Raw genomic sequence first — 144179 nt, forward strand, 5'->3', positions numbered from 1 at the left:
TTTATTTCTCATTTTTGGCGAAGTTGCTGTCGGTCGGCTCAAATTGATGTGAGACTATCGACCAGTTACCACCCTCAGACCGACGGACAAACCGAGAGGACCAATCAAACTCTGGAACAGTATTTACGCTGCATGCTGCAACAAACTGAAAAAACTTGGAAAGACATCCTTTGGATAGCCGAATATGCCTACAATAACTCTGTCCATTCGGGAACTGGGAAAACCCTGTTTTTTCTTTTATACGGCAGTCACCCTCGAACCTCGGAGTTGGATCCCCTCCAAGATCTTGAAACACCAGCAGTAGACTACCTGCATTCTACAATCACCCAAGCCTTTAAGGAAGCTGTTTCTCACCTTCAAAGGGCTAAAGAACAATACAAGAAAGGAGCAGATCAACATCGGAAGGAAGCCCCTCAATATCAAGTAGGGGATCAAGTCTGGTTATCCACCAAATATCTACCTCTAAAAGGGCCACGCACATTCAACCCAAGATACCTTGGTCCCTATTCCATCACTACCATAGTAAACCCAGTAGCGGTCAAGTTGGACTTGCCCCCGCACATGAAGATACATCCGGTCTTCCACGTCTCTCTATTAAAACCCGTGCAACCTCAAACCCGACTAACTAAATCTCCAAAACCCATCCTAGTTGATGGAGAACTCGAGTTTGAAGTCAAAAGCATTCTGGACTCCAAGATCTCCAAATCTAAACTATTTTACCTAATTGACTGGAAAGGCTACGGCCCCCAAGAGAGATCCTGGGAACCTGCTGAATATGTCCACGCTCCTCGCCTAATCAAAAGATTTCACCGAACATTTCCTGACAAGCCAAAACCCCCGGAGAAGCCCGGTTTGGGAGGGGCCTTGAGGGGGGGTACTGTCATGATCTCTGCTTCCAAAAGGTCAGGGTTTTCCCAACTCCCTTGGAAGCAGATCCATAACCCAGGTTCCGAGTGCCAACCAGTCCCAATTGGGACCTTTTGGACCCAGTCCTGGCGCCAGTGGCACCAGGCTCATAAATATGCCCAGTCCCAGCGCTGGAAGCGCCGGGCTCATAATGCTTGGGTGGACTTACCTGCAGCAGACCATGCTGCTTACTTGCCTGCCAGTTGAGCCTCTGATCCTCTTCTGTTTGGAACTACTTTTCCTGTTGGGTGGGGCTGGAGCCACTCCCTAGGTTCAGAACACTGGAACTCTTCTGGAAAGCAGGAACTCTTTTCTTACCTAGGCGTGGCTGTGGAAGGAGACACCTAAGCACTACAGGAGGCTATTTAAACCACACCCGATGGATGAATCTTGCTTTGCGTTATTCTGCATCCTCTGCAGCAGAACGCTCATCGTGTCTTCTGCATCTGATCCTGGGTCTAAGGAAAAAGGCTTACCATCCTGAATCCAGTCTTCAGCAACACCTATAAAGACAAGAAAGAACAGGTTAGCATTACGGTCTTCAGTGACAGCGCTTCACTTACCTGGTCCATCGGCTGTCACCAACGCCTTGCGCTGCATTCCGGCATCTGAAAGACAAAGGCTTACCTACTCTTCGTGCGCTCCGGAGGTCTTCGCACTGCATTCCGGCATCTGAAAGACAAAAGCTTACCAACTCTTCGCACGCTCCGGAGGCCTTCGGCGCTGCATCCAGCATCTGAAAGACAAAACAAGGTGCGTTTAAAGACATTGGGGAACTTTAATACTCACGTGCCATTACTCCTTTCCACATCTAACCCAGTGGGTATTCCGGCACCCTGCAGCCGCTCCGAACTTGTACCTGCAAAATAAAAAGACAGTTAGAGCGCATCGTGAAGCAGGCAACAAGCGCTTACTTACGTGCTTCCAGGCGCTTCTATTCATCACACGGGCTCCATCTTCAACTCACTTCAGCCCGTCATCCGCCATCGCCGGAACCCTGCAAAACAAGAGACATCATTACTAAAGACTTTTAAAGACATTAGAATTACTCGAATCTTTCCGTTCGTGCAGTAAACGACGGACAGCAGTCCTCTGAAGTCAAGAGGCCTGCTCCCCTTATCCAGTGAAGAAACTGGTTACAGCACCCTGCCCCGAGGCAGATGGAGAGCACGGCGTTCACTTACCTAAGACATCTTACCCTTCGAGTCAGACATACAGTGCACAGAGGTCCAGCCCAAAGAGCCAGCCGTGTGTCACACATCACCTTTGAAGATACGGTATACGCCCAGTCAAGACTAGCGCCTCTACGGGAATCAGGTGAGCGTTACATTATCCTTCCACAACTACTGTACTATTTTATGACTCTCCCAACACAGGTCCGTGGCTCCTTTTTCTGAGCTATCCAAATATATATGGGGAGATTCGTCTGGAACAATGAAAGACCCAGAATAGCTAGAAGGGTAATGATGATGCCTAGAAGCAGGGGTGGAATGGGGGAGCCAGACTTTAAAGTCTACTTCATGGCGGCACGAATAAAGGTGATGAGGGGCTGGTTGAAGGATGTCCGGGATAAGATATGGAGGGCAATGGACAAGGCAGTGGTAGGGAAGAATCAAGAGGCGGTTTTATGGAAACCGAAGGGAGATAGACCAATCAACATGTACTGCAGCAAGATACTGTCAGTGGTAGGGTGCTCCTCGGATGAGCTTAACAAGGCGGGCCCAAATCACCATATTCCCATCTCCATTTACACCAATGTTCGGCAATCCACACTTCACCCCAGGGAATAGGGGACTTGCCTTTGGCGCGTGTGGGAAGGAGGCTGCCATAAGATCCGGGATATGTTCGAGAGGTCAGAGATAAAACCATACCCCCAATGTAAGGCAGACTTTGGGTTGGAAGAAAGAGAAAGTTTAGATATACTCAAATAAGACATTGGTCAATACAGCCTTCCCTGAAGGAAGGAAGCAGCGACGCGAACCCTAACCCATTTTGAGAAATGTTTAATGACAAATTCTGGGGATAAATATATAGCGGGGTCAATCTACTCACACACCAAACAGGGGGAGGAACCAAGGGAAAGAAGATACATGGCGTCTTGGGAAGGGGAAACGGGACAAATAATAGAATGGAAGCAACTGTGGGCCAACATCCCTATGCTAACAAGGTCCCTGCAAATCCAGAAAATATGGGTAAAACGTATGCTACACTGGCACCTAACTCTGGAAAACAATTCACAAATTCTACCCTACAGTGCCCAACTTATGATGGAGGCAATGTGGAATGGTGGGAACCTAGAATCAAATATGGTGGGACTGCCTGTGTATTCAAGAATGCTGGAGGGTAATACGGGAGGCACTAGCAGAGACCCTGGGACTGAAGGGAGGGGGCAATAGAGGTATGGCAATGTTGGGCTTAGGTGGGAAAGGTTTGGAACTTTGCAGCCCTGGAATGGAGATCATCAAGGAGATTATCAAGGATTTTTGGCAGATTGGTCCCAGGTGCTGGGGTTCTGGGGAGGGGGGGTGCTGGGGTTCCTCCAGAAAGGATATAGGGGGTTCTGGTGCCTGAGGAGAAGGAGGCTGTTGGAACTGTTGTGATTTTTTGTGGACATTCGCCATAAGCAGTTCAAATCTGGTGGCCTTTCAAGAGGAGGGATTCCACCAATTTAATGGGGGCGAGTCACAAAGGAGAAGGAGTTCAGGGAAGGGGGGCTAGAGGGGTTGGGGGGCGATCAAGATTGGACTACATGGGGGGATGGGGGGTTCACAATGTGTTGGAAATATTTAGAAAATGTTAATAAAATGTTACATGAAAAGAATAATATGTACAGAAACTGGATGAAGTGGTGGTGCTTTTCTATTAAAAATGCAGCATGGCACACTATTCGAGCAGTGTTAAATGCGCACAACACCAGAGGCATATGGCAACTGCCTGGGAAAGCTAAGGGAATATGAATAAGCAGTTGATCAATCCCATTAATGAAGGCAAATGGCAGAGCCACATTGAGATGAACTTTCAATATCAAGGTCGTGCAAATCAACCCTTCAGGCAGCTTCAGAATATAAACCTGCTTTGATGATAGATAGGGAGAGTATAACAGCAAATATTGGTAAACTGAAGCCATCTAAGGCCCCTGGACCAAATGACCTTGCTAGCGTGGTATTGAAAAAAAGATGTATTGGGCTAGTATCTTAGACATTTTCTTGAAGAAGATCTTGAAATTTGGGGTCATTCCGGAATCATAGAGAAGAGCTTTTTTTTAAAAACATATTTCTATTGTTTTTTTTTTCCATTACATACATAAACAAGACCCTCCCCCTCCTCCTGCCCTCTCCCACACGTCTGGTAAATATTTAGATAACTTTAAGTTCCATGTTTCTTCCATAATAGTCATTTTCCCTACATTATGGCCAATATTTTTAGATTCTGGGGGCACCATTGTTGCATGTAATTCCCTCTCAAAAAGTCCAGTATCGCTCCCCAATATTTTTGTTTTCAGAAGTTGACCCTTTCCCCTTGGGTTCCATAGGTTACCCATTCCATGGAAATTGTATTCCATATCTTGTGGAGCCGGTCAGTGATCAATGGGGGTGTTTTTTGTTTCCATTTCTTGGCAATTACTACCCAGGCCGCTATAACAAGTACCATGAAGGCTTTGCGTTGTGGTTTTGTGAGGATCCAGAGGTCGTAATCCATTATCCCACACAACCACTCTTTGGGGGCAAATTGCAGTGAACCAGTTGTACTTGGGAGCTCACCTCCCCCCAGAATGGACCCAATATTGGGCATTCCCACCATACATGTCTCCAACCTCCTTCCCCGAACACCCTCTCCAACATTCTTGGGCTGTGTCTGGATATATGTCATACAACCTTTCCGGAGTGTAGTGCCATTGGAACATGACCTTGTACCAGGCCTAACTGGTCGGAATGGATCTCATAAGCTTGGTGATGTTGCCCCAGAGATTCTCCCAATGTGCCCTCAGTATGTCTTCTCCTAGTGTCTTCTCCCCTCTTTGCATGTGTGGCCATATGCGGTCCTTCCTCTCCCCCCATCAGGATCAGGGTACAGATGTGACACTAGGTGTTTGTTCCCGGAGTGCGTTGTTATACATTTCTCGAATACTGTTAGTGTTCTAGAAGTTGCAGCTTTGAATCCGGGCTGTTTCAACTAGTGTCTCAATTGGTAGTATTCCAGCCTGTCCCTTTCCCTCACCGCGAGGTGTGTCTTACACTCCTCAAATGTCATAACCTGCCCCCCCCCATCCCCCTACCATGTCCCCCACTTTCTTACATTCTTTTGTCCTCCAACCGTGGAAGGCTCCCAGCCTAATTCCAGGGGAAAACTGAGGGTTCTCTAACATTGGGGTGAATGGGGATGGACGTGTTGACAATTACCCTTGTTTTAGTCATTTGTCCCATGTATTACAAATTACTGAGAGTATTTGGCTCCCTTTGACATTGCCTGGTCGGCCCTGCTTTTCTAGCCATAGGAGACCCTTGAGAGGCATGGTAGCCACTGCTTGATCCACTTTTGCCTATTGCTTGGTCATATCGTCCGTGAACCTTTCTCAGACTACCGGAAGTTGTGCCGCCTCATAATATTTTATGAGGTTCGGAAGTCCTAGACCTCCTCACTGTTTAGGGGCCATTAAGGTATCTAGCGCCAACATTGGTCGTTTATTTTGCCAAATAAATTGTGATATAGTTCTGTTGATTGACTTGAAGAACATCTTGGAAAATATATAGGAGTCTAGGTAGTACGATCATAGCGGCTATCCTCCCCAGCCAAGTGATCCACAGGGGAGTCCAGCTATTGAGATCCGCCTTCATTTTGGCTACCCAGCTATTGAGATCGGCCTTCATTTTGGCTACCAGCTGAGGGCAGTTAGAAGCATATAGGCCCGATATTGACAGCGTCAGATTAACACCCAGATAGGTGATTGTGCCCTTTGCTACTTTAAATGGTATTGATGTTGGTTGATGCATGTCTATTGCTTTAGGGGGCCTTAGCCACAGAAGTTCCGACTTGGTCTGATTATTCTTTAGCCCTGAGACCTTCTCTACTATCTCTAGTTCCTGTACCAAGGCTGGCATTGAACTTTCATGATCTGTCAAAGTCATCAACCTGTCATCTGCGAAAGCCGCTACCCTGTGTTCCCCCCAAAACGTATGCTGTGTATTGATGTGTTGCGTCTGTTATGCTACTAGGAGAGGTTCTAGGTAGATTGCAGATAAAAGTGGCGATAAGGGGCATCCCTGTTGTGTGCCCCCTGTAATGATAGTCAGGAAGTAATTGAAAGCCTTATCATGGGGTCTGAGTAGTTAGCCCATACTTTTCATATGAATCTCGGACCCATTCCCATCCGCTCCATCGCCTCAAACAGAATGGGCCATTCCGCGCGGTTGAAGAGCTTCTTGGCATGGAGGGATATTAGTAGTGCCTGCTATTGTCCTATCCCTCCCTTTTCTAGCATGCGAGTTAGACGTCTGGTGTTGTCAAAGGTTTGTCTTTGTTTTATGAAACCAGACTGGTCAATGCCTATCAGAGCTGGGAGGAGAGACGTCAATCTTGCCGCCAGTACCCGCGTGTAAATCTTTGCATCGAAATTCAGAAGGGCTATAGGGTGGTATTAGCTGCATAGCGCTGGATCGTTCTTAGGTTTCCCAAATACCACCACTTTCACCTCTGCCGTAGTATGTGTCACTGTTCCCGATAAAGTTGAAGAGTTTCACTAGTCCGGGGCACAGTAACTGGCTGTACTTCTGATAGAAGCTCACCCAGAATCCATCTGGTCCCAGAGCTTTATTCTGAGGAAGATTTTTTATAACCGTCTCCACTTCTTCTTTTGTAATATCTTCTTCAAGGCGTGCCCTATCCATGGATGAGAATGTGCGCAAATGGAGGTCCATAAAATAGTCTGTCACTGCTGAGTGGTCTGGGTTGTCAGAAGTATACAGCTTCCGTAGAATTTTTTGAAGGAGCTCACTATTGTTTCCGAGTCCGATGCTATCGACCCATCCTGTTGCTTGATGCCTGCTACAGTGCAGTTTGCATCTGCTTTTTGCCTGCCTTATTTGCACTCACATAATAGCGTTGCCGTGTGTGCAGTAGGGCCTGGTCTGCTTTGTGTGACCATAGCATCTCTAATTGGCTTCTAATCCCTTTCAGTTTCCTCATGGTTGTTTTATTCTTTTTTCCTGGTCACTTCTAGCATTGCCTCATTAAATTGGGTCTCTAGTTCCTCTTCCTGCGCTATTCTCAGCTTGCATTTTTGGGTATGAAGTGCTATGGCTTCCCCTCTCATCACAGCCTTAAAGGCCTCCCATACCTCCTCCTGCGAGGCCTCGTGATTATCATAATGTTCAAAATATTCTTGTATTTTGTACCCCAATGTATCCGCCGTCATCCTGTCTGCCAATAAATAGTTCCTGACGGAGTGTCCATGACCACAACCCCCTGTGAAGTTCCCATCTTTTCACCTGCACTGTCATTAGGGCGTGATCAGATAGTGCAATTGCCCCTATTTGAATATCTATTACCTCCCCCAAAATGGTTGGTGTCATCCAGACATAGGGTTTAATTACAAGGTTGGCAGTAACTCGCCGGTGTGACCGGCGGGTTGCCACCAACCCCGTAACACAGATTCTGGCGCTTGACTTCCCAGTGCCACCAGGACATTACAAGTCCTGGCGGTGGAAGAAGTCAGGCACCAGATTTTGTAACTCCCCATTCCCGTAGGACTCTATGGAAGTGGGGAGATGGAAGCACCACCGCTGTTGCTAATGGTGCTGGTGCTTCCGTGACAAGTCTGCGCACCGGGGCCGCTGAGCCGGGTCCCGGTAGGCAGACTCGTAGTGTGGCAGTCCAGTAACAAGGGTGCCGATTAGCTTACTGGCACCCTTGTTTCTGGACCACCACACTTGTAATGAGGCCCATAGTCTGTTCTTAACATTGTTTAATATACATGCAAGAAGCTGGTGTATCCCTTTTCCTTACCCTTCTTGTGTCGCCACGTGTCCTTTAGTGTAAGATTGTCAAACGCTTCTCTCAAGGTTTTGGATGTGAGATGGTCATCCTGGTTTCTACCCGCACATCTGTCTATGTTCGGGTCCCATGCTATATTGAGGTCGCCTGTTAGAAAAATTCACAATAAGGGAAATCATCCTAACTTCTGTAGGGTATCCCAAAGGAATTGTTCTTGTCCCACATTTAGGGAATATACCATTCCCAGGGTCATTGTTCTTGGTTGTATTTGTACTTTTGGAAACACATACCAACCCTGGGGATCCTTCAAGATCTGCGGTACTTCTGTCTGCAGCAAGTCTCTGAGTCCTATCAGTACCCCTGCCGTTTTCCCTTGTGCATTTGCCTGATGTAGTTGTGAGAAGAGGTTGAAGTGGGTATAGATTTCTCCACTTTAATTATGTGTATTTCTTGTAGCATTATTATGTCGGCTTTACTGTGGTTCACCTCCCCTTCCACCTTCTTGCTTTTGACTGGGGAGTTAAGGTCCCTAACATTGTAGGATAGTACTGTGATTGCCATCTTTCGCTCTATGTGTTCCTCCCCCGGTCGGTCTCTGTACCTTAGCTGTTAGTCTGTATTTTCCAGTCCCTCTGATGTGTGGACACCCTCTCACCTCTCCTCTACCCCTGACTCCCCATTGCCTCCAAACCCCTAGCCCATTTCCCCCCACCTGCAACCCCACCCGTATCCCCTCCTCCCTACCCCGGTCAGGGCCTATGGTCCTGTAAACCCCCACAAATAATACCCTGGGGTGTCGGACATGGTATGACCCTGGGGTTTTCTCCACGAAGGCTGAACTACACCCTTCTACTGATTCCATGACTGTCCGCCATTCCTCCTCCGGCTTGGCCCAAATGTCCTCCTACCACCCGCTCCATTGTTCGCATTTGATGTATTCCAGGCCCGCCCCTGCATGTTGTCCCATTGGCTTGTATCTTCAGTAGCTGGGACCCCCGGATGAGGTACGATATCAGTCTTGGAGACCAGAGTATCCTTTCTTGCCATGGGGTCTTTGTGGCCTTCTATCTCTGGTGGTGCTCCATCCACGGACTCTCGACCGTTCCCAGGAGTTGGCATTTTGGGGGGAATAGCTCTGTGGCTATGCATTGAATGATCTTCCCTCTCATCCATGTTCATGACAGCCATGCCTTCTTTGCGCATTACCACTCTCTGTTGTCGGTCCTCCGATGAGAATAAGAACCTGAACGAGAAGGTCCACTTGTAGGGGATTTGTTTAGCATTGAGCACTTTCGTTAGTGGCTGCATTCCACTACGTTTCTGCGATGTAGTTATTGCTAGATCTTGGAATAGTTGGATTGAAGATCCATTTATCGTGATTTCTACATGTATCCCAGCTGCCCTTAGTATATTTTCCTTCTCTGCGTATGATGGTAGTGTGACTAGGACATTGCTCGGTCTCAGCCCGGGGCCTGACCTTTTTGGCCCACTCTGTGTAGACAATCAATCTTTAAGTCCTTGGGCACGTATCTGTCAGTAGGGTCCCAAAGCGTGAGAACGATTCTCCAGGTACACTGCTTGCAATTCCATGTTGTGTGTAGCCTTGGCAACCTGTTCCAGACGTTCGCTATTCTGCCTGACCTCTTCGGAGAGATTTGAGAGTTCTTGTTCCGTTGCATCTACCCTGGTGCCTAGGTCATTAATCTCGTGTTGCACTTCCTGCAGGGAGCTTCACGAGTGTTCTTTCATTTTTGTCGGTTGATCCTGAAAGAAGCTCACCGTCTTTTCTTCCATTCCCTTTAGGCATTCCATACAATCTTCTTTGTTTAAGGCCATGGCATAGGTTTTTTCTCGCCTCTTTTCCTCTGTGGGTGGTGCTTCTGTGGTCCTGGAGGCCTTTCTTCCTGTAGCTGGCCCCAACAGCATTCTATTTGTCCCCCTTGTGGGCCTATGGTCATCTTATTTTTGGCTGTGGGGTTCTTGCTTCTTGCCCCTGGCATTTGGAAGTTTTCTGCCCCCTGTGCTCTCCTTCCTGATTAGTCATTGATCTGGCCTGCTTTGGGGTGTGATCTTATAGCTACAGACTCGCTCTCTCCAGCGCACAGACCTCCACGCTTCACTCGGACCTGGGGGCTTTGTTGCAATGCTTATGGGGACCGTGCTTCACCTCGCCTCTCTTGGCTCCTTAGTTGGCTGTCCCGCAGTGGTGATATGTATGTCTCCTTTCTCCCTGGTCTCCCCTCGGCTTTCTATGCCATCTGTCTGCCAAGAAGAGGTTACAGTGAGAATCTCAGGAGGCTCGTGATTCCATGCATACCATATCCTCCGATGGATCCCTGGGGCGGCATATATGTGGGCCCCCTCACACTGCCAGGCCCACTGACGCTCCCACACCAGTATACCGTCCCTCTGCTTATAAAGATAATGGGCCTCATTAGGACTCTATTAGCACCATGGTCCATGCCGGAGTCCGCCATGGCGGAATGGGGAATTACCACCCCATTCCAAGGTTGGTGGGGCGGTAATTCCCCATGCCGCCATGGCCCTTCCCCATTCCCATTTTTGCCCCATAGGGCTCAATGGGAATGGGGAAGGCGCTAATTACGGCACCGTAAATTACGGTGCCGTAATTAGCTCCTAGGTCCCTTTGCGGGTTGGTTTTTTAACGCCTGCTAAAAGCAGGCGTTAAAGTGCAACCCGCAAAGGGACCTCGTAATCAGGCGTTAAGGGTTTAACGGCGCCGACACCTTTTACGGCACCGTTAACCCCATAACGCCTGGGTTGTAATGAGGCCCAATGTGTCCCGCCCAGAGCCGATTTCTCAGAGAGGAGCTGAATCAGAGGGTGCAGTGTTTCAGCCCCCCGCCCCCCGAGCTTCCCTTTATGGCCGTGGGACGGATTCACCAGCCTTACGTCCTTTGCGCCGAAGCGCCCCACCTGGGTCTGGGTATCGTCTGAACTTTGCCGGGATGGAAGGGGGTGAAATCCTCTTGAGTTCCACTGACTTTCCCTGCTGGCTCTGCTACACGGCTGCATCCACTTCTTTGACTTCGACTGTGGGCTGAGTGCCAATGGGGGTCAGCTGATTCTCTCAGAGAGGATTTCTCCGGCTCCTCTCCCTCCTCCTACATCCCGGAAACTAAGTCACTGTAGATGTGGGGGGATGCCCACCGAGGGCGCGCTTCTGTGGTGGCTGGCTCAGTTGTCAAGGCCTCCTCTTCTTAGGGGCTTCTCCGATATTGTCTGGATGTTGGGCAATCTCTTCTCATCCTTATATTGTCGGGGCAAGTCCTGTCACCAGGCGATGTTTGGGGCTATTTGTTGCTTTCTGTCGGCCCAAGGGTCTGCTGCAGTTGGCCTCGCTGGAGAGAGTGAGGATGCATCCTCACAGCATGGCGGCCATCTTGGGAATCTCGAGTTTTAATACCAATTTTTGAGAAGGGAGAGCGTTGCGAGCCAAGGAACTATAGATTACTGTCCATTTTAGACATTACTGGGAAATGATTTGCTGTTTTTATTAGAGAACTTCACAAGTGGTCAGAAGCTAAGCAAACTCTTGATAACTTTCAAACAGGATTTAGAGCCGGTTCCTCTGCCACGCATGATTTGAGATTGGGGTACATGTCGATAGAAAGAGCTATGTCTAAAGATGCTCCTGTGTTATATTCTCTCTTTGTGGACTTCAAAGCCGCATTTCATTTGTTTTGTAGTAATAGACTCTGGGACAAGCTCGAGGCATATGGTTGTCCAGGGCATGAATTTCATTTTTTGAGGTTGCTCCACAGGGGAACAAGCACGCAGTATAGGCTTGACAGCTGTGGAGCTTTAACGGACTCTGTCCCTACTTTTAGGGGGGTGAAGCAGGGGTCCGTTTTGGCACCCCTGCTTTTTAATTTATATTTAGTGGATCTGCCCTCCTGTTTGAGAAGGATCTCTAATTGACCTCCCAAGATTGACTCCCTACATGTTGCTTGTCTGTCTTATGCAGATAACTTGGTGATTCTCGATCATAATTTCTCTGGCCTTGCAAGGTCAGCTAAAGAATTGTGGGCGTATGCTAAGGAGAACCACCTTGTCATTAACCAGAGTAGAACACAGATTATGCTCTTTTCTTATGGGACTATCCATAGGCCTAGACGTGAGCTCCCTCATGAGCTATTGAATACACTGGCTGCTACAACGACCTGGGTGTTGAAATGAACGTTCCATAGGGATCTGATGAATGTATCGCTACACGGAAACGCAATGCGGCCCGTTTAACAATGTCAAATGGATGGAAGGCTTTGGAGGGCACCATCCAGTTGTATAAACAATGCTTTTGCCCAGCAATCCTCTATGGCCTTGAGAGCCTGACTTTGCATGATCTTACTTGGCTACAAGCCATTGGTGGTGGCTTTTGGAGGAGGGTCTTGGGCTTGCCTGAATGTGTTCCAATGGAAATGTTGAGATTAGAACTTGGTCTCACCTCCTTGGAAGCTAGTGTATTGTTGAAGCAAGGGCTACTTTATTTTAAGAGTTTAAATGCCCTGAGATGCCCTTTGTTGTCCTCTTTAGGAATGGAAATTAAATCTCACAGGTGTGACGCTCATGCTGAATCTGTTTTGATTAGCTCCCGGATTGGGATGTGGGTTTCTATGAATTAAAGAGACCACAGGGGCTGGTATCGGAATTTTGATCATCTAGCTAAATTGAAACAATACACCCAGGTTCCTTATATGCTCTATAATTACAAAAACGTTCAGTCCTATCTTTGATTATGTCCTTTTTAAGCACATTATTATTTTTACAACGCACCAATCGCCTCCCTATACTATCGGTCCAGCACTTAACTTGCCATCAGAAAAGAGGGCTTGTCGTATTTGTAAAGTGAACAGCATAATGGAGACGGCTAAACATGTGCTGACTGAGTGTAATCAACTTGGGACCACTTATATGTGTCACCTGGGCGCTTTTGGTCACAATATAGACTCCATTCATAATATAGACTCCATTAAAGACCCAGCCTTCTGGTACTTCCGCCTTCATTTCAAAAGCACTCCTGTACATCTTGCACTTTCTTAGAATATGGTTGACTCTGTGCAAAAGATGCTATGGTAAAATTAAAAAGATCAATTGATTTTAGTGAATTCGGAATGTTTTGTATTCATTGATTGTCTATTGTTTTTTTTATCTTCATTGCACGGTATTATCTGTATAGTTGCATATTTGTATATTTGGATCTGTTTGAACATATTTATTGCAATTTTTGAGTTTTTATATCTGGAAAGTTACATTTCAACATATCACATTAAATAATTAAACAAATTACAGTCAATCGCCTGACCAGCCAATGTGTCAGTCTTCACTATGCCTAGCCGGGTTGTCATCTTTCATGCATACCCAACTCAACTCATAAAATACTATTTTCTCAAAATCAAAGGACAGATCACATTTCATAATTCCAATACATAAAGTCACTAGTATTAGTAAAAAGGGCCACCATAAAGAAATTTAGTACAAGAAGTGCTTCTTTATTCAAACATTGTGATTGCCACAAATATGAGCCCAAGAGGCAGGGCAGTGAAAACAAACACACCAATCAATCAAGAGAGGATGGCAACAGGTGTGTCACAGTGGGGAAGAAACACACAACTGCCACAGCCCTCCACAACCATGTGATTATTGGGGGCAGGGTATTATACCACAGCAGAAAAGGGAAGGGACACACACCACTGTCCATTGACTCACACAACATCCTAAAGTCTGTGTTATGCTGTGTGGAGCCAGGTTAGAAGAAACCAAAAGACTTGTGAATTCATCTTCTTGCAGACCTGATCCTCCCCTTTAGCAAGCTTTAAGATCTTCCCATGTAACTTTCTCTCCTGTTCCATTTGTCGCTAGGTCATTTAATCTCCAGCGGTTAGATACCGGATTGGTCATCGGGGTAAATATGAATCAATTCAAATCAAAATCAAAAAGATCTGATCAAAAAGATGCGATAAGGTCCCAACTGCGCTCGGAATCATTTCTCTTTTCAGTTGGTCGTTTCATTTTATTTATTGCAGAAACACTAGAAAACTTCACCAAGTAACCAATCTTTCTGAAAGTAAAGGAATGGCACATCAAGTTGTATTTTAGCGGCAGCGTCGGTACAATGCGCAGTAACGGTAACGTCCATAGTAGCGGCAGACACGTACATAGAAGCAAAAGGACCTTGACTCTGGGCCTGCAAAGAAGAGGAAGAAACATATACTTTTAAAAATAACAATATTGTGTATTTTGATAATTAATTGGTATTTGGCATACGAACATCTCTAGGTGCCTGACACGATGCATTTGGCAAGAGCCATACCCACGTCCCCTACATCATACTCAGCTGCGCCGGATTACACCAGGGTCAAAGAGTGGTCGAATTTACAGGTCAACAAAGTACTTGAAATTTGGGATAAGAGATTAAGATTCTAGGTTGTAGCTTTGGGAAGATATGCCTCTATATGATATTATATGTATAACGCGCTTAATACCCAGAGCTTTCTAAGCGCGGACCCGGGGGTCGAACCTTTGATGCTCCGTGTTCTTGCTTCTAAGGCGAGCACGGTGCCGCTGAGCTATCCTCCGGAGACATATAATTCAACTGAGCGGAGTGCGATAGTGGCACACTGAGGCGGGCTTCCTCACTGCAGATGGGCGCCCCGACATTTCTCTTGCTTTTTCCGAGCCTCTGCACTTTCCTAACATGTCCATTGCGTGTGAAGTACAGCAGAGCCCTCAACTGTACACAGTTGTCTCAGGGGGGCTTACATTTGTCATTCCCGCTACTTTCCTCATTAAGTGCTGCGCCCCATAACTTCACTGGGAGGATAGTTCAGGGGCAATGTGCTCGCCTTGGAAGTAAGACAACACAGAGCAACACAGGTTCGATCTGCGCTTAGAAACCTCTGGGTATTAAGCGTGTTATAAATAACCAATTAAATATATATATATCTACATACAGCTAAGTCCCACGAAACAAAATGTGTGTAATAGAATATGTGTCTCTCTTTCTTTCTCTCTCTCTCTCTCTATATATATATATATATATATTTGAAATACACATTAAGGTACACACCCAGAATCCGCGAAGAGTAGAAAATAGGCAATTACACCTCAGCATGGCAAACACGTGTCTTTTAATATGGTAGGGGGAGCAGGTCCCCGGAAGTATAGTATGGCCTCATTGGAAAAGCCGGGCCTCTCCTCATCTCTGGGAATCCGAGTGAGGTCCTCACAATGGCAGGTGGAGGAGGAGGGACGTGGGACCGTGCACGCGATAATTCACACACTATGCTGCAACCGGCCATGTCCTCTTTCTTATGCAGAGACTTCAGCGGGAGTGAGGGCACACGTAAAACATGGGGCGTTTGCGTATTTGGTAGCGGAAACGGACATTTTTTTTTTATTTCAGAGATTCCAAGCGCAGGCGATACATTCAGCCTCTGGCAGCAGCATTTCCCTAGATATTCTCTACAGCGCACAGCACAGACACCTCTTTCTCTTTGGGAGAAGTTTGCGCATTTCCTTCGCGAGAAACAGATAAGTCATTGATGCGCAAAGCTGTTCTGTTCGCGCAAATGCATTCGCACCTCCGAAATCTACGATTGGAGTACTTGCAAAATATGCATTAGTTACAAAAGGGAAAGATGTGCAAATGCAGAAACAAATAACAGCATCGCACGTGTTCACTTTGCGCCAAACAGGGCCCCAGTTGCGCGTGTGCAAATATGCGGCATGGGGTCCCGGTTAGCCTCAGTGTGCACATGCAAGGGGGGGATTGGTTAAATGAGCGAAGAAGAACAGGCACACACTGTTGTGGGTGACCCTCCTACGTGCATTGCCCCTTTAAGGGGATGTGTCCCTCACACGTGTATTGCCCCTTTAAGATGGGCCATGACTGTCATGGCCCTTGTGAATAAAAGGAGCTCCTGCAGGCACGTGAGACAGAACGGCTGCAGACTCCGTGGAAGGTTGGTCTGAGTCCGTGTCTTATTGATGATGTAGGCCGCAGGCCTACCTGTGGGCGGTACAGGTCTGCAGGCCCTGTTGCCATGGGACCCTCGTGCTGGGACGGTGGCCGAGGTCCGCATGGTCAGGACCCTGGCGGGCTGTGCCCCGACCCCGATGGCGCTGGTGTCCCCTAGTGCCACGGGGCCTGCCGGATGGACATGGCAGGCCCCGAACTCCCACAGGCGCTGGGCCTGTTGGTGCTGTGAGGAAGCAGCACCCCGGGGTCGCCTGCCGGATCGACATGGCAGGCGACTCCCAACAATGGCGACGAGGAGTAAAGGCCCTGCGTGGCCCGTGGCGTAGTGAGGAGCTGCCCCTCCCTCGCTCGCCTGGGCGAGACGGCGAGCGGTGTGGGTCTGCGCCCCCACTCCTTGTGGAGCGAGGTTGCCCCGCAGCGTCAGCCGCCACATCAAGGAGCTGGTGCTCCCCTTCTGTCGGAGGGAGGTGAGTTGCCCGCCCCGCCCCCCCGTTGAAGGCGGCATCGATCGTGTGGGGAGGAGGGTGAGCAGCCCCTCCTCACCCGGAGGCCCCACAACATCGGGCGGCTCGGTGCACGCAGCATCAGCCGCGCTGCGAACTGGAGAGCGGCCTCGGCCGCACGAAAATGGTAAGCGGCATCGGCCGCGTGAGCACTGCCCCCCCCCAGCTACAACAAGAAGAACGGGTATCTGAGCACGCGATGGAGGGGAGGTGCGCCCCCCCCCGCAATGAAGATGGGAAGCGACATCCACCGCGGAGGGGGAGGGGCGGCAATTTTGTTAAAAAAAATTTTTTGCAAAAGTAAGGAAATCTTTTGCCAGCGGCAGCCCATCAAGAGTCCGGGCCTGCTGCGATGGAAGGAAAAAAAAAAAAAAAAGTCCTGCAATGAGGAGAACGGCGCTGGCCCCGCAAGACTGGGCTATCCAGGGGTGAGTGCTGGTGTGCCTCACCCTGGAGCTGATCAGTAACACAAGTGTAAGCGGTGGGGTACACACCTGGTGGCGTTCCGCCGCAAAGAGACGAGGAAGGCGGCGTGCGGCATCCATCGCCGCACACGAGGGAGCAGGAGCCGCATCAAAGCAGCAGCATGTGGCATACATCGCCACGAAACGAGAACCCAATGCGGGAATAATGCCAGTTGGCTTCCCGGCTGCGGCCCTCTGAGGAGGGTGCTCGTGCGGCCGGGGTATTTTGTCTCGCTCGCAGCCATCCCCGCCCAACCCCTCTCGGAGGCAGCATCTCCCGACACCAGAGAGAAGGTCAACGTGGCCGCAGCCTCAAGGTGGAGGAGCGGCAGGCCATTGCCGCAGGGAGGGGATGCGCTCAGCATGTCTCCGCCTTAGCCGCGGCCCTCTGAAGAGGGTGCTCGTGTGGCTGGGGGCAAAGCATGCCGGCACCCTGCCGCAGGAAAGGGTGCTGTGCCCCTAAGGGGACGAGATGAGCCGCCGCGGCCACGGAGGGTGGTAAGGAGTCGCACCTCCTGAATGGTCTCCCACCAGAAGCATGCCCGCAACAAAGTAGAGAATTGTTGGCCGCCCCCACCCCAATGGAGACTTGCAGAGCGGCATCTGCTGTGAAGAGATAGGCTGTGTCACCCAAAAGGAACTGGGGCGCCCGCTGCCCCAAGAAAGGATACGGGACCTCCCCCTGGAGAATACGCCTCAGGCTGCCCCGGGTTGAAAATATCGGGCAGCTGATGCTGCCGGCAGAGGAAAGTTACCGTGAGAGGCTTCTGCTGCCGGAAAAGAGGTAGCTGACCTGCAAATCCTGTGGCACCTGCCGCAGGGAAAGGGACAATGCGTTCGGGCTCACTTGCTGCCCGGGCTAACTGGAGGGGTGGATAGAAGACCCGCTGACCCCCAGCGAAGGAAGTACTGGCGGTGCTGCCGCAAATTAATAAAGAACTCTCCACCCGGGGAGAGGGATGCTGCGTGTCTGTGGGCAGGCCAGGGGAGGTGACTGCACAGCCTGCCTGGGGGGCGGAGGCACCAGATGTCGGCAGCCTCTTTGAGCCGGCTGCTGGAGCCCTGCAGACGGTGAAGTCACCAGGCTCCATGCCGGAGCAACGAGGAAACGTGATAAAGTGCTCCATATCTCACGTTTGGTCACAGTGCCTCGGGACACAGTGGGACTGGCCTGAAACCAGCGTAATACACAGGATCAGTGGATCGGCTGTGTCAGGGATACCCTGTTAAAGGGATGATGACCCCAGTAAGGGCTGAAGGCAAATAGCCTTTGATGAGCCCGGGCTGTGGTGGTGACATAGGACAATGCTGTACCCAGGGGTCTGGTGTCGATGTTTCCGGACAACAGAAGGTGTGGCAGAGCTACCCACAACATACGTGAGCATGCACTGGTTGCCACATCATGCGGTGGAGGACAGAGAGGGTGCTCTCTACCCAAACATGCGGGTGCGTCGCCTGGGAACCGGTACACTCCGGCAGTGAAGAAACAGCAGTCCCCTGCCCGTACATTCCTGCAGTCGGGTAGTGGGTTCACGACGATGTAGTTGGAGGTTGTCATGAGCCACCACGTGAGGGCCGGCTCTCGGCTGGCCATTGGAGGCGACAGTGTGTGCGTTGACTCTGACCGTGCTCGTATCTCCCTCGAACACCTGGTGAAAAAGCAAACAAAATGGTGGAAATAAAGACATCGGAGAGTAACTCAACGCCTCAGCCTTCCCAATGCGCAAAACAGTACTGACTGATGGATGGTAAGCACCACGTCCAGCATGCCCGTTCAGTGCTCATTGCAGAAAAGTGAACAAGCGCACAGCACCACATCAATACGTGAATATAATCCCCTGGGGCAGTGCTATCCGGAAAGCAGCACACCCTGTCCCACACGCCACCTGGCCTGCCTTACCAGTGGCCTAGACTGCTTGCCATAGGTGACACACTGGTCGCCTGTATAACAAGGGGGGTGGTTACCGCCGTTCAAAAGTTAAGCCATTCTGAAAATGTAGAATGTGATATTTCTAAGGAACTGTAGTGTTAACTAGTAATCACCCTATTCCAAACCTACAAGAACTGAAACATGAACTCGCATTTCTCTATAGATCATAAAGCAAATTAAATCATTCTTTTTGTACCTTTATTACTCAGGGAACATGTATTTATTTACATATGGTAAAAGAGGAAAAGAATCATATTCACATCTTTAAGTAGAACAGACTTTTCATGTTAAACTTTGCCATAGTATATAGAGCAACAAGATTCAGAACAATATTAACCACTAGGATTGTCCATGTAAAAGAAGAGACAAAAATTCTATTATAATCAACATTTGCATTTTAGTTACAGGTATACCTCTTGTACATAAACTTATCTGCAGAGGAGAATGTGTTCTTAATACAGCAAACTGAGCTTATTTTTTCAGCAAAAATCTGCATGTTGATGTTGTTACTGAGGTTTACTGACAGAGCTCTAATCCTATCTAGTAAAATCCAGTTATGTACTCAATAACCCGTTTTAGAAAACATTCATAGTAAGTGAGATGCGTTTTTGTGGGCTCTGTTGTGTACAGAGCTTTGGGGTCGGGGAAAAAAAGAACAAAACCAGAAAATAAGTCAAAATAAACAACCGAGCAAAGTACCCACACTTAACAAAACGTGTGGTAGCCAAGTCTTAATGTTTTATATTGAAGTCTTTTCACATTAATGTAATGGTAGCCAATCCTTGGTCGACGTCGGGAACAAAAAACAATCCCTGATGTTTAAACTGGGGGCAGGCCAAAGCCTGCTACAGTGACGTTTCGGCCTTAAAGGTGACGGCCTTCTTCTGGGCCAGGAGGATGGTAGAGGCCTGCAATAATGTGTAGAGAAGGGGAATGGAATTTAGATATAGTACAAGCATAGGAAGTGTAGCCGTAGCTAGTACAGTCTAAATAACAGTTAAAACATAAAGCCAAAGAATACACATATAAAGGTGCATTCTGGTCTAAAAGTAAGGGATTGAAAACAACTGACCTTGGATAAGTCCGGGCTGAAGAAAAAGTGAAGTAGAGGGCAAGGCTGGAAGAGGATTGTGTGGAAAAGGAGGGGGGAGAGAAAAAGAATCCAGTCATGCGATGTAAGATATCCCCCGTTAAGGTGTCAAGGAAGGACGTTATTTGTATCCTGTAATAACCGAAAACAGGGCTTCATAAGATATATGCCGTGAGGTTAGCTACGGCAAACTAAAAAAATTTTTTTATTTTTTTATGCACAGTGCTCCTGCAGGGCGACTGACATGCAGGGGCACTGGGCATTTAAGCATGAACAGAGCAAAGGAACAATGTAGAAAAATTGCACATACCTACTGAGCATCCGCTCAATTGGAGGCGGATAGGCGTGGAGCATAGGCGAGAAGGGGTCCGTATGTCTGACGGGACAAACAATGGGTCCTCATCACTTACAATGTAAGTTAATCTGGAAACGAAGGCAAGGTGCTGTTTAGAACGTGCTGCCAGCACCTAAAGAATGGGCCACTAGTGAACTGGAGGGGTTAGCTGGAATGAGGCCCCCTCGCATGAAGCAACTTACTTGCAACAGGCCGTGAGTAAAGCTGCCTGTAAAGTTGCTCGCCACCGCGAAAAAGCGTCCAGTCGATAGAGACGCTGGGCTCGTCGGTGGAGAGGTGCGCCTGTGCTAGGAAGTAGTGAAGCCTACAACCAATGAAGCAAGGTTAGCGCTGCGCTTGCGTGGGGAGTTAGTGGCTCCGGGACAGAGTGAGAAACGTTCCTAGTAGGGAGCCACTACTCACCCTGCGCCTGCGCACTTCGGGAGACAACCAAGTTTCACGTCCCTCGTAACTGGAAAAGCCCGATCTCGAGCAAGCGGCCTGGGCAGAAAAAGGCACACAAACGGAACTGGCATCGAGAGCGCTATACAAGTAGGCCAAAGTGAATGGGGTCTTGGACTGTGATGCGCTTAAGATGTGTCTAATAACAGTGTCCAGAACAGACACTGAGGGCGCGATGTATCCCAACTAAGAATAGAAGCGGAGTGCTGGATGTGCAATTGGAAATACAAGGGGGGGGAGGAAGGGAGTGGGGGGGCTAGAGGGGGGGGGGGGAGAGGGGGGGGGGAAGGGAAAAAGGGGACGGGGGAGGGGGAAGGGAGGGAGGGGGAGGGTGGAAAAAGAGAAAGAGGGGGTGGAATGAGGGGTAGGGGGGATGAGGGTATGGGTGGATTCGGGACAGAGGGGGTAGGACTATGATTTAATAATAGTTTTCTGATGCTGCAGCTTCATTCAGCCCATGTTCAATTGTGCGTAATTTGAACATCCACCACGCTTCTTTGTAATTCAGGGCATTTTTGATGTTGGACGTGTGTTGGATTTTGTCAAGAACCCACCATTTCAACTGTTCCTGGGTATGTTTAAATTCCACATAGTGGGAGACCAGTGGTGCTGAGATTATGCAGCATCTTATTTTAGAACGATGTTCCCCGATGCGTTTGTGTACTGGTCTTGTTGTCTGGCCCACGTATCGTTGCCCGCAAGGACATTCAATCGCATAGACCACGTTCGATGTTTTACAATTAGTAAATTGTCTAAGCATCCAATCCTTACCTTCAATTTTGAAGGATTTTATTTTCCTTGTGTATTTGCAGGCTGTGCAATTACCACAGGGGTGGTGACCTATCGGTGTTCTGAGGTCCCACAATCCTGTTCTGATAGGTTTCTTAGGTAAGCGAGCGTGTGTAAGCCACTCGCTAAGATTTTTGGACCTTTTCAGTGCCATCCTGGGTATAGGTTCATCAGGAAGGTTTTGGTGTACCAAGGGCCAGAATTGTTTGATGATTTTTTTAATCTTGTTTGTGTCTGGTCCGAAGGTGGTTACACAAGTGATACGATCTTGTGATGTATCTTGATCCTTAGGTTGGAGCAATGTTTCTCGTGGGATGCAGAGTACTCTTTTACGGGTGTTTTTAACCAATTTTCTAGGATATCCTCGTTCCACAAGTTTGTTTTCAAGGTGAGAAGCATGTTGGCGGTATTCTTGCGTGGCTGAACAGTTTCTCCGAACCCTGAGAAATTGTCCAAACGGTAAATTGGTTCTTAGGCTTTGTGGATGATTGCTATTGAAATGAAGCAATGTATTGCGGTCAGTTTCTTTCCGATATAATGTGCATTGGAGCCTGTTATCATCTGAAGAGATTGTTAAATCCAGAAAATTGATGGTAGTCTGACTGTGATTGAGAGTAAATTGAATTTCTGTTACTTGGGTGTTCAGCCATGTAAAGAATGTGATGAGATCTGGTGTAGTGCCTTTCCAGACAAACAGGATGTCATCAATATATCTATACCAATGAAAGATTTTCTCAAGGAATGGATTTTGTTGATTAAGTACAAAGGAAGCTTCATATTCTGCCATAAAAATAATGGCAAGACTAGGGGCAAAAGCTGCTCCCATAGCAGTGCCACTAATCTGTAGGTAAAACATTTCTTCAAAGGTAAAGAAATTTTTAGTTAAAGCAATTTCCAGAAGTTCCAAAATGAAGTTAACCGGAACTCTGCTTTGCTCCATGTGATGAGTAAGGTGATGTCTTATGCAGTCCAAGGCCGCTGTTTGAGGAATGCTGGTATAGAGGGCTTTGATATCCAGAGTGACAAGAGTGTCATTACTACTGTCAAATGGAAGGTCTTCAAAGATGTTAATAGTGGCCATAGTGTCTTTCAGGTATGTCGGAGTACGTTGGCACAAAGGCTTCAAGAAAAAGTCAATGAATTTACAAAGGGGTTCCAAGATAGAACCACAACCTGAAACGATAGGTCTACCAGGTGGGTTAGAGGCATTTTTATGAATTTTAGGAAGTGCATAAAAAGCTGGAATTCTTCCTTCAGAGGTATTAAGAAATGTTTCTTCCTCCTGTGTGATCCAATTTTGTTCTCTCGCGTATCTAGTACTGGTGGAAATTTCTTGTTGGATCGCCTGAGTTGGATCTTGTTTAAGTTTTCTATAGTTGTTTTCATCCTCAAGAAGTGTGGTGACCATCCCTTTGTATTGGCTTAGACTTTGTATTACTATGCCACCGCCTTTGTCAGCTTTCTTGATGACAATGTTGTTGTTAGATGATAAATGTCTAAGGGCTTGCTGTTCTCCATTCGAAAGGTTGTGGCGGAGTGGCTTCTGTTTCTTCTGGAGTTTTTTGATCTCCTGTATGACGCATTTCTCAAAAGTGATGAGAGCTGGTTTAGTTTCATTGTCACTTGGACAAAACGTAGATTTAGGTTTAAAGCCTGTGCTATCTTCCCCATTGGGAGGCTCTGAATCTTGAAAAAAAGTTTTCAGACGGATTTTGCGAAAGAAACTTTGGAGCTCATTTTCCAAAGTAAACCAGTTGGTAGGATTGGTAGGTACATAAGAGAGCCCCTTACCAAGGACAGCTGTTTCTTCATTAGAAAGATTATAATCCGAGAGATTAAAGATTGGCAAAGTGTCCCTATTTGTTAACGTCGTCGGTTGCGGCGGCGTCCCAAGGGCGGTTGCCACTGGGGGTACATTTGCATGGGTGGGGGGCCCCAGAAAATGTCGCTGGGACCCCCTCTGCCTAAAAAAGGCGGCTGGTGTTGAAAATATGGGGGTCTCTGCGGAGGGTATGGTCTGGAAGGCTGGTTAAGATCTCCTGAACCTGACCCAGAACTAGAGGTATCAGAGAACTTGACCCATCTTCTTCTTTGTCTTGCCGAGCCTGCATTACTTTGTGCTCTTTCTTTCTCCTTGTTCTCTTTAAATTCTGGAGCCAAGTATGGGTACACTTTTTCCAGTTTGAACTCGTTCATATCTTTAGCTAGTTTTTTATGGTTTTTTTCCAATGTGTCAGACATGAATTGGTCCAAAATTTTGTTGATTTCTTTCAATTTTTCTTTGGCATTGTCAAGTGCGGTATTGTTCAGAAATTTTCTCTCTTCTTTTTCTAGATCTAGCTGAATTCGAAGATGGATACGTTGCGCCGTCGTGATGGTTAAAACCATCAAATCTCTGCTGCATTTGGTCGCAATTTGGCTGAAGCCCAGCATATATTCCTGATCTTCAAGAAATAGGGCTGGTTCATTGCGTACAATTAGGCCCATTGGTACCAAATTAGCTTTTAGATACTCCCTCAAAAAATGTCCATGGACCTCAGTCCGAAAGCATTTCTTTTTTAATTTCAGGAGTTCATCTCCTGATGCTGTGGCAGTGGTGGTCTGTAGTGCCCCTGGCATGTTAAACAATGAAGGGCCCTCTATGATGGCGTTTATTTGGTCCTCTGTAAAGCTCATAGTGCGGTCCATAGTGAGGAAAGAGGGGGGGGGGGGGTTTAAGGGTGGAGTGTGGCGAACAACCAAGGTCAGTTGGGAATAATATATCCCAATAGGTCAGGTAACTAGTCTTTAAAAGGAGTAGTTATGTACTCAGACAAAGTTTATTTGAACTATGCCCTATTGCAGCAGGTGCTGTATCGAAGGGGTGATTTTACAAAAGGGGGGAAGCCATACTGGCGGAACCTAAGGCTACATACAAAACTGTATAACAAGGGGGGTGGTTACCGCCGTTCAAAAGTTAAGCCATTCTGAAAATGTAGAATGTGATATTTCTAAGGAACTGTAGTGTTAACTAGTAATCACCCTATTCCAAACCTACAAGAACTGAAACATGAACTCGCATTTCTCTATAGATCATAAAGCAAATTAAATCATTCTTTTTGTACCTTTATTACTCAGGGAACATGTATTTATTTACATATGGTAAAAGAGGAAAAGAATCATATTCACATCTTTAAGTAGAACAGACTTTTCATGTTAAACTTTGCCATAGTATATAGAGCAACAAGATTCAGAACAATATTAACCACTAGGATTGTCCATGTAAAAGAAGAGACAAAAATTCTATTATAATCAACATTTGCATTTTAGTTACAGGTATACCTCTTGTACATAAACTTATCTGCAGAGGAGAATGTGTTCTTAATACAGCAAACTGAGCTTATTTTTTCAGCAAAAATCTGCATGTTGATGTTGTTACTGAGGTTTACTGACAGAGCTCTAATCCTATCTAGTAAAATCCAGTTATGTACTCAATAACCCGTTTTAGAAAACATTCATAGTAAGTGAGATGCGTTTTTGTGGGCTCTGTTGTGTACAGAGCTTTGGGGTCGGGGAAAAAAAGAACAAAACCAGAAAATAAGTCAAAATAAACAACCGAGCAAAGTACCCACACTTAACAAAACGTGTGGTAGCCAAGTCTTAATGTTTTATATTGAAGTCTTTTCACATTAATGTAATGGTAGCCAATCCTTGGTCGACGTCGGGAACAAAAAACAATCCCTGATGTTTAAACTGGGGGCAGGCCAAAGCCTGCTACAGTGACGTTTCGGCCTTAAAGGTGACGGCCTTCTTCTGGGCCAGGAGGATGGTAGAGGCCTGCAATAATGTGTAGAGAAGGGGAATGGAATTTAGATATAGTACAAGCATAGGAAGTGTAGCCGTAGCTAGTACAGTCTGAATAACAGTTAAAACATAAAGCCAAAGAATACACATATAAAGGTGCATTCTGGTCTAAAAGTAAGGGATTAAAAACAACTGACCTTGGATAAGTCCGGGCTGAAGAAAAAGTGAAGTAGAGGGCAAGGCTGGAAGAGGATTGTGTGGAAAAGGAGGGGGGAGAGAAAAAGAATCCAGTCATGCGATGTAAGATATCCCCCGTTAAGGTGTCAAGGAAGGACGTTATTTGTATCCTGTAATAACCGAAAACAGGGCTTCATAAGATATATGCCGTGAGGTTAGCTACGGCAAACTAAAAAAATTTTTTTATTTTTTTATGCACAGTGCTCCTGCAGGGCGACTGACATGCAGGGGCACTGGGCATTTAAGCATGAACAGAGCAAAGGAACAATGTAGAAAAATTGCACATACCTACTGAGCATCCGCTCAATTGGAGGCGGATAGGCGTGGAGCATAGGCGAGAAGGGGTCCGTATGTCTGACGGGACAAACAATGGGTCCTCATCACTTACAATGTAAGTTAATCTGGAAACGAAGGCAAGGTGCTGTTTAGAACGTGCTGCCAGCACCTAAAGAATGGGCCACTAGTGAACTGGAGGGGTTAGCTGGAATGAGGCCCCCTCGCATGAAGCAACTTACTTGCAACAGGCCGTGAGTAAAGCTGCCTGTAAAGTTGCTCGCCACCGCGAAAAAGCGTCCAGTCGATAGAGACGCTGGGCTCGTCGGTGGAGAGGTGCGCCTGTGCTAGGAAGTAGTGAAGCCTACAACCAATGAAGCAAGGTTAGCGCTGCGCTTGCGTGGGGAGTTAGTGGCTCCGGGACAGAGTGAGAAACGTTCCTAGTAGGGAGCCACTACTCACCCTGCACCTGCGCACTTCGGGAGACAACCAAGTTTCACGTCCCTCGTAACTGGAAAAGCCCGATCTCGAGCAAGCGGCCTGGGCAGAAAAAGGCACACAAACGGAACTGGCATCGAGAGCGCTATACAAGTAGGCCAAAGTGAATGGGGTCTTGGACTGTGATGCGCTTAAGATGTGTCTAATAACAGTGTCCAGAACAGACACTGAGGGCGCGATGTATCCCAACTAAGAATAGAAGCGGAGTGCTGGATGTGCAATTGGAAATACAAGGGGGGGGAGGAAGGGAGTGGGGGGGCTAGAGGGGGGGGGGAGAGGGGGGGGGGGGAAGGGAAAAAGGGGACGGGGGAGGGGGAAGGGAGGGAGGGGGAGGGTGGAAAAAGAGAAAGAGGGGGTGGAATGAGGGGTAGGGGGGATGAGGGTATGGGTGGATTCGGGACAGAGGGGGTAGGACTATGATTTAATAATAGTTTTCTGATGCTGCAGCTTCATTCAGCCCATGTTCAATTGTGCGTAATTTGAACATCCACCACGCTTCTTTGTAATTCAGGGCATTTTTGATGTTGGACGTGTGTTGGATTTTGTCAAGAACCCACCATTTCAACTGTTCCTGGGTATGTTTAAATTCCACATAGTGGGAGACCAGTGGTGCTGAGATTATGCGGCATCTTATTTTAGAACGATGTTCCCCGATGCGTTTGTGTACTGGTCTTGTTGTCTGGCCCACGTATCGTAGCCCGCAAGGACATTCAATCGCATAGACCACGTTCGATGTTTTACAATTAGTAAATTGTCTAAGCATCCAATCCTTACCTTCAATTTTGAAGGATTTTATTTTCCTTGTGTATTTGCAGGCTGTGCAATTACCACAGGGGTGGTGACCTATCGGTGTTCTGAGGTCCCACAATCCTGTTCTGATAGGTTTCTTAGGTAAGCGAGCGTGTGTAAGCCACTCGCTAAGATTTTTGGACCTTTTCAGTGCCATCCTGGGTATAGGTTCATCAGGAAGGTTTTGGTGTACCAAGGGCCAGAATTGTTTGATGATTTTTTTAATCTTGTTTGTGTCTGGTCCGAAGGTGGTTACACAAGTGATACGATCTTGTGATGTATCTTGATCCTTAGGTTGGAGCAATGTTTCTCGTGGGATGCAGAGTACTCTTTTACGGGTGTTTTTAACCAATTTTCTAGGATATCCTCGTTCCACAAGTTTGTTTTCAAGGTGAGAAGCATGTTGGCGGTATTCTTGCGTGGCTGAACAGTTTCTCCGAACCCTGAGAAATTGTCCAAACGGTAAATTGGTTCTTAGGCTTTGTGGATGATTGCTATTGAAATGAAGCAATGTATTGCGGTCAGTTTCTTTCCGATATAATGTGCATTGGAGCCTGTTATCATCTGAAGAGATTGTTAAATCCAGAAAATTGATGGTAGTCTGACTGTGATTGAGAGTAAATTGAATTTCTGTTACTTGGGTGTTCAGCCATGTAAAGAATGTGATGAGATCTGGTGTAGTGCCTTTCCAGACAAACAGGATGTCATCAATATATCTATACCAATGAAAGATTTTCTCAAGGAATGGATTTTGTTGATTAAGTACAAAGGAAGCTTCATATTCTGCCATAAAAATAATGGCAAGACTAGGGGCAAAAGCTGCTCCCATAGCAGTGCCACTAATCTGTAGGTAAAACATTTCTTCAAAGGTAAAGAAATTTTTAGTTAAAGCAATTTCCAGAAGTTCCAAAATGAAGTTAACCGGAACTCTGCTTTGCTCCATGTGATGAGTAAGGTGATGTCTTATGCAGTCCAAGGCCGCTGTTTGAGGAATGCTGGTATAGAGGGCTTTGATATCCAGAGTGACAAGAGTGTCATTACTACTGTCAAATGGAAGGTCTTCAAAGATGTTAATAGTGGCCATAGTGTCTTTCAGGTATGTCGGAGTACGTTGGCACAAAGGCTTCAAGAAAAAGTCAATGAATTTACAAAGGGGTTCCAAGATAGAACCACAACCTGAAACGATAGGTCTACCAGGTGGGTTAGAGGCATTTTTATGAATTTTAGGAAGTGCATAAAAAGCTGGAATTCTTCCTTCAGAGGTATTAAGAAATGTTTCTTCCTCCTGTGTGATCCAATTTTGTTCTCTCGCGTATCTAGTACTGGTGGAAATTTCTTGTTGGATCGCCTGAGTTGGATCTTGTTTAAGTTTTCTATAGTTGTTTTCATCCTCAAGAAGTGTGGTGACCATCCCTTTGTATTGGCTTAGACTTTGTATTACTATGCCACCGCCTTTGTCAGCTTTCTTGATGACAATGTTGTTGTTAGATGATAAATGTCTAAGGGCTTGCTGTTCTCCATTCGAAAGGTTGTGGCGGAGTGGCTTCTGTTTCTTCTGGAGTTTTTTGATCTCCTGTATGACGCATTTCTCAAAAGTGATGAGAGCTGGTTTAGTTTCATTGTCACTTGGACAAAACGTAGATTTAGGTTTAAAGCCTGTGCTATCTTCCCCATTGGGAGGCTCTGAATCTTGAAAAAAAGTTTTCAGACGGATTTTGCGAAAGAAACTTTGGAGCTCATTTTCCAAAGTAAACCAGTTGGTAGGATTGGTAGGTACATAAGAGAGCCCCTTACCAAGGACAGCTGTTTCTTCATTAGAAAGATTATAATCCGAGAGATTAAAGATTGGCAAAGTGTCCCTATTTGTTAACGTCGTCGGTCGCCTGACACTAACATTCCCCAGCATGCCATCCGGTCGGGAGTACAGGCCAACGTGGGTTTCGGGGAGGTACTTGCCGGCCCTTCCCCTGGGGTCCACCAAAAACCGAGGTCTGACTAACGAACACGGGTGGCCTTGGCACCCGCCGCGGGGAAGTGGTTCACTGGACAACGGCGTGGGTTGAATCTCAGCATGAGCTTTCGTGCGCCCTCCTGCGCCACTGGAGGAAAGAGACACTCCTGACTGGGGAACATCGTGAAGAGGGGGGTGAACGATGTCCTGTCACCTTGTGCATGAACTATGGCACCATCCCCATCTACAGTGCATGGAGCAGCCAGGACGCCCTGCGACCTGCGTCTTGCTGCCCTGCCCATAACATCACGGGACTAGCCAATGTGACCCCTGGCAGCAACCAGGTGCGGCGTTGACAACTGTGAACTGGACCAAGAGGGATTCGAATTTGGGGAAGTAACTCCTGCACAGACTGCCCATAACATCAAGGGTTTAGGCCGATGTGGCCCCTGACACCGCCTGTCAGGTGCGGCTTTGCCGGTGGTGAACTGTGTCATCAAGGGACCTGGATTTGGGAGGTGACTCCGGAACGGACGTTGATGGAAGACGAACTGGCCTCCCGCAGTCCTGCAATGCTTAAAGTGGACTCAGAAGTATTGTGTATTTTGATGCGGCGAACCTGGTTAGTAAATACATGCCTGAGGTGGTCCCTGTAAAGAAAATCAGCATGAAGCTGTGATCCCGCAGTTGCTAGGTGTGCGTGTAGTGCCAGCTGCCAACCGGGGTGTTTTGTTTCAGTGGTTGCCTCTCCGAACCCCAGGTTAATAAAGGGTTTTGTAAACTGTGGGAGAACTGCCTACATTCCACCGGCAGCTCATCCACCGCGACTGTAACCCGCGGAGCATGTTTAGAATTGGTTTTGCATGTGTTATGTCGGTAACGATTTTGAGTTAGCTAGGCATGTGTCAGTGATGTATTGTAGTATGTGGGCGTCCCGCAAGGTTTGACTTGAGAGGCAGTTTGTCGTTCTGTAATAGGTGGGACGCATGTATGTTTTATTCACCTTTGTTGTTTGTTATGAAAAAGGAGGAGTGTTGTGGGTGACCCTCCTACGTGCATTGCCCCTTTAAGGGGATGTGTCCCTCCCACGTGTATTGCCCCTTTAAGATGGGCCATGACTGTGTCATGGCCCTTGTGAATAAAAGGAGATCCTGCAGACACGTGAGACAGAACGGCTGCAGACTCCGTGGAAGGTTGGTCTGAGTCCGTGTCTTATTGATGATGTAGGCCGCAGGCCTACCTGTGGGCGGTACAGGCCTGCAGGCCCTGTTGCCATGGGACCCTCGTGCCGGGACGATGGCCGAGGTCCGCATGGTCAGGACCCTGGCGGGCCGTGCCCCCACCCTGATGGCGCTGGTGTCCCCTAGTGCCACGGGGCCTGCCGGATGGACATGGCAGGCCCCGAACTCCCACAGGCGCTGGGCCTGTTCGGTGCTGTGAGGAAGCAGCACCCCGGGGTCGCCTGCCGGATGGACATGGCAGGCGACTCCCAACACACACACTCGCCATTTGGGGCTCAGCCCAAGAATAGCATGGCGATTGGGTTAAAAAGGGAAAATCCTTTTTCCGTTTTCCCAGCGTGCCCTGTTGCAAACTGGTATGTGGCACTGTTGCAACCTGGCACTTTCTTGCAGCCTTTACACAAAACACAAAGGAAACTCTGTCAGCTATTTTGTCACTCAATTTCAAGCAACAGGGAAACACAACATTTAACTCCAGTCGTTAATTGTAAACTCAACCCCCTCCACCATAACTGATGCATACAAAATCTAGGGCACAATTGGCGCTTCTTCCGGGTGAAGTCCTCTGTGGGCCACTGTGGAGGCTAAACCCGTCTCCACAGTCCAGCCATTCGCATTTGTTCAGCCACTGCACCAATGAAACTGATTAATTCATGTTTTGTAATGCACTAATTAACGGAGACCAGTCTCTAAGTGCAGGACGGGGATTCAAACATGTGTTGCTCTGTGTTGTCTTTCTCCCAAGACAAGCGTGTTGCCCCTGAGCTATCCTCTTTGCGTGTTATGGAGGGCAGTGCACAGAAAATGCCTTACCTCAGTGTTGGGCTGCAGTGAAATGCGAGAGCAAATTCTAAACAGCACGTGGAATGGTACAGATGTCTCCTGCCGTGAGTGTTGGGGTGGCGTGGAGGGTATAACGTCCTTTCATCGGCAGGCATTTCTACGCCTGCAATTTAAACGTGGACCAAATTCCGAATACTTTTTTCGAAACATATTTGGGGGGTGGGAAAGGGCAGTTAAGGGGTTGGAGGTGTTGAACCGCATCCCCAAATAAAATGTGATTAATTTTTTCGTAATTTTGTCCACGTTTAAAATGCAGGCGTAGAAATGCCTAGCGATGAAAGGACGTAGAACCGTATGGAGAACAGATGAGAGCACAGGCCCTTGTCTCCTGTTGCTGGTGTGAGCATTAAAGAAGCCCAGGAATGCAGCCTTCATAAAACGGGGTGGGAGAAAAAGAGCAACATAGGGAAGGATGTTGTCTGCAAAAATGTAGCCAACTCCACAGCACTTGGCCATCTTTAAAATTATTTTTGGGAATTGCATGTGTAATTTCAAAGATGTTCACATGAAACTTGCCAATGAGCAAGATTGTAGTGTTAAGCAGTCTTCTTTATTTCTCTTCCGAAGCCATTGTGGGCGAAGGGGAGGGGGGTTAATCACTGAGCGATAGCCTCCCAGGTGACAAGGGGCATGGGGAGGAAACCCCAAAAGAATGAAATACTCCGAAGAGAAGATATTGCTCCCATTCACAAAAACATCCATCAGCTAATTGCGCACATAGGCTGGGTCACAAAGTATCCCATATTGCACATGAGCAATGTGCGACGGCTTCCCTTTGCGTATGCAAATGGCCCCGATTTAAAGCAAATCTCCAGCATCCGAGTCCCTGAAATGTCACCTTAACAGGGGAAGGCGAAAAAAGAACAATGTTTGAAATGAATGGAAGCAAGCCTTTGTGGGGGGAGAATGTCTACAAAAATGACATGTGTTCCTGCAGATTTGGCAGTGTCCCAAAATGGTATCATAGCAGGATAGCAGAGGGACAAATTCACACAGGAGCAGGGGGCCGGCTATTATTTTGTGACTCTGGATACTCACCAGTATTTGTGGGTGTTTCCCTCATGTGCACTCAGCCACTCCTGCAGACACATCCATTTCGCATTTACAAGTAGCAGTTAAGGGAGTTAACCACCCCCCACCGCCCCGCCTTTGTATTGAGTCACATTTCTGCATTTGCACATATTAAACACACAGCGTAACTTGAGGATACACAAAAATGACTGCACAAGTTCACAAATGGCTACATGGCTTGGACACATCTCCCAACAGTGGTGATTATCCCCTTTATCCAGGACAACTCCTGAATCAGCATCCCAGATCGAGGGAATACTGCACAACAGGGGTCTGCCACTTTTGGCTTTCCAGATGCTTTGGACTACAACTCCCATCAGCCGTAGCCAGTATAGTCAATGTTAAGGGATCAAGGAGTGCCACCGGGCGCAGACTCCTGCGGTATAAGAAAGCCTCAGCGCTGACATGTGGCTACACGTAAGGAGCCACAATGCAGCATGATGTGGAGTAGTGCTGTTTCAGGACCTGGGTATTACCCATAAACAACTGGGTTGGATCACATCTGTGCAGCGTGACTTCCTTTTGGCTGATGGTAAATGAAAGTGGGTGTCAAGTGGTACGCAGTCACACAGTCACGCAGGCAACAGGTGAGGGAGCAGCCCGTTTCTACACCAGGTCTTCAGTTTAAGAGGGGGGCCCCTGCCGAGTTCTCTACTAAACTTGTTTTAAAGCTAATAACTGCCGATTTAAGAATAAAACTATCTGGAGGGAGGAGCTGCCTGGTTTGACTCTGTGTGTCGGATTGATTCTGACACACTGTACTGATTTCAATCGTATGTACTGTATCTACATACACAGTACATATTGCAGGGACTGCAGGCAAGGCCCTTTCATCCGCGCTGACTTTAAGCAGAAGGAAACGTTGGGGTGGTTATGGAAAGTTCCGCTCTTTACTGTTTCTGAGCCGGTATACTTCCGAACTAAAATGGCAGTCGATAACAATCCTAATGAGATCGACATCATAGAAGATTGATGTGATAACGAAATAAATGAGTTAACCACTACAACACCACTGAAAGAGGCGGCCTCCCTTGGCCCTCAGCCTTCAACCTGCCCGTTAGACGTACGGGTGGAAATCGGCGCAAGAACAAATTCGCCACGAAACATTTTGGAGGGCCTGGGCGAACAAGACGCTCCTAATATGTTGGGGCACAATTCAGAACCATTAAACATTGACAGTGTCGATGAGCTCCAAAATTGGGTCAAATAAAGAAAAAGAAACAAAAGTTCTAGACCCAAAACAATTGGTGCTGGTCGGAGTTCAGCCATCTTCGCCCTCCTCTGCAAAAACATGGGATTTTTTCAAAACTCGCTGAATCAACTAAGATCATATGCGAAAGGGGTGGGTGCACTACTGCCAAGAGGAAAACCAAAATAAGGCCCAGCCAAAACAAGAGTCCCTTAAAATAGAGGGTCCACGCCCTGAAGGAAACCGGCTGACTTGGTCAATGAAGAATCTGAAAGAAGTAAATCACACACAGTGTGACAAAACACCAACAAAAAGAAATGGACCTTTGGAGAAAAGATCGGGGGCCTCACCAAACAAATTGACTGAGGTATCTACTGACAGTGAGGACAATGAGCATGAAGCTAACAGTCTAACCAACGCAAAGCGGACGGGGAAAAATCAAGTGGTGCTGAAGACTCACAGCAAAAGTAAACGGAAAAAGAATCTGATGATTTGATGAATCTCTCTACCTACTCTCATGAGTGGGAAGAAGCACCCCCAAAGAAGGACATGCCTGCACAAAGGCAGGTTGTCCTGAGATCAATTCAACACCCAGATAAAGAAAGCAAGAAAACAACAGATGAAGAAAGCAGTGACGACCAAGTTGAGGAATCTGAGAGATCCGTAAGTCAAGTAGATACTGAAACTCTCAGATCTTCAAGGACTCCCATTTCAAGACCACGAGAAATGGTCAGGGTGTGCTCACGGGTGCACGCTGACAAGCCTCTTCAGGTAAACAAGCTGAATTCAGTTTCTAACACTATTAGGAAAACCTTTAAGACACTAGAACAAAGAAGTTGTGAGTTAAATGACACGCCTCTTGGACAGACAAAGAGAAGCCTCTGGTAGACCCCAAGGAGGACAGGGGGTCTAACTAACAAAGTAGGCACTCACAACGTGTAGACTATAAAGGAGAAGACACTAAAAGGATGCAATTATAAAGAATATTACACATAAAGGATGACAACAGAGCTAATGTGTTAAGGCTACTCCACAGCGTTCTATCACTCACCCCCATCCACTCAAAGGACTTTCACCTTATTGATTTCCCTGAGAAATCGAGGAGAGATAAGGTTGTCATTTATTTTTCATCAAGAGAAATCAAGCAGCTCTTGGTGAAGGAAACTCCACAACTGACTATGCTGGGAGTTTCTTTAAAGGTCTTAGATCAATACGAGTTTGGGGCTACCGGCCTATTAGAAGAACCAAGAAGAGCTATTTTGAAAGGTCCACAACATTTGAAGAGCAGACCCACTAGTCTGAGGGGCACAGACTCAAACTAGAGCACAACTGTAACTAACAGATGTAAGGTAGATCTATTAATACAATCAACAAACCTTCGTATCGTGGTAGACAATTCAAACTCCTTGTGGGGAAAAAAGAAAACCACACGGAAGAATGCAACCACTGGATGAGGAAGATGAATGGGGGTGGTTACCAGGTGCACTGGCGACCACATCATAATGGCCAAAGTTGGGGCCGGAGGAGTGCCAGGGTGATTCCATCTTAGAAAGTTGGAACACCAGGGCTTTTTTACATCTGTTTGGAAAAGGGGAGCTACCTTATGAGGAGTTTGATGTAGTATGTTTACAGGAGACTTGGCTAAGAGAGCCACCGTCTTTAAATGGCTTTGAGACACACTTAAACCCGGCCACAAAAGAGCGGAAGGGTCGACCGTCAGCGGGATTGCTGCTACTAAAAAAGATCATTAGCAGGCTGACGGCAATTTGGGTGAAGAACGTCTCCCCATTGATTCAGACTGTACTGTTGGAAAGGAAAAGCGCAAATGACAACAGCGAGGGTGCAATGTTAATCTGCAATTTATACTGGAATGTAAACTCGGAAATGGTGACGAATTTCATCAATCGGGTTATGGAGGAGATCGATAACGCTGGGGTCATCAGGCCGGACCTAAAGATAATCATCTGTGGAGACCTCAATATACATTTTTTCAACAGGAATTTAGTCCTGATTGAAAATCTGGGGCTCAAACCTGACGAGGCGGTATTACAAGGGTTGGGAACTGAGACTAAGGAACATTGAAATGTTAAATGGCTCAACATTGGGTAATATTCCACCAACCCAGACCTGGAAGAGGGGGGACCGAGTCTCAGTTTTTTGGACTATATCTTCCTATCGGATAATCTCAGAATAAATATAAAGGTTATAGTGGTAATTTATAACGGGTCAAGTGACTATAGCATTCCGAGGATGCTGGTATTAGGTGGCTTTAATAACGTGCTACCACTGAGGTCAAAAGGACTAATTATACATTCAAGTAGAAACAGGCTGAAAATAACGTGAGAAAACATAATTACCTTAAAAGATGCTCTTACTGCTCCTTCAATGATCGCCAGTCTAGATTATCTGAGACATTTGTGCATATACAACGAAAAGAACAGTACAGGCGGAAAAGAAATCTTTCATCACCGGCACAAGTTCGACATGGCCATTTCCTTGAGGAAGGAAGGGCTGAATTGCCTAGAGCAGGCCTACAAAGCATCACCGTCACTCCAAAATTTGCTAGCACTCAAGAAAGGCAAACAAATCCATACAAATTGGATAAAACAATGCAAGTCCACTTTAACCCAAAAGGATGCAGAATATATGCTACAGTTAGCAGCAACCAAAAATTCTGGTGGGATCTGGAGGAATTTCAATTTGAATCGATCTCCCTCAGCAGTCTCTAATGGTAAATCCAATTCCCACAGGGGATTGGTTACTCCATTTCAGTACCCTACTTGCAGATCCAACAGAAGCAACTTCCATCAGACAAGAATCATTATTGACTGCTTGTATATTCAAGACAGAAAGGGAAGACATCTTAAACCTAATAAAGCATTCGAGCAATTTGAGAGCTGCAGGACCAGATGGGCTTACAAATTTAATTCTTAAGTAAAATCCAGAAGAATGGACAAATTGTATGTATGACCTGTTCAACCTAATGAAGCTCAGGAAAAAAAAATACCAGCTTCATGTACAACATCAATAGTTGTGCCGATCTTCAAGAGGGGTAATAGGTTTCTACTGATAATCTACAGGCCTTTCACCCTTCTTGTTGTGATTGGGAAAATATTTGCAGCTTTCATATTAAAATATCGAATTGCTTGGAGTAAAGAAACAAGACACTTTGATCGATTGCAGTCTGGCTTTGAAAAGGGAATAGGAACCACGCTGAATCTGTGTCTAATTAATTCCTTGAAGGCGAGAACCACACTGAAAAACAGCAAACAACTTTACTTAGCTTCAGTGGATTTATCACAGGCTTTTGACTTTGTAAATCGTCAAATCCTGTGGTCAAAGCTAGTAAAATGGGGTTGCCCCAGTGATATATATGAGGCTATTGAAGCTCTTCACACGGCCACCACAAATCGAATAAGGTTGAATAAAGTGGGCGACCTGACTGATCCCATCACAAGGGAAATCGGTCTCAAACAAGGTTGCCGTTTGGCACCAGCGATTCTCAACCGGTACACTTCCGATATGAAAGATGCGTTTAAAAAGACTAGATGCTTTCCCCCTTTTATATCCGGAACACCCGTCAGTAGGCTACTATACGCGGATGATATGGTGTTAATGGATGAAACACTGATTGCCCTTCAGCGTCAACTAGATGCACTCACTTGATTCCACAGATATCCCAGACAGGCCCGTTTCTTGACCCAGGCGAAGCGGGCAGCTGCCCGGGGCACAAGTGCCCCAGGGGGTTCATTTGCCCCGGGAGGCGAAATTTCACTCTTGGCGCGGGTGCAATTGCCTTGGTGGGGGGTGTGATTGCCCATGGGCGAGTAGCAGCAACAGGTCTTGCCTCTGCCTCTTCTCACCCACATAATTTTACGTGAGTCAGAGAGGCTCACTGAGCCCGAGCCACCATTTTTTGAAGGGTCGCACCGAAATCCTTTGTCCGCCACTTCAGCCGTATTGATCAGTCCTCCAGCGCCATGATGTTCCGTTTAGATGAAGTAAGTGTATGCTCTATAAATAATAATAACATTTAAGAGAGGGATGGGAAGGACTATGCATTGGTTTGAAAGTGTGTTTAGATTCCACTGCGGAGAAGACATAACTGAATTTATTTGATGGTAATCGGCACTTTTTCGGACTTCATAGACCGTTGCAAACAGTTTTATATTAAGGGTGCTGTTCTTTTGTGTCTTTGCAAAATCTTACTCAAGTACCTTTCCATGCACCACACTGTGTCACGATCACAAAGGAGGCAGTATTTCTACAGAACAAAGGGGAACATGGGTTTCATTGTGATGCTGGAAATGCATCGGAGGGACAGGGCCTCCGTATCCTCGTCCTTTACTGCTTTTTATCGTGTGTTCTGTCGTGTTTTCCACGCAGGAGTTCATGTGGGACTCCTGGCGGTGCAGTTCTATCTCTTTTGGTTTGGTGAACAGACCCATGGGATACCCTTATCGCACCCATAGGTGGGGGTGCAACCCTGTGCCCCGAGTGTATGTTTTTAGGCACCTGTGTGTGACCCACAGAGCAGGGTGCGGGCTGGTGGCAGCTCCGTGCTGAAATGCCTGGTGCCCTGAGCGTCCTCCATTTTGGGATGCCCAGGCCCTGTCATTTTGAATCGGTAGATTCCGGATGGAGACAAAATGGCCCCCATGGCCTCTTGCTGTCCATCACCTGTTACCTTGATCTTCCTGAAGTCCCGGGAAGCCCTGCCTCTGTCCCTTCCCCCTGACTGGCTGTTGGTGGAAGTTCCATATATGGTAGTATGGGGAAGTGCCGACCAGACTGGCTGGAGCCTTCTCAACGACCGTATGTTGTGGGTACGCCTGTGGGTGGGACCTGGGTGAATGGAGTGTGTGACGAATATGCATTCTATGTTGTGGCTGTCTAGTATCTGGTATTTGACATAATGGTTGAGACAGCCCTGCCCGAAACCGGTATGAATGCAGCTTGGAGTGTTCAATGTACTTGTCCCAAAATACATAACTTGTTGTGAGTGTCTGGAGAGAAGTGACTGGCCTGAATGCCCCGTGTGCCTGATTGGCTGCCTGCCTGCATGAATGACCGTAGTCGTGATTGGATGCTTGAGGGTGACCCAGCGAAATGAATGGGAGATCAACAGTATATCTGGGGACCTCTCACTGCTAGGAATCGTGTTCAGAAGCTGAAGTCCACTACGAAGAGTAACTGGAGTAACTGAAGTTTGAACTTGAAACCTTGCTGGAAGAGAAGAATTGCTGTTGCTCTCCTTCACAATCTGAAAGCTGCTGTGCTTCGAGAACTGACCCAGAGGGACCATCGTGCACAGCGGATCTTTGCCTAAGCTCCCTGGTAGACAGACCTTCGACAGGCTGCCGACTCGATACAGGGATTGCTGCAGCACTCCAAGGAGAAGCGCCCGGACTGTTGTCCGCCACTGTCGATGACCGCCGTAGCCGACTGGAGCTGTCGTGCTCCCGTTGCCTAAGAACTTCATTGATCCAAGGACGCTCTCGTCCGCATCATCGCTGCTGTATCCTGCTGGAGAAGGCCTGACCGTCGACGCGTCGAGCAGCATCCACCGGTGGGTTTCCCGCCACCCAAAGACCACAGAGACGCCGACGACTCGACGCCCTTGCTGGGTCACAGTTCTTCAACTCTTTGCAGTCCAGAACTATCGACACCGAGGTGCCCCGCACGCCTCTTCCTGGCAGGACGTTTATGCTTCCCCGTCAACGAGCACCGCTAGGAACGACGCAGCCACTTTACCATCGTAGATCGACCTGTTCTCTGTCGGACGTTCGATGACCCGTGACTCCTGCCTGAAAGGGAGGACACTTAAGAAGGGCCGTCAATTCCCTGACGCGGAACGCTACAACGCCAAGGTACTTTGGGGTTGCAGAACTATGGACTGGGCTTGTATCTTTCTTCTACAAGTTGCCCAGGTGGGGGGATCTCTAGGTAACGGGGCCAGTATTCTGCCAATTGCTCAACCATCTTGCTTTCCTTCCTCTCTCTACTGCTGGTTTCCTCTTTATTTTGATCTGTGTGTCATTCTGACTGTATGCACTTTAATGAGATCTGATAACGTTAGTGATACCACTTTAGAACTGTATATATTTACCATTGTTGATTTCTGAGTACAAAGTGAGTTATCGTGATAGTGTACGTGACCTTGAATATTAATTATATAAATAATCATTATAATAATTAGGCTTTTATATAGCGCTACAAACCCTCAGGTATCTGAGCGCTGCTTATTATTACCCACGGTGTGTGGTGCTCATTTATCGACCTCGGAAGGATGAAAGGCTGAGTTTGGCCCCGCCGGGATTCGAACCTGTGTTAACAGGCTCTGCACGGGTGTCAAAGCGAGCGCTCTACTCGCTGTGCCACTTGACCGGCTGTGTTATAACCGATACAGTGTGTGGACATTCCTTTGTGGGTGCTTGGGGACTACACTATACTTAAGAACCAGCCTGCATCACCTCCTGAGAAGCTAGGCCTTGATTGCTCGACCATAGCTACAAAATAGAGAATCTTAGCTGGGGTCCTCTGTGCCTCTCCTCTACCATATAGAGAGCAGAAGTACAGACACCCCCCTCCAGTCTTTACAGCTGGTGGCAGAGGTGGGATGTTTATGGTTTTAAGACTCAGTGTATAACCGTGCCACTTACAAAGGATATCTGCACTTTGTTAAATTAAGGTTTAGTCGTGTACAAGATAACTGCATTACAAGCAATGGAATCTATTGTGAATGGTAAATTGACTGGGATGAGCTTAGAGGCTCTCCAGAGTGCTTGTGAAGACAGGGAATTAGACTTTGTGGATAAGTCTAGGGCTGAGCTGATAGCTGCCCTGGTGGACTACCAGATCGATTGTGAAAATCTTGAAGGGGGAGATGCGACCAATGAGGACTATACCCCGGGGGTTGTCGCCGAATCTGATTCTGGGAATGCCACCATTCCTACTGCCTCTGTTCCAAACCCCAGCAGTTCCTTGGAACTTGAGTTATTAAGGATGAAGTTGACCTTTGAATATCGCAAGTTGGAAATTGATGCTGAGTTTAAGAAAGAGGAGTTGGCACAGCAAGTGGAGCTCAAAAAGAGGATCTTAAACTCAAAGACAAGGACACTGAATGTCAGCGAATCCAGCTAGAGAAAGCTTGAGTGGAGACTTCAGCTAAACCAGTTGAGAGTGTCAGGTCCCAGCCACCAAGTTCATGAAAGATTTGGTTGGTGTGTATGCGGAGGGTTCTGATATCCTCCAATGGATTGAAGTGTTTGAGATGGCTTGTGCAATTCACAATGTTGATAAGAGAGATTGGGCTAAGTGTTTGTTAAGCAGAGTGCCTCAAACTGGATATGACTGTATTCTGAAACTGAGTGTGGAAGAAAGGGGTCAGTATGAGTGCGTGAAGTCTGTCTTAATCGCCAGGTTTGGCAAAACGCCTACCCAATATCTTAAATGGTTCAGGGATTTTAAGAAACGAGAGAATGTGTCTTGGGTTGACTGGGTGAGTGCTGCGCACATGAACATGATGGGGTGGATTGGAGGTTACAAAGTGAAAACGTTTATTGAATTGTCTCACCTTTTGTTTTTTTAGCATTTTTCGGAAGCCTGTTCACCAGAGCTGCATCGGTATGTTGCTGACCAGAACATTTTGGACCCCTTTAAGCTGGCTAGGTCGGCTGACAAGTGGGTCTCCCACTGGGTGTCCCCTAAGGACTCCAGTGGGAAGGACAAGGACAAAGAAAAGGGGGCCTCTCAGAAAGCTGAGGAGTCTTAAAAGCAGTCACAGTCGGGTAAACCAAAACCTTCCTCTCTGAAGACCCAAAAACCTAGTGGGGATAAGTCTGTTGTGGGTGGGAGTAAGAGTAGTGGTCCGCCTGCTGCAAAGCACAGTCCCAGTGGCTCCAGTACCGTACCCCGCACTTCTGGCAGTTGTTGGGATTGTGAGGCTCTGGACCACCGAAGGGGTGACCCCTAGTGTAAGGGTAAGGCACTTGGAGTCCAGGCTGCCAGCCTGACCTACCCCTACTCCGTACCTGAGGTGGAGGCCACTGTCCTCCCCTCCTCTACTGAGATCACCTTCGGTGCTCCCGTAGAGATTTCCTTAGTGTCCCTTGGGGCCTGTGACCAGTACGCAGAAGTACTGGCGACTATCCAACAAAACACTCATAGGTTTTTGAGAAGTGTCCTCCTGAATGGGCAGCCTTCTACTAGTTTGAGAGACACTGGGGCAAGCATGACAGTGGTCGATAGGACCCTGCTCAAGCCATCAGACTATGTAGGTGCTCCTCTGAGAACCACCAGGTTAGCTGGTGGGCCTCCCAAATTATCGCCTGTAGCCTTAGTCAACATTACGATTGGAGACAAGACAGCAAAGCTTCCGGTCCTGGTTCAGGACAACGTGCCTGCGAACATTTTGTTGGGGAACGATTTGGTCGAATTGGGGATGATCAAGGATGGTCTACCCATGGCTGCTGTGGCAGTCACCCGATCACAGGTCACACAGGGTCTGGCTGCGAGCCCAGTACCTTTGCTGACGGGGAAACCCAAGGCACGAAAGAAAAGGAGGAGTAAGAAGGACACCCCTGTGGAGGGAGCCCCTGCTCGTCCCGCTGTTCCGACAGCACCCATTGCGATCCAGGCTCCGGACGGGCTGGGTCCAGTGGTAATTCCCGTCTCGTCTCCTGTGGGAGATGAACCAGAAGACTTTCCTGTGGGAGAGACTCTTAACCCGGAGGATCATCCCGACCTTCAATGCTTGTTGGCTGAAGGGGGACCCTCCCGGGCAGACTTCTGTAAGGGACAGAGAGAGTGCCACTCTCTCCAGAGTCTGAGGACACAGGCCCTGTCCCAGGCACAAGGAGAAGTGCCTAGGACATTTTGGATTTATTGGGAGGGTGAGCTCCTTGTTAGTGAGCCCACTAAGCCTGAACCTGGTGCCCTCAAGAGATTGGTGGTACCCCAGGTTTACAGGCCCTTCCTACTGCAGTTGGCGCATGAGGTGCTCTTAGCTGGTCATCTTGGGACCAAGAAAATGAAGCAGCGGCTCTCGGCCCATTTCTACTGGCCCCGGTTGGAAGTAGAAGTGGAGTCCCACTGCAGGACCTGCCCAACTTGTCAGTTGTCTGGCAAGATGGTGGGGGCTGAGTCATCGCCCCACTGCAACCATTGCAAGTGGTTGGCACACCGTTTGAGAGGGTGGGCATCGACATCGTCGGTCCCCTTGACCCTCCCACGTCGGGTGGACATCGGTACCCTCAGGCTATACCCCTTCGGACGGTTACGGCCAAGGTGGTTGCCAGGGCTCTCCTGGGCATTTTCACCCATGTTGGATTCCTTAAGGAGGTTGTCTCTGATAGAGGATCCAACTTCATGTCAAGTTACATGAAAACCATGTGGAAAGAATGTGGAGTAACTTACAAATTCTCCACCTCTTACCATCCAGACCAACGGTTTGGGTTAAAGATTTAACAAAACTCTCAAAGGCATGTTAGGCACTTTGAAAGGGCCCCTCAGGAAGAAGTGGGATCTTCTCCTGCCATGCCTGCTGTTTGCTTACAGAGAGGTACCTCAAGAGGGTGTTGGTTTCAGCCCCTTTGAGTTACTCTTTGGACATCCCGTGAGGGGGCCCCTCGCCTTGATCCGAGAAGGTTGGAAGGCCACCCCTCCAGGTCCCAACAAGCAAATGGGGGACTATGTGTTAGGCCTCAGACGGAGGATGACATAGATGATGGGTCAAGCAACAGTGAATCTTAAGGCCAGCCAGGAATTTAATAAGTACTGGCACGACCTTGAAGCATCGCAAGTTGATTGGACTCCGGGACAGGAGGTCCTCGTGATGGAGCCTACCAAGCCTCGGGCTTTGGCAGATAAATGGACTGGACCTTTCAGGATCATCTGCAAGATGGGCGAAGTCAATTATCTGGTTGACATGGGAGCCTCTGGGGTAGCTCCTCAGAGATTCCATGTTAACAATCTCAAGCCTTTTCCACAGGTGGGCCGAAGTCTCATGTCTCTTGCTAGCTTCAGGGCAAGAAGAGGATGAGAGTGAGCCCCTTCCTGATTTGCTACATAGCAACCCTCAGGATGGCTCCGTGGAGGGAGTACACCTCTCTCCCGATCTGACAGCAGAGCAGCAGAGGGCCTGCAGGGCTCTGCTCTGGCAGTACACCTCCCTGTTTTCACTGACACCAGGCCTTACACCGTGGTGTAGGCACGAGATTGACACTGGTGACAGTGTGCCTGTCAAAAGCAGGTGCTACTGTATGTCAGATATCGTCAAGAACCACATCCAGGCTGAGGTCGCCAAGATGTTGGATCTGGGTGTTATTGAACCCTCAACCAGTCCCTGGTCCAATCCCGTGGTCCTTGTCCCCAAGGCAAGTTCCCAGGCAGATACCAAGGATTGGAGATTCTGTGTGGACTACTGAGGAGTCAATGCCGTCACCAAAACTGACGCGCAACCACTGCCCAGGGCTGATGAGCTTGTGGAAACGATAGGTGCTGCCAAATTTGTGAGCACCTTCGACCTTACCTCAGGCCATTGGCAAATAGCTCTGATGGACCATGCCAAGGAAAAGACGGCGTTCTCAACACCAGAGGGACTCTACCAGTTTACAGTCATGCCTTTCGGGTTGAAGAACGCCCCTGCCACTTTCCAGAGATCAGTCAACCATGCGCTCAGTGGGCTGGAGGCCTTTTGTGTGGCCTACTTAGACGGCATTGCCGTCTACAGTTCCACCTGGGAGGAGCATTTGACTCATCTGGACAAAGTGTTGCAGGCGTTAAAAAGGGCTAACCTCACTATCAAGGCCACCAAGTTTTTGGGCACCTGTGTGTGACCCACAGAGCAGGGTATGGGTTGGTGGCAGCTCCGTGCAGAAATGGCTGGTTCCCTAAGCGTCCTCCATTTTGGGATGCCCAGGCCCTGTCATTTGGAATCGGTAGATTCCGGATGGAGATAAAATGGTTGCATGGCCTCTTGCCTTCCATCACCTGTTACCTTGATCTTCCCAAAGTCCCGGGAAGCCCTGCCTCTGTCCCTTCCCCCTGACTGGCTGTTGGGTGGAAGTTACATATATGTTAGTGTGGGTAAGTGCCGACCAGACTGGCTGGAGCCTTCTCAACGGCCGTATGTTGTGGGTTCGCCTGTCGGTGGGACCTGGGTGAATAGAGTGTGTGACGAATATGCATTCTATGTTGTGGCTGTCTAGTATCTGGTAGTTGGCACAATGGTTGAGAGAGCCCTGTCTGAAACCAGTATGAATGCAGCTTGGAGTGTTGAATGGCTCGGTACTTGTCCCAATACATATAACTTGTTGTGAGTGTCTGGAGAGAAGTGAATGGCCTGAATGCCCCGTGTGCCTGATTGGCTGCCTGCCTGCATGAATGACCGTAGTCATGATTGGATGCTTGAGTGTGACCCAGTGGAATGAATGGGAGATCAACAGTATAACTGGGGACCTCTTACTGCTAGGAATCGTGTTCAGAAGCTGAAATCCACTACGACTAGTAACTGGAGCAACTGAAGCTTGATCTTGAAGCCCTGCTGGAAGAGAAGAATTGCTGATGCTCTCCTTCACAATCTGCAAGCTGCTGTGCTTCAAGAACTGACCCAGGGAGGACCTGGTAAGGCACCCTCTTCCAGAGCTACGAGGGACCATCGTGCACAGCGGATCTTTGCTTAAGCTCCCTGGTAGACAGACCTTCGACAGGCTGCCGACCCGATACGGGGATTGCTGCGGAACTCCAAGGAGAAGTGCCCGGACTGTTGTCCGCCATTGTCGACGACCGCCGTCGCCGCCTGGAGCCTCTGTGCTCCTGTTGCCTAAGAACTTCATTGATCCAAGGATGCTCCCGTCCGCATTGTTGCTGCTGTATCCTGCTGTAGAAGGTCTGACCGTCGACGCGCTGAGGAGCATCCACCGGTGGGTTTCCTGTGACCCAAAGACCACAGAGACGCCAATGACTCGACGCCCTTGCTGGGCCACAGTTCTTCAACTCTTTGCGGTCCAGAACTATCGGCACGCCTCTTCCTGGCAGGACGGTTACGCTTCCCCGTCAACGAGCACTGCTAGGAACAACGCAGCCACTTCACCGTCGTAGCTCGACCTGTTCTCCGTCAGACGTTCGACGACCCGTGACTCCTGCCTGAAAGGGAGGACACTCAAGAAGGGCCGTCGATTTCCCGACGCGGAACTCTACAACACCAAGGTACTTTGGGGTTGCAGAACTATTGAAAAGTCTAGTGTGAACAATATATGGACTGGGCTTGTATCTTTCTTCTACAGGTTGCCCAGGTGGGGGATCTCCACACAGAAGTGTGTTTAGGTAACGGGGCCAGTATTCTGCCAATTGCTCAACCATCTTGCTTTCCTTCCTCTCTCTACTGCTGGTTTCCTCTTTATTTTGATTAATGTGTCATTCTGACCGTATGCACTTTAATGAGATCTGATAACGTTAGTGGTACCACTTTAGAACTGTATATATTTACCATTGTTGATTTCTGAGTACAAAGTGAGTTATCGTGATAGTGTACGTGACCTTGAATATTAATTATATAAAGACTGTTATAACCGATACAGTGTGTGGACATTCCTTTGTGGGTGCTTGGGGCCTACACTGTACTTTAGAACCAGCCTGCATCACCTCCTGAGAAGCTAGACCTTGATTGCTCGATCATAGCTACCGAATAGAGGATCTTGGCTGGGTTCCTCTGTGCCTCTCATCTACCATATAGTGAGCAGAAATACAGACACCCCCCTCCAGTCTTTACATTCATTAGCTCAGTGACTCTTGTAGATCTCCACCATTTCCTATGTCCACCTTTCTGGATTATTTTTCTTTTTTTTTGTGTTACGTGGCACTTAAGTGCTACTTATAAGCTGAAACTATTGCATTGATGTACCGCTAAAAGAGCGATTGGTTGTGAGGATGATTACACAGCTTGTGGGTTAATGGCTTAATTGTAGTTGTAAATGCGCTACTGGTGTAGTAAAAAAAGTCTTAACAAGGTGTGCCCACAGCCACTTGATGTATATGCAGGAGCTGTGTCCTCGCATCTGTTCATTGCACTGAAATCTGGGCTTGGGTATAGGAATTTGCACATGTACTCAGTTTTCCAACTGTTTCCATCTTATGTCCAGGTTGTAAAGTTACGGCAGTGCTTGGCAAACAGTGCTGGAAATGGAAACATTTACTCTGGGAACCTTTTCCTCCTGGGGGTTTGGTGGTGAGGGTAGGGAGAGGAGAATGTGGGGACAAGTAGCCTGTCCATAAAAGCAAGGACCATTTTGGGAGCATAAGAATGCCCACAATTTTAAATCACAATGTAATAAAACCTGTTTCACTTGTATAGCAGTGATTTATTGACGCTGGGTAGGAGTTACTTAACCGTGGAGTGTAGTTTGGGAGTGACACGCTTGTTGTGCGCTGCGTGGGGGGCGCATTCAAGTGTTTCGCCCTGGGCACCAAATGGACTAGAAACTGCCCTGATCACGTATGACATATCTGGGAGTATCAATAAATGGCAGCCAAATTGACGCCCACAGAGAGGCAGATTTGAGAAAGAAAATTAAATATCTAGCAGTACAGACTAAAATCACCCGAAGGCAATACTGTACATTCTCACTTGCTCCAGTCATCACAATGTATCAAATGAAAGTAACTGCTATTTTGACATATGGAGCAGAAGTCTTGCTCCTATTGAATTGGAAGGAATGGTCAACTGTGGAAGGATTATTTTGGAGATATGTTTTAGACCTGCCCAACTCGTTGCCGATAGCAATCATCAGGAAAGAGCTGGGTTTAACATCCTTGTACACATTAACAGTTTGGAAGACCTTGTGCATCTATGGAAAATGTCTGCTACCACCATCTGATGGCGGATTTGCTCTACTGAACATGATCTGATAGCTTATTTATAACGCGCTTAATACCTAGAGGTTTCTAAGTGCGGACCTGGGGATCGAACCTGTGTTGCTCTGTGTCGTCTTGCTTCCAAGGCGAGCACGTTGCCCCTGAGCTATCCACCCGAGAAAAAACATGGCACTTGATGAAAGAAGGGGAAAAATACTAGTTGAATGGAGTGATAAATGTAAAGGTATATTGAGTGACATCGCTCTTCAAGAAAACCCAGAAAATGCAAAGAAAAGACTACGATCAGAACTGGATTGACACCTTGGACGCAGTCTCTGGGTATGAACTTGATGGAAAGTACTGTACGGACCTCAGAAAGCGAGGAACGACTTTAACTTACTTGACAAAATTCCCTTCGGATAATGCCCTACTCAATTTCTAAGACTACGATTTAACCTGATGTCAACAAAGGAGGTGCTGGAAGCCAGGAAACCCAAACATTGTAGGAACTATTGTTGTAGACTTTGTGGTCAAACACTGGAATCCCTGCAGCACTTGGTCATGTGTTGACCGTGTGTCGCAGATAATAGATCCAACTTGACGAGGGCACTTTTTGACGAAAATACAACCCTAACAGAGAGAGAGATTTGGTCACAGATAACGCAGGCCACCCGGATTTCTGTGAGGTTTGCCTTGTTGGAATTTGTTTCAATTATATTTGACAAAATTAAGGACAGGAATGAGGATGTCACTTCAATTACAATTCATATGCATTGTTAAAAAACTGTGACAAACTATTTTGGTTGTATTCTGAAATTGTGATTAACTGGATTATTTGCACTTTTTATATTATTTTAGCGATCTGAAATGAAAAAGCTGAAAGGTTTCTTTTGGAAACCGTATGCTAAATAAAATAAAAAATAAAAAAATAAAAATTAAAGGGTGTGCTAACTTTCACCAAATCACAAACCATATACGTATGGGTGGACTTATTGTGCACACATCTACTTTTGCAAAGGCAATTTCACGTAAGACATCCACACGCCTCCAATAACCCTACTGCTGGGTCAAAGGTGATGCCTGGGAAGGCCACAGTGTGGACCCTTGACCTTGGTCAAGAGTCTGCTGCAACCTGTTTGTTTCTAGCTACATCTCCTCAGGGGAGCGGAGAGGAGAGGAGAGGAGATGTGGTGGAGGGGAAGGGATGGGAGGGGAAAAGCAGGTATAGGGAGGGGAGGAAAGGAAAGGGAGTAGAAGAGAGGAGACATGGGGAGGGGATGGGAGTGCATTCGAGTGAGGGGGAGGAGAGGAGAAGTTAGGAGAGGAGAGGGTAGAGGAGAGGAGAGGGGAGAGGACGGGTTGGGGAGGGGAGAGGAGGTTAGAGGAGAGGAGAGGAAAGAGGAGAGGAGTGGAGTGGAGAGGAGAGAAGAGGAGAGGTTAAGAGAGGAGAGGAGGAGGGGGAGGGGAGAGGAGAGAGGAGGGGAGGTATGTGGGGAGGGGAGAGGAGGGGGGAGAGGAGGAGAGAAGAGAGGAGGGGAGAGGTTAGGAGAGGAGGGGAGGGTAGAGGAGAGGAGAGGCGAGAAGAGGAAAGAGGAGGGGAGGGGGTGGGGGTGGGAGAGGAGAGGATAAGAGAGGAGATGAGAGGGGAGAGGAGATGTGAGGGGAGTGGAGGGAAGGGAGTGTGAGGAGAGGAGGTTAGATGAGAGGAAAGAAGAGAGGAGAGAAGAGGAGAGGTTGAGAGGAGAGGAGGAGGAGGAGAGGAGTTATGTGGGGAGGGAAGTGGTGGGGGTGGGGAGAGGAGGAGAGGGGAAGTGGGGAGAGGAGAGGAGCGGATATCATGCAAAGAAGATGGGAATAAAGGAGAGGCTGGCACCAGCTCGGCTTCCAGAGTCATGACTGTGGTTGAGACGGTGTACACCTAATACAAGGACCCTTATGAGATACCGAAGAGTGACAATCCCACTGCGTAAAGATTTGTAAAATACATTCAGGGGGGCCTCACCTGTGCCTTCTGGTGCCCAACGGATGGGGATGTTGCTGCAGAGCACGTTGACGCTGCGTCCCAGGACCGTGCGATCCGCCACCACCTCCTTCTGCACACTGTAGGTGGCGGTGTCTCCCCCTGAATGTTCGCTGCTACCAGAGCTGGCCTGCGTGCAAAGGTTACAGGGACGGAAAACGGAAGTATTAGGACAATCCGGCCCTCATTATCAAGTTGCCGGTTAATGATTATTTTTGCCTCATGTCAAAATAGTGTGACCTATTGGCCCGCATATAGGCTTCAGCCCTCCTAAGGCAGGGGCTCGCGCGGCCCATGATTGGACAAGATGGCTGCCGTGAGAGAATCAGGCATTTAACAAAGCTGTTGGACAACAAACGTAATTTATCACAGTGTAAGCCCCGAGGAAGCACCTGATCCCAGGTCCGATTCTTGGGGCGGGAAAGCGGGCGACTGCCGTGGGCACAGTTGGGGGGTGGGGGGGGGCAGCCGGTGACCTGTTAATCTCCCTCCAGGGGGAGCAGAGAGCCTCTCACATCGATAAGCACTACACAGACAGAGGCAGGAGGGGATAAAAGCCTGCTCTGCCCATGTCCATCTACCTCCCATGATGCAGCCAATTGCCTCATAGCTCTGCTGAGAGACATTTCCAGAAGGCCTCCAAAATGAGCATCTCTTTGTGAAACGAATGGTGCTTCGACAGTGTGATAATTTCTGCATTGCACGGGCTTGCCAGAATGGAACGTTGGGCGGTAATGGTCAACCTAAAGGGCTGTTTGTTGTTTTTTTGGACTGGCTTTATCAAACGGGCCAGAGATAGCCTGCAGGAGTAGGTGGTTGTGTGGTGGGAGTGAGGGACCAGAGTAAATGGCCAAAGAAAAGCGTAATACGAGAAGGGGAGGCATTGTAATTCATGTATGTATTTTAGACGTGAAGAGGCTCATTTGCTTGTTTGTGGCATGGTTTAGGGCAGTGAAATGAGGGACTACAGTTCATCTCAACACCACTCGGTTTCTTTTGAAAATGATTGTTTTCTGGCATGTTCATCGAGTTGAAACAAAAACACTACACCCCCCAGGTTGCATGAGTTGGTTGCAAGAAAGCCCAGGACTGGAAACACGTGGACAAGTGATCTGAAGTCACCTTGCAAAACTATGCTCTTTACTGGGAGGCAAAAACAGTTTTGTGAGTATGGAAAAGGCATTATTTGTACCCATTATGCTTGATGCTGCCCTTCAAGTTTTAGCAAAAGGAGTGGAAAAAATGGAAAGTTTGAATGCTGAGGGGATTGCACTCACAGGGTTCAGTTTGGTAGAGTGCGTGCGTCCGTTTTATCTACGGCGAAAAATATGTACATGCAAAGGTGGAAAAGAATGATTGTAGCAACAATAAATGCCAGAAGCCAACAGTTTTGACATGTGTCTAGGGATAAGGTTTTGCTTTCTTGCTACTGTGGCTTTTGAGATCACATGCCCTTGTACATTCACCATGTGCCTAGCGTTACAATTGCATGCTTAAGGTACCATCATTTCATAGGGTTTGGCAGGGTATGTTAATAAAACTATTGCAGAGATTTGGAGGGAGAGCCTTATCCTCAGCAGGTGCCACCCTCTGGAATATCCTCCCTGCCACCCTCCGTCTTGAGCCTGACCTTCTTAAGTTCTGGAAACTTAAGACCTTCCTCTTCTCCTCTTTCTTCTCTCACCCTCTGCCCTGATAACCTAGCGCTCTGGTCTCTCCAGCTCTCCCTCCTCTTCCTTACAGCTTGCTGACTGGCCGCCTGGTATACCTCAGAGTCTCACTGGGCCTGGTCACCTCTGTCAGTCCTCTCTCGCACTTGTCTCAGGGCCCTACACCCACCCACCTTCCCTGCACTTAGAAATAACCCAAGAGAGTCGCTTTCTCTGCACTTACCCAATTCTCACGCCTACTGGGTGCACTGGACCTCCCCCCACCCTGTGACTGTCTGTGCACTTGCACGATCCGTACGCACCACGCCTGAAGATCGTCTGTCTGTTCTCCCTTGTCGTCTCCCCTTAATTGCACTGGTAGAACTGCCGAATCAGCATCTGGCCTGTTTGCTGTGTCTCAACTGTTAAACGGGTCTCACGAACGTACTCTGCCTGTGCAGACTATTATCGTCTCTGAATTTCAAGGGCTCTGAGCGACTGTTGTTTTTTCCCTATGTTCCCACCCTCCTTGAGTGCTTTGAAACACTTTCCTGTGTATAGACGCTATATAAATAAACAGTAGATTACATTACATTGCCATCTTACAGTAAGGAAGTGCATTGTTGCCAAGTACTCACACAAATTGCCAGCTCTTGCCATCAGACAACAGCAACAATATTCAATATGTTGGCATTGAACTAGCATCATACTATAATGTGGGGCTTTTTTATAGCGCTTCATGTAGATGGGCCACTTCTAAGCTCTGTATTTATTGGTGTTATTATTACCCACTGATGGTACTCCACTGATCGTCTTCAGCATGAAGAACGGGCCAGTTGGTGGCACCAGGGTTGCAAACTTGTCACACAGCAGTGTGTCTTTCCCCAAACCACTACACTGCACATGAGCCATCCATCCGGCATGCAATAATTTCCTGTAAGTTGACACTACCTGCCCAGGGTCTCACCCCATTAGGCAGATGACGCCATCACATGCCTTAATACTCCTGCCATGTTGTAGATATAGCCCTCCAATACTCAGGTACTCTTTTCCCATTAAATACTCATTCACTCATTCTATTTGGCAAGCATTGCTTTACGTTGTCTAGGTACGTGGATCCTATGGCAACCTGACTGCTTCACCTCAAAGCCTACCGACTTCTCTGGTCTTTCCATATAGCGCTTTGAAGTAGTTGCAAGGCACTGTTTATGGCCTAACATTGCTTAATATAGCTGGGAACTGCTTTCTTTTCCGCCGCCGCCGCCTCTTTTCCTTTCATTTGAGACCCATTCTCCGTTCTTCTGCCGGAGCATTGGGAGCGGCCTCTGAGCGCTGTGCTCACCAAATGAAGAGAGCTATTTTCTCTGGATACACTTTCACCTGATCGGAAAACGCAGCAGCGGAAGCATCCTCCAGGAGAGTGCCCTGCATATAGACCACACACAAGAACATGAGATAGAACATGTATAGGTTGCCTACCTATTAATTGAAATCAATAAAACAGTGATCAGTTTGCAATCTTTAAATTATTGTGGAGAGGCCGTGCAGTGCGGGCAGCAGTAGAGGGGAAACGCGGGGGAGAGGGCGTATTTTGATGTTTCGCCCTGTCTAGAAACTGCCTTGCTTGATCCAGCATGAAACAGATGCTGGCTTTACTCTAGGAATAAAAAAAACGTGAAATAAAAAAAAATCAATTGATCGGATTACATTACATTTTGAGAAGTGGGTGGTGCGCACCTGAACTTGCCACTAGCCACTTCCATAAACATAACCTGTGTGATGGTTTCCAGAATTTGCTAAAGTCACCAACTAACTTGCATCTTTCACCTAGCATTCTGGTCCTTGTAGTCTCTCCCTCTCTTCGACCGTAGAAATATCAGGTCTGGTGTTCAGAGTGGGTTCTGTGCGCACCTGCTTACTAGTTACACCTGAGTATCTATTTAAATTAGCCCACTCTGTGTGATATACGCGAGTCTAGAGGTCAGGGTGTTCACAGCAAAATTGATGCGTCTGAACCCAGCTTCCCAGCCCTGGGGGTGACTAACACGCTGCATGGCCATCTGGCTTGTGTCCTGTTTCTGTAACACCGGCGGCAAAGATCATTGTACAATAGTTGACACCGTGCAGTGTTTCCTCATAGTGCTCATATGCACATGAGTGTGTGTCCGAAGCAAAGAGGACCTGTAGGTTACAGGGGACCTAGCGAGGAGAACTGGACTGGGTGGAACTTCGATCTCTGCATGGCAGCGTAGGCCTAAGGCAAAGAAGACTTGTACTTGTAGAGTTGCAGAAGGACTGCAGAAGGGAATTGAACTGGGTGGAACTTCGATCTCTGCATGGCAGTGTGGGCCTGAGGCAAAGAAGACTTGTACTTGTAGAGCTTGCCCCTGTGCTATCCTCCCAAGACTAGGTTGCTACAAGCGCCTAGACGCCCAAGGGTTAAGCGCACTAGACAAATGTTAAAATAAATAAATAAACACTGACCAAAAAATTGATGTTTCCAAGTGGGAGCGCTCAGAGTGATCCTTACCCCATGTCCCCAGGAATCTGCTTGCCTCTTAAATTCACATTTCTGTGCAACCTGAATGCTTGGCTACCTACAAATCAAATCTCCTGGTTTCAAAAGGATTGCATTCCTGCCATGACCCTCAAAGTAGCCCTCAAAAGTTGTGCCCAGGATCCACATCATTGACGAGTTGCCACACAATCCTCAAAGAGAACCAACTACACATCAGGAATCGCCCAACCTCACCTGCTTTGGAAAGCCTCAAACCTAATGAAACCTGTAGACCAAATCCCCAAAAGGTGATCACCTCACCCTTTGAATAGATGCAACGTACCCTCTGCAGGCCCTCAAAGGAAGACAGCTCAGACATTCCATTTTAACCAAGTCTCAATGAAGATGGAGGACAGTGATTGGCTAAAGCGGGTCTCCCCAAAAGCTCTGCTTCTGCTTTCCATGAATGCTTGGTTAATTGTGTAATGAATTCCCTTGTATCATTTAATATACCACTTGGTTCGCCGCAGGGCTCTGAACCATACGTTTTTGGCTGCATGAGAGCGTCTGTGCCCATAATGAGAGTCTGTGTCCTGCCCAGACCTTTGTCATCATCTGTGATAAACTGTAGAACCCTAAGCATGTGCCTTCTGCACAGGTGAGACTTCTCTACACTGATCTGCACAGAGAGACGGTTTGGCTTGTAGTGTGCGCGATAACAGGTACAGAAAAAGAGAAACGGAAAAGAAAGAAATGACCTACGGCTCTAACAGAACATCTTTTGCCTACATTTTTATATGTTTAAGCTGTCCTCATGTGAATTCTAATTCAAATCATGTGCGGTTATGACTGCCATCTTGTCGGGCGTTTTAGGAGCTAGCCATTATCTCACAACAACAAGCATGGTCTAAACCCATTGGCAAAACCAGCGGTTTTGGTTTTTGTAAGCATGGGATAAGCATTTGTCAGGAAATGCCATAACGTTACTCTCTATTCCTTAATGGTAGCAGCTGCAAAATGTTGTGATTGCCTAGGCATATAGTACCAGTATCTGATAAAGGTCAATTAAATCCCTATGCCCAAAATTGGTGGCTTTGCCAATGCTTGCTTTTAACAGGACTTCAGGGAAGGACATGTTTGATGTTTATAAATCAAGTGGTGGCAGGCACACTTGGTGTAGGCATTGTTATTACATCAGTAACTCATTTACAGCTCCAATTAAGCCATTAACTCGCAGAAGACTGCTTTTAAATAACACTGGTGGGCACTTTGAGTACATAGTTTGATGTTGCTGCTTGATAAAGCTCACTCAAAGAGATCCACAGAGGATATGTTTTGTGTAGGGAGGAGCAGGAAGTGGGTGGGAATGGCCATAGGGATTAGCATATCCAAGGGCAAGCAATTGGTGGGTAAATAACCAAACAAGACCTACAAGCGTTGTGTGCTGTGACGAATCCCAAGAGATTGTCACTACTTTAGATGGGGGAGCCGCTTTCCATGTGGCCAGGAAAGTGAGGCTGCTACCCAATATTCCCCTTGGACGTGGTGCTCAGGAGGAGGATTTCATCGGGAGGGAAACCTCCATTGAGAGTGGTGACCAGCTTGGGAAAACACGTTACCCTTTTTCTGCCTCCCACCTTCCCTCTAAACCCATCTTTCACTTCATTACCCAAGACTCCCATGTGTTACTGTAATACACCCCAGTTAGCAACTACTGGGAGGAAGAAGAGGACGCAGGGAATGATGATCACCAATGCACGCGTTCTAGCTTTTACAGGAACACGATTGGCCCACCCTCATTCAAAGGCAGGGAGGCAGCAGTAAAATGGCATCTTCATTCTTGGTCCGGCACTGACCAGGAGAGAGATACGCCAGGCCGGCCAGAGAGAGGAGAACATTGCATCCCACGGAGAACCGCACTCTGAGGAGGCTTGCCACCTGGGAAGCAGAACAAAGTAGAGGCAAACTGGCTGCTACGGAGCCGAGCCACGAGAGTGCAGGCAGGCAGACGGACACCAAGCAGTGAAGGAAGCACTGAGAGGACGCTGGAAAGCCCAAGAAGCTGTTGAAAGCCCTGGGAGACCCGTGAGCAACCAGAGAGGGACAGTCCAGACCCTACGGGTAACAGGGTGGCTGATCCCAAGGTTGGGGAGACCCAGAATGGGCAAGAGGCGAGGGGCAAGAGACATGAGACATTAAACTGGGAGAAAACCACAGGCAAGGGGTCAGGGCCCAACTATGAAAAAGTAAACGGCGAGTTACAGAAATACAAACTTTTTCTATTTAAGCCCCAACATCCACAGACCTTGGCAGGAGAGTAAACCAAAGCTGTGGGATACAGAGAAAGAGAACTTTGAAAACATACAACTGAATGGGGTCTGGGACCCATGCTGGGAAACAAGCCCCTGGGCATCACAAAAGGGAACAGAAGCTTTGTGGATGCAAGAAAGCATCACAGACCTTGGCAAGAGAGTGAACCAAGGTTGTGGTCGGGAGAAGAAGAGGGCTGGAATCTTATTCAAGTGAAGGGGTCTGGGACCCACAAGGGGGACAAATACCCCAAAGCATAACTACAAAGCTTGCACATTCAAGGGACAACCAAAGATCTTGGCTGGAGAGTAAACCAAGGGAGGGGTGCTAAGAAAGGGACAGGAGTCCCCTGCACACAAGGCAGTTTAGTAGAGGCACAGATACGGTGGAAAGACCGTGGAGAAAGGGACCCAAACCCTTGGGTCTTTGTGTAAGTTTTACTTATTTTCATATGCTGGAAAGACTCCGGGGAAAGGGAGACACGTCTTGTGGAACCTTTGCTTGATTTTCTACACCTTTTAGAACCTTTGTGTTTGGCTGACAAGATTGAAGCCGGCAGTCAAGAGACATTTTCACATTATAATTAGTTTAGCTTGTGAGTGACAGAGTAGGTTTTGGACACTTTACTTTTGACATTCTGATGCAGACATCTTCATTAGCTAGTTTTGTTGAGTCAGGGAATGCCCTCTTAAAGTAGGGCTAGTTCGGTTTTCCTCAACTCCCCCATTTTACTTTATAATAAAAGTCTTTGCCAACCAACATGCCACCCTTGTGTCCATCTCAATCCTAGACCCTACAGTGCCTCCTCATATCCCATCCCCATCGTAGCTATGCTCCAATGCAATAGTTTGAGCTTATAGGTGGCACTCTGCGTTTACTAGCCACAACTAGACAGTGGGCCCAATAAGCCAGATGAGGCCTATAGAGTGATGGTCACACAACCAACTCCTCATTTCCTCTTTGTCTATCTCTCGGCTGTGCAGTACACCATTGTTCATGCACTTCCAAAGGCCTTCTCACACTGTTAGGCCATTTGCTGTCAAGACATATGGCCCCAAGTTTCCTCTCCATCTCCTAGCCTGCACCTCTCCTCTGGAACTATAAGCTATTCACCTTGGCTGCACCTACCCTAACATGCCATCTAACGAACACTCCTGTTGCCTCAATGCATGACCACGCAGGTGGCAACAGTGCATGGTATAAGAACCTTTAACATAACATTATACAGCATCTCTTGAACACCCTTTGCCATATCACCCCTGGGCTTGTGCAAATGAGCGTGCCAATGTTGCTTAGAGTGTGAGAGAAGTGAAGAGCGCAGAACAACACGATGGCCAACATGGCACAAACTAACTTTACCTTTTGCTTTTAATCAAGGGCATTAACAAAATTAATTTACCCAGTTAGGTGTGTAACATAGGGCATGTCATGAGTGTTTTCTGGTCAGCTGAAATAATCATATTCTTTCAAGACACTCCAAACCATGGTTACTCATTATGTGGCCCTCCGGAAGTTTTGGACTTCAGCTCCCATCAGCCCCAGCTAGTTTAGTCAGTGGTGACGAATCGTGGGCGTTGTAGTCCAAAACATCTGGAAGACCACATAATGATTACGCATGCTCATAACTCATTAATAATGAAATACACTTCATTGTTAACTCCGGCCTAAAAAAAAGTGTAAAAATACAAAAACATGTCGGGCCTGCAGATAGTTGCAGCCGCCTGTTGCATGGGACCCCTTTGATATCCACCCCAGTGCGGCCTGTTGGCATGGGGCGCTGAACAAATCCCAATAAATAAATGCATTTAAATCAAAAAATAGCTTAAATGTCCTTGCTAGTTCTTTCTTATGTGTGTGTGTGATTGTAAGTGGCAATTGGTCCAGGAACAATGTAGGTACGTATGTGCATTGTTTGGGGCTGAAATCTAGGACTCAATTCCACAGATGTTTAGATTAGTGTAAATGTGGAGTTTGACGTTGACCCTTTAGTAGTCTTGCTAGAAAGGTCCATTGCTCACCTGGGGGTTCTGGAAGCTTTTGGTGATGGAATCCAGGCTGGGGATCTTGGTCTTGTCCATCTTACTGAGGTAGCAGACGCTAGAGTCCATTCGGACGCAGATCAGGTTCTGTAATGGAAGGACACACTGCTTTGATGAGGAATGCGACTTCCTGGGACATTCTTTACATTTCTACTTTAAGCATAGGGGGAGGAGGGGTGAGGGAGGGCGTGAATTAAGGCACTTTCCAGAGTTCTTGAATAAACTAAGGTTGGTCACGGATTGGGGTACTCCAGCTCTGGCATTCCTCTGGCTGTGCACTTCTCTGCCCGCTAGCCCTTCTCTGTCCCCTTAGCGCCCGCAACACCTCTCCACTGTTTTTATGCGTCCTTGATTCCCATATACTAGCTGTTCTGCAGGAGAGAGACTAGTCCAAGAGCAATCTTTGCCAAAAAAACTAGAGGTTTCCTCAAAATTTGCCATACGGAAAAGTTCCACAAAAATCTAACTTTTACATATACAGCATTTTTGTATACTTTTCTCTACAAGGTAAAAGTTGGGATTTTGTGTATCAATGGGAAACCAAACTGAGATATGACTCAATTTCACCAGATTAAAAACATTCCCTTGAAATATAATATGTTTTTCCAAGGCTTGCACCACTGCAGAAATGTATCAAGGCTCCCCCAAAATCCATGACACCCTGGAAGGACATCAAACTGCATGTGCTCCTCACGAAACTAGAAACATCCAAAACTCTAAACCCAGCCCTCCTTCAGGAAACTCCAGATGAACAAGTCCACAAACGTCAAGCATGACTCTCACAAACACCCGCCATTTTGGCCACAAAGAAGCCCTTCAAATACTCAGAAAAGAAGGGATTCATCATCCCGCTCAAAAAATTAAATGGCGGATTCGAGCATGCCTGTAGAACCACTATTTATCAACTGACAAAAATACATGCCGCCTACAACTCAGGATTTACAGAGCAGGAACAGAAAAGACAAAAAAATTTAAATTTGCGAACCGCATTAAGCAGCTGGAAAGAAATGTTTAAAGTTGTCACAGAATTCAAAAACCCTTAAGCCTACAACACATCTCCAATCCCTTCACAAAAAGTCTGCGCCTTGATTGCAGTTCACTTCACCGAAAACATTTGACAGATCCAAGGACACCTAGACAAGAAAGTAACGATGACACAAAACAGAGCATTGGAAGCAGTACCGCTACTAAGAGCTTCCTGCCCCTTCTCGACGCCAGATTTCATAACCACAGTCAACAGCAGACACCCAGAGGGATCACAGTAAAACCATGCCCCTAACATGCACAAAGCCAAAGCCTTTCAGCCCAAACTCACCCCTTTATTCCATTTCTTCCTCAATTCCTCTACATAACAAGATGCCAACCCATGAGCCTCCAAAACGCTTTCATTAAGCCTTGGCCCAAAGCACCAGCCACTTCCTCACACGCCATCCCCAGACGTCCTTTCTTCTAATACGACAGCATCATGCATACATACATTTGGTGCCTCAGTTACCAGAAGGATCGCCATATGATAAATCATGTGATTGCCTGTTAGGATTAACTCACATGAGGAACATCTGTAGAAGATGGCAACGGGATGCCTTTAGACCTCCCTCATTGGAAGACCACCTTCGGCAGACCATTTCTATGTCTTTGAGACCACAGGTCGCATTCTAGCCTCCATTTCACAGGGAAGGCTTAATGCCAGGGCTCCGCAACCGGCAACTTTCCAGATGTTTTCAACTACTACTCCCGTGATCACTCGCCATTGGTTATGCTGCCCAGGGCTGAGGGGAGTAGTCCTAAATATCTCTAGTGTCAAAGGTTGCACATACCGGCCCTATGCTTTGGGTGTTCTTCCCTCGGCATTTTCTCAAAGAAAGCACCCAGCCCTCATCCTACCCGCTTACGTTGGTATAGTCGTACAGCACTGTAGAGGAACCGTTTTTCCCAGTGACGTAAAATGTCACAACATTCTCCTGCTTGTTAATTGTGGCCGTCTGTTGGGATTCAGAGCCGTCTGGGTTTTTAAAAGCCATCTGGAAAATCTGAAATAAAATGGACGCACATTAATTAGATGCATGTTAAAGGCTAGGATTATTCCCAGAAGGAAACAAGTAATAGGATAACGTTTAGTGATTGATGGTAAGCTTTTTTTTTAGATCTGTGAGTGAGCAAGTGAATGAGTGATGAGTGGGTGGTGAGTGAGTGTGCGATGAGTGAACGTGTGAGTATGCAAGTGTCTTGTGAGTGTGTAAATGTGTGCGTGACATTGAGTGAGTATGTAGGTTTACCTTGTATGGGAACGGATATCTTTGACACAAACAAGCACACATTTTACGTTTTTTGCTAGTTTTTTTTAAGTCGAGTTTGTTTGTGAAGCGGGCATACATGTTATAACTGATTCACAAACAATGCCAGCTTCTTAAAAATGTCATACAGTTTATTTAAAAGTTTTAAAATGCGTAGATGTTTTAGATTGTATGTTCATAGTAGGTAATCTATTTTTCTGCAAATAATCCTATGCAAATTGATATAGAAGTGCTCAGCAATGAATCCCAAACTTAATTAACTTTTATAACATGGATTCTCAAGTGAGATTTCTGTTGGAAAATTGAGGTGCTTCAACGCCTAGAGCAGGTCATCCCAGTTTTCCCCAGCAGACCTTGCCAGTATTGAGTTGATCTTTTCCGTAGGAACGTCCGTGCAGGAAGTGCTAGGATTTTCACCCACTCCTATGCATGACACCTGCTTCAACCTCACTGGCAGTCATCACATCCTGGAGCCATTGCAAGTTGACGAGTCTCAGCTTCACTTGCATGTTTGCCACTCCAGTAGGAGACAAGACCTGCTTGTTTGTCCACCACCAAATTTAAATCTCATGAAAATGGCCTTCAACAAATTCCTCTTCCTAGGATGCAAGAATTCACAACTCATCCTGCCGTCCCTTGCAGCCGGTTTCCGAGCCACCAACCCGATAATCGGATTCAGAATCCCAGGATCTTCTTTTACCCCCTCGCTTCACAGATAAAAGTTGGTGATCTGCGCATCCTCTTCCAGCTGAAAGAGCTCCACCACAGCCCACGTGAGAATACCAGTCATATGAGCATTTGCCAGCGCTCGGTTAGACTACCATAGGCTATATTAATGAGGACTTGGGGCTTAAAGGTAGTTACCACCTGTAGACACTTCAAAAGCCACCTGTACATCTGACTCGCAAACTTATGTCCGCAACCTGCAGGAGTTGTTCCTCTCACTGGCTTCCACTGTGCACGTGTGTCTATGGCTGTGTGTCAGTGTGTGTGTGCGCGTGCATGTGTGTCTGTGTTCTTATCTGTGTGTCTATGTCTGGGTGTGCACATGTGTGCTTGTGTCTGTATCTGTGTGCATATGTCTGGGTGTATGGGTTTGCCTGCGTGTGTGTCTTTGTCTGTGCGTGTGTTTTGGCATTCAGGGGAGTGGGTGCTCGCAAGGGTGATTTGGGCACTCACCTTTGCAAACTGAACAATTCCCATCAGGTAAGCAAAAGCAAGTTCTCAACCTCGTTTAGAGACATTCCCTTGAACTTCACGCACAAACACATACATGTTCACTCACTCATTCACATACACAACCACACACATATTCACACCCACAACCTCACTAATGAGTGATGTGAGCACGTGCCACCGAGAAGCTCGTTATTCAGTGATGTGAGTGAATAATTGCTGTATGTAGAATAAGTGTGGTAACAGAGGTGAGTCTGGAGCGTAGAGGGAGTGAGTGACATACACGTGTACACACACAGCTGCTCACTACTGAGTGTGAGTGCTGGTGACTCAGAGTCGGCAAAGATTCGAGCCAGTGCCTGGTTGGGAGCATGTATGAAAATGTGCTTGCATTTTCACACGCACTCCCCACATGAGGACATATGATGACAATATACAGGGACATGATGGCAGGGCTTGGGTGGAAGATGGCAGTGTAATGGTATAGGTGCACGTCACTCACAAGCGAATGTCATGCCCGGGGCCCGTCGCTGCCTCGGCCCGCGACACCTCTCCTGGAGGTGCTACCCACGCTGGCGGGTGTGATTGTGGAACAGGGGACTCGGTGGGCAAGGTTTCGGTGGAGGGCAGTACGAGGACATAGAGATAGTCGGGCACCCAGAAACAGAGTGTTCTGGGATGGCTCCAAGCAGGACTTTGGATAACTTATGGAAAACCCCAGATCCATCAGCAGACGCACAGTCCCCGCTGTGTGCTGGCTCGCAAGCGTTTGGGAGCAGGAACGGATGACCTAATAGCCAAGGTAAGGATAGAGGTGGATGCCCTAGAGACGAAAATGTGCTGCCACCGTAGCCAAGCACTTCGTAAACACCCTCAGGCCGATTTCAGGCCGAAGGGGAGACCCTTGAACTGATCGTGTTGTCCCTGGACCACGAACCGTAGGAACTTTCGGTGATTCCGGTGGATGGGGACGTGAGATTTGGCGTCTTCCAGACCCAGCAACGCCAGGAAGTCGCCTTCCTCTAGTTGGCCGAGCACTTCTGGGACTTCTAGAACTTTTTGAGGTGCCTTAAATCCAGTCTCGGCCTCCAGACCCCTGACTTTGTTCGGACCAGAAAGTATCTGGAGTACACTCCGGAGCCCTGTAGGCATTGGGAGACGGGCTCTATGGCACCCTTTCTTAACATGACATGTCCTGTAGCAGCTGTGCCATCAACTCTACTTGTCGAGCCACTGGAGTAATACGAGGACGTCTGCATTGGAACTCCAAGGTGTGCCCCTGTCTGAACACATCCAGCACCCATCTGTCCATGGTGATGGTCTCCCACGTGCTGACAAACTTTGCCAGCCGGCCTCCCACTGGGGTGAACAAGTGGGGGAGTCACAGTCAGTTCAGGACTGTTTCGGTGTCCGCGCCCTGACATGCGGGTGGCGACAACGCTGTCCTCCACTGCCGTATGCCTGTCGGTGGCCTCTGTATGCCTCTTAGGTCATGGAGCAGGAAGGTTCTTGATAAGAGGGGGTATCCCCCTTGGAGGACCTGCCGGACTTCCCTCTTGTGGAACGAAAGGACGACGACCGACACTGCTGTAGGGTCCCCAGCGAACATGCTGTCTCCATGTCTGTCTTGATGGTTTGCAGGGACTCATCAACGAAGTGGAAAAAAGTGGAAAAAGTGGAAATTGGTGGCCCTGAGCCATCCCTGCTGAAAAAGAAACACTCTGTTGCCGCTTTGGCAGAACCCTGTGTCTGCAATGTCCAACGCCACTGTGATAGTGTGGTCTGAAACCATCTACCGCTTCTTGGAACAGGGCCAGGGCCTTAACCTTTTTGTCTTGAGGCCGGAAGTCCAGAATTGGGCCCATTTTATACCACAGTTCCCAGTCAAAGCAGGATAGACTGGTCTAGGCATTAGCGGCCTTAATGGTGGAGCCTGCGGTATAAATGATCCTTTTGCCCATCGCATCCAGCTTCTTCCCCTCCTTGTCAGGGGGCACCATGGCCGAAGACTATAGATTCGCTGAGCGCTTCCTGGCGGCGGCAGAGACTGAAGAGTCGGGAGAAGGCCGGGACCTCAAGCACTTGGGGGCTGAGTCCGTGACCCTGTACTACTTCTCTATCCTATCCCGCTTGGGAGGCGCAGTGCTCAGAGTTTTCATCAGAGCCAAGCCCTCCTCCCAGACATCATCCAGCAAGGGAATGGACAAGATGGTCTTCCATCTGGACTTGCAGAACTGGAAGAGAAATCCTCCTGCTTAGTCTCTTCAGGCACCAGATTAAAGAGGTCTGAGGCCCTGGACATCATGACTGTAATTGACCTCATGAGGTGGAGAAGGCCCTGGGGCTCCCTTTGGCACCCAACGGTTCACCATCCACTGGTACGAAGTCATCAGCCTTGTCAGTGTCAGTTGCTGTAATAGCTGTATCTGTGCCTGTGTCCGTGTCCGGTGGTATCTCCTCAGTAGGAGTCAAACTGTGATGTGGACGTGGTGTGCGTTGACACCTCAGGCCCACTGGGCCTTTCGACTTACACTTGGGCCGGGGTGGGGTCCCAGATGGGGCAGGCCCCGCTGTGGGGGGGCAGCCTTTGCTACATTTCCAGCACTAGTGTGTGCAGCGTCGTCAGTATATCCAATGACATGTCCCTTGGCTGAGGAGTGAAAGGAGCAAGAGGAGCAGGGTCCGGACTGATGCGCCTCCTTGGGCACAGGGGAGAACTGGTCTCACCCCATGGGCACCGTTCTACGGACATTGCCCGACAACCTCCTTCGTGGTCTGAATAATAGTCCTCCGGCAGATTATCGTCGCCCTTGTTGGAACTTGTATAGGTCTGCACCGGTTTCTCTGGAGTGGCTTGTGGACCTACAACCTTCTTAGGGTCAGTAGGCGGATTCTAACCTTCTCCTTCTCCAGAGCCTTCTGGAGTGGAGTGGTGAAAGGAGTTGTCCCCATCCCCTGGGGTGCCAGTGGCTTTAGTTGGAGCCACCCCTGTACGCTGTGGTGGCTTGGACACTTGCAAATTGGCTGCTACTGTGGCTGTGGACACAACCTTTGTGGGCAGGCCTCCTTTCGATGAAGATGTGATGGTCATTGACGAGGCCGTCGACGAGGTGGTCGCAGAAGCCTTCATCGGTGGGATTGTGATCGTGGACGATGAAGTGGTCGCTGTCTTGGGAGGCTGAGCAGCTGATGGAGTTGCCAACTTGGATGATGTTATCGCCATCTGGGGCAGAGAAGGGCCACTTGCAGACCTCTCCTTCGTGGTTTGTCCGCAGATGGTAATCAAAACTTTGAAGGAGTCAGGGACTTTCTCTTAGAGGAGGCAGACCTCACAGGTAGGCTCGCTGTGGAAGTAGTCGGTGACAGCGACCTTGGAACCTTATCCACGGTGAACCCAGGGGAATTAGTATCGTAGAGCCTGACCTTCTTTTGGACCCCCAAGGGTGGGGCATCCTCAGAGGACCGCAACCTTTTTTGTGAGGTAGTTCGCTTGTGGGCCTTGCCGGTCCTGGGTGAGGCATGACTGTGCCCAAAAGCAGAGTCAGAGGCCTTTCCCGACTTGAGCCACGCTGCCAACCTGCTGTAGCGATCCTTCTTTGTTTTTTCTCAAAAACCCATGGGAGTCCTTGCATCCCTCCTCATCATGGTCTGGATGCAGGCAATTTAAACATTTACGGTGTCAATCCTCGACATACACATTTCTCAATCCACATTTCGCAGAGTTTGAAGAGGGACCTCTTCTCCTCAGACATGGTGGAAGACAGCGCCCAAGCCTGGGCCTTCTCGAAACTTCGATTGAAGATCTGCAATGGAAGTTGATCTTCGTCGACAGCGGCTCCCTGCTGCCAGCAATCGACCTTCAGTCGAACAATGAACCAAAAAGCGGTCCAAAAGTTGTCAATGCGCAGAAAAAACTTCCAAGACAAAAAATAGCAAGAAAAGGATTCCCAACACTGAAGTGTGCGGGAAAAATCTGAAGATTGCCACCAGGGGCGAATCTTAAGGAGAGGACTGTCATTGGATTGTGTTAGTATGTCCCAGAGTACAGTGATTGGTTTAGAGAAGAAATGCAGTTTTCAAGCTAAGGTGAACATGTTTTCTTTTTTACCGTCGATTCCCAGCCTGACGACAGGGAATATTCCTAAGCATTTGAATCCATGCCAGACCCCATTCTGGAGAAGTGGGATGCTACTTCAAATGCATATGCATAACCTAGCAGTCTCAGGGCATATGATAATCTATGGCATATATAGCAGCACCTGGGCATAGCTGGTACCTAGGCACCTAACTGCTGAACGTAACCATATGCAGGTGTTTCTTGGGAATGTGAAAGTCACATTTGGGCATATTATGCCACTTCACAGGCATATAATTCCCATGTGAGGGTGGATAATGGCTGTGTTTACCATATAGGGTCTGTCCTTCACCCATGAATGCCACATTTGAGCATGTTATGGCACTTCCTGGGCATATGGTGGAAACACAGATATGCTGCAGTGCTGCAGTGTACCACAAGTTGACCTTGGACATATGGAGGCTTCAGCTGCAGGCCTTTTGTAGTGCATTTGTGGGTGACAAACAGCGTGCAAGCACTTAACATGGGATGCAGCCTCTTTCTGGGGCCGAGTATGGATGGAACCTTAAGATAGCAATGAAGTGAGTACCCATTGGATTGCCTATAGCGAACAGTTGTTTAGTAACCATTGATTAACTAAAGATGTTACCTTATTGGATTGATTTCAGATCCAACAAAAATGTATTTGAATCTAACTTATTTATTGTTTGTTACCCATACAATTGTTTGTTACCATGCAATCTCTAGTGTGCGCAGGGGACGTAAATGTTCCACTGACCGTGGACACTTTTCTTCTTTTTGTACTTTGTTCATCGCAACCTAGTGCCAGGGTTGCGTAACTCTCCTCTGCACCTCACAAATTCCGTTACTACCATCCAAATCATTATATAATTAGGTGTGCAACCTCACACATTCTCTTGTTCCAAGTTGACCTTGGACATATGGAGGGTTCAGCTGCAGGCCCTTTGTAGTGCATTTGTGGGTGACAAACAGCGTGCAAGCACTTAACATGGGATGCAGCCTCTTTCTGTGGGCCTTTTAAGTGCGTGCGCATGGTGTACAGAATGCAAGGGTTTAGGCAACGCACTGTGCTTATGCAATGCATGCAGAGAACATGAATCAGAACCACACGCTGGGGGCCATTTAAGAGTGTATGAATGGTACAGACAGTGCTGGTGGCACGTGCTGATTTCCTTGATACTGGCCTATGATCTCATCATTAATGTGATATGTGATGGCATCCAGCATGGTGTCCTGTCAATTGGTCGACTGCAATTTGGTTGACTGCAATTTGGTCGACACCATTTGGTCGAATGCCAAATGGTCGAATTTTTTTTTTTATTTATATATTTTTTTTGTGGGTTTTCGTGTGGGGAAAGAAAAAAAAGGGGGTTGGGGGGGGACCCCCAAAAAAAACCAAAAAAGGGGTAAAAAAAAAAAAAAATTCGACCATTTGGCATTCGACCAAATGGTGTCGACCAATTGTCCTGTCGACCAAATGTTTTCGACCAATTGACTGGTAACCATCCAGCATGTAATGCATGTGGTAAGGTGATATGATTATGATATCCTCCCGAGACCAGGGGATTTAAGGTTGTGTAGCGGTTCTCAGCTTGTGAATTGTGTGGTTTTGCAGTTTTGTATTTTAACTGTAGCAATAAACGGAATCTTTTTCAGTGAAAAAATGTGGCAAAATGAAAAAAAGATGCCACCGTAAAGCCAGCAAGTGGAGAGTAGTAAGGCCTTTTTCGGCCTCCCACCAGTGTGGCAACACTGCAGGATGTTGAAGGCCGATAATGAAGCAATTAAAGCGCAAGTGTGCCAACGCCCACCTCGTGGCGCCCGCTGAATTCCTTTAAAGGTTATTTTATTAAACAAAATATTCTTAAAAAGCTGCATTCTGGAGCCACCAACATACTTTGTATGGGCCTCATTACAAGTTTGGCGGTGCGGAAAAAAGTGGTGATAATTATGTTAGCACCACTTTTCCCACACTGTCAAATTATTTTTGTTGAATTTACTGCCGGCTGAATTACTGCACAGTAAATCTGCCAATTTTTTGAGGAAAACTGGTGGATTCAACTCCAGGTTGTTGCTGGAGGTAAATCCTTCACTTTACCTCTAAAAATCGGCAGATTTACTGTGTGGAAATACCATCCATGGTAAATCCACCAGAAATCTCCATGGAGTTCCTACCGACTTTAAACATTGGGAATTACTACCACTTTAACTCCACAGGACCTACTGGCGAGGTAACGGTAATTGAGTTTGACAGTAACTTGGCAGATGTACTGCCAAGTTACTGCTAAACTTGTAATGATGCCCTTTGTCAGCATCATTCGTTGTTTGAGCTTTCAGGCATCCGTGCCATGCGTTCAGGTTTGGCAGGGGTTCTGATACTCTAGCTGCAATTACATTAGTGCAAGAGGAATTCTGGGACTGCAGAAGATTACTACGATATAGTAATAGTAACTAGGTATAGTACTAGGTATTATAGCCCAGCATTAGATGCAAAAGGTAAAGGCTCACTGGGCCTTGTACATTTTATTTTTATTATTATTATTTATTCTCATATATAAATACACATAAAGGCAAATCTTTTCAAATAAAACAACATTAAAACCACTGTATATCAGACTTAGCAAACATAACTATGTACATTAATAGTAAATACAGTCCAAGAAGCCCCTGCCCTCCACCCGCCCCTACTCAACTCCACCCCCACCCCCACCCCAGGTCCATAGTTAAAAATAACAAAACGGAGTCTAGTACAAAAGCATAAACTTCCCCCAAATCTTGTCAAAAAGAGAGAATTTCCTTTCCCGCGTATATATGGTTTTCTCCAGCTTATGCATTTTCTCAATCCACACATTGCCAGCTATTGCCATAGGCACAGGGCAGGATTGACGGAGCCATGGAGGTTTGGCAGGGGTTCTGATACTCTAGCTGCAATTACCTCCAGCGCAAGAGGAATTCTGCGACTGCAGAACATTACTACGATACATTAATAGTAACTAGGTATAGTACTAGGTATTATAGTCCAGCATTAGATGCAAAAGGTAAAGACTCACTGGGCCTTGTAAATTTCAAGGGGCCCGCCCATGGTATGATAAATTACACCAGGGTTTGCCGGCACCCATTTCATTTCTAACATCACATTCTGATTGGAAGTTAACTGAGGTACTCGCCTTCTCTGTGTGATCCTGAGATAATTTGACCCCAATCAGGATCGCTGCCACCGCAATCAGAGACAGGACGACCACGACCACCGAGATAATCACCACCTTCTTCTTCTTCTCAGGCGTCCAACCCTTTGGGGATATGGAGTAAACCTGCAGGAGGGAGCCAAGAGGTGTGAGTTAGAGCCAAGGATCCTGGCCAACCTGCTGCCCAAAGGCAAGGTGTGCCCTATTCAAACAATGTGGTCACCATGGGCACTTTAATCGAGATCAAATGATGAAGCGGAAGGACAATAGATTATTTTGGGAACCATAGAAATAACATACTCCCCAAACAACTCAACATTTATCAGTTATTTATTCCAGGCCTGTTGCACAAGAGGATTTACCAAGGGGTTGCTTGGCCAGATTTCAATGCACATATGACTGTGTTCTCCATTTACTGGCAACACCTTGCTGTTCAAACCACTTTGGATCACCGGCCTACCCATACTTTTTGTTGCTTTCTCACATTTCCTCTTTCCCTCTGACTGTGACACAGCCTCATAGCACCCAGAGGAGAGCAGGCGTTGTATAGGGTAATCAGTAAATCTGTAGCAAAATAGCGTAAACTGTAGCTGTGGTATTGTGCCTTCCTGAATGTCTGGGTCAGTGATGTCATTGGGAGAATGTTGAGATTGTTTGTGTGTGACCGGGGTTCTACACCCAGGCAGTTGGAGATGCGAGCCTAGGCGGTGGGAGCCAGTGCGCTCCTGTCCTGTCCCCTCTTACCATTATCTGTACGTGTCCCTGTCCTAAGTTCATGTGACTTGTAACGGAGTAAAGGGACCTCTGAAGAACTCCCCTGCTGCCGCCAAGAGTCTCACTACCTACCAGTAGCTGGTCATGCGAGTGCTCGACATGATAGGGATCCAACGCCTACCAAACAGGGGTCAGTCTGAAGCAATGGATGCCGTTTGTGACAACCCTACTAAAGTTGTCCGTGCACAGGACACGCACCCTTAGAGACCTGTTCTTTCAGGTTCTTTTTTTAAAGTTATTTTTATGCATTGTGTTTGATGTTAACATGATAACACAGCAAGCCACCTTTTGTTGCAAAGTCTCTTTAATCTGTTTAATGAGCTACATATTTTCAATCTATAAAGAAGGCTGAAGGGGTACAGGGATTGGCAAAACACCAAGAGAATTGGAAGCCATAGTAGAAGTATTAGAACACCAGGTCCTTTCTCCAGACCCCAGTGCTCTAACCAGCACCCACAAATAGCACCTTCAGGGCTGTTCATTTATTGATTGGCCAGTGGCAAGGGACTATTAGATCATTAGGATGGAGTTTGAATATGGTTCTATACAAGGTGGTTGGTGCAAGGGATCCTTTGATGGTGGACGGAGAGAGGGCAATTTTTAGCTGGTGGTCTCGGGTGCATGCAGGGCCAATGGGAGACAACGGTCATTGAATGGGAGTGTTGTTCCCACTGTATTGTGCATGAGAGGAAGCTGGCAATGGTTGGGGGACCCATTGAAGCATGAAAGCAAAAATCAAGCAAGGCTACCGTATGTGTTCTTTGCTCTTTTCCACCCTTTGCCACCCCACTCCTTGCAGGTTGATGACTTAGAGATCGCACAAGACCAGAAGTCCCCTTCCTAAATATCATCACACCCCCACCAAGTCTCCATGTCTGAAGGTGCTGTAACGACCAGTCCATAAGCAACAGCTTTGGTGCATTGAGACCGGAGTTCAACTCCTACTCATTCACGCAAACACAGAGTTATATATTACGCAACTCAACTTTTCAGCCTGGATCTCGCACTTAACTTGGTCATTTGGATACCAAGGAACAGGGTCTAAAGAATATATTGTTGACTTGAATGAAAACAATTTGAAATTGGTCGCATGCCACATGTGTTTGCCTGACGTCACATCATTCAAAAAAAGGGTGGCACGGTGAAATGGATCTGTGAAAGCACTGCTTTACCTTGTATCTCTTTAGGTCTAAGTTGTTACGCTGTGTCTGTGTGTGTGTCTGTGTGTGGGAGAGATCAGTTTGGATACCATCACTGAACATATTGTGCATACAATGTTACAGATTTAAAGCCAGAGCTTATCATGATACGAGAGACTTGCTGGACGGACGGGGAACTCTGCAAGAGGGGCCATCACCCCTAATGCCTCAATGGGCAAGCTGCCCCAGGGATCCTTTGATGGCAGAAAGAAAATGGACAGTAGTGCTACGATTAGCCATTGAAAGTGCCTTTGGACCCCATTACGAGTTTGGAAGTAAATCCGCAAGAATCATTTATCGTTACCGGCACTCAGTCCCGCAGCATTATAAAGGGATTACGATAGGTGGTATGGTGGTGTAAATCCCCATTGTTGGCATCATAGGACTCCATGGGAATTCTTGGTGGATTCACCGGGAGTACTCATTTTGAACAGTATTTTCACCTGTTATTGGAGGTAAAGAGGAGGATTTATCTGTAGCTTTTTGCTTTTTGCTGGAGGTGATTCCTCCACTTTACCCCATACTTGGAAATAGGCGGTGGCAGTAATTTCATTACCACCAAATAAAGTGGAGGTAACAGAATTGCTGGCACTTTTTTACTGCACCACCGAACTTGTAATGAAGCCCATTGAGTCCATGTTATTTTTTTCCAGATTCGTACATTCAACAAAGGACATAGGACTCAAGAAAGACACAACACTTGTACCTACCCCAAAAGTGGTCTAGAAAAGGGACCTCTCTGAGCTTTCTGAGCCTTTCTGAGCCTGAAGGAATGTTCTCGTTCACAAAGAAAGAGTTCCCGCCAAAGCCCAAAATGCTACAGGAAACCCATACACTGGACCTCGGAAGAAGTCGCTCGGACTGTGGTTGCAGAACACGATTTTATAACAGAAGAGGAAAATGCACTCACCGGAGGGGACTCCACCAGGTCGATCTTGCTACCCGTTTCCATCCTGCTGGCTGCTTCAAGCACTCGCCCCCTCGTCGAGAGTTGGATCTTCCAGGGACTTCAGGAGTAGAAGGATGGTTTCTCACTGGGAGACTCCCCTGTTTTTATAGAGGACCAACAGGAAAAGAATGGCAGGTGTGGCATGTGCCCTGCTGGTGCTCAAACTGTTTGATTACGTTTATTGAATGTGGGGAATTTCGCAATAACCCATTCTTGACAATAACAGGGAAGTAAAATGACTGCGTTGCATTATAAAAAATATTCCGATCGTTATTTTTCCTGATTCCGATCAAGACAGGCACGGGCCAGCCGATGGGGCAATAGGGAAATGCCCAACATGCTAGTTTTGGCCAGGTTCTTTGGGACAGAGTGAGCCAGTTTGACGAGTTACTGCACTGTGCAGCTGGTAGTGTTGACAGCTTTTACTGTCTGCGTGTGCTTTAAAATCCACTATTTGAAAGCTATTTTCCAAAAAGACAACTCCTTAAGTATCAATCAAATAGTTTGTCATGAAAAGCAATGAATTGCAGTTTGCAATTTGGGGTCAATTTCGTAATGGTGCCCAGACTAATGAACTCACACAAAGAGGGCAAGGTTAGGAGAAGCAAGACCACCTGTTGATAGTGAATGCCCTGCTTAGGGGGAAGTGTAATCAAGAGTGGAGAGATGTCCTGTGCAGGACAGAAGGTGATCCTAGGGGGCAAAGAGGGAAAGAAAAGGGGGGAGGCACAGAGAGAAGGGGGGGGCAATAAAGAGAAAGGGAGGGACAAAGTGAGAGACAAGCAGTGCTTGACTTGAGGGGTATTTACCAGGGCTTAGCCCTGGTACTTAATTCTGAGCCCAAGCACTTATTGTCTCAGACTCAGTTTGATTACGATGTGGTGTTTTGGCAATGTTATTATTGTAAATGCCAGTCACATAACAACAACCTATAGAATTAGAGCAAAATGTAAATGGTGATTGTGTTTGAAGACACACTCAAATATGTGTCTCATGTCAAGACACGAATATGTTATTTTATGTGTATGTTAATTGGTATTTGTAAATCACACATCTGCTGCAGTGACAGAGCACATCCGTCAACCACAATAAACCGGTGTGAACTGCAACTTTAAACCTATATATGTTGACAAATGGGGAGCAGCCGAGGGTGGTGGCAACAGTGGGTGGGTAGCTGCCCATCCTGATCCTGATGTGTCATGGGCATGATCGAAAATACTTGAGCCCTGGTACTTTACTTTTTTTTACTTATTAAGCACTGGAGACCAGGGTTGTACACATCGTTCGGCCACACTTTACAGCAAGCCATTGGCCAAACCTAACACTGTTCCTAAATGGGAAGTGTGTTACGCTCTTGTATGCCCCTCTAGGAACAGTGGGGAAGTAGAGGCCAAGAGACAGGTAAGGAGGAACGTGGATGAGGGTGTGGTGGTAGGGAGGAGTTGACAGAAGTTAGGCAGCGAAAGAGGCGGAAAGAGGGGGAGACATCTACACTCAAGGGGGGTGAGGGCAAAATAGGCCCAGTGGCTGCAGTGGTGTCCCCTGTACTATGGAGAGGGTGGACAGGGATTGTGGGGGCAACACCCATATTCTTGGACCAGCAGGGGGCGGAAGAGATCCAGGAGATGTTGGCACAGTGCAGTATAGAGGCCCAGGAAGGAGAGCTTTGGCAAAATGGCCGCCTGGCAAAGTTTAATGGATCCCCAGACATACCAGTGAGAACAGCCATCGGGTAAGGAATCGGCATGTATTGAGGGGATGCCCTCGGACAGGAGAAGAGCTGATAGGAAAGCTAGTAAGAGATAGTCATTCGTGCTACTTCACGCCAACGCAAAGCAAGAGCTTGATGTCATCCTTTATGGTATCAGGTAATATTATGCCCACCAAAAATATCGCTGTATATATGGTCATCGGGAACGGCCATAGGCAATATTTTTAGTGGGGATAATATTATAGGATTCTTTGGGAGTGGGGATTGCGGGGGTGCCCCTGCTCCTTTTAAAATAATACAGGGGTTGTGGGGGGGGGGAGGTCCCCGCAGGTTCCATGCCTTAATATCGCTGCAAAAAATATTGCCGCCAAAATATGGCAATATTTTTGTATGGCAATATTTTTGCAGTGATATTAACACATGTAACCTCCTTTATGCAGCAAGCACCCAACTTTCACTTCATCGGAATAGAGATTTATCATTTCATTGTGTACTTATGGGCCAAGTATAAACTGCACCCCTTTGTAAGTGGATATAACAATAGAGCGCACTTTAACACATACTTTACAAACGTGTGGGAGCCTCTCTACTGAGAATTAACATGGTTCATATAACATGTTCTATGTGATGCACGTCACTCAAGAGGGTCTACAACCACTTGTTAGCTCACTATACCCCCCAAAGAGGTGAAATAACAACTTGCATACCTGCCTGGTCACCCCCACATAGCAGTCCAGCATCGAAATCCTAGGCAATTCTCCTCTGAACAAGAGTACAATCAGCAACCCCAGGCATGTGTTTCAGCCTTCTTGGGCCTCCTCCGTGAGGTGATGTCGAGCATTTCTAAGACAGAGTGAGCAAGGGGTCCATGCCTGGATTACCCTTGGTGACTTAGGGTAAAACCCCAAGTTTTAACAAGAAGGAAGTTAGTGCTTTCACAGTGGGCCATCAGTTGATAAAATGTTATTTTATACAAGATTTAGTCCACAAAGCATGATTTCTGAGTGGAGGAGTGACAGTGACTGATTTGCATGGAGGTGTGAGCAATCCACTGATCGTAGAGGACTTACAGATGGTCGCGATTGTGTTGCCCAAGTGGTGCATGCCTTCTTTAATGAGGGAAGGCGGAAGGGTGGAATTATTAGTTGAATCAATCAAGTTTTTGGAGAAGAGATTCTCCAAGTTGGTGACAGGAGTGAAATAATGAAAGGAGCAGGAGTTGTCGACTGGGATAGGATTAGTGGATTGTTATAAACCAGTCATGGATTAATGTGACCTTTTCCTGAAAGGTGGATGAAAGGTCGTTGGCAAGAGCATCATTGGGGGGTGAAGGAGTGCATATGTCTAGATTTATTCAGTTTGGTGTGAATCTTCCAAACTTCTTATCAGCACTAGAGACGCGCTTCTGGAAGCAAAGTCTCTTTTCCAGTTCCATGGTGTATTGAAAGGACCGGCTCTGGGTTTTGCAGGCTGGCTCGCCAGCTGTGTCGCAAGATTTTCACCAGCAGTGTTTGGTGTTACTTACAGCCCTCTTCCTCAGGGCAAGGGCTTCCTCAAACAATGTATTTGCTTGTTTGATGGGAGGTTTGACTCTATGGCACAAGCAAAAGAGAGCAATGTTAATTAATTGCTGCGGTAGAGGTTGCCGAGGAATAATGCTGGGTTATGGACTGGGTGAGCACTTTGTAATTTTTTTAAAGCTTGATCATTGTAATGGGATTAGAACGCCTGAAAAGGAGTTTCTGACACTCTGATGTACTAAGTGAGAGGAGTGACGGAAGGGAGACAATTCCAGTCATTGATAAATCGAGGTGGGTGTTTCCAAATGAGGGCCTTATGATGAGTCGGTTGCAGAGGGAGGTTGAAAGTGAACACCACATCTAACCACGGACTTTCCTGAGGTGTAGGTCGAGAAACCCATGGAGTGAAACTAAGATTAAGGATACATGACAAGACGACATTTGATAAGGTGGTATGTGAGTGTCTAAACACATGTTGAAGTCCCTCAGAATGAGAATGTAATTTGCCATGTTTTGGAGTGTGAAGAGGATCTCAAACCATGCAGCTAGGAGGAAGATGTTGACCGGAGGGCAGGGAGACAGGAAGATGTTAAAATTATGAGGCAGCTTTTAGCATTGATGAAGAGTGTGTCTCCTTGTTGCTCAAAGTTACTGGCAAAGGTGGTTTGGATAGCGGTTATGGTGAAGTTTGTCGAGAAGGTAAGTGTCACTCTGACGTTTTTTTCACCATGGGTGAATGTGAGCCAAAGTGTTGAAATGTTTATCAGGAGCAACGTGGCTATCCTATAATTGTTGGTAATTCAAGTTTCTGAAATGGCGATGACGTCAATGTCAAACTCAGAAATGGTCTAAGGGATGTGGGATTGTGCTTGGTGGCAGACCAGCAATTGAGTGAACCAAATCCGATGGAGCTGACATTCACAGCAGGCGGGTGAAAGTCAGCATGGGGTGCCGTGGGGGGTGGAGGGGTGAAGACCGGCGGGAGGCCAATGCATCTCAGAGTATGCCTTGCCTTTGGTAGAGTTATAAGGCTGGTGCTCCCTTGACAAAGCATTATTATTGTGCCTTATTGATGTTTTAAACTTAATCATTACCCAGACCCCACTAATGCGATATGTAGCACTCTCTTTGACGTGATCTTATTTTTCCCGAGCTTTAGGCTACGTTACGGCATTACTTCTATCTAGACAGCCTGTATGTGTTGCAGTATTTCTCCTGATCAAGTATTGACCTGGCACTACCCATGATTCTGCATCGAGAGGGATCTTTTTCTGAAGATAAATGCTTTAGTGAGGAAAAGGAGATCATCGGAGAGACACGGGGTCACAGATTACAAAGCATTTTCTAATCTTGGATACACTTATGCATAATTAGACTTTAGGTGGGGGCTGAACACTGGAGCGCTCAGTTAGGATAACGCAGCAATTATACCCCCACAGTAAAAAGAACACATTCAAAATAATGTTCGTGTATAAAAAAAAGTCAGTGAAAAACCATAACACAATTTTAACCTTGCATTATTTTCTAAAAATAATTCCTCTTGAATTAAGTGAAAAGAGCAATTTCTGATATTTCGCAGTATTAACTTTTTGAACCCTTTGACATTTGAAAAAGATTTCAGGATCGCAAGCCATAAGCACTCCAAAGAAAAGTGAGAAAACAGTGGAAATGTCCATTTGCTAAGACACACATAAGTGGAGAAGTGTGGGGGATGCTCCAATGCTATACTAGTCTCTGACGCACCCTAGTGCTCCTTAGACGACACCTTGAGAAGACTAGGTTCTCACCTACGCACAGGCATTCCTGATTACTTGCAGGGCAGACTACAAAGATTCCAAAATGCAGCTGCCAAACTTCTTCTCAGACTTCAAAGGTGGGCACATATTACTCCAGCCCCACAAACGCTCCACTGGCTCCCGAAAATGCCTGAAATTCTCCATATTCACAAGATGTATTAAAGACGCGACAAACCCTAAGCCAATCGGGCCAACTCCAGCAAACGCACCTCCCGCTCCCAGAGACTTCGTCCAGTCACTCTCCCCAAAATGCTGCCTGCCCGAACACAACGCCTCAGCCAAGGAAATTGTTGGATCAGCCACTTTCAGGTTGGTCTCGCTGTGCACCTAAGGTGCACACAGTGCTGCAACTACCGGACTGGAGCTTGGTTGCTGGAGCTGCCCTGGCGGGCTAGCGAGCTAGAGCCTGGTGGTCGGCACCCAAGCTTCACTTGCCAGGTCGGGCTTGAGCGTGTGTGACTCTCGACTATTTTTCATGGTTTGCAGGCCCTATCTTGGTCATCTGGATTCCTGCTTCCCTGGACTGGATTCATTTTGTGTTGTGGGTGGCTGGATGGATGTCTTGAAGCAATTTTTCATGTTGCTCGAATCTCAACCGGACTGCGTTTTCGGATTATCATTGCATTCCATCTGTATGGTATCTCTTCTTCTCTTTCTTTTGTATCCTGTTGTTGCATGCCATCGTTGCTACTTTTGTACCAACTCATTAAGTTTTATAAAGCAGCTTGGCTTAAGGTGCTATAGAAGCAAAATAAAATACCAAATACAGGATCTGTGCAATTACTGCGTGGCCAAAAATACCACATACGGATATTTCAAATGTATAAATGTAGCCGCACAGTAACATGCTTCGAAATTGAGGGGAGCTATTTAGCTCCTGCTTCTAGCACAGTAGAGCCTGGATAGCTTGAAACCAACAGCTACCAGGAGATACTTTTGGCTCCTAGGGCCAACTGGTCCCTTCCAAACATGTAAATGTGACATTAACTCAGCATTTAATAAGGTTAATAAAGGAGAATTATAACACATCAATATAAACATTGAAACACAATGGTTCATACAAAATAGACAAAAAGTTAAAGGAACATCTCTGGCAGGGGTCAAGTCCTAAAAATTGAAGTGTGGGGAAACCTCAACAAATTCAATGGGATGCAATGTCACCAGAAATTAGCATATCAAGGTAAAATATGCACTTTTCATTAAATTGGTTTTGCATAACCACCCTAATTGCATAGGACAAATGGCATTTGCCTTTCATAAAATTAACATGCATACAAAACCAATGAGAGTATATTCTTCTAATAGTGTTTTTGAAAACGTTAAAAGGTTTGCATGTTTTCAACTCCAATAGCCAATACAAATGTTTTCCCTGGAACTTGCATTACTAAAAAGGGGCATTTCACATTTAGTTGTTTATTTGTTAGTTTTGATCAGGTTATATAGTGCAGTGGTGAAGTGTCCAGCCTGCAAACCTGACGACTGCGGGATACCAGAGGTCGGCTGTATCTTTATTTCATAAATTCAAAGAGGACATTCAATGTTTCTCATTTTAGCTGGGGGGGGGTTAGAGGGTACTGAGTCCACCCGTGTGTACCCTCGACTTGAGCCCCGATCTCTTGTTGCTCCTGTTTGCCTGCGGTAGCTCGTGCATACTGGCTGATGCCCGACACCCAGGAGCTGGTTTTAGCTCCAGCTCAATGAATCTCAATTTCAAACCCTGCAGTAATCACATAGATCGGAGATCTATGTGTTTCTACTGCAATACCCTCCTTGTGACTGCGGGGGACACCCCTGCATCCCTGGAACCCATTATATCATACAAGTGGAGTGGGGGACATCCCCGCAACCCTCATTCTCCTTGTACAGTATAATGGGATTTGGCATTTTCGTTACCGGCGAATGCGCAGTAAATGTGGATTAGGCAGCATTTTTTTTTCTCACAATTAGAAGTGATACCCAAAATACAATTGCCAAGGAACTCCTTCTGGTCAGCCCTCCTCACGCAACTTAAAATGAAAGAGACCAATGAAACCAACTCACACAACAGAGACAATCCAACATTTTCAGGGCCACTTTACAACGATAAAGAACCAAGTGGGCCATTTTTGCTAACCCAGTCCCACCTCCTTTCCCCCCACTAAACAGCTGTCAACTCTTTGTCTTATCACCTTGCACTACTCACACAATCAAATCACCCCCCCGTCCCAATATGGCAGCTAGTGCCCTACCAACATACCACAGTAATCCCGCTGACGCTAGCAGCTGACTTGCTTTTGGACTCACCATACTGGATGAAACACAGACCAAGTATCCTTGGCACTAATCATAGTCACAATGCATTTGGGCACAGAAAAAACACTGAGACCATGTTTTATGTTTTTTCTTGTTTATTCAGGGAAAATATATATATGGGATGGGCAACTTAAAGCAAACGGTGATCTTTTCAAAAAGAAAAGTGCCAAGATGGCCGAATGTTCGAGACCTGAGTGGGCTTCAGCGTCCTCCATGGCACACAGACATTCCTCTCCGGTCCTCACAGTATCCATGGGTTTCGTCATTCCTTCTCTAATCTGCGGGTGCGCGTGCTTCATGGATCCTATAACCTTCTTTGGGAGGCTAGCTTGTTGCAGGATTCTGGACTTTGTAGGATTTAAACATCCCAACCCCTTTTTCTGGAAACTAGCTTGGTGCAGGCTTCCGGGTTCCCAAACCCAAAATGCTAACTGTGTGGTGCAGTCAATACACATGTAAAACAGCCGAACAAGGCCTATGTGAGGGGGGCCTGGAGAGATGGAGAGGAGTCTCTTTGTGTCAGTCATATCCTGTATCCCTTCAACTATTCCCATTGTTGGCTCTCTACTCCTAATATAACCTTGCTGGCCCATTCTCATTCCCCCTCCTACCTTCCGGTCCTGTCAAAGGCCAACCTGACCAACCAGAACCTACCTAAACTGGCTAGCTGTGACTTTTGCTGCTAGCTAATGTCCCTTCTCTCTGCAACCCGCTCCTTCCTCCACCTGCTGCTTTTGGGTTCTCAGGTTCCTTCCTTTTCCCTGGCACCCACCACCAACCTCCATTGTGGTGTCCCCTCCTCCTCGCACCACTCAGATGTTGTAATCCTTCCTTCCAATCCCCTGCCCAGTCTTCCTTCCTCCTTGACTCTAGATGTTGTTGTCTCCTCCTTGCTACCACCTTCCCTTCCTCTAGTCACTACCTCCACCATTCCTCCTAAGGTTGTCAGTTTCTCACATTTACTTCCTAAGGTTACAACCTTCACCTTCTCTCCTGATGTTACACCAGTACTACTGTTGCCACCCAGCATTACCACCTCCACCTCTGTTTCACTCCCACCTCTTGTGGTCCCCCCCCACCCCAACACTCTCTCTGCCACCTGATGTGATCACCACTGCCACTTTCCCACTCCCACCACTTGGGTCACCAACTCCTCCTCAGTATTCTTTCTGCCATCTGATCTTACCACCTTCACCATTATCTCAATCCCAGCTCCTGATGCCACCTCTTCTGAAATGAAATGATATGATGTGATAGGTTATTTATAACGCGCTTAATACGCAGAGGTTTCTAAGCGCGAACCCGGGGTTCGAACCTGTGTTGCTCTGTGTCGTTTTGCTTCCAAGGCGAGCACGTTGCCCCTGACCTATCCTCCCTCAATACCACAGTTGCCCACTGTTGTTACCACCTTCTCTGCACCACCATCCTCTCCTGATCTTACTAACTTTACTGCCTCGGTCGTATCACCTCTTCCTCTTCAGATGATAACACATTTATCGCCTTCTCTGTACTACCTTCTTCCATCATATCAGTCTCTTCTCCCCTCTACTTCCGTCTCACCATCCCCACTGTCATTCCAGCTCTCACTCCTTTGAATCTTTGGTCTTATCGAACCACATCCAAACTCAAGCCTCTAGCTCCAACAACTGAAATTTGCTGACTGAGCTCCCCAAGGTTTTAGAGTGCTCTCCCTGAGCTGGACTTTTAGTGAGTGGCTGAACCTGTGTTTAGTAATTGAGCAGGGTTGCAATTGGCTGTTGCTGATGGATGCATCTTGCCGCCCATTGGGCCAGAAGAACGGGACCAAGCCTTTATTCGGCATGCCCACCATCTTGCATTTTACTCTGATTTCCTGTTACTTTCTAGTGCAGTCTTTCAAAGGGCCTACATCTCCTGTTTCTCCAGTTTGCACATGGTTTGCTGGAACAACTCTTGATAAGCTTTTAATTTCCCTTGTGTAAAAATGCTGTCTTGTGGAATTGCAACATTGTATCATAAGCAAGGGAATTATGACCAGACAGAATGGATGTTTAGCTTTGTGTCACCCGCTTTGTGTCACCCACAGTTAAATCAGCATTTGAAGATCCATTCATTTTGCAACATTGTATTGATAATCATGACCAAGCTAGACCCCAACTGGTCAATTGTAAAGAAGAAAAATATCCATGCCTGGGCTCAATACATAGTTATCTGTATCTCGACTACAACACCTGAGCCAAATCCTCATTTAGATAAAACTCATCTAACAATCTTTAACATTTACTGGAATGCAATTGCAATGAACGACAACAAGTTAATCGATTCAATCTGCGATGAATTTGATAAAATAGCAAACTCTTTTACACAAACAGAGTTCGTTATTGCTCGCGATTTAAACATCGATCTCTATAATTCTGAAGGCATTTGATTAGACTTTCAAAACTATCCCCTACAGCAAAGAAATGGACTAAAGAGTTTGAGTTCCGAAATCTGACCCTAACAGAACAGCCTCTAAACGAACACGGTCGAATGCCTCCAACTTGGTCAAGTGGGAAATCTAAGTCAATTATTGATTATATTTATATCTCTGACGGTATAAGGAAAAGCTTAATTGCCACCGATAACTGTCTGCAACCTAATAGTGACCATCATCAAATCCTAATATCATGGAAGACAGTGCGATCCCTGGAATCTCGTTTAATCCTTCCAGACTTCGAAATAAACATCGGCTTGAATAAACTGTGAATAAGACAACACCAAATGACTGATCTCCTCTCCCAGGTCGAAACATCAATGCTGCCAGATTCTTCGAAACTCAATTACAAATGGGTACTTCGAGACTATCAGATCTCTTGGAGTAATCATACCAACTTCAACATTACACACAAACATGCCTTTAATATTGAAATCAAACAGAAAAAAAAATGCATTAAGAACAATAACGTTCACTAAAAAGATTTAACACACCAGCCGCAACAGCAGATATAAAAAAGGAAAAACAAAAATATTTGAACTCTATCAAATCAATTAAGGCAATATTACATCAAGCTGATGCCGAAGCATTCTTAGCAGCATCAAAGGGAAAAAATACGAGACAGTTATGGTCGCTTTTAAATGCAACCGACAAAGAAACAACCATCGTTCAAGAAGTAGAAGAGCAAGCTTGGATTAAATACTTTTCAATTCTATATGGAGCCAAGTCATCTACCACTCCAATGCAAGAACAGCCCAATGGTCCACCATGGAATCTCACGTGGGAAATAAAAGACGTGATTAAAGCTATCACAACTTTAAACTCATCGAGAGCACCGGGCCCAGACGGACTATCAAATGCAAACCTAAAGGCAGCACCTGAAGAATGGGCCAGCTGTTTTGTTCACTTTCTTCTTATCATCGAAAGAACACAACACATCCGGCGCAGTTGGACTTTAGCAACCCTAATTCTGATTTTCAAAACTGGAAATTGAAAAATTCCACAGAACTACAGACCTATTGCCTTATTAGAACCGTTAGAAAAACTGTTTGCAAATGTTCTACTAAAAAACGGAATACATGGGCAGCCAACAATGGAAAACTAGAAAAAAGGCTAACTGGATTTGTCAGCAAAATTGGAACGAATGTGAATCTGTTACTCCTGAGTCTGCTGAAATGCGAGGCCATATCTAAGAACCAACAGGTATACGCTGTTTTTATTGATTTAAAAATGGCGTTCGATTTGGTAAATAGAACAAAATTATGGAATAAATTAACAACATAGGGATGTCCACCATCAATTCTCAATCCTATTAAACAATTGTACTCCAACACTTCAGTACGAGTTAGGCTATCCAAAGATGGTAAAGTTACTCGATTGATCAATACTTGTAATGGACTGAAGCAAGGCCGTCCTTTGGCTGCCCGTCTTTACAACTTATATACCTGTGACTTTGTTAAATCGATTGAAGATTCACTCTCAAATCCGCGGAAACTAAATAATGAACCAGTATTATCACTATTCTATGCAGATGACATTACGGTAATAGACAAAACAGTGACAAGCTTACAAAAAACACTAGATAAAGTAGCAAATAATATGACAGAAAACGAGCTCCAGATCAACATAAACAAAACCAAACTAATGAAATGATCAATTAAAAAAAGAAGTAATCAAAAAACTCAAACTTTACCTTGAAGGCAAGGAAATTGAATTGACAACTGCCATCAAATACCTAGGTGTAATGATAAATTCTTCACCAACAGAACAAGAATGGAAAACCCACATTGAAGAGAAAGCAAGATCTTTAGCTCGACTAGGTCGGTTCTGTCACTGTAAATTTGGGACATACTCATTTAAATCAACAATCGCTCTTTACAAACAAAAGGTGGTTCCCATCAGGCCCGGCTCCAGCAGGGGGGGCAGGGGGACCAGGCCCCCCCAGAGCCAGCCCCTGGCCCCCCCTAGAAAAGAGGCCATGTCAGTGGTGTAATACACCATTAGTAACCAAGGTAGTGGAGGGTGGATGTCACTCTAAACATTCATCAGCAACCTCAGAGACATCATTCTGAGAGGCTGAACTGCAGGAGGCCCAGCCAGGATTTGTTTTCTTGCCCTAGACAATGATTTATGCCCCACAGCTAAGAAAGTACAAATGAGCCGGGAGATGGAGGGCCATTCACAACTCTAAGTGGGGTAGCACACGTATTCAAGCAGGCTGCCTGCAACTATTTTCTCAAACCTAAAATCACAATTTTGGTTTCTGTAATTTAAAGTATGTTTATTTTTTGTGGGAACATAGTGGTTTTTCACATCATGCTTAATAAAATGGTTAATTATATCAAACAATATAAATGGCAGTTAAAGTTGCTTGAACACAGATTTCTGCAGAAGGTGCGTCAACTGACTGGTGGCTCTTACACATTAAATTCAAAGTATATATTCTGCTGCATTAACTACTTGAGTACAAGTGAAAAGATAAGATTGGTAGTAACACACATTTAATTCTGGAGGGGAAGAGTGTAGAAAAATCAAAGTGATAGATGCTAGGCTTTGAATTAAACATTACCACTACCGTTTCTCTGCGCAACATTCCATGCCATAATTCTGTAGTATGTATGTGCCATTACAGAAGGGGACAAGCCGTTAGCAAATTACTTTTGGTGCTGCCACCAAAATGTGCAGTTCAATATCAATTGCTAGGCTGTGTTCCATCTGCACTGGAACACAAGTAACCACATGCATTTTTAGGCCCTGTGGTCTAGCAGTTTGCGACAGGCTTCTGATATTAGTGACAGGGCCAAGGCTGATATGCAAACAATGGTATGGAAGGCTGGCCAGAGCAATGACAGTGGTTCTAATTGATTCAGAGACTTTTTACCTGTTAGGTGCAACCAGAACACATGCTGTGAAACACAGATAGGATTGCAATAAAATGTGAGCAGAAACACACACCCCATGGGGGTGTCTGGTCATTTACCCACCTAATGACTAGCCATGGCTATGTTAATGCCTCATCACCAAAACCCCAACCTTTCTAGAACTCTTTGAGCAAGCTCTATCACAAACTAACACCAAATGTGTTGCTTTATAGGGCCTGCCAGTGTTATATCTAAGCATTATTTTGAGTGTTTAATTACTTAATTGCCTCTGTAAATGAACTCCTGGTTCTCTTAATGCGTGTTTCAGCTAGTTGATTTTCAATATATTTGTCAATGCCTCAGTGACAGTGCACTAAAGTCCTGTCTTAAACAAGCAATCACATTCCATCAGTTTTTGCTTGTGCATAGGTATTAGCCGACATTTGCCAGGCATGCAATCATATGCCCAGTTACTGGCACCATTTTCCTGCTGTTGCCATTTATGGCCATTTGGTACCCGCATGTGGTACCCTTATGGCAGTGCCTGGCAAATGCCTATCCATGCCTAATCAAAATCCCAAGCTGTTGGTTTTGCCAATGCATGTTGGCTTCCGTTTGTTTCCCTAAGTGAATGTGTATATGCCCAGATGTGGGTGTCTTGCTTGCTATGACTAGGGAATCAAGCTGCACCTCACTGTGCTGGTCCAACAAGGCCCTACCTGAAATTGATAAGGCTAGGTTGGCAAGTATTGACCAGTTTTAAATTTTCTCACGCATACTTACCAGTGGGGCTGCGACTTAAATAGAATTTATCTTTGTTTGGAAGCCTAGTCTATTCTGCCAGAACGTTTCGTGATTCAAACTGATAGGTACTGACTTGATAACCTCATTCTGTTTGAGTAACTTTACAGAATTTGCATGCAAACAGAATATGTAATGCTTGTTGTGGGATTTGTTTGGAAAGCATGATGTAAATCCTGGGTGCTAGGTGTTTATGCAGTGCCGGAAATGAAACATGAACACCTGTTAAATATCATAAAAGAAGAGCGTTTTCTATAATGTTGCGGGCAAAGTATAAAAGGTGCACATCTTTTATAACTAAAAAGAAGTATTTCAGTATTTTCTAAAGAGGTTAATTTAACATCTGGACAAGGTTAAAATGCCAATGCCCCCCACCCCCTGTTCTACCCTCTCCCCTTAAATGCAAATAGCAGGGCTGAACAGGCCCTACCATTGAGATTGTTTCTTTTTAACGTGCCTCAGAGGCAGATTATTTACAACAGGAAGTGCTATGATATGCCGATGATACTGTGCCTTTTCCCTTTATCAGATGACCACTCCAAAGACACTGAGGTCATTAATGCCACATACAGCCAAATCCAGCTGATGCTGTATAATGGCCTAGCCCTGAATAACTCAAAAACTGAGAATATTATCCTGGGCACCGGCCCCAAGTGGCACCAGCTTGATCAGTCCTATTGATTCTTTAAAATTGTAGACAGTCTGCTCCCCACTTTGAAAAAAGTAAAAACCTTGGGGATCACTATTGACCAATAGTTCTCAATGAGGTCCCATATCAGTGGCCTAGTGTCTAACTCAACATACTACATTACACTTTTGGCACAAATCAGACCATTCCTTGAGGCCTCCAGTTGTGCCACCCTATCCAGGGCGATCATTGGGAGCCGCCCAGACTTCTGTGCCAGCAGTCTACTTGGGGTAGGCAAAGGAGAATTCAATTGTCTGCAAGTTGTGCAGAACAACGCAGTGAGGGTCGTTATTGGTATGCGTAAAACAGATAATATTTCAACAGCACGCAGAGCATTACATTGGCTCCCCATTAGAAAGAGAATCAAGTTTCATACCCTTTGCATTGCCCATGCTTGCATGTATGGACTAAGCCCTTCTTATATGGCAGCACATTTGAAGTGGCTATCTAACAGGTGTAATCTAAGATCCAATAACACTGGATTGCTTTTCACCCCAAAGGCCAAGCTGGTACAGGTGCAAAATGGATGCTTCCCAGCCGCAATTCCTCACTTGTGGAATACTCTTCTGCCTGATTTGAGGCTGTGCGCCAGTCTTCCCAGGTTCAAACGTGTCCTGAACACCTTTCTTTTCAAGTAAATTGATCCTTGGCCTCCAATAGTTTCCCTCAGGTTTCTCCTGAGGCCTCTCTGAGCTCTATATGTTTTTATTGTATGTAATGTCAGTGCTCTTATGCCTCCGGGGCCACTGTCCTAGCGCTTTAGAAATAAATTAAAGATGAAAAAAGGTAAAAAGGCCTGGACCATTGCTGTGGCACATTAAACAAAAAAAAATATATAGGGTTTTAAGAAGCTGTGTGGGTGATTAGTAATTAAGGGGATACAGAACAAGCTGTGTGAAACAATAACCTTGTCATGCATTTCATTTCACTTTGTGGCTGTAGCAGACTTTTTGTAAGTTCTCATTATTTGCTATGCTGGAGCTTATAGGCTTCCATTCAGGATGGGGAAAATAAAGCTACAGTCATAGGGGATTATTTTCCAGGTCAAGCGGAGTGGAAGAAGTGGCACTAAATGCAATTAGCGCCCCTTTTTATAAGCTGTAGGATTTTGTATGATTTGATAGGCAAAGTTGGATAGCAGATCAAACTTATCAAGTTCCCCCTGCCAAATCCGATTGGTATTCCACCAGCATATATTTTTATGTTGGCAGAAAACCAATGGATTCCTATGGGATCTGCCTGACTTTTACACCTGACAAAAGTGGACAGAGTCAAAAGGAATCCATTGTGGATGGCTCCCACAATCGTTAATTGTGGAAGGGATTTACACTTTTCCAGACACGTAGTGGTAAAGCAAAGAGCAAAGGCGATTTTGTTTTACTCTTTATTTTTCCAGGACTTGGTGGAAACAATTAAAATTAATGAATGGCCCCTTTTGCAAAAAAGTGCAAACAGGAGAATTCTGCTCTATACAGTTTATAATTCAAAACAAAATGCCCCCCTTAATCTTTTCATCAACATGTTTCTACAATGATAAATACATTGTCAGGTTGTTTTATCATGTGACTTGTGCATTTTTTAAAGTAATCTGTATATAATTGAGCATTACTTTAGGTATTCAAAGCTAAAATTCAACATATATTTGTACCAACTTGAGCTCAGAAGATGTGTAGTATCTAAATTTCAGGCTAGTCTGAAATGATGGCTTTACCACTTAACCAAAGTGTGTGATCCTGAGCATTTTATTTTTTACTATGCCTTGCTTGTTAAAAGGAGGTGCCCCTAGAAGTGATTCAGTTCACATTATAAGCTATTCCAAAAAGCCTCACTCATGGTTTAATGGATGGGCAGAACAGGCATTAGGACACACACACACACACACACATCTTACTTTGAAAATATCCGGGCCACATTTATAGAACAAATTTGTATCAATCAATGCCAAATCAAAGTAAACACATCAAGCAAAGAGACATCATGGACAATTGCATATTATAACTAGTGTATAAACAGTATGTACCAGACAATGATGTACAGGGCCATGGCAGGGGAGCAAGGCCCTCTCCTTCATGCCACGCCCCACCAGGAGCGATACCAGGATGCCGGAAACCCCTCAACCAGCACCGTCTGCCTCCTGATGCAGCCCTAGCACTGTCTTGCACTCTCAACACAATTAAAATGTGTTGAAAAAATGCAACAAAATCTAACATTTTGTGTTTAAAATGTAATAATTTTGGACATGAATCATTGATGAGAAACATTCAGAATGGGACTACTGTAGGGGACCAGTTGGAAAGGAGGGGGGTTGTTGTGGACTGGGTGGGTGAAGGGAGGATTGTATACATGTGTATGCTATTGGAGGATATGTTTTTGTGCTCTAAATATTGTTAGGATCAACAAGGCTACATGTATTGATTGGGCATGGTATGTTCAGTTCTTGAAAATAAAAAGAAGTTTTTGTAGGAAATAAAATCTCCTATTCCTTGCTTCAGTATTCTGGGGTTTAGGGGGGTCTATCTTTCACAACAAGATAGAGGGAGCACAAGCATCTCCTTCGGTGTCTGCTGGGAGTAGCCACCGTGCTCAGAAAGGTTTTGTTGGGCAGACACCATCTGAGATGGTACAAAGACTGGGGGCCTCACTGCTCAGCCTCTCAGAGGAAGATGAGGAGGCATCACCCTCAATTCTCCCAAGCCAGGCCAGGAAAGGTGTGCTGGGTGCTATTGTGAATAGGTGGAAGGGTAGGTAAATGGGAACGGTGGATAGGGCAGCTGTAGGAAGGTGTCTGGACGGTGAAAGGTGAAGGAGGATCAGATATAACAGAAAGGGGAGAGTAGATGGGAAGGGAAGATAGGGAGATTGAAGTTGCAACACTATTTGCCTTGCTTCTCTTTTGCTAGCTACTGTTTTTTATAGAGCAGTGCAAATGGGAAATCTGGATTCACGCCAGCACTTTGATTAAGATACTCCTAGACCCATACCCAATGAAATGTGGGCCCCCCTGGTCAGAACCCTGGCCCACCCAGATGAAAATTCCTGGAGCCGGGCCTGGTTCCCATTCTGACCTATTCTGGTGAAACACTGACCAACAAACAAGGATTGAAATGGCATCTATACAAAGCCATATTTTGGAGGAAAACTTTAGCATTACCTAAAAATGTTCCAATGCCAAGAATTTGTTTTGAACTGGCTCTACAATCCTTACAATCCATTATAGTTTGGAAACAAATGGACCTCTTCAGGAAAATAATCAGCGAAGACAAAATACCATCTATAGAAATATTAAAAACCGAAAAGAATGCGCTAAATGTGATGGTTTGGCAACAGTGGTTCAATGGGATCAAACGACAAATGGAGGAAGAAGACATTACTGAGGAAATGTTAATAAATAGACCACAATATGCAAAACGAATAATACAGAAGAATGATTGGATAAAGACCCTCAGCGATCAGACAAAATATAAACGATATCAAGAATCAAGAATGCGCAATAGATATAAGAGCTCTACATGAACTCCCTGTATATTTGGAACGCTTTCCAGACCGACATATGCGAGATCTCTTCCTACGGTTTCGTCTAAACATCTTACCGACCCGTGATTACGTGAGTACGATCAAACAGGCAGATATAAAATCTTCAGACTGCCGATTTTGCAAGACTGAAAATACCAGAGACACTATTCCATATCATCATGATCTGTCCTGCTTTGGTGGAAAAAATACATTTATTCAAAGACTTTTAGAATATCGGAAAAGCAGATGACTACACAAGAACGGTGGGCCCTATTCTTAAAAGGCCATGATAAACGATTAATTTCAACAGCTATAAAATTTTGGACAGTGATTCACAAGGACACCGAGTAGTAGCCGTCATATTTCTTTTTTAACTCAAATGATTTCTTGATTTAAATCTTAACAAATCTTAATGAATTACATAATCAAAAGTTTGTTGAATCAAACATATCATTTAATAAAAATAAAAAAAACATTGTATCAGATGTGGACTCCAGAGAACCACAAACTAACATTATATTTGGCACAGGTCTCTGGAGCTCACAAAGGTTCTCTTTAGGGCTTTGAAATTACAACTCCACCAACAGTATCAGGGAAGTAACAGTATCAGGACAAATGTTAACAATGTTGCATGAATGAAATTGAGTAAGGCTGAAAAGAAGTGTCTGTTTTCCTTTGCTGGAGCTTTGGGTTCACTAAGAGAGCGCCAGGCTCTCTCAGTTCAGCAGCGGGTGAAAGGGAGTGTGGCAGGGGGTTAGAAGAGGGGTTTAGTTAGTGAGAAGTGAGGAGAGGGGCACAGTGAGAGGGAGGAGAGTGGTGAAAGGTAAGGAGAGTGGTAGGAGAAAGGTGAGAGGAAAAGAAGGAAGTGTGCGTGTGTGAAGACCAGAAGAGAGGGGTCAGGGGGCATTTGAGAGGGGTGGGTGGGTGAGAGACAGACAAAGAGAGAGAGAGAGAGAGAGAGAGAGAGAGAGAGAGAGAGAGAGAGAGAGAGAGGGGAAGATAAAGAGAGTGAGAAGACTGGAGGGAGAGGAAACGGTGGGAGAAATAAAGGAGAGATAGAAGAGAGGTAACGAGTGGGGCAGAGACTGCAAGGAGCAGGCTATCTGTTTTGGACACAATCAACCTTTAACATCCCCATCCAGACCCGTGAAAGACCTTTGCAGATTTAGGGTTACCCTAGGAAGTTCCAGAGGGAGTAAGACAGATAAGACTGCCCCCTTTAGGCCCTCACCTTAGTCAAATTCTTGGATAGTCGGGGGTTTATCAATTGCTACCCAAACTAACCTAGGGTCAGGGGCACCAGGTTTAGGAAGGTGGGAGCCTCTGGGAGATGATAGAGGAACCGCGGTGTATGCCCAAATCCAAGACAATCCACTACAGATCTGACTGCCTTATTATCTGTCTAATAAAACCCTTTAAGTATCTTTGAGACCTTGTGAATTTATAAGGCCATCTGTGACAATATATATGTTTAATATGAAAACGTGTAAGCCTTACTTATTTTAGTTTTACTTTCTTAATTTTCATAATTACTTTTTACAATACTTACAGTGCAAAATATGTTATTTTTTACACTGCATGCTTACATTGGTCTATTTTGCCCTTTCTTAGTTTAACAAAAAGCCATCTTTGGAAACTTGGCTCCGAACACCCAAAATAAATGGTATCAACCGCATCCACAGTATCATTCCTTACACAAAATCCTGCGGCTGATGAATTGAGCAACAGTAGGTCCTATCCATCCATGATGTGACCTTTGACGCGCTCCTCCAGCACCACCAAAAACAAGTAAAACCATCTCTTGCAGCACCACCGAAAACAGGGCTTGGGAAAACAAGTAGAGCCACCTCTTCCAGCACCACCAAAAACAGGGCTTGGTAAAACAAGTAAAGCCACCTCTTCCAGCACCACCAAAAACAGGGCTTGGGAAAACAAGTAGAGCCACCTCTTCCAGCACCACCAAAAACAGGGCTTGGGAAAACAAAGATCCATCTGTGCCAGCACCACCAAAACACAGCTTGGGAAAACAAGTAGAGTCACCTCTTCCAGCACCACCAAAAACAAGCAGAGCCAATATTGGGGAGAAGTTGCATGACACCACAAACAATGTTCTAATCCCAGGGTTTGACTCCTGTGGCTCTCTAGCTATTTTGGACCATGACTCCCATGATGCTTCAACATAGACACTACTGGCCTGGTGAGATGGGAGTTGCAGTCCAAAACACTGCCGAGCCAATGGTCGCAGACCCTTGTTCTAAACCAATAAGTTAGCCATTGCTCAGAACAGAAGTGCCAGCACTAGAATAGGCCACTGATTGGTCAATCGACTAGAAAGATTCTGCCGTACTGTTACTGCATACTCCTTTTCAGTAGTCATAAATCAAACATGGTTATTTCAAGGTTGGACAGAGAGAGCTCTGCAGAAATTTTTTGTTTTAAGTGTATATATGTATTACTATTTTCAACACAGGCTCCCGGTGCCTGCAAGGATCAAGTTCAAGACCCTTCGCATTGTCCAAAAGGCTTTCTGGGGCCAGGGCCTGCACTACATCAAACTCTCTCTTCAAAAATACCTTCCTTCTCGAACCCTTCGCTCAGCTCAGCTACCTCCAACTCTCGAAGGGTCAGACGCTTCTCCAGGCAGAGAGTGGGGGGTAGATCTCGCTCCTCTACAGGTGCCTCCCTCTGGAATAGCCTCCCTGCCCCTCTCACACTTGGACTGGACCACCTGATGTTCCAGAAGCAGCTCAAAGCGTTCCTCTTCGCCTCTGCTTGCACTCTCTCCCTCCCCTGCTGGCCTACCTGTCTGCTGTAGCGACTGGTTGCTTGGATACCCTCAGAGTCTCACTGGGTACCAGGCTCTCTCATGATCAGTCACCCCTGCACTGCCTCTGGGCCTACCACGCGCTTAGGGGCTGTAACTGTAACCTCTACAATCCCATGCCTCCTTCAATTTACCCAAAGCCGCACTGTCCTGGCAGCACTTACGCAGAGCAGTGCTGCCCTGTTTTCCCTTTCCCTCTCCCTGGCATCCCCCCTTCCCCTTGCACTTCTCATTGTCACACGTGCACGATCAGAATGACACAAGGCCTAGTAGGATTTGTTTGTTTTGTCCTCCCTCTGTCTTCCCTCCCTTGTCTTATCGCGCCTAGAAACACTTATGTACAGGCGCGTTATAAATGACTTATCATAGCATATCATATCATAACTATGAACTTGTTCCAGGTCAGGCAGCTGGGTCCAAACTGAACAATGGATTCAGGCCAGAAGCTACAGTGGGTGAACTTACCTCTTTTGCAGAAAGTTAATTATTTCATTTTCTCTGTAGGAGCTCTTTGGCTCCAGTTTGTGAAATGATAACTCAGTCACCAATATTCCTTGTGCAGTGGTCCATTGGTACTCTTAATTTCACACACAGCAGAGAAACATGTGCACACAAATGTTCTATTGTCGCGCGTAAAGTAAAAAAGTGGGAATCTTACCTATGATCTTGCCTCTTGGGTCGGGGAAATGTCACCCTCCATAGCCCCCCCCCCCCTCTCTCGCTCCGCAAGGCTCGGAATGGCCAATAAGGCAATGCCCAAACCAAAAACGTAAAATGCTAGTGTGCGACCGTTTTTTTGGTCAAAGCGGAGCACTTTGTTGGCCAATGTGGGCCAGTTTGATAAGTCACCATGTGGCCAGTAGTTTTGACCACTTTTACAGAATACATATTCTTTAAAATGCACAATTTGCATCGCATTTCTATCAAAAACCTCCCCCTTGGGTACTACTCAAACAGTCTGTCAGAAAAGGAATGAATTGCCATTTGCAACTGTGGGCCACTTTTCCATTCGTGCCCGAGACTAATGTATGCCCCAGTCCGACCCTGCACCCCACCCTCAATACTTCTGGATTACTTGCTGGTGGTGGGAGTGATATCTGGCAACTGAATAAAGCCTGCCAGCAGTGCACTCGCCTGCGATGATGCGGGGTGTGTGGGGCAGCAAAGGGATGTGTCTGGGGTGTACACATATTGCACTGCTACATTCCTGACCTCTATTGCAGATTAATCCTGATGACACATCATTATTATTATTATTTCCCTGTCTTCTAGTTATGCTTTATTTTTCCTGGTTGTAGATATTGCTATTGCTTGCTTATTGCTACATCACTGATTGCCAAGAATCACCAAATGGGGAACTTAGCAACAATGGGCCTCATTATAAGTTTGGTGGTATCTCAGCGGTTATACATGTAATCTTTGGATAATAGACGACACAATCAGGAACTGGCACAGCAACAGAGAATGAGTTATATCAAGTGCCGGCACATATTGCTGAACAGCATGACAAGGATGCAAAGTATTAATCATTAAGACTAACATGAGCCTGAGAGGAGGTAGCAAAGAGAAGCTGCCCAGCTAGACCAAGGCCAAAAGCGTAACATAGCAAAATTCAAAACACAAAAAGCCTAGACATGGAAGGATTCAATCAGTCCTTATCATGAATGTATGAATGGTGTATTTAAGCTGAGTAGGATCAGCACTGAACATAACTGAGCATAGGGCGAATAAAGATTTATCCAGGGTACTTACAACCATGGGATCAAAATTACTAAAACTCCTTGAAACGAATTCCCAAATTCCAAGGGAACTTCGCTTGAGTGATTAACACTGGAAATCAACAGGGTTGTCCCCTTGGGCAAATCTCCATAACAATATAGAGGGTGGCTTCCCAGGGGGAAGCAACAGGTCACTGGTTATCATAACCCTGAATCCAGATTTCCTTTACCTAGATGTGTTGTCACTTCTCAGTCACTCAATTTCTCAATTTTTTAATGTCACTTGTCCACCGTTTCTTTCTCGACACCCCTTGCCTGGGTCTCTGGGCCACATGTCCATTTACATGTTAGGCCTTCAGAACAGCAGACGTGTGGCCTGCATAACAGTGGTGTAAGCCTCAGAATATCCACCAAGAGGCTGGCCAACAGAGCTTCTCTAAAGCTTGGGTCTGGATACCTTCACCTCCCTGTCTTAGGGTGCTGGCTTTAATCCCCAAAGCCCCACACTCATCCCCCTTTGAGAGGAGCTGCAATGGTCTTGTGACTAACTGGACCTTCCCTGATCCTCCAGCTCCAGCCTCTCCTTTCTCACTCTCTCTTCTGCCTGCTCAACACTTCCCCCTGTGCTGTTGCCTCCACCACTTCCACTCGTCAGACCTCAGGTGTGTCTGCTCCCCATTCAGCTCCCAATGGTCTTCTTCTCCAACCTTCCCTAGGATATTCCTCATCTCATCTCTGCTTCCCCCTCTCCCTTACCATACTCTGCTGAAGTGGACTTCAACCTCCTCCCTTATGTCCCCCCTCCTTTCTCTCTCTACTCCTCTCTCAGACTCCTCCTTAACACACTCATCCACCTCGTCTTTGATGTCCCCTCCAATCTCCTCGTGAACAAACCCCTCTCCTTCTCCCTCGATTTCACCTCAAATGTTCTGTATATTGTTTCTGCCCTTTTCTCCTCATTTGCCTCTCCTTCCAACCATCTCACGCTCCTAATGTTTCCTCTCACCACCTCTTTACTGCTTTTCACACCTCTCTCTCTCCCCCCTCCTCCTGCTCTGTCTCAATCTTCCTCTGTCTTCACCTCCAACTCTTGCCAAAGACCACATTACCTGCCTTCATACACCTACACCGTTGTCAAAATGCCAGTAGTTTACATAGCTGCTGCCACCACTACTGGGACTACTGGGACCTCCCGGGCTTAACAGCACTCAGCTGTTTATCCTTATAGATTGATTAAGCTGTGATTGTTCACCGCTTCGCCGCCACCTCTGTTGCTCCACCCGTCTCTGCATGAAACCGCATCATGAGCCTTCATTGAGGCTGGCCGCCATCTTGGAACTGCCTTTTTTTGCAGGAAACAGTGGAAATGCGCAACAAGCATTCAAGCAAGGTATTACTCAGACAGGCATGCACATCAGGAGAATAAGGGTTTCTCAAAGGGGTTTGAATGCAGGGGGCATTACTTTCTAGATCTTCACTAGCAGGTATTGGTAAGCACGCGTTTGCACACCACCTAACCCAGCACTCGACAGCCAGAGCGTTACCTGACCAATGGCCCGTAAACAGCATGTGAATTTACCTTGCAGAATATGGGTCTTCTGCAGCTACTGCATGTGACAACTTGTGGTAACAATTGCATCACATCAGTGCTTGCATTTTGGACGTTCCACACATGTTCGGAGCTTCTCTTAAAGGGACAGGAACATGTGACAAGCCGCTACCAAAAGACTTGAGAATGGTGGGGTAGGCCTGGGGAACCAACACACACTTTCTCTGGGACCAGCGTCACACAGCAGGTGGTGGCACCAGGTCCCTATGGCCACCCAAGGTACAGGCATAGGACTTTGTTATAATAAATGTGAAAACATGAGAGATATAATGTAAAATACATATAAGAAAATTTCTGCTGCCATAACTGGGCAAGGGTTATTGGTCATATTTAGAAGTGAATAGGATTGTATGTTGCACAAACAAATTTAAGGCACAAAAGTAAAGGGAATACAATTTTTAACAATCATGAAAATATTAACATCAGAGATCAAAATGCATGAACCAAAAATAGATTTTCATAAAAATAGTGAGAAATAAAGCATCTTACTGCGAGATTAAAAACTGGAAGTGATGCATAAAGGTTATGGTTTAGTAATAAGACAAACTATTATTGGTTGGCAAACAAGTGGATGAGACAAATATAGGGATACTGCAGTAAGTACTTTAAAAAAAACCTTTTCTGAAGAGTGCAGTGAATGCTTCAGAGTGGGAAGAAGATATGTGTAAGCAAGGGTGAATAAAACAGCTGTAGCAAGGAACGTAGAGGCATTCTTCACTTTAACGAGAGGGGAAATAGGGGAACTTTAAGGATAATATGAAGTAGAATGGAGTGTGTAAAAACAGTGAACAGGAATAAGAGACAATAATACCTAGGGGAAATCATGTTATTACATCATTTATTCAAAAGAGCAATGTTTCCATAAAAGTAGAAACAAGTTCATAAACCTTCATTTAAATCAAAGACAAGCACATTAAAATGATGTTAAAATGCATAATTAGCATGACTGGAAGTCAAGGAAGTGCAAGGATAGTGTGAATAAATATGTAGATTTGGAACGTAAATCACAGTAATTTGATCAGGTAGCAACTGTACAAATGGTGACTTGGTAAATGGTGGACAATGACATCAGAATGCTAGGGTGTGTGAAGTGAGCCAGAGAGGCAGAAGGAGGAGTATCAGGGAGAGATTGGGCCTGGAGGAGGGCAAGTTCAGAGAGGAGCAGGGAGGAGGAAACACCAGGCAGAGGACTGGTTGGAGGAAGGCATGATTAGAGAGGAGGAGGAAGGAGGAAAAAACCATGGAGAGGACGGGTAGGATGAGAGCAAGATCAGAGAGGAGGAGGAAGGAGGATAAACCAGCCGCAGGACTGGTTGGAGGAAAGCAAGTTCAGATAGGAGGAGGGAGGACAAAACCAGAGCGAGGTTGGGTTGGAGGAAGGCACGATCAGAGAGGAGGAAAATCCATGAAGAGGACGAGTGGGATGAAGGCAAGATCAACAAGGAGGAGGAAGGAGGAAAAACCAGGGAGAGGACGGGTTTGGGGAGGGCAAGTACAGAGAGAAGGTGGAGGAAGGAGGAAAAACCAGAGAGAGGTCTGGTTGGGGGAGGGCAAGATCAGAGAGGGGGAAAAACTGGAGAGAGGAGGGGTCGGAGGAGGGCAAGATCAGAGATAATGAGGATTGAGGAAAAACCAGCAAGAGGACAGGTTGGAAGAAGTCAAGATCAGAGAGGAGGGGGCAAACCAGAGATGGGACAGGTTGGAGAAGGGCAAGATCAGAGAGGAGGAGGAAGGAAGAAAATCCAGAGAGAGGTTGGGTTAGAGGAGGGCAAGATCAGAGAGGAGAAGGAATGAGGATACACCGGGGAGAGGATGGGTTGGAGGAGGGCAAGATCAGAGAAGAAGATGAAGGAGGAAAAACCAGAGAGAGGACAGGTTGGAGGAGGGCAAGAACAGAGAGGAGAAGGAAGGAGAAAAAACAGAAAGAGGATGGGTTGGGGGAGAGCCAGATCAAAGAACCAAAGTCTAAGGGTCCTGGACCCCATGGGACCGTATGAAACTGTGAATAACTTTTTATGATTCCTTCCAGGCCGTCCCACCGTGACCACACAATGCTCTAGACGAGGGACCATGGAAGAAGGACCACAGTCCTTTCTCAACTATGGGTTGGGCATCCCTATAATGGGCCTGCTTTTGCCCTCGCATCTTCTCCCAGGTACTTTGAGAATCAATCCTGTGTTGTGGGGCTTACTCTGTCCTCAGTCTTAAATATAATATACTTGCAGTTCAGTGCACCTAAGTGTCTTGTGCCTCTAATAGGTTCCTCTGGTTCTTGCAGACTTATAGGGCCTGATTTACAGAAATGTTTGCGCAACGCATAAGCATTTTGCGCCAGACAAAGGCACTATGTGCGGCACACAAATAAAGGCCCATATTTACAGATCGGCCTCTGCATGGGTTTCCTTCTCCGTGCGCCATGTCCACGAGCCATGCATGATGCACGTAGGACTGGCCAGTGCAAAGAGCAAGAAGGGGGTGGAATATGCTAAAGGCCTCATTAAAAACGAGAAATGAGGGATAACATGGCCGCCTGGAGGGGGGCACCGTGACAAAGCAGAAACATGTCCTATGAAGTGCAAATAAACCCCAGTTTACAGAATCCCCTCTGCATCTGCGCCAACAAAAAAGCACAAAAACCCTACCGCCACCCATGACCACGCACAAGGTGAGATTGTGCCATGCAGTCGCAGGTATAGAGCCTGCCATGCAATCATAGCGAAAGGTTGCCACCATGCCTGTCCCTGCATTGCACGATGAGGCGAAGGAGGAGGAGGCCCATAATCTACCATGCACGCACAGCAATCTTTGGCATGCCCGGTGAGGAAGTGTATGGCACATATCGCTTTCCCCACCCCATGTCATCCTTGAATTGGTCAGGGAGTGGGAGAATTTCCTGGTGTCACGAACCACGTGCTCGTAGCCAATACCACCCTTGGTGAAAGTCTTAACTGCCCTCCACTGGGGACCGGCTCATTTCCAATGGACCACAGCCATTGTTGAGGGTTTTTCACATTCCACCCAATCATGCTACCTCAAGCAGGTTCGAAGCTACATCATTGCACATGTGCACCGTCACATAGACATGCCATGCAATGTGAAGACAAGGCAAAGAGTGGCACAAGACTTCTATGCAGTTGCCCACTTCCCACGGATACTTGGGGCAATAGACGGCACACATGTTGCACTTTAGCCCCCACGAGCCACAGAACACATATACTGTAACCGGAATAGTTGGCACTGGCTGAATATGCAGGTAATCTGCGATGCCAAAGGTCACATAATCCATGTCAATGCAAACTACCCTGGATGCAGCCATGATGGCTACATAATATGCCATTCCCCCATCCACCAGGCCCTGGCATTGGGAGCATTCGGCAACAGGTGGCTAATTGGTGAGTATCATCCAGGACACACATATAAACACACTTAGGGGGGGTCACATCCAATACAAACCACCATACCACACAATCCCATCACCAAAAACGGTTTTTGTCATCCACAGAGGACAGTGCATATACGCTATCACCATTCCTGGTGACGCCTATCCGAATTCCTACCACACCAGCAGAGGCCCGCTACAATACAGCACACAATGCAACCCATGGCATAATTCAGAGGACATTTGGAGTGCAAAATCATATTGGCATGTTGCATTTTACATAATATCGCCACCGCCGCGACATACCAAGAGAGGTGCATGAGGGGTTGCAGCCAGGCAGTACCCATACCAATAGCAGGCCAAAGGTCGAAGGGCCAGCACATATGCAATCAGCTAGTCCAGACATACCTCACTTTATAAACATCAAGTGTGAAAGTCACACCATACCCACATCCCTGAATGCCTTTGATGATGAAACATGGCAAGTCCAGTTGGGCCATACACAGTAACCTGAGAATGCCATGCCAGGGTGTACATGTGGTGTGTGCCTCACATCTGTGGAAAACACACACATCCCCCGCCGACAACCCCAGGAAAGAAATGCAAACATGGACAGTGACACCACTACCACACAATGCATACCCCAATTCTCTCACAGAAGCATACAAATGAACACAACAGGTACACATGACAACACATAACTAAGTAAGTGATATGGCAAGGAGTCATCAAGGGCAAACCCAGAGCAACGCACACCATCACATAATGAGACTCCACACTACCCGTTGATGATGCACGCACACTGAATAAGAACAATTCAAATGAACAATCCACACACCCATGAACATGTACCACAGAAATGCCAACTAAGGCACCCCCTCCCGTCCGCCCCTGGGAGAGGGTCCACCTGCTCCTGCAGCCTGAGAGTTGCCAGGGCAGGGGGATTACTGGCAGCTGCAGTCAGCATTTGCCCAAGACTGGCTGGTTGCAGCCTCAAAGCACTAGCAGCACAATAATTCATGTGCAGCTCCTAACTTGGTTGGTGTGTGTCAGCTCATCAACATTCTGGGTGTGCCGGTGCCCCAGCTGCAGGGACACATGAGTACATGTCCCCCCAGGGCACCTATCCAGGGGCTATTCATTGGGCAACAATGGACTCGCCCCACATGGCAGAGTGAGTGGGTGTGGCCCTTACCTTAGTATGTGAGTGGGCTGCATGTCCAGGGAGCATTTCCACTGTGGGTGTACAGCATGGCATGGCAAAGTGACTTTGCACGCAGGCTGTACTCCTCCCTGCACCCATTATAGCAAAATGACCAAAACGCACACATCATGAACATGCAAACATCTGACAAGAATGAAAAATGCATCACCATGTCGCCTCCAAAAAACACACATTTGGAAGGTGAGGCGCACGCGTGCATGATGCACATGAATGATGTGATGGCTATCTGAGAACGATCATGGCAGGACATGGCATGCAAGCAACAAGGGACATGACACCCACTAACCCAAGAATAAACCCAGATAACAGTTAATGGGCCATCACCAGAAACACGTGCACATATGCACCACAAGTGGGCAGACCACCACCAGTATGCAGACAATACACAAACAAGGTACGGAACTATAGACACAGTGCCACCCACCCCCATGTCAGCTGCCTGTGTGAATCACCCACCTAACACCAGATATGCACATTCAGGGAACACCCCACCTGGGCCACATCAGGGCAGTACTGGAATGCATAGGACAACAAACATGCAAAGGGAGAGGCGGATACCACATTACCTCGTTCCACTCACATTGAACTGTGCATCCCCACCACCTCCACCTAACACTGTGCCCCCTCATATGTGTCAGGAGGGCCAGTGTATAGCAGAGGGAATGGGGAAACGGAATGAAGGGGAGTGTCCTGTTTTCATTCACAGGTTGTGTGGGAGCCGACAGTGCAAAATGACCTAAAAAGCAAACACATACATGACCATTAGAGAGCATGTACCCTGTCGCACATATTCCCCACAAAATGCACCTCATGGCTCAACATCATATTTGCCTGTATGCCAGATCGCGCCACATGTGAAACCAGCATGCCAGTTGACATCAATGAACATGCCGGGCAGACCATGTCACCTTCAGCATCACTAGGAAAGTTCCAACGTGTCAGAACCAACTGGCGACGGCGCATGGTGGCAACGTCCATTAAATAAATGAAATGAGTCCACCCTGGACAGCAAATCAAAATAAGAAAAAATAAGTAACATCCATGTCAGTGCACAAAGTCAGCGGAGGTGATGAGAAAGCGGTGTGGTGAGATCAAACAAAACTCCTTAGAGCAGGGAGCCCAAAGCATATCACAACTTGAAAAAAATCCAGCTACCATCCACCCTGTGGATCATCATGGGGAGGGCCACCCTGGTCATGCAATGTCAATGCCTTGACCTCCTGTGTGACTGCCACACGTGACAGAGAGGCATGCAACCGTCCACAAAGTGCCACAAGGTCTTGGTGACTCTCCTTCCTTGCCTCACCCATGTCTGTCTGCATAGCAGCCCTTGATGCATCCATCTGTGCACTGATGGTGTCCCTCAGGGTAGACATCTCAAGATGGAGACTCTCCCTTGAGGCATTCATCTCGTTATGCAGGCAGATCCTCAAGGCAGAGACCGCACCATGCAACAGTTGATACTCCCTGGTCATTGTAATATTTGGCGTGAGGATACTATCAGCAAGGCAATGCATGTCCCTGCCAATGTCCTGCATTACCAGGTCTTGCTGCATGATTTCCTGCACCACTTCCTCCTCCTCCTCCTAGGTAAGGCATGGAGCAGGCATGCGTCCACCATGCGTGTGTGGGCGCCGTAAACAGGAAGATGCAGTGCCACCCTGCCTGGGCGTTTGCACTGGCACAGCCTTTGGGTCCAGATGCATCTCACCACTAGCACACACACCTCCTGCCACCAGAATGGGTGTAGGCAGTGCTGCAGGCATGGTGCTGCATGGCGATGCCTGACTCACCACAGGCAGGGCCACAGTCTCCTGAACCCCCTCCGGATCAGTCTCACTCTCCAGCTCAAGTAGGAACATGTTGTCGGGACTGCTCATTGGTTGTTGATCCACCATTTGCCTCAGGAACTCAGCCACATCATCATTCTCCTCCTCCCCGGAAGATGCCTGTGCAGACATGCCGATGATGGCCTGCAACAGCAGTGGGTTCTTGCCATGCACAGCAGCCCGGCCCGCTGTTGCCGAGTCGTGCATCCCCTCACTGTCCCCCTACCACCTGGTCTCCCTTAGCTGCGGCATCACCTACACAACATAAGACGACGCCAATTAGGGCAAAATCTGGATATCCATCCATGACACACATGAGACGCATGCAGTACAAACGGTACAAAGACACATGCAAAAGAATGCAAAACCGGTCCCATAGTCCTGTCCCACATCCATGGCAACCCTAGCCGGAGCACCATAGCATCCCAGACACCCTGAGCACAACTCACATAATGATGGTGTAATACTGATGGGTGAGTCGAGCATAAACCATGCAATCACAGCCTGATATGTAAGCCATCAGGATGCACATGCTATACACAGACGGTGGCATGCATATGCATCTGTGCCACATAATCTGGCCATGTAAGTGCCATGTCGAATACAAGCAGACACCATCAGCCTGCCAATGAATACCTATCAGGCATGACCATACCAACATTAATGGAGGTGCATGTAGACATGTGTCTGCTACACAATACACACATGTCGCTATCACCATGTAGCCACACTGACTGTGCAAGCAGGAAGTTTAAGTTGCAGCAGCGCTGGCAAAAGGCATGTCAACATATAGCTGGCCATGAATGGTCAGTCAATGGACAATTTGATGATTGAATGGATGAGCAAGGAGGTCAATGACGGTGGTAGGTGGATGAAATGGATTCACAGTGGCATAGGTGCAAACACAAGCCCTCTGTGCCAAGGTGGCAAGAGATTGTGGCACTCTGATGCCAACCCTGCAACCCGTCAAACAGTGAATCAAGTCCACATGTGTGGATGTGGCCATGTACAGTCAGTGGCCAGCGTAATCACTATCCCATCCCCATGTGGACAGGCAAAGCCAAGCTGACAGTCCTACCCCTGCAGAGGTCACAGTCAATGTAGCATCAACGGACCAACGCACACATGCACCGCATGCATGCCATGCCAAGGGCCCACATGGATGTCACACCTTCATGTCAAACTTGGCACAGAATCCCCAGATGAACATACATCCTGGATATGCATAGCTGTGCAGTCTGCTACGTTCCCGCCTTCAGTGCACTGGCATTGCATACGTCCCTGGGTCCCTGTATGACCTGAGCATTAAATGACACACACACACGTGTGGGCCATTGGCAGTGGTGGAGCCATGAGAGTGCATGCAACGTAGACAGTACACGCCACACAAACATGGCACCGATGCCGTGCATGCTGACATGCAGCAGTTGGACACAATGCCATGGTGCCCATGCCATTCACATGTACCCTGGAAAAATGCATTTGGGACTACCCTATGCAGCCAATGCCTACAATGCATGTATGTGCAGCCTGGAGGTCAATACCATGAAGTGCATACCACTCTGCAACACCAATCCACACCCTTTTGGCCATGCAAAGTGGCATCATGGTTACATGCATCAGTCACACATTTCACTCACCTGCAGCATATCCAAAGGTGTCCCTGCCTCTGATGCCAACGGCCTGTTCACGTGTGATGAAGGTGTGAGTTCCTCAATGTGCGACAATCCACCACCAGTTGCCAGTGCAGAGGACACATTTGCTCCCAGCTTCACCTTTGTACGCCTGGTCAGGGCATCCATGCGCTTATGTACTTCTGCTTGCGCTCGGCCTGTGCCACTGTGCTTCGAGCCCAGGGGTACATCTCAGACTGGTTTTCCTCAATGAAGTCCGTGAGGATCTGCAATTCCTCGTCTGTAAATTTGCGCTTCCGTCTCGGCCCTTTCTCAGTGAGTGTTGGCGGCCCTTGGCTTGTAGGGGTACCATTGTCAGTTTCAGTGGCTGTGCTGGTGCTTGGCTGTGGCAGTGGTGCATCCCCAGCACGTGGTGGTTGTGCCTTTCCCCAGGCACTTTGTGGCATTGGTCCCTTCCCCTTCACTGGTCTCCCAGCCCTGTCAGTCCCCCTCCTGTCCATGTCTGGTTCCCTCAAGATGTATTGTAGCAATTCCTGCTCTTGCGCTGCGTGTTCTCCACCTACACCATTTACACTGAGCAAGGAACAGCTCCATGCCTGACGACCATTAAGAATAAGAGGCGCAGATGCACCCTGCACATGCGCACCATAATCCTAGAAAGCCACGCATGCACAGTATGCACGCTGCAACGTGCCTAACTTACGTGGAACAGCCCAGCTTGTCTTTTCCATCCGGAGTTGTTTGGGTCCACAAGGTGCTTCCTGCAAACATGTGCCATCACACTCCTGCTAACCATCTGTTGTGGACAGCTTGTACGTTTTTGCAGTACTTTGCAGGTGTGCCATAGCCAAATCTATGCTACATTGCTGCCTGTTGATACTCACTGCAGGTGAATGGGGGGATAGGACATGGGCAAGTGGTGGCTCTGTGGATGCATGCTGGCTGGTGGGGGAGGGATGGTGGCACCCATGGGGAGGGGGTACTGTTAGGAGGAGCACAGTGTGTTGCATGTGGGACTCATACGTCCAATTGCTTGTCTTTTCCATCCGGAGTTGCTTGTGTTCACAGGGTGCTTCCTGCAAACAGGTGCCATCGCACTCCTGCTAACCATCTGTTGTGGACAGCTTGTACATTTTGCAGTACTTTGCAGGTGTGCTATAGCCAAATCTATGCTGCATTGCTGCCTGTTGATACTCACTGCAGGTGAGTGGGGGATAGGACATGGGCAAGTTGTGGCTCTGTGGATGCATGCTGGCCAGTGGGGGAGGGATGGTGGCACTCATAGGGAGCGGTTACTGTTCGGAGGAGCACAGTGTGTTGCACGTGGGGCTCATACATCCAATGATACGCACATGTTTCATGGTTTTCTTTGCAATGCCTAGGAGTTAACCTGTAATTGTGCACTTATGCATATGGGATCTGCTACAGCAGATGCATGGATGGTGCTTGCATGTGCCCATAGCCAGGTGGATACAGGGACATGTACAGCTGAACATTGTGTGCACATTTGTGAGTGTGTCTGCCATGCCCAGGTTTCAGTCCTGGCATATGCAGTGGGTGATTTGGCTTGGATGGCTGAGTCAACATTGGGTCAGGGATGGGGGACAATGTCCTTGGAGGATACTTGGTACCATGTACTGTGAGCGCACCCAGTGGGAAGTGGTCTGGGTGTTGTTAAGCCATCAGATTTGAGGTACTGACACCACTATCTTCATTACAGGTGCATCCCAGTCCCTGTGCTGGTCCACCAGTATCTGGAGTAACAGTCTGCTACCTCGACTCCCACCTCAAGGGTTACGCGCATGAGGGCAGTCAACTTCTTGGCATGCTCGGTGACCAGGTGCTCCAGCACTATGATGCACTGTTCAACCAGGACCAGCAGCTTGGGGCCATTGGCCGCCGGAGGATCTGGCGGGACATTGCAACAGCCGTCAATGTTGAGGGTGTGGTCGTGCGTACTCCAGAAGCCATCAAAAAGAGATTGGACAACATGAGGATCTGGTGCCAGAAAAAGGCCAGGGCAGCCATCCAGGCCGAAGCAACTGCTGAGGTGCACTCGTGTGGGCGCCATAGGATTTCCACGCATCTCATGTTGTTGCAGAGGGTGAACCTGGATCTCCATGCCCAGGCACTCGTGCTTCAGGACCAGATGCAGGCGGCAGGTGAGTCCACACTCTCAGTCCAATGTGGCAGGATGTGTATGCCATGTGATGGGTATGCATATCCGTAGGATGCATGTGGGTGGGCGTGACAATGATGTGTGACATGATGGTGCATCCATGGTGGCACTCTGTGTGTGTCCTATGGTTGTGAGGACCTTGGATGTGCCAAGGTGGTCCTTGTATTCCACCCTGCCATTGTCATTGCATGTTGACGGAAAGGGTGTTGGGGCATGGATGCTCATTGATTGCTGTGGGTGATGGATTGCTGACTTGCCATGATGCAGTGCTAGGCTATGGTGGGGAGCATGGGGTTTGCCATGTCTGCCTTGCACATGTACCATGGTCGTATGCGGGTAGAGGGTGCAAGGTCAATGGTAGCTGAGGATTTATTTTTCAATGGTGCAATGATGTTGGCAGCGTGTCGTGGTGATATGCTCCTGTCCTGACTTGTGCCTCATCCATGTTCCCAAGGCCTACCTCACAGGGCACATCAGGCTATTCCTCTAGTACCCTTGCGAGGGGCAGGGACCCACATGGCCCATGGCTTCCGGTCTGACTTCTGCATCAGTCTCTCCTCAGGGCAATGGGGCAGCACATGCACTAGGGGCACACATGCCTGGGGCGGGGTAGGTGGCTTCCTGTCTTCATGCTGCACACATGCAGTTGCTGGTGGGGCATCCCCATGCTGCACCACTCACCTTCTAGCAGGGGTGGACAGCCAAGTGCCGTATATCTGGCAGGAACTTGTGCCCTATGTTTTGATTCAAGGGGAATGCATGGGTGCTGTGTTGTGCGGTTTTGGGATGCAGCTTGTGTGTGGTGGTCCTTTGGGGGGGATACATGTGTGTGGGGTTATATGTATGGTGTGGTGATTCGTGAGAGTCCAGGCATTGGGTTTCTTGAGTGTAGGTGCACTTTGCATGTGGATGTCTCTGTTTCATGGGAGTACAGGGGGAATGGTGGGTGTAGGTGCACTTTGCATGTTTGTGGCTCTGTTCCCTGGGAGTACAGGGAGTGCAAATGGGAATGGTGGGCGTTGGTGCACACTGCATTTGGGGTGCGCATTTTTATTTATTTCATGAGGTTGTTGTTGGTGGGTGGTATGGGTGCAGGTGATGGTGGTCATTGCTTGTGGGTACTCGCCATGCTTTTTTTGGTTTTCCCGCTCCATCTGGTAGGACGGGTCGAATTGTCTGCAAAACTCTCAGTTTCGGTGGCTCCGTGCTTTGCACTAGGGGCGATTAATGGTCATGCCTGGTGCAGTCGTGTATATTTTGCACTGTTGGTCCCTGCTTGCGCTTGATTTTGTAAATCGCCTACTCCTGCAATGCAATTGTGCCGCACAATCCTAGCGCATGCACAGATTCTTTTGCACTAAATGTGCACATATTTCTGTAAATCAGGCCCTTAGTTCCGTGTCCATAAAGAGAAAAGACAAATGTGAAGAAAACTCAGTACTGAATAAGATGCTCAGGAAGGATACGGGACAAATTGAAAGTTCCATTCAACGAATATTGAAAACAGAACCAAAAAGCAGGCTGCATCAGGCAACAGCATCACTGGCCACTTTTAATTGCCTTCCCCCTCTCTGACTGAAGGGGTGTGCGAGAACTAATAGTACAGCTAATTATTCATTGCATGAAGATATGCAAATGTATTATTTAGTGCCCTAGTGGTTTGATGGGTAAAATAAAAGTTTCCATCAAGCATGAGGAAAGGTTGTGAGCAATTTAATTAAATGTCCCTATTAGTAACATGTGAACTAATATCAGACCTTAGTTGCTGTTTCTTCAACTATAGTTTGCGATGAACGGAAGTGTTGCTATCTTTTGTAAACTGGCCAATAAAAACTATTAGTAACCGGCTGCGGGTGTGGCTTAGTCCTCCCAGCCAATCAGGAGGCTCACAAAGGGGCCTTTACCACAACAGAGCGGGAGGCCACCAACTTCCCTGGCCAGGTGTAAGGTAAGTGATCCCTGCACCCCACGTCCTCATCCCCTAACCCCTTTTTCTACTTATTTTGTGTCCCCAGGCTCCTTACCCTAACCCCTAGTGCTTTCAGTGGGGTAAGACAATGAGGGGGGCCTCATTTGGGGGCGTGGCATGCATGATGGGCATGGCCTATGAATTGATGGGCGTGGCTCATTTCATAACTGGTCAGCAACGCAGAATTTCCACGGGGGCATTTCTTTGGTGGTCTCCATGACACACACTGGTGAACAGGGAAACGCAAAAATGTGCTTCTGCGGCCTCTACTCCATGGTAGTTGCTTATACATGTACAGCCAGCTGCCAGATTGCTCCCCTCCTCTTCCTGCCTGGCATACCCCAGGCTCTGTTTTTCTGCAGGGCTCTGTTTTAAGCACCCTTGTGCACACTGCTCAGACAACGTCCCTGAACCGAGAACTATTAAGACTTGCCAAGCTTCCGGAGAACTCTTGTGCATAGCAGGACGGAATGATGACAAGTCTGTTTTTTTTTTAAACTATGAAGCCTGATGCCAGAATATTCACGCTACTAAATCCGCTGCCAAAGGTAAGTTATTCTAAAATGGTGCAAGCCGCGCACCGTTTTATTAGGGCTGGGAAGGCTGGCACTGTCTGTAACTTCCTATTGTGAACCTCGTGAGGGGTCGCCAGAGTAAGTTACAATTTACAAAAGCTAGGCACTTCCTGCAGCAGGCAGCTGTAACGGGCAAGAGTGTCAGCCAACCACAGCGTCGCTCCGTTTGTGTGAAGCTGTCAGTGGCTAGCAATTCTGCCAGTCACAGCTGTTTGCCTGACTCCTACATGGCGACGGTCAGTGGGCTCATCTCTCGTCGCGGCTTTGGTGGGATGATAACCCGCCGTACCTTGGTGACACCGTGGGGCCCCAGCAGGGCCCCGGCTCAGTCTCAGTTTTTGGAGACTGCCGGGGCCCTGCCCAAGCTGGCCCCAGCCCACTTAAAGCACTGCTCACCCCACTTACCTTTCTCTCCCTCACCTGTGCCGGGAACAGTAATGTTCCTGGCGCTTCCCAGCCACGCGACTGGCCGCCATGGAAATGGAGAAAGGGACTAAGTGTAGATCTCTTCTCCCTTATCCATGCTGGGCAAAGTTGTCTTTTCACAACCTAAACACTATTTGTACCCTGGTAAGGTGCCGGGTACTAATAACAATATTAGCAGAGCAGGGAGGCATTGCGGGGCCTGGTAATGTCCCGGGGCTTACGTTAAAGCCCTTGCTTCCCTCAAGCTTGTAACTGCTGCAGCGGTACATTGCCTGGCCTGGTAATGCCTCCCACTTGCACGGATAATATTACACAATCGAGATTTTAAAGAATGAAAAATTAATAACACTGTGCCCAGTGTCAGGTGAAGTAGCTCATCATTAAATGTGTATTTTTTTATTTGCTTCCTGCGTTTGTAGTCCTGAATGTGTAATGGATAATGCAAAAGGACAAGCACCAGAATGTGGAAGGGGGAAAAACAGGACCACTCATACTTGACTTCGAGACACTGGAGGTCCCGAATAGTAACAAACCGTATGGCAGTGTTCTATGGCCTGTCCCTGTGCTGCACATCTACACACAAAGTAAGTGGCTGAATGGTAGACGTCGTGGCAACCTGTATTATGTGGGATCCTCCTTCAGCCAGTCCAGGTTTTTGAGCCAGCAACTCTTGGCACGCTGGGCCCTGTAGGTCCATACTAATATCGGGCATATAAAGCTGCAAGTCATGTAATGCAAGTGTTAAAATCGTGGACTCCGTGATGGTGCCACACACGGTACAGGTGGAAGTGTAACAGACACCACTGCGTCACCTGCAGTGCAGACCCTGTTAGTCAGAAGTGTGAATTCACGTTTCAGGAGTCGGGATTAACAAAATAAAGGAATCACCGGAACTGACGCTTTGGTACCAGTCCGGGTTTATGCAGCATACCTTGCAGTCCTGTCTTTCTCACCGCGCTGCGCTGCCAGGCCCAAGCAGGCCGCATTACTTTGCTGGGCCTCCGCCGTGACGGAGCGCCCACCATCACACTGGCGATGAGAAGGCGCCGTCCCCACGCGCCCCTACACCACCGACCTGCAGATTGGTGTGCACCGCAGATCAACCACACTGGCAATCGCAAACATTCTGGGCACTGGCCGGCACCAACGCTCATCCCCTCACTGGTAAGAGAGAGCCTAACACATGGAAGAGAGAGCCTCCCTCTCACACCCCCAACATTCCAAAAGGGTGTTCCTCACGAGAGATTGACATGGCATATGATGAGCGAGCCTCGCTCTCACACCCTCAACTTTCTATAAGGGTGTTCCTTGCAGTTGATTGACACACGTATAAACGTATGCAAAAGGAGAGTCTCGCACAGCGGTTTCAGCGCTCAGGAAGCAGGCTGACTCTTCCTAGGCCTTCAAACACGGCACCTCCAACACCCTATGGACTGTATTCATCAAAAGAAATGAGAGTCAGGCATTTATCAACCGCAAGCATTCCGGTGAGTGACTATGAAGCCCCAACATGGGAATATGAGTCCCCAATAAACCACGTGGACAAGGGGGTCCCCCATCAACGCACAAACAACCGTCCCACCATAAGAAAGAGCGCAACATTGCCACGGGCTGCACCACTAAGGGCACATGTTCACACCTGCGCCCGCAAGGGTCAACATTGTCCGCGCACAGCCCACGGCCCAGCCCACAGCACCAGCCATGTCCAGCACAAACTCAAGCCCCTCTAGAGCAAGTGCAAGCCCATCGACAGGCAGGAGCACCAACCCAGAGCACCCAGCACTCACCACCCTCATGCTACCTTCCGATCCATTCTCCACAGGAGCAGCAATTCGCTGGGGTATCTGGCTACAGCAATTCGAGATGCACCTCGATGCCAGTGAGATCACAGCAAACAGGAAAAAATGCACCTTCCTCTTGCTCAACATAGGAGCAGCTGCTCTACAGCTATTCAACGCTATCCCAAACAACTGCGATGCAAACAGCTATGATGCGGCCAAAAATGCGCTCACAAACAACTTCAAACCTGACCTCAACCTGGACTATGAACGGTTCAACTTCTGTATGGCCAGACAGTGGGAGAGTGATATGGTGGACAACTTCCATGCTCACCTGAGAGAGATGGCAGTCGGTTGCGAGTTCCCTGATGAGGAATTCGCCTTCCGCCTCCAAATTATCAATGGGATTTCATCAGAGAAACTGTGGAGGGCCATCCTAACAGAGAAAAACATATCTCTATCCCATCCCACATCCTCGAAATGGGGCGTCTTTGAGAACGCACGGACGACCAGGTGGCGGTCATCGAAGCCGCAACCCGACGACTTCCACTTGACAACCCCAGAAAATCAGAAGAGGTTGCAACAGTATCGAGACGCCAAAACACCAGAGAACAAGGTGATAGAGGGAAAAACCCCTCCAAGCCCCACATGCCTCAAGAGAGAGAAAACGCATGCAAGTGGTACGGTGGCCCCTGGCACAGAGGAGAAACATGCCCAGCATGGGGGTTGATCTGTTGCAAGTGCAACCGCCTCAACCACTACGCGCCGGTCTGCCTACACCCACCAAGCAGGAGTGACCATGAACGACCACCACAAAGGCCGCAAGAACACCGAAGGAAGTTTGCCCCTCGAGAAACCTCTCACCAACTAAACAGGAAACGGAAAGTGAGAGCTGTCGACCACTCGCAGAGGTCACCGGACATGAGTGAAAGCGAAGAAAGCGAGGACAGCACATCCCCCGACAGGAATGACAAAGAAAGGTGAAGGAGGCACAACAAGAGGGTACACAGAGTGCACCTAATCCCAGCAGTAGAGCCCAAGAGATACAAGCAGCGGAAGAGACCATTGTGCACAGTCCTGGCGGATGGAAACCCTCTAAAAGTAGTCATTGACACTGGCGCAACCGTCAATGTCATGCAGTAGCAGCATTTGGAAAACTCCAACCAAGACCAAAGCTCCAAGACAGAAAGCTCCAACTGTATGCATACGGCTGTAAGAAACCACTGCCTGTACAAGGGTCCTTCAGATCAGATTTTGCACACAACACCACGTGCCGTGCCCGCATCTATGTTGTCAACGCTGGCTACGAAACACTGTTAAGTTGCAAAACAGCGGAAAAACTACAACTAGTACAATTCACATTCAGCATCCAACACACCGAAATCAATGACCTGCTTGAGAAGCACCATAAAGTGTTCCAGGGCATAGCCTGCCTCAAAGGCAGATGCATCAAACTACATATTGATCCGACCATCGAACCAAAAGTGGTACGCCATCGCCAAGTACCATTCCACATAGAGAAGCCGTTGAACAACAACTCGACAAACTGGAACAAGCAGGCATAATAGAGAAGACATTAGGGCCCAGCCCCTGGGTGTCTCCCATGGTGGTAGCGGAAAAGCCCAAACAACCCAACATAGTACGAATCTGCATTGATATGCGTCTCCAAACGCTGCCGTCGGAAGAGAACGCCACATCACGCAGACCATAGACGAACTCATCGTCGACCTGACAGGAGTGACGATATCCAGTAAGCTAGACCTCAGGTGGCGATATCACCAACTCAAACTGGCAAAGGAGTCGAGGTACATCACCACCTTCTCCTCCCACCTGGGGCTAAGGAGATACAAGCGTCTGAACTTCGGGATCTCGCCGGCAGCTGAAGTGTTTCAGCACGAAATCAGAAAGGTCCTCAATGGCCTGGAAGGAACAACCAATATCAGTGATGACATCATTGTGTATTCGACAAACGACAAAGAACACCACAAATGCCTCGCAGTAGTTCTGCACAGACTGGAAGAGGCAGGGCTAACCCTGAACACAGAGAAATGTGAGTTCAGGAAGGAAGAACTCTGTTTCTTTGGATACATCTTCAATGCAAAGGGGGTCTTGCCAGATCCGGCTAAAGTGAATGACATTAAAAGCGCCAAAGCCTCCCAATCTGCCACGGAAGTACGGAGCTTCATGGGGATGGCAACGAATTGCGTGAGATTCATCCCAGACCTCGCCACCATAGCAAGCCCCCTCAGTGAACTAACGAAAAAGGACCAGAAGTGGAAGTGGTCATCCACCCACAAACAAGCCTTCCAGCAAATCAAAAACTCGCTGTCCTCCTCCACAACCATGGCGTTCTTTGACATTGAAAGACACACCGAACTCCTAGTCGATGCCAGCCCTGTTGGCCTGGGAGCTTTGCTAACCCAAATTGACAAGGAAGGCAACATACACCCCTTTGCTTTTGCTAGCCGTGCGCTGACCAAAACGGAACAAAATTACGCACACATTGAGGAAGAAGCCCTTGCAGTCCTGTGGGGATGCAGACATTTCAAAGTATATTTACTGGGAAAATGCGCGAAGGTGTTCTCTGACCACAAGCCCCTCATCCCAATATTCAAAGGCTCAGCACCACACCCCCCAGCACGCATCGAAAAATGGATGCTGCAGCTCCAGCCCTACAACATAGAAGTGGAGTACAGAGCAGGCACGGACAACCCAGACGACTACCTGTCCCACCACCCACGACCCGCCACTGACTAGGAAGAAAGACACGCGACAGAGACGAATGAACATGTAGGTCGTGTAGTCGCCTGGGCCCGACCACAAGCCATTACCCTGCGAGAAGTAGCAGACAAGACCGAGGCAGACACCATACTGACCCACACCACTCTCACTCTGGCCATCCAATCCGGAAACTGGAAGGATTTCCTATCCTCCATGGCACAGCGCACAAAATCAGCTCAAGAAAAGCTGTAAGCACTCTTCGGGATCTGCCACAAATTTACCATTGCCCCCGAAGGAGTGATACTTAAAGGGCACTCAATCGTGGAAAGAGCCCTCAAACTAGCCCACAGTGAGCACCAGGGAATCATAAAAACTACCTCATACTTAAGTCCCGGATGTGGATGCCTCACATGCAACAGCGAGTGATGAACCTTGTAGAGTCGTGCGCAGCATGCCAGGCCACCAGGAGGGCCGAGAACCCAGAACCCATTGTCAGTGCACCAAGGAGCAACCCTAGGTGGGAAGCGGTTAGCAAAGACTACTGCACCATTGCAGGAGAAGGCTACCTACTGATTCTAGTGGATGAATTGAGGTTGAGCATGTGGCGTCCACCAATGCTTATACAATGACTCTGGCCCTAGAGAAGATATTCGCAATAAACAGCATCCCGGCAAAAATCAAAAGTGGCAAAGGACCACCTTTCACCAGCCAAGAACTACGCCAATTTTTCCAAGACCTCAACATAAGACACAAGCGGATCACCCCTGGATGGCCACAAGCAAACGGGAACGTTGAACGGTTCACGGGATCACTTAACAAAGTTACCCGAATCGCAAAAGAACGAGGCCACTCATGGTTGAAGGCAGTGTACCGTTTCCTAAGAACACGCTGCCAGACCCCGCACTCATCGACCGGGATCAGTCCAGCTGCCCTCATGTTCTGGGTACCGATACAAGGTGAACTCCCCATTCACCCGAACTGGGTAGCACTTGACACAGATGTTCCCGCCATAGAGGCAAGACGAATCAAACTGAACAAACAAGAAAGCCACACTCGCCGCGCAAGTCACCGTGAACTGCAACCAGGGGACACAGTAATGGGTCAAGAACCGAGCTACGCCCAAAAAGATTCCTCTAAACTTTGAATTCCGACCCTGGACGGTCAGTGCTGCGAACCACAGAATTATCACAGCCACAGGAGGAAACAAGACAGTCACCAGGAACATCTCACACTTCCGGAAAGTACCGGCGGCACTATGGGAAGAGGGCCCAAGGACCCCACAGACAGAAACCGGATCACACACTCAGCAAAGCGACTTCGAGCCATCCGGAACCCATGACACCCCCCAAGAGCCAAGGACACTGGCCCCATGCGAAGGTGAAGCCAGGCCAGAAACCTCCCAGCGGAAGAAACAGAGAGGAGTCCTCCTCGATAATGCCACGACCATCATCCCGCCTACAAGGGTACGTCATAAGAGGAGTCTACCATCGAGCGAACTGGCGTAGTGCGACTTCCTGAGAGACTAGAATATACTAATCCTGTTTGAAATGTTATTGTTCATAACCAAGAAAAAGCATTCCAAGTTTGGGAGGAATGTGATGTCACGTGCCCAGCAAAAGCCCGATCACGTGTCAGGGGGCGGGATTAATAAAATAAAGGAATCACCAGAACTGACGCCTTGGCGCAAGTCCGGGTTTATGCAGCGTACCTTTCAGTCCCGTCTTTCTTGCCGCGCTGCGCCTCGCTGCCAGGCCCAAGCAGGCCGAATTACTTTGCCGGGCCTCTGCCGTGACGGAGCGCCCGCCATCACAAGAAGCACCCAAAGTGGTCAGTTGACAGTAGACGTCTCTCTTGGACAGCAACCTCAATTAAATGTAGCCACATTTTTCAGGGGGCCCTCCTAATTGTGTCTTACCCCACTGGGAAGAGGGTCAGCGACCAACCGCTGAAGCCCGTTTTGGAATGCCATGAAATCCCTGCAGAGATATAAAGGTGGCGCAGGTCAGTGTGGTGTGAAGAGATGAAGGCACCATTCTATAGCAAGTGTCTGCAAACTTTGGCTCTCCAGATGTTTTGCAATACAACTTCCATCAGCCCTAGGCAATTATGAGGGATCCTGGGAGTTGTAGTCCAAAACATCCATATGATGTGTGCTACAAGGCAGGGACCCCTACCTCACTCCAGACTAACACGTGTGCGACCTGGGACCCCACAGAATGTCTTTTATTGATGTTTCAGGAAGAAAGTCTATCTGAAAGCCTGCATCAACATTGCCCAGACAGTGTGAACTAAACGGCATTATCATGGAGGGCTCTGCAAGGATGAATGCATTTCTTTTGTGCCGTTAACTACAGCTGGGTTTTTGACTGAAAGGAGATAAGAAATGCATTTATCTTTTCTATAGAGGGACAATTCCTTTACCATCCCACAGTTCCGGTAGGATAGCTCAGCGGGTTAAGTGCTCGCTGCTGCAATCTGTGAGTGATCTGCAGGTCCAGGTTCAAATTCTGGCAGAATCAACTCAGCCTTTCATCCTTCCGCGGTCGATAAAATAAGTACCCCGCAGTCCCCCCACCATACTCCCTTTCTATTTTGTATAAGTCTAAACCCCTCACCCCCACAAATAATTGCGGGGAAATGTGCCCCCCGAAATTCGGCATTTTTGCATTCGACATTTTGTGGCGCTCAGTAATTGACTGGTACCAAATGTTCTATGTAAAATGTGTAGCGCTATATAAATAACACGTTATTATCACCTGCCATGCAACATACTATTCTCTTGCCTTTCATTACTGTCTTGTGTGCGTACTTATACTTCTCCCCACCCTGTTTATTTTTGTAACATGTTTAAACAGTCCAGAACAGAACAGGACTGCAAGACTTGTCCTTGGCCTCAAGCCCAGGGATCGTTTCTCTCCAAGACTGAAATCTCTGCATTGGCTCCCAGTGGCTGCGAGGATTAAGTTCAAAACCCTGTGCATTGTCCAAAAGGCCTTCTGGGGCCTAGGGTCTCAATACCTTCAACTCCCTCTTCCTAAATATTTTCCTCCTCGAGCCCTTTGCTCATCTGCCTCCAACTCCCTCAGGGTCAGTCGCTTCTCCAAGCAACGAGTTAGTGGTAGAACTGTCTTCAGCCGGGGCCTCCCTCTGGAACAGCCTCCCTGCCCCCCTGAAACTTGAGGAGAACCATCTCCGGTTCCGGAAGCACCTCAAAAGTTTCCTCTTTGCTTCGGCTTTCTCTCCTCCTCTCCCCTGCTGAACTCCTGGCTGAAACTAAAACTGAACTGGTCACCTGGCCACTCTCTGATCTCGAGCCCAGGTCCCCTCCCCCACCAGTTGCACACCTGCACTGCCTCCCTGGTAACCCCTGCACTTGTGGACTGTTTCTGTATCCCTACAGTCCACTACCTGCACTGGACACCTGACGTCTGCACTCACCCTGGCACTTGCTACCATCTGGCCGCACCTTTTACTTATTGCTTTTTATTCTATTTATTTTTTTACTGTTGATCTCATGTACTGCACTGACCCCTTACCCCCACACTTTCTCCTTTCCCCTCCCCTGCACTTGCGCAATCTCAATGTCACCTGGCCTAGTAAGATTGTTGTTTCTGTCTTCCCTCTGTTCCCCCTCCCTTGCCTCGACGCACCTTCTGTATAGGTGCGTTATAAATGCCATATAATATCATATACGCTTTGATGCAGTGTTGCAGCTCACACTATTTGTGCTCATTTTAACAATTTTTACTTTAGACCGAAAACATGTTCTACTCGGGTACCTGGATGCAAGCTTCAATTGAAGGAATGTTGCCTGCTATCCCACACCAGAGCTTCTCGTGCAGCCAAAATGGGACAATCAGTCTGTGTTACTCTATATAACGAATGTACATTTCCATTCATTGCCTCGTAGCGTGCATAGTAGCAGTACCCGCCTATGTGAGGGTTATACAGGAAGATGAAAGGATAAGTTGTCAAGACCGAAATGCATCATTACCACCGCAGCATCGGGCCTAGATCTGATTTTGGACACTTGAACCGTGTGTTAAATCTTGTCATGCATACAGCAATCAAACAGAAAAGGCCCACAGTCAATAATACGAGGAGACGTTGGGTCGAGCTGCTAACTCTTTATTAATTAATCGCGAACTGGCGCAGGGGCTGGTGCCCCACCCATATCAACATGTGGGTTGTAACCCACTCCATAACAATGGAAAGGAGACGGGGTCTGCAACAACAGTAATAGAGAGGGGACGTTTGTGTGTCCATAGAAGACATTACATCCCCCCCTTAATTGGCAAGAAACCTGGGGGTTTTAGTTCATTCTTCGATCCATCGCGAAGGCTTGCGTACCACCCTACGAGAGGGGCTGCGCACGCAGGGGCTGTCATGTACGGCGCAGTCGCTGTCATTGGCGTCCATGTCGTCTTACATGTATTCAGAGTCCAGGTCAGAAGAGTCCTCTCCTCTTGTGGGACAACTGCTGTTCGTCCCCATCAAAAGTTTGAAAGAATGACGAGTTTTGGGTGACGGTTCCTTTGGGGCTGGCTGCTGTTATCATGGACCCTTGTACGTGCGTCACAGTCATTGGTTCTGTCTTAAAAGCAGGGAAGTTTTTGGCATCTTGAGTTTGTCGTACCAGTACCTGATCTCCTACTTGGACGTTGCTAGGTTTTGCTTTTCTTCGTAGATCAGCATACTCCTTCATTTTGTCTTTGCTCTCCTTGTCTTATGTCCGAGCTGTGTCGGCTTGTGTGGTAGGGAGAGACGCATTTGGATTGTGTGGTAGTATGGTTCTCACCACTCGACCAAACATTAGTGCAGAAGGACATGTTCCTGTTGAGCTGTGTGGTGTGTTTCGGAAATCCCTCAACAGAGTACATATTGCCTGCATAAAGGAGCCTTTGGTGATTGAGCACACCTGAAGAGTACGTTTTAAATTACCCATAAATCTCTCCAGTGTGCCATTGGCCTGTGGCCACAGAGGCGTGATTTCGCAATGTTGGAAACCAAGGTGTTCTGCAAACATGGCAAAGTCATATCCGCTGAACAGAGGGCCATTGTCAGATTTCACGATGGATGGAATTCCAAAGCCTGCAAAAGTATTGTCTGAAGCCGGTTTCACGGCCTGAGCACTGGTGGAGTGAATTAGATGAACCTCTGGGAAATGAGACATCTCGCCAATGATCACAAGGGCATATTTGCCATTGGCTAAAGGGCCGAACGTGTCGACAGTAACCTCGTCCCATACCTGTAGTGGCAACGATGAAATCTTGAGAGGCTTGGGTAAAGTGCGTGGAGCCACTGCCTTGCATGCAATACATTTGCCCGGCATTTGTTCTACTCTTTCGTCCATCTGTGGGAACCACACCTTGGTTCTTAACTGACGTTTTGTCGAGACAATTCCTCACTGTCCAGAATGCGCAAGCACTTGCTCCTGCAAATTTGCCGGGATTACAACTCTGTTCTCTTTGAGCAGCAGTCCTTCTGGAGACATGGACAATGGGCCTCATTACACGTTGTGCGGTAAAAATCGCAAATTACCGGCATGGCGCTATTAACGTGTCCGCCCTCGCAAGAGGGCGCTAATAGCGTACCATTACGAGTACGCGAACACGAGCATAGCGCCATGCCGGTAATGACCCCACCGCCATGCCGCTAAAGTCCCCAAAAAGTCCCTTACTGGCTTCCACGAAAGTGCGGATAGCACCTCCGCCCTCACGCTACATGCAAACAGAGGTCACCGCTTTTAGCGGTGACCGTTAAATAGCGGAACCGGAAATAGCGTCATCGCACAGGAACGGGAAAGAGCACGGCGGCCATCTTTAAAAACACAATCCATTGCCATCCTCTGCCCCCTGGACCTGTTCTGAGTAGTGTGCAATAGGAAATCCACAGGGACATCCTCTACATGCCTAAGGGCCTAAGGCTGTAAAAAAAACTACCGACCGGCAGAGGAAAGAAAGATTCACCACGGAGGAGCTAATGATGCTAACCCAGACCCTTGCTGCCAATGCTGCCGTGGTCTTTGCCAGCGACATGCGTCGGGAGACACTAATCAGAAAGAAGGCAATCTGGGCTGATGTTGGGATGATCTCCGCCTACGTATTAGAAGTATCCTATCAGCAAACCACAACATTGCCACATCTGGTGGATCTGATTCCCCTATTAAATTGAAGGAATGGGAAGAGACCTGTGCCAACCTCATTGGAGTGGAATCCATAGAGGGAGTCGGGACGATGGAGCATGGCGTGGCAACCACTTCAGATGGAGGTGAGTGTACACATGAAAGTATGCAATGTGAATCTACTGGTCCCCCCCATATGTGAGGCCAGAATCACCTCATGAATGGCCAAACATCCACAGATGCATCCAACCCTGGCAATCTCAGTGTCAAACCCAAACACACACACATGCACACATCACCAGAGACAAGTGCCACACACAACCATGCATGGACGAGCCACTGAACTGACACATCAACTGCATCCTTAACAAGGAAGTCAAAATGCCCACAACTGCATTATTGATGTATACTGCATTAAGTACATATAACCGTAACCAATGCCATCCCCCTCTTTGTCCCCGACAGGCTCACATACAGACAATGAGGATGCTGACACTGCATCTCAGGCACCCCCTGTGAGTAAGAAATCAAGGGCACAGGACACAGAGGACACCCCCACAACATCAAGGGGCAAAGGTAGAAGGGTCCACATGCAGAGTGGCAAACATCGGTGGAGCGCCACTGCCAAGACGCAAGTGTCCACACAACCAACAACTGCCCCACCTCCGGAGATGAACCCACCACCACCGATCCCAGCCACGGAGGGCCCACCCTCAGCTGCACCTAGTTCCGCAGGAGAGGCGGCAGCCACTGCACCACTCTCTGATGTGGAGGATACGACTACTTTCCACATGGAGATGCACACCCCAACCCCCCCTGGAACCCCTGAGGCATCACCACAGCAGACACCTGGGTCTAGTGTCACTGGCGAGGACAACGTGGGAGGTTTTAGTAGCCCTCCGGTGGCTTCACCTGTTGACCTGGTTGCATCCGAGGGCACAGTAGCCACTCCACCAGAACGCAACACTGCCCTCGACCTGGCCAGCATCAGCCAGTGGCAACAGGAAATAACTGTGCTGGTTGGGCAGCATGTGGAGGAGGCTGCCCGTCTCAGGGCTGAGATTGCGGAGACAGCAAGGCACTCCAGGGAGGGGATGGAGGCCTGTACAGACAGGCTGTGTGGGGAGATTGTCTGATTTAGGGAGGTCCTCACACGGATAGAGGACGCAATGGACCGCCAGTTCCCACCACCACCACCACCTGGACAGTCAGCCACTTCCTCATCTGCCAGTTCGAGGCAGACAAGCCCCCTCCGCCGCTCCTCACGCACCACCAGGCGCACGTCTAGGCAGCCTCCCATTGCTGGTGGTGGCAATGGCGAATAGGGAGTGCATGGTCAGGCTTCCCCCTGTATGGCTGGACGAAAACATTGTGGCAGACACATGAGGAACTGTTGTGGGGGGTGGGGGGAAGGGTGTTTTTGGACTGTTGTGGGGGGTGGGGGGAAGGGTGTTTTTGGACTGTTGTGGGGGGTTGGGGGAAGGGTGTTTTTGGACTGTTGTGGGGTGGGGGGAAGGGTGTTTTTGGACTGTTGTGGGGGGGAGGGTGGTGGGATGTTTGGGGACATGCACTTTTACAACTTCACATTTCTCAATACACTGGTGTTTGATCCATACACAGGCTTGGATTTCTTCATTGTGTATGTGTGTTTTATTGGCAACAGGGTCCATTGTGCACTTCCAAACAGACACCAGTGCATAACTGCCCATATCCATTCCCACAAAAAGAAAAAATGTAACTCAGAATATTTGGTTGATCAGATGCTGTCTCACAGCACGTCCCTCCTGGCCATCCCATCTTGCATGACCTGCATCCCCGTCAACTCTGTCCTCATCACCATCATCATCCTCATCAGGTGCTTCTATTTCTACGTCCGGGGGCAGTGGCACATTCCGTCTGATACACATATTGTGCAGCATGACACATGCCATGGTGATCTTGGCCATCTTCTCATGGCCATACTGGAGAGCGCCACCAGACCTGCTAATGCACCTAAACCGTGTCTTCAAATGGCCAAAAGTCTGCTCGATCACGACGCGGGTACGGGTATGTGCACGATTGTAGTCCTCTTCGTGCCTGTTCTGTGGGTTCCATACAGGGGTAAGCAGCCACCTCGTCAGGGAATAGCCGGCATCACCTGTATGGGGGGACGAATGGGGTCTGGTTACTGTTCACCTCAAGAGCGGCCTGTTCATATCACACAAATTGACTTTGCACTGTGATTGACAATTAACAGCATGCATGCAGACGATCTGTGTGACTGCAATGTGCAAAGCTGAGTTCGACCCTACAGGTGACCATGCCCCATTAATGCCTCCAAAAGTAATTGACATGTCCTGGGTGAGGCCAGGTGTTACGTATCCCTGGGCCCAGGCAGAATTGGTACCACACTGCTAGTGTACTGCCATTCAAACATTTATGTTGCCATGCTGAGAGGCATCACTTCAGTGGTGCTATAGGTGCGTGGTACAATGCTATGGGTAGGGGTGATCCCTTTGCATGCATTCAGGGGCACATTGCATTATTGTGGTTGTGCAGCGCTGAATCTGTATGACTATCTTGACGGCATGTAGGAGATTTGTGTATCTTGTGGTGTTGAATGTTGTGCAATGTGGATGTGGATGGATGTTTAATGTTTCTAGACCTAGATTGTTCTCTATGTTGTGTAGCTTATACTTGCATGTCGGTTCATCTCAGGTAGATTGCGGCCTTCCCAGATGGACATTGGCGTCCATCTGTACGTGCAATTCTCCTACGGACGACAAGCTACACCAAGTTGGAACATGTATCTCTTTCCCCCCCCCAATCACACCCAGTTGGAGTATGTATCTCTCCCCCCCCAATCACACCCAGTTGGAGTATGTATCTCTCCCCCCCCAATCACACCCAGTTGAAGTATGTATCTCCCCCCATCACACCCAGTTGGAGTATGTATCTCTCCCCCCCAATCACACCCAGTTGGAGTATGTATCTCTCCCCCCCCCCCAATCACACCCAGTTGGAGTATGTATCTCCCCCCCCAATCAAACCCAGTTGGAGTATGTATCTCTCCCCCCGCAATCACACCCAGTTGGAGTATGTATCTCTTCCCCCCAATCACACCCAGTTGGAGTATGTATCTCCCCCCCGCCATTCACACTGCCATGTGCCTTCCCTGCTACTCACCAAGTAGCCACGAACATTGTCCGGCTTGTCGCTCCATGTAGCGAGGGATGGTTGAGTTCCGCAGGACCATGTAATCATGGGTTGATCCGGGGAAACGGACACAACAATGTGTGATTATCTTGTTGGCGTCACATACCATTTGGACATTGATGGAGTGGAATTGCTTCCTGTTTCGGTAGACAACTTCATTGTGATGTGGGACCACCAATTCCACCTGGGTACAGTCGATGGCCCCAATGCACCTTGGGATGCCTGCCAGTGCATAGAAGCCACCTTTGGTGTTTGCAATCTCCTGGGCAGTCCGTGGCATGAATATGTGTTCAGGTGCATGCCTCAGGAGGGCATCGAGTACCTGATTCAGCGTGTGTGAGAATACTGGTTGTGATATGCCATGCATGTGCCCCACTGTATGTTGCTAGGTGCCTGTGGCCAGGAAGTGGAGCACGGTCACCACCTTTAGTAGAGGGGGGATGGCAGTTCTGATGACTATGAGGCTCACAATGTCATCATGTATCATGTCCACGATGCTGGTGATGGTATCCCGGTCCAGACGGTACAGGGTGTGTATCTGCTAAGGGGTCAGGTTAAATGGACTGGCTCTGATCCTGGAGATTGGTGGCTGCCTCTGTGGTATGACTAGGTGCCGTGGTGGTGCTTGCTGTGCCTGTCTTGCCCTCCTCCTCCTCCTCCTGCGTCTCCTCTGTGCTGCCTGTTGTTGTTGCTGCTGCACTGCAATCATGTCCTCCAGCCCATGTAATGCTGATAGTTTTGGGACCATCTTGGTGTGGGAAGGGGTGTGGGAAGGGGTGTGGGAAGGGGTGTGGTGTGCTCCTTTTGTGCTGCCAGAGTCTCCATTGCCTCCACCTGTGCTGATTGTGTCCACCTGTGGCAGGTGGGAACACTGCTCTGTTCTCTTAACGGGTGGTTCGCAATGGCGGTATTAGCGCCATGGCGGTAAGGGATTAGGGGGGCTTTACCATGCCGCTATTGGTATGTCTGCTCGGCTTGTGATGTTGTGCTATTAGCGGCATGGCGTTATTTACGGGATGGAGGGTCGCGCGCATGCGGACTGCCCGCTATTAGTGGCACCGTACTTAGCGGGTAAGAAAAGGGGTCGATCATGTTTGTCTCTAACATGCCACTGGCCTGACGTCAGGCATTTGTGTATTTTGTTTGAGCAGACAATCGTTTTTCAAACCCTCTAGTAACTGTGCACTCGTGATGGACTTAGGAAGTGCGTTGCTTACCAGGTAATTGATGTACTGGTTGGCTTTGATGGACTGCCTCTCATCCTGAGCTGGAAGTGGATACCTGGATTGGACGTCCGCCAGGTTGTTGTCTTTCCCCGGGTGGTGTATGATATTGAACGAGTATTCTTGTAGCCTTAGTCCCCACCTTGCAATGCGTTGTGGCATCTTGGCCGTTGATTTGCCATAAATAGTGGTGAGGGCCTGATGGTCTGTGATAATGGTGAAAGGGCATCCATATAGGAACAGGTGATATGCCGAGAGACTGCGACTTTCATAGGCTACTATGTGTCTCGGCAAGCTAGGCAAGGCTCCTGGTTTTGACTGAGCTAGGATCGCCCCCAGACTGACTGGGCTGGCATCAACCGTTACTTCCGTGTTGAGGTCCGGGTCATAGTATGCCATGCATGATGCGGAAGCAATGCGTTTCTTGATTTCCTGAAAAGCTTTTTTGCACTCATTTGACCAGGAGAATTCTTGCCCCTTTCCCCTGAGTAGTCGGCGAGGTGTGCTCACAGACGCAAAGTCCTGAATGTATCGAGTGCATTATCTCACCATTCCCAGAAAAGATCTGACTGCAGACACAGAGGTGGGGGCCGGGGCTTCCACTAATGCTTGCACTTTCACCAGATCACGTTGTAGGCTGTTGCTTGAAAAGATGTTTCCAAAGAAAATTAGGGTCGATTTGCTGAGCTCGCACTTGTCAGCATTTACTGTTAAGTGAGCATTCTCAAATGCCATGCATACTCTTCTTAGTGTGTCATCGTGTGCTTCTTGTGTGGTGACAAATATTAGAATATCATCACTGTAGTTTAGACAATGAGGGACATGCTTAATGACCTGGTGAATTTCATTTTGGAATATCTGGCGGCCGATGATACACCAAAGCTGAGTCTTTTGTACCTAAAAAGTCCCAGATGTGTAGAAAAAGTAGTAATGTATCTGGAAGACGGATGTAGTTCTAATTGGTGATAGCCCTTATTTAAGTCCAGTTTTCAGAATACCTTCGCCCCATGTAATAGATGCATCATATCCGTTATCCTGGGGGCTAGATGTTGTTCTCTTTCTATCGCTAAGTTAGGAGCCCTCATGTCTACACATATACGGATGCTGGTGGTGTTCTCCTTTTTTGGCACAGGCACTATGAGGGACACCCATGAGGCTGGTCCTGATGCTGGTTCAATAATGTCTTGTTCCAACAGAGACTGTATCTCGACCTCTACATGCCTCTGGATATTGATGGGTATGCCCTTGTAATGTTGAGCTGTCGGTTGTATTTATGTGTTAACGTGTAGCTTGATTTGTTTGTCTTTGATCTTTCCAAGCCCTTTGAAAAGGGTCGGGAACATTTTCTTTATCATTTCTTTATCATTTCTTTCGGGCTGGTTGTGTGTGCGGACATGATCTGGTACATTATGTGATGCCCACTTGTTGTGGTGTTAAACAGGGTTGCATAGTCGCAGCAACCCTGTTTATCCTTTACCTTGCAGATATCCACAAAGCATTTGAGAGTCTGGCAGTATATCTGTTAAAGGTGGGCACATCATCTGTAGGATGGCTTGCATATGCCGACAATCTCATCTTGCTATATTACACACCAATAGGCCAACAAAATGTGCTTGATGCATTGATTACGTATTCCAGTCTGAATGGTCTCAAGATCAATATTGATAAAAGCAAGATTATGGTTTTCCCAGTAAAAAAAACACCAAAGAAACATGTCTGGTATATGAGCACATAGATTATCAAACATGTATATAGTTACAAGTACTTGGGAATAATCATAGACGACAAATTAAGATGGGAACATCAATGGACATCGATAAAATCTAGATGCCTATCATCAACATATGCATTAAGCAGCTTTATTGGTAGAAATGTTGGTCATTCCGCACAGGCAGTCCTAATGTTATATACAGCTTATATACCATATAGATATTTGGCCATGAGTACACTGCTCGATTAATCAAATTGGAAGCATTAATTTTACGTAAACTGATTTGTTTGCCTAGCAGTATATCAGTTGAATATACATATTTGGAATTTGACATAAAATGTACTATGTTGGAGTTTATCCAAAGGTCAATTATGTGTTATGAAAAGCTTATTACTGTGGACAATAATACTATAGCAGTAACTCATATACAAGCATTTGAAAACATTTAATTACTAATTCCTCATTGATGGGCACAATGGGTTCTATGAAAACCCTTCATGAAAATGGTCGAATGGATTTATCAGTAATCTTCGCTACAATAAATATACACAGTTTAAAAAATGGTTAAAAAGTAAACTTTTAGTGTATTTTCATGAATGCCATATGGTGGAGAATTAGCTACTAAATCTAACAGTGGTTTTTATTGCCATTATAGAATGTGTAGGCTAACCTTACCTCGATATATTATGGCTTACCCCGATCCGACTATGTTCAGAGCCTATCTGTTATTGAAATGTAACCATTCAGAGGCTCTTGAATCTAAGGGGGCTCAGTTAAATCTGCTGAGAAAAGCAGACAATGCAGGTTATGTGGTTGCGCTGTTCTTGAGTAATTGCAACATTTAATGTTAAGCTGTGAGAGTTTGAGTATGTTGAGAACAAAATACCTGAAATATTTTAATAATATGATTGACCCTTGTAACATACCAATGCTCTAGGAGTTGTTAATGAGCAGGAATTATTGCAATTTGATATATTTTATCTGTACTTTTTATTTTAGATTTGTGGAAATATTAAACTGTAAAATGTAATGATGAAATAATGTTGTGATGTTTTAATGAGCAATTTTTTAAGGTGTTTTATGTATTGGATACATGTGTATATGCATGTAATTGTCTTTGGTGTATATACAAAGCCGAAAGGCTGGTGTATATTAATGAAATAAATATGTGTATCAAACCCATTTGAATAGCTGATCGAAAGCTGAGGATGCTTCCTCCTGGTACTTCACCTTTTTTTACATATATTTTGATTTTCAGACTTTTGTCTTTGTATTGGCACGTGGCTGTGAACATGCCTTGGCAATTGAAGGGTTTGTGTGTGCCGTATGGGTATATATCAGTGTCCGCTTTGCATAATTCTTTCTTCTTGACCAGTGATTTGTATGTGTCTTCATTAATGCATTTACCGTAGCTCCGGTGTAAATCAGGAATTCATGGCTCTGTCCATTATGCAGTAATAACGTTGGACTGTAGTCAGCGGCAGTATTATTCACGATGGCATGTACATACCCTCTCTTCCGATCTCCACTTGACGAGGAGGAAGGCAAATTATTTCTGCGTCGCAGGGATTCTTCCAAGTATCGGAGCTTCCTTCATAGTGGTCTTCTTTGTGAGTCATTTCTGCTCCTATATCGGCTGGAGTTGTCGCTTCTGTCTTCCCGCCGTCTGTCTCTGCGTGACGACTCTCGCGATCCGCTGTGCAAGATGCATCTGCTGGTGGCGGCAGATTGTTGCGTGTTCGGTCGTGAACATTCCTGCCTTGAGTGACTGCCATCTTGATCCCTGGCGTCTCTGCTGGGTTCAGCCGACTGATAGAATTTAATATTTCTGCAGACAGATTGAAAGTGGTTTTCGCTACCATATTTGTCACAATAATGTCCTACGGCCGGGCAGGGGCCAACATGTGGAATCTTGCACCACCATATATAACACATTTTCTGCTCGGTAGTGGTCTCTGACATGCAAATTGGGCACAAAGCAGCTCGTGATGCAGATTGCGTTATTTTGTTGTTGCTAAGAGACTCTGTTTGCAAGGATAGGACGGAATCGCTCAGACGAGCTGTAGAATTTCATATAAGGTTCTACCCTTCTGAAGCAATTTCTTTCTGAATTGTGCCGATTCGCAGCTCGCTATGGCTTGTGATTTAAGCGCTTCTTCTGTCAAGTAACGGTCGAAATCACAGTACTTTGCTCGTTTTCGCATTCTCATTATGAAATTATCCATATTGTCTCCTTTATCCTGTGTGGTAGTATGGAACATTTGTCTTTCATAGTCTACATTTTTAAGTGGTGCAAAATAATTATTCAGTGAGTCAGTTATGCCTTGAAATCTGTCGGTTGTGTTTTCTGGCATCTCAAAAACAATGGGCCTCATTACAAAACTGGCAGGCTGCCGCCAAACTTGAAACATTTTCCCGCGCCCACAAATGGGCAAATACCGGGTCGTTATGGCCCTGCTGGACCCGGTAATTGCCCATTCACAGGTGCCGGAATGAAATGCTCCCCATTTCCATTTGAGCCCCATAGGGCTCAATGGGAATGGGGAGGTCGATGCACCGAAACAATTCAGAATGGTGCCGGTGCATCCGGCATGCTCTGCTCACGGGTGCCAGTACGCCCATCAGGTCAGTCCTTGCGGGCGGGAAGGCACCCGCAGCAGAACTCATAGTTTGCCGGTCCGGTAACAACGGTACCGGCAAGCTAACCGGTAACGTTGTTACCGGACCGGCAAACTTAAAATGAGGCCCAATATCCCTTACTACAGGGCCAAGAGAGTGCATCATTATTCCTCTTAGACGGCGATCATCTCTGACACCTGTGGCGTCGATATATATCTGCAGCTCTTTGAGCCATCTGGCCCATCTGGGCGCCAGACTGCTTGTGTCCGAAATGTCAAAATGCTGCATAGCTTGTAGTTGTTGAGAGTCATGGCTGCCCTCTTCCCTATGTGTACTTTGTAAACTGCTACCCCTTCATTTCCTGACATGGTGGTGGGAGCTGGGTAGTTTGCAAGTGCTCACTTTTGGAATGGAGTGATTATCTGTGAAACGTTCAGAATTATTGTCTTTGAAATTGTTCCACAACGTGTTCTGTGCAGATTCCTTGCTCGTAGTGTGAAATGGATGCCTGGGTTCTTTCAGCCATTGTCAAACGTGGAGCCTGTGTGGAGGGAACCGAGTGCAGGGTGTGGCTCCCTTAGGCGCTGTGGCGGTCGGGTGGAGTGGCAGAGCGTGTGCCAGGCCTTGAAGGGGTCAGCCGATATCTTTGGGGCTTTCGGATGTACGGACCGTGGCGGGCACCGGTTGTGGTGTTTTAGCACTCCGCGGGTCAGGTCTTTACCTCGTCGCCATTGTTAAATCTTGACATGCATACAGCAATCAAACAGGAAAGGCCCAAAATCAATAATACACAGAGACGTTAGGTCGAGCTGCTAACTCTTTATTAATTAAGCGCGAACTGGCGCAGGGGCGGGTGCTCCGCCCATATCAACACGTGGTTGTAACCCACTCCATAACAATGGAAAGGAGACGGGTCTCCTTTCCCAACAACAGTAATAGAGAGAGGACGTTTGTGTGTCCAAAGAAGACATTACACCGCGAAACACCAGATTTCAAGTAAAGAACTTGGACGTGTGTTGAGGGGAGCAAGTGAGACTAGATGACAAGTTTAGCGCCTAATGAGAGTACAACATGTCTGTGGTTGCCTGTGATCTCATGCAGAAGAGAAGTGACCTTGCGCTTTGGTGTGGACAGCCCCATTTTTGGGGTAGGGCCAACCTTGTTTAGCATATGGCTTTTCCATTTCTGCAATAGCACAGCAGGCTGAAAACAATGGAATTCAAAGTGTTCCTGAGCCGTTGCCAGTGGTTGTAATTAACTGAAAGCTTTTACATCTATTAGTCTTTAGTGTTGTATTGTTAATTGTACAGTACAGCTCCGGGTACACAAAGAAGCTCATTTTGCCCCTATTCATAATTTGAGGATGGGGGCCTGGTACGTTTGCACCCAGACATAACCAGGTCCCACCTCCAAATGTTCGTCATTTGCATGGCAGAGAGCAAATGTGCAGGGCAAAAGGCAGCGTAGACATGTTGCTGCATTTTGCCCTGCACTTGTGCACTCTGCCGTGCAAAGTGAGTTAACACTGCCTGCCATGCTCTCATCAGAATCAGCATCAGCTTGTAATGCGCGCATGGAAAGCTGTATTCACAATTGCAAGTTAACGCTGCCTGACATGTGAGCATGTTGGGCAGTGTTTAATTGTAATTTTGAACACTCGCATGGCAGGCAGTGTTTACAGTGGATCCCTATGGGGTCCAACCTGCTTTAAAATAGTGCATACATTTGGCAGGCTCCATAGGGATCCCCAGCATTTGCGCCGTCATGAAAGTTCATGGCGTTGCAAATGCTGGAACATTTGTATATGGCAGAGAGGAAAGAAAAGGCGGAAACATAACTTGCGTTCCGCCCCTCCTCTCCGCCATATAAATAGTTGAAAATGGGGCGTGACGTTAATGGAATGTGTTAAAGCCTTACTCAAGGCGTTTATCCCTTCCGTTGATGTTGCACCCCAATGGAAAAGGAGCTCCACAGTGCTGTATAAATTACTGAACCACACCACACCAATGTAACAGGCTTTTGCAAGCAACTTGAGATGGATTTGTTCACCCCCACCCCCCAGTTGTCCCCCCAGAAGTTTGCAGGAGGAGGAATTGGACTATATTTACATGTGCCGCCTTTATTCTCGGCAAGTGCTTTCACTTTTATTACCGTAATTGAGGTGTTTGTTTAAAGCTCAGTTGAAACAATAACAAAGAACTGGGCGTAATGTGCTGAGAACAGTTTCCCTGTTCACAGATGTAAATGTTAAAGGTATTTGTACCACGCACTGTCACCAACGGAATTTGTCCCCAGGCGCTCAGGCGGAACTGCAAACCAGAAGGCAGGGTGGGTTAGTAGGGGGAGGAGGGAATAGGATAGTGAGAGAAGTGGTGACCTGTTGGCAGCTTCAGTTCGGTTTTCACCATGAGCTGAGCTTGGGTGTGAGTATTAGGTTAATGTCAGTCCTCGTGTGCTGTTGGTGCGGCATATGTGTTTGTTGTTGAGGTGTGGTGAAGTGCGTGCCGTTTGCTGTGTGAGAGAGGTGGTTGAGTGGGTTTTTGTGAGAGTGTGATCGGTGACATTTGAAGCATGGCTTACCTTAATCTGTGCATGGCGCCTGATGCTCTGCATTAAGACCTGGTGATGTAAACGGAGTTTAAAAAGTGCATGATGAAATGCTAGCCTGATGCCAGCACTCGAAGAAAGTGCATTGATGTTCAATGCTCTGATTCATTGCAGACAAGAGTGACGCTTTGATGTGCCTTCTAAGCAAGGTTGTAAAATGCTGCACCAAGTAGCACACTGCTTAGGACCCAGTTCCTCCTAGACTCTGCTGTCCAACCAAACATTAACATCCTTGAGCACATGCAGGGGTCTTACTAGGTCTGGAAAGGATCCGGGGCTACGCTAATGTCAGGACTCGTGGTTAACTAGCCATTTGGTTGTAACCCCTCTATCTGAGCTACAACAAAAAGACATGGGCTATAGCCCCCCCCCCGATCCTCCAGACCCCCCTAGCAATGCCTCTGCAAACATGGCACAAAACAAGGCCAAAACACACTGTGCCAAACCCACTCCCTCTTCACATGCTCATGGTCCCCCAACCACAGACCTTTTCTTAAAATGTCCTTATTTGCAAATAAAGTGCTTTAGTCCTGATCTCTTCCACTCTGAACCAATGCCACAAGGATGGCAAACTGTACACCAAAACAGGTCGCCAACTATATGTAGGTTCCATCAATGCCAGGCCTGACTGCCTGCCTATATGCTAACCAATATGCACTGTGCAGCTCCCCTGTCTGTCTCTGTCTCTCTCTGTCTCTCTCTGTCTCTCTCTCCACTGCTACTCCCATGGCACTCTCTAGCTCACCTATCCATTCTTACTGCTACTCTATCACCTATCCTATCACTCTCACGAAGCCTGGAAGATAAATTCTCAAAAAAGCTCTCCTGCCCTCTTATTGAAGACACCTATGCCAATGCTACTTCCAGACAGGCTATTACTGACATCCTCTTTTCTGACCCCTCATCTGGTCTCCACTCTCTCCCTTTTCTCCTCCTCACCCGTTAACAGTGGTAATTGATGGGATGTACTCTTGGCATACTTCCCATCCTCTAGGTGAATCATTAATGATCACAGTGGCAATATCATGGCCCATGGTTCGCAACCTACTCTTCTCCTTCTCGATAGGCGCCTGTCCTCTCTCATTACTTCCTCCATTCTCCTGCTACTCCTCCTTCCTCCTCTCCACCACCACCGCCAGGTGCACCACCACCGCCCCTGTATCCCTCCTTGGAAAATCTTCAAAGGTGGTAATCACCTTCACTTAGCTACTCTGAACGCTCGCTGTGCTGTCAAACAGCCCTCTGACATCTGTCTCCTTCTTGAAGACTTTGACCTCAACGTCCTCACACTTACTGAGAGGTGGTTAAATGCCAGCTCTGTGACTGCTCTAGAGACTCTCCTTCCTGAGGGCTACAAAATCCTCTCCAAACCCAGACCTAAACGGCCCGTACATGCAGTGGCCCTGATTTTCCCTGAGTGTGCCCCTGCCTCTATCATACCCACTCAATCTTACTCCTCCTTTGAATGCCTCATCTGCAGGCTTGTGGTCTCTCCTACTCCATCACTCACCTTTGCTACCATCTACATGTCCCCCGGCCCTATCCCTCCCTTTCCATCAGAATGGTCTGACCTCTCCTCCTCCCTCTTGACCTCTTCTTCCAAACTCCTCCTCCTCAGGGACTTCAAAATCCACCTTGATTCCCGTGAATCAGCCAACTCACAGTTCTGTGACCTCTGTGACTCACTCTCTGTCACTATTCTTCCTTCCGGTCCGACCAACTCAGCCGGACACACTCTGGATGCCTTCATCTATGGAGACATCCCTATCTCTAACCCGGTCACCACCCCCCCTCTTCTGGTCCCACCACACCCTCCTCTCACTTGGACCCCTTTGCCCTCTGTCTGAGCCTCCCCCTGCACTGCCAGCCTCTTTCGACCATCATTCGACTGATGAAGTGTCACTGCCTTTGCTTCCACGTTCATCCCCCCTGACTCCCCTGCTTCTGACTCCCCCTCCGAGTCTGTCCTTGCTAACCTTCACCTTTCCATCTCCAACACCCTTGACATCATTGCCCCTGTCAAAACAATCTCTCTGAAGCCTGCCTCCAAGTGCAATAGCTGGTATGACTCCAATCTAGCATCCCTGAAACGCAAGTGCAGAGTTACGGAACGAAAGTGGCAGACCTCTGGTTCATCCTCTGACAAACTGGCCTGTCGCCTGCTCCAAAGGCAATATCGCTTTTCTATCCACTCGAAGAAGAGGGCCCAACTCCAAGCCTGCATTTCTGGAGCTACTAACAACATTGCTGAACTTTTCAAAATATGAAAGAAACTCGCCAATTCATCTGCCGTCTCCACCTCTTTCCTTCCTTCTCAGGCTCTCCCATTTCTCATCTAAAACTCAGGGCATCCTATCCTCACCCTCCACCACCTCCAATCCTGCTCAAGCTCGCTAGCCTCCCTTGGCTCCCCTCCCTCAACCCCACACTTTCCCCCCTCCTGCTCATAACACCCAATGAGGTCTCTAAAGTCATCCGCTCTATGAAGGTCTAATCCAAACAGCTGCACCCCTGCTCTTCTAGAACCATTAAAGACATTTCTTCTCTCGCCCCAGCTCTTGCCGATTTCTGCAACCACTCCCTCACCTCTGGGTCTTTCCCACTTTACCTCAAGCACTCCCTCGTGCACCCTCTCCTAAAAAAGCTGTCTGCTGACCCCTCCTGCCCAGCTAACTATCACCCTATCTCAACTACCCTCTTCCTGGGTAAACCCTTGGGGAAGTTGATCCTCCCCCAACTGAACCTTCATACTGAATGTGTTGGTTGCCACCATGACCATGAATCTGGATTCCCGGTATCCAGAGGCATGGAAACTGCTCTCCTGGTGGCCGCCCTCCTTGGGCCCTCTACACTCACCAATCTGTGAGGTCAACAACCTTGGGGTCATCTTCGACTCCACTCTCTTCTTCACCCCTCACATCTTGGACCTTGCCAAGAAGGCCCACTTCCAGCTTCTCCTCCTTAGAGGCATTCTCCCGTTCCTCACCTTCCAGAAGAAGCTCAATGTCTCCAGAATTCTGGTCCTCTCTAGGCTGTATTACTGCAATAGCCTCTTCCTTAATCTGCCACTTTACCCCCTACGCCCCCTTCTGCTAATCCAGAATAGGGCTGCAAGACTTTTCTTTGGCCTCAAGCCCAGGGACTGTATCTCTCCAGCCCTAATACCTCTCCACTGGCAGCCAGTGGCCGAGAGGATCAAATTCAAGACCCTGTGCATCATCAAGGCTTTCTGGGGCATGGGACCATGCTGTCTCCAGCTTTCCCTCCCTAAATACTTCCCTGCTGGAGCCCTCTGCTCCTCTAACTCCAACTCTCTGTTTTTCAAACGCTTCTCCAAGCAGAGAGTGGGGGGGCAGGTCTCTCTCCTCGGCTAGTGCCTCTCTTTGGAGCATCCTCCCTTCCCCACTCAGATATGAGCCGGACCTCCTAAATTCCAGAAACTCCTAAAAACTCTGCTTTTCTCCACCTCTTTCTCTCTTTCCCTTCCCTGCCAATCACCTCACTGCCACTAAGACTGGCAGCCTGGTCCTTCATGAATCTCACAGGTTACCAGGCCCTATAACCAGTTGACACCAGCAACCCCCACCCTCCTCAGCACTGCCCTTGAGGGCTTCCTGCTTTGGCGGCTGTGCATCCCACCCATGGGCTTCCTCCACCCTAGCACTTAGCCAATGGCCTCCTCTCTTGGTCCCGTTGGCACTTCCCTCCTGGGCTCCCCCCAGCACACCCTCCTATTCGGGTCTGTTCCTCCACCTGTAAAGTACTCTCTCATCCACATCCTGCGAAAAAAAGCCTCAGCTCAAGAAAATTAAGAAACTGATGAATAGCCAGGCAGTTGCACCTATCACAAACACTTAAGAACGACAGGACAGCACAACTGTCCTCCCATATGGAAAATCACTCTCTCTCAATGAATGCCATGCCGGCTTCCGCCCACAAAGTGGAATTGCTTCAACTCTAGTTTGACTATGGGACAATCTAATGTAACCTGTCTCCATGTTCATCCTACTCAGCCAGTCTACTGCTTTTGATACAGATACCAACTCACTCTACTATATCACTGCCTCCGATGAGGCCCTCAAATGATACTCCTCGTTGCTATCTGACAGAGAACATAGCCAGAGACTAGGATTGTTTTCCGCTGCAATGGACAATTACACTACACTGTCGTCTGATGTTCGACATCTACTGTAAACCCCTGTGACCAAGATCGAGCGACTGGGCCAGGTCTCCTTCCCTTTTGTTGGGCAGAAATGGGTGACCCAGCTCAGATTCTACCTTGGAAATTAACATAAACATTTGATGAATGGCCCTGGGAGAGTGAATGACTGCAGGAACACGCACCCGGAGGTAAACAATTCTAGCAAATATCTATTCATCTGATACTACTTTGTCCACTGTTACATCAGAGCTCAAGCGAAGACCAAAACAACAGCAACTAAGGAGACAAAGAACAAAAAGAGTTGGAATGTGTTGATGGTTACTCTTGATGGTTACTCCTTTTATACTGTGCGGCATCCTGATAGGAACAATGCATCATCCATGGTCGCTTGGAAACCCTCTCTTCAACCTAGAAAGGAAGCAATACTATAAAGTAGGGAAATACTCAGAAAGGGGTAACAAAGCTGAATTCAGTTGTAGACCAGTTCCAAGCTTCCACTTTGTGAGCCACAAGGTCATGCCACACAAGCTTTCTCCACCTATCTCCCAGTCACATTTTTAGGTTCAATCCCTGCATCCTGATCCTGTCAAACGAGGCAACCAAGTCCACCTTTTATGTGACATGCTTATTGTGTTGCATGACAGTTCGCCCTTTCCTCTCTTGAAGCACTGGGGTTGTCAGGAAACCAACAGAAATGCTGCAACAAAAATGCAGGCTGTACAAAAGCCTCCAGTTTTCCAGAGTGAAGTAATGGGGTTCACCTGCTCACAAACCACACTGGAGTCAAGAGGTAAGTTTATTGACGAGTTTATTCCCTGACTGTGAGCACAGGTATGATCAAAGGATTTGATACTGGAGCATCCATCCTTGCCAGCTAGTCTCCTTTAACTGTCACTCTCAGAACTATAGAACCTGGTCCCCCCACCACACTGCAGCATTCCACATGACATCATGCCATTCCTCCTCACACACCAAAGCCCATTACAACACTTCTCCCTCCCAAACAATCACAAAAGGAAGGATCCACATCACACAAACCAACTTTCACATAACCTATGTGTGGCCAGGATGCAGACCAATGAAGACCATCAACTTCCAACACATGCATGGCCAACACCAAACAAAGTGGAGTCATACCAATACACTCCACACCTGCCGAAAACCGTAACCGCTACACAACATGCGCCGTCCTGTGAGCCGCTCTGTACACCACACTCCGAACTACTGCACAACTTGTGCCGGCACGTCCTCACCGGCACCGTCTCCTTTCAGCAGCCCCAGAGCTCTTGCAGACTCAGGTCTGCACAGGACCTCCACCGATCACTTTTCAGAGCTCAAGATTGCTCCTACACCGCCCCGACAACAGGACCCAAACTCCAACCTTTGCAGCCGGGCTCAGCAACGAATGGCAGGCTCTCTTCTGCGCTGCCCACCCGGACAGCACTCGCAGGGACAACCTAGTATCCCAGCTCCATCGTAACTGGTCATCTTCCTAACTTCAGAGCTGCAGGCGCTACATCCACCCTAGGCCTACCTCCTCAGGCCACAGACACCTCATCCGCCCTGCACCATAGCCCGAAAGCAGTTCATTTCCCCTCCTACTGCCTTCACAGGCTCCTCAAGGGTCCCGACCTCCATCCTAGGACTGGACCACCTGCAGCAGTAACAGCAATGCAGCTCCTGATTCCCTAGGACCAACTCCTTCTGGTCCCAAAGTCGTCTGGCACCTTCCTGGATGGATGCCACACCTGGAGAGCAGTACCTCATCGCCTGCTGCCCCTTCTCAGCAGCCAAGACATCCTTGCCACCAGTTATACTGGAGCATCCATCCTTGCCAGCGAGTCTCCTTTGACTGGCACTCTCAGAACTATAGAACCTAGTCACCCACCACACTGCAGCATTCCACATGACATCACGCCATTCCGCCTCACACACCAAAGTCCATTACAACATTGACCTATCGACCAAAACCTGTGCTTTCGACAAGAACATTCAAGAACCGCAAATCTCATCTTGTTAAACTCTGTTCCCATCCACCACATCCTTTGGCGGCGGTATCAGGGAATGAGAGCAGAAATGAACCCCAACAAGCTTAACCCGAGAAAAGTGGATAAATGCATGATCTTCCAAGCCCTAGGGACATGCAGACGAATGGCCATAGTAGTGACAATCCAGTGCTCCAAAGATGAACAAAAGCCCATGAAAGGAGAGGCAAAGCTTCACGGGCAGAGGAAGAGCAGGCAAACAATGTATCTATTTTTATTTGTATTTTATTTCATATTTCCTTTTTAAATTTGATATAATCGTAAACTCCCTTTTTCATTTTATAAAGTATGCCCTGTAGAGTGCTTTGTTGCCTGTGGGTCGAGAGTGCTTTAAAAATGTGTATAATGGATTTTTGATTTTTTAAAATACGCCCTCCAAAATATTCAAAAAAATACAGTGAATTCAAATTCAGAAATTATTCTTAATGGCAACCCATGTGAGCGAAAAAACTTGGTCAAAAACATATCAGACAATGCCTCTACTGTAAACAACCACCTCAAAGCTGTTCTCTGTAATCAGCATCATAGAGCCCAAGATAAGGAGCATTGAACAATAAAGTTGGCAGAGTTGGATTCCATGTGCTCAAATTGCAGCAAAAATTGCTGTTTACCCAAAACATTGTGGCAAAAAGGCTGTGGTTTTGCTGCCACAATCCATGTAAAGGATGCGGGGGACATCCCCACAACCCCTGCTCCCCTTAAATGGTATAACAGGGTACACCCTTACCGAGTCAAAGCACAGCATTTTTGCAGCGATTTATATGGTTTTAATTTATTTTATTTTTTTTGTTTTTTGTTTAAATTTTATTTTTTGCACAGGTGACATTTTTGCCACATTTTTATGACTGCATACCCAGAGTTGTATGTCATGGCTGGGACGCAACCTCTAGATGCCTTACCAATCCAGCCTGAAGGGGAGAGAATCTACTTTTAGTGCACAATGCACATCGCAAAACATTACGAAGTAAATCAGCTGCCGCTTTAGGCTACATAAAAGAGCATTGTACCATTTCTCAAGTAACACTAACTGTTCTATTGCCAGCACACACCGCATCATGAAACATTTGCAACGCCTCCTTTTAGAACGCAAAAAAAGTCCATAAGACCTTTAAAAAAATGTTTTTAGAAAAATTAGGGTACGTCCTTGATAAGAGAACAATATTGAGCTTTCTAGACCCAGGCATGTAAGTGACGGTAAAAAAGAAACAACTATGCTCATCTTTCTTGATGACTGCCTCAACATTGCACCTGTCATAGCATCTGCGTGTTATTGTGATGAGTACAACCCGCAAATGGGAAGCGAGTCCCCAAGAACAAACTGCTCCACTCCATGCACGCTACTTCCTTTGCTAACAGCTCTCTCGCAATAACTGGATTATTCCTTCCATGCAAGAAGCAGGGTGCCCAACCAATCCTCCTCCCGAGGCTGCGAAAGATCAGAGCCAATATCTCTATGGGAGGCACCCGTTTCACCATAGAGGACTTTGCTGTAACAGGATGTCTCACAACAGGGCCGAAAAGCAAACACTTTCCTCAAGGCCACAGAACACATTTGTGCTCAATCATCCCCACACCAGGTTCTTCTTTTCAAGCAACCGAGAAATCCTAGAAGCAAAACAGGAATTATTCTGGACACATTTTCTGTGAAAAGTGGCCAATCCCCAAACACACAGGGCCCCCATTACAGAAGGTGCATGCCGCTCAACCAAAGCTCCTATGATCTTGGGTCCCATTTGCAATCCACCGAGCAGCAAAATAAACCTCACATATTCCATTGCATCTCTCTCAAGCTCTTATTTTCCTGGTGTAGCAGTGAGATTTGTACCCCATAGGCTCTCCAAGTAAAATAAACATAGCCACAAAACTTTAAAATAGGAAGTGGCATTCCTTAACCAATGGGGCATCTCTTAAAACCCACAACACCTAATGGGTGTGTCTAAAATAGAATTTTCCATTCACCACCTACCCTTTATGCAACAGATAAGTACCACACACATCTCCCTTGGTAAATTTGACTGCTCCCTATAATAACTCCAACATATCACCAATCAATGACAAAAGAGCCAGTGGCAGTTATTTAACCACAATAGACTATACAAGGCCAGAAATCGGGAGTCTCTTCCTGCACAAGAAATAAGTATGCCACAGCAAAAAAAATGGACAGACAATTAGCATCTGCTGATGGTTCTCCCATAGACACTCCTCCTGTGTCTCCAAGCATACACATGTCTCAGAGGGACCTTCTGAGTAAGGTGTTCGCACAATAGAAAATCATAAGCTCTGTGTGGCGGTAAACCCTAGTCCCAAATCCTTGATGCTGAAGGGAGACGTTATGTACATTTGGCACCATAGTCACAGTCAAATACTAGTGCTCCAAATACCCTTTAAAGATCTGGTTTACAATGTCATGTTTCACCTAGACAACATCCGTCATGAAAATCCTGTGAAAAACATTCACGCAAGTTGCACTGCAGTTAATGTACGATTGTGCCTTTGAAGCCATGGGATTTAACAAGTAATGGGAAACTATTGAATAATATCAAAACAGATAGTCTCTCTGCGATTGCCTAAATGGACTCCAGGTAAATATGCTAGCTCAGGGGCCAGGATTGTACCATCTACTACATTAATTACACCACTGGTAACATTATTCGTTCGCTTGGCCATTTTCTGGTCCCTGTACATTCCTGAGCCACCAGAATCCAGTGAAGCTGGTGCCTCAAATGTCCTTCCACAAAGTGCAAATTGCCTACAATATCAGCCTTCAACCAAACACAATGGGTCTCATTACGATTTTGGCATTAGCCATGCCACTATTGGCGGCATGGCTGCTGCCAAAATCGGGTCCGGGTTCCCAGAATGGGGAATTACCGGGCCATTCCGATTTCGCAGGGCCCGGTAATTCCTCCCTCCAGGAACCCAGGGCCGGACCCAGGTGTTACTTACCAGGTCCCGCGAGGGGAGCTTGTAATGAGGCGGAACGGGTTTAACGGGTCCGCCTTAGCAAATCCCGTTAACCCGTTACGCCTCACTTGTAATGAGGCCCAAAGGGTCTATTGAACCCAAACAAAGTACGAGTCTGACGTAGTGACGCAGTTCCACCCAACCGCTCCTGACTCAATCGAGGTAAGTTATCTGATTTCGAGATCTATCCCCGAGTACCGGTGTACATTAATATCAGAGGGGGGGTTCCAGCTAGTATGCTAGTATCAGCAGCCATTATCCCTGGACCTCTGCAGGAGGTTATCATAGGAAGAGATTTTCCAGACAGAATATTCCACCCTTCTTCAAGAGCCTCCTTTTCCACCCAGAGAATGTATGCCACAAGATCAATGGCAGTCTGATTTCTATTCCCAGACCTCCCCGGTATGGGAATGGACAGAAGCAAATCCTCATAGAGACATTAGCTTGGAGTAGAGAGCCCCCCTGCAAGTATGTGTTGAACTGTGACATGAGCGATCGGATCCCGACAGAGGTGGCTATGTGAACTGTGTGCTGTAAGGTCTGAGCCCGGCAGAGGGGCACCTTTGTAAACTTTATGTTGGAATACAATTTTAAAAATCAAGAAAGAGACTGTAACGTGGAAGGCCAGATTGGCCTCAATCCACGGTTTGGAATGGCTTAGAGTGTTGGAAACCGAGCCAGAGTGTGTCCTCCTGCCGACAGGGACAGGTTTATTATGTGAGGTTTAATGTGAGGAGCAGAGCTGGTTTTTCCTTTGCATACATTTCTCCTTTTCACACTTTTTGTACAAGTGTACAGGGCATAGGGATAGGGCAGGCATTGGGTTTTTGTTAGCATAGGCCATTTTGATTTGACGGACCACTAGGACTGTTTTATTGTTTGATGGTTGAGACTACTCCCATCTTAGTTATAGGGCAAAATAGGAATTTCTACGACCCCAATATTTTCAATAATGGTTTTACAAATAGTATCCATTGCGTCAGTGTCTTACTTGTCATACCATGCCTTCCCCACAGCACCTATCACACCCACATGAGCAAACATACCAGTTTTCCCCAGAGCTTAATCCACACCTATCCCATCCACAACAATGCACAGGAGTAAATCTCCCATCCATCCTAATGGCTTAATCCACATACTTATCACACCGACAAATACCCATGGGAGCAAACATCCCATCCTTCCCAAGAGGTTAATCCAGACACCAATCAACACACCTATCACCTCCACAAAGGTCCACAGGATCAAACATCCAAGACTTCCCAAGAGCCTAATGCACACATCAATCACACCCACAAATGTGCACAGGAGAAAACATCCCAGCCATCTGAAGAGCTTTATCCACACATCTATACCACCCACAAAGGTGCATGGTAATTCACACATTTTATATACCCACAAAGGTGCATGGGATCAAACATCCCAGCCTTCCAGGAGCTTGAGTCTACACACCTATCCCACACACAAAGGGGCACCAGAGCAAACATCCCAGATTTTCCAAGAGCTTAATCCACACATCTATCACACCTGCAAAGGTACATAGGGACAAACATCCCATCCTTCCGAAGAGCTTCAATCAAACATTTATCAGACCCACCAAGGTGCGAACATCAAAGCCTTCCCAAGAGCTTAATTCACACATCTGCCATACCCACAAAGGTGATCAGGAGCAAACATTCCAACCTTCCCAAGAGCTTAATCCACATACATATCACACCCACAAATGTCCATGGGAGGAAACCGCTTAATCCACACATCTGCTAGATCAGGAGCAAACATTCCAACCTTCCCAAGAGCTTAATCCACACACATATCACACCCACAAATGTCCATGGGAGGAAACCGCTTAATCCACACATCTATCACACCCACAAAGGTGCAAAGGCCCAAACATCCTAGACTTCTGCGATGAATCCAATGGAGTCTCAGCCTTTCTGTCTCTCGATCCGCACAGAGAGGCGCAGCTCTCTTCCGCCAGCAGCTGACCTCGACACTATACTTCTGTTCTTTACATTTTCTGGTCACAGGTGTGTGTGAGTAACAACTAGAGCTCTCGTTGGGTTGTGGCCTCCTCCGCTCTGCATTACTCAGTCCCTCTTCCTTGTCCCAGTATTTTGGTAATTCTGGGAAAGGAAGTCAATTCTTGACAATTTGCACGACAAACCTGGATAAACGTTTTTTATTTTATTTTATTAGTGTATGGTTTATTACAAACCTTTACTAAAAACAGAAAAAAGAATACAAAATCTAAAAAGAAAATGATCTAATAAAAGAATTTTGAACAAGATAAAAGGAAATTACAATTCTGTAACGTAAGACATTAAACCAAGAGACATGTACACAAAGGACAAGAAACTCTCAATGGTGAACACAGGACAAGAAAACTCTCAACAATTTGTGACCTTCCAGTCAGTTCCATCAAATTCAATGATCGCAGTAACTTTATGACCTCCCATGTTAACGATTAGTGAACCGAACTTAATCTTTCCCAAAATGATGGCATACCTAACCACCAATCATTGTCCACAAATCTTGCAAACGCCTTTGTTCTCATTTCTCTTGTACCGTTAGACTCCAGCATTATATGTCTTTAGGTTTGCGGGCTTGTTTTACCACACAGCGGACACAGATTACCTGCCTATAGAGGAAAAGTATCTTCCATTCAACATGAGAGCTCAAGGACTGCAGACCTAATTCATATCTTAAACAAGCCAAAGGTAGGCATTGGGGAAGGGTTAACACATTTTTCCAGACTTTGCCTTTGAAACCCCCCCCCCAGTTCATTTGTTTTATGGCCGGAGATATATCCACACTGTATATTAATATTGGAATTAACTTGCCAATATAAATCTTAATCAGAGGTTCTAGCGTAAACGTACAATAAACCTGATTGTTTTTTTCATCTGGCAGCCAGGTTTTATTAGCTTACCCTCTAGGGCTATCCTGACTTATCTTAAGGATGGAAAAGATCTTATGTTGAAGCCTAAAATTGTGTTTTCCTTTTCCACAGGAATATTGTGCCCCGCTAATGACCAGTTGTAAGAGGCTGATTTACTCTGTGGTTGTTTAAACTTGACTATTCTAGATTTTACTGGATTGATCTTTAGATCGTTTAGCTGTTCATAATCCTCCAGAGCTTTCAACAGGTCCTGAAGGCCTACAGGGGCAGAATACAGAATTCCCCTGTAGGAATACAGAATAAACATTCTTTAAAACTCCCGGCGGTGACCTCCTCCCATGTGGCCAGAGGACAGCAGCTGATACCTGATCCTAACCTTGGGGGCGGCTATATGAGGGAGGATGAGATGGGGGAGACAACCTCCATGGAGATGTCATGGCTTCATTGGATGAGACATGATATCCCCCATTTTCCCTTGAGAATAACCCTCCCATACCTAATACCCTCATGGCCTATTGTCATACATCTAATCATCCTCTGATGAAGGGTAGTGAAAACCTTTCTCCAAGACCCATAGGCCAACCATCATTTGAAGGTTGGCCTATGGGTCTTGGAGAAAGGTTTTTCTGGTCTGTCTTGTGAAATTTATGAAACTGCCTTCTCCAGTTCCACCTATCAATCATCCAGGACTGGCCTCCCCTTGATGACCATTAAGAATGTTTATCCAAGTTTATTGTACAAATTGTCAAGTGTGGACTTCCTTTCCCAGAATTGCCAAAATATTGGGACGAGGAAGCATGACCAAGTAAGGCAGAGCGAAGGAGGCCACAATCCCAACAAGTGCTCTAGTTGTTACACACACCTGTGAGCAGAGAGTTGAGGTCAGCTCGGTGCGGATCGAGAGACTGAAAGGCGAGACAGGTGTGGAGGAGCCAGGCGATTCAAGAACCAAGGAGAAAGAAGCTGCTGCGCGAAGACGACACACTGTGATAACACCAGGAGCTGACAATAGACTTTTGGGCATTCAAAGGTGTCAGAAAGCAGAATTTCACTCAGCAGAATCTGGAACGAAGCTGATGAGACCAGCAGAAGCTGCGAGAGATGGGAAAGCCATCAGGAAGCGGCTCTAAGAAGGAAGCAGACCGAAAACCTTCACCGGCTGACCGCGGGAGCAACCAAGAACACCATGAAGAACCAGTGAGTCCACCCAGAGACAGGGGGGACATCGGGGCATATCAACGGCCACGCCAAATGAAAGCAATTGTAAATAAAGAAACCGAGAGAGGAAGCACACGAGGGTTTATTGTTAAAAGGGGAAATCAATTGCGAGTAAAACACTTCCAAGTATCTGAATGTATACAGTGTATGTATATGGGAAACTTGGACAGGATAATATATCAAGAAGATACATTATCAAACAAAGTATATGTACAAGTCTGGGAGAGACCAGAGAGCTCCTATGAACGGAAGCAATGGCAAGAGAGTATACCAGGCAATTACAAAATTAAAAGTCTGTGAATACAAGAAGCCCTGGCAGGGGAGTATACCAGGTAATTACAAAATTACAAGTGTGTGAATCCAAGAAGCCTTGGTAGGAGAGTATACCAGGCAGTTACAAGAAATGTACAAGAGTTAAATAGGTCCTGAGAAGAAATAGCAGGGCTAGGAAAAGGATTGTGTTAACCAGGAGAAAAGGAGCAGAACACTGGCAGGAAAATATAGCAGATATCCTGAATGAGACAAAAG

At 47.3% G+C, this 144179-nt stretch overlaps 1 protein-coding gene across 2 annotated transcripts; it reads right to left on the minus strand.

Moving 5' to 3' along the window:
- Positions 1-13385: 13385 nt before the first annotated feature.
- Positions 13386-71488, minus strand: LOC138504283 (surfactant protein C-like). 2 transcript variants are annotated; one of them, XM_069624670.1, is made up of 6 exons: positions 71346-71488; positions 68445-68588; positions 59604-59741; positions 57691-57798; positions 49199-49346; positions 13386-14101 (listed from the first exon to the last, which is right to left on the minus strand). In XM_069624670.1, the coding sequence occupies exons 1-6, from the start codon at positions 71385-71387 to the stop codon at positions 14010-14012; spliced, it is 672 nt and encodes a 223-aa protein (XP_069480771.1). In that variant the 5' UTR covers positions 71388-71488; the 3' UTR covers positions 13386-14009. The 2 variants fall into 2 exon arrangements, with proteins under 2 accessions (XP_069480771.1, XP_069480772.1); XM_069624671.1 differs by lacking the exon at positions 13386-14101 and adding an exon at positions 25155-25283.
- Between the last annotated feature and the right edge of the window lie 72691 nt (positions 71489-144179).

The sequence above is a fragment of the Ambystoma mexicanum genome, chromosome 11 (assembly GCF_040938575.1).
Source record: "Ambystoma mexicanum isolate Mex_15411 chromosome 11, UKY_AmexF1_1, whole genome shotgun sequence".
NCBI lineage: Eukaryota > Metazoa > Chordata > Amphibia > Caudata > Ambystomatidae > Ambystoma > Ambystoma mexicanum.

Bases quoted from the DNA above. Each gene is read 5' to 3' on its own strand.
- LOC138504283 (XM_069624670.1), bottom strand. From the start codon at position 71,387: ATGGAAACGGGTAGCAAGATCGACCTGGTGGAGTCCCCTCCG. The intron at 57,799-59,603 runs GTAAGCGGGTAG...CTTCCATTACAG, and splicing joins TGCTGTACGACTATACCAAC to AACCTGATCTGCGTCCGAAT. The intron at 49,347-57,690 runs GTGAGCAATGGA...CTTTGCACGCAG, and splicing joins AAAGCTTCCAGAACCCCCAG to GCCAGCTCTGGTAGCAGCGA.